At 39.3% G+C, this 117,767-nt stretch overlaps 8 protein-coding genes across 11 annotated transcripts; 5 read left to right on the forward strand and 3 right to left on the reverse strand.

Annotated features, from left to right (window-relative positions):
- The first annotated feature begins 5,390 nt into the window (after positions 1-5,390).
- sgpl1 (sphingosine-1-phosphate lyase 1) lies at positions 5,391-16,433 on the forward strand. The gene is made up of 14 exons (XM_077496426.1): positions 5,391-5,577; positions 8,659-8,824; positions 8,998-9,065; positions 9,313-9,460; positions 9,539-9,618; positions 10,362-10,490; positions 10,579-10,667; positions 10,828-10,936; positions 11,019-11,117; positions 11,185-11,331; positions 12,432-12,670; positions 12,744-12,890; positions 12,969-13,089; positions 14,545-16,433. Exons 1-14 carry the CDS (start codon positions 5,566-5,568, stop codon positions 14,686-14,688), a joined length of 1,698 nt encoding a protein of 565 aa, XP_077352552.1. The 5' UTR covers positions 5,391-5,565; the 3' UTR covers positions 14,689-16,433.
- pcbd1 (pterin-4 alpha-carbinolamine dehydratase/dimerization cofactor of hepatocyte nuclear factor 1 alpha) lies at positions 16,353-33,500 on the reverse strand. Its single transcript, XM_077496429.1, is given in 5 exon segments — positions 16,353-16,890; positions 17,688-17,768; positions 17,837-17,968; positions 18,601-18,723; positions 33,468-33,500. Coding segments are annotated over 5 exon segments (447 nt in total). The 5' UTR covers positions 33,486-33,500; the 3' UTR covers positions 16,353-16,797.
- Positions 16,500-47,715, forward strand: LOC144001827 (heparan-alpha-glucosaminide N-acetyltransferase). The gene is made up of 19 exons (XM_077496424.1): positions 16,500-18,083; positions 18,252-18,341; positions 21,015-21,109; positions 21,632-21,753; positions 23,611-23,729; positions 26,318-26,387; positions 26,646-26,700; positions 28,656-28,738; positions 32,022-32,098; positions 33,372-33,402; positions 33,493-33,653; positions 35,694-35,806; positions 37,314-37,435; positions 37,925-38,048; positions 38,138-38,224; positions 39,604-39,681; positions 44,046-44,116; positions 47,238-47,350; positions 47,430-47,715. Exons 2-19 carry the CDS (start codon positions 18,329-18,331, stop codon positions 47,609-47,611), a joined length of 1,716 nt encoding a protein of 571 aa, XP_077352550.1. The 5' UTR covers positions 16,500-18,083; positions 18,252-18,328; the 3' UTR covers positions 47,612-47,715.
- Positions 47,716-54,288: 6,573 nt separating this feature from the next.
- Positions 54,289-79,084, forward strand: ret (ret proto-oncogene receptor tyrosine kinase). Its single transcript, XM_077496419.1, has 20 exons — positions 54,289-54,585; positions 65,514-65,759; positions 65,955-66,248; positions 67,288-67,526; positions 67,602-67,797; positions 67,877-68,076; positions 70,273-70,555; positions 71,504-71,626; positions 71,743-71,853; positions 71,956-72,069; positions 72,347-72,591; positions 72,676-72,823; positions 74,164-74,271; positions 74,341-74,555; positions 74,633-74,755; positions 74,836-74,906; positions 75,003-75,140; positions 75,247-75,346; positions 77,303-77,450; positions 78,184-79,084. Exons 1-20 carry the CDS (start codon positions 54,513-54,515, stop codon positions 78,339-78,341), a joined length of 3,333 nt encoding a protein of 1,110 aa, XP_077352545.1. The 5' UTR covers positions 54,289-54,512; the 3' UTR covers positions 78,342-79,084.
- A 1,051-nt stretch (positions 79,085-80,135) lies between these two features.
- On the forward strand, positions 80,136-88,559 carry csgalnact2 (chondroitin sulfate N-acetylgalactosaminyltransferase 2). The gene is made up of 8 exons (XM_077496427.1): positions 80,136-80,261; positions 81,987-82,872; positions 84,522-84,738; positions 85,333-85,434; positions 85,514-85,692; positions 85,766-85,860; positions 85,941-86,022; positions 86,920-88,559. The coding sequence occupies exons 2-8, from the start codon at positions 82,221-82,223 to the stop codon at positions 87,210-87,212; spliced, it is 1,620 nt and encodes a 539-aa protein (XP_077352553.1). The 5' UTR covers positions 80,136-80,261; positions 81,987-82,220; the 3' UTR covers positions 87,213-88,559.
- On the reverse strand, positions 88,396-95,682 carry sec23ip (SEC23 interacting protein). Of its 2 annotated transcripts, none has more exons than XM_077496420.1 (18): positions 95,319-95,682; positions 94,368-94,894; positions 94,043-94,259; positions 93,771-93,964; positions 93,595-93,684; positions 93,232-93,352; positions 92,840-92,929; positions 92,354-92,495; positions 92,041-92,249; positions 91,568-91,656; positions 91,327-91,482; positions 91,118-91,205; positions 90,690-90,838; positions 90,462-90,617; positions 89,462-89,564; positions 89,217-89,399; positions 88,975-89,143; positions 88,396-88,820 (listed from the first exon to the last, which is right to left on the reverse strand). In XM_077496420.1, exons 1-18 carry the CDS (start codon positions 95,449-95,451, stop codon positions 88,739-88,741), a joined length of 2,898 nt encoding a protein of 965 aa, XP_077352546.1. In that variant the 5' UTR covers positions 95,452-95,682; the 3' UTR covers positions 88,396-88,738. The 2 variants fall into 2 exon arrangements, with proteins under 2 accessions (XP_077352546.1, XP_077352547.1); XM_077496421.1 differs by having other exon boundaries at positions 94,368-94,891; positions 95,319-95,680.
- Positions 95,219-103,603, forward strand: mcmbp (minichromosome maintenance complex binding protein). Of its 2 annotated transcripts, none has more exons than XM_077496423.1 (16): positions 95,219-95,366; positions 97,270-97,361; positions 97,438-97,578; positions 98,323-98,364; positions 98,436-98,525; positions 98,623-98,758; positions 98,891-99,036; positions 99,108-99,205; positions 99,280-99,452; positions 100,164-100,287; positions 100,372-100,489; positions 101,045-101,210; positions 101,316-101,449; positions 101,986-102,153; positions 102,221-102,309; positions 103,296-103,603. In XM_077496423.1, the coding sequence occupies exons 3-16, from the start codon at positions 97,447-97,449 to the stop codon at positions 103,420-103,422; spliced, it is 1,743 nt and encodes a 580-aa protein (XP_077352549.1). In that variant the 5' UTR covers positions 95,219-95,366; positions 97,270-97,361; positions 97,438-97,446; the 3' UTR covers positions 103,423-103,603. The 2 variants fall into 2 exon arrangements, with proteins under 2 accessions (XP_077352549.1, XP_077352548.1); XM_077496422.1 differs by lacking the exon at positions 95,219-95,366 and adding an exon at positions 96,377-96,789.
- A 122-nt stretch (positions 103,604-103,725) lies between these two features.
- On the reverse strand, positions 103,726-117,028 carry inpp5f (inositol polyphosphate-5-phosphatase F). 2 transcript variants are annotated; one of them, XM_077496417.1, is made up of 20 exons: positions 116,534-117,028; positions 115,373-115,453; positions 114,733-114,869; positions 114,072-114,197; positions 113,626-113,811; positions 113,467-113,523; positions 112,076-112,274; positions 111,402-111,581; positions 111,126-111,193; positions 110,607-110,731; positions 110,439-110,516; positions 110,182-110,302; positions 109,879-110,007; positions 109,637-109,754; positions 109,357-109,555; positions 109,162-109,233; positions 109,010-109,083; positions 108,675-108,803; positions 107,412-107,499; positions 103,726-107,329 (listed from the first exon to the last, which is right to left on the reverse strand). In XM_077496417.1, exons 1-20 carry the CDS (start codon positions 116,628-116,630, stop codon positions 106,180-106,182), a joined length of 3,414 nt encoding a protein of 1,137 aa, XP_077352543.1. In that variant the 5' UTR covers positions 116,631-117,028; the 3' UTR covers positions 103,726-106,179. The 2 variants fall into 2 exon arrangements, with proteins under 2 accessions (XP_077352543.1, XP_077352544.1); XM_077496418.1 differs by having other exon boundaries at positions 113,626-113,793; positions 116,534-117,027.
- Between the last annotated feature and the right edge of the window lie 739 nt (positions 117,029-117,767).

Below are 117,767 nucleotides of genomic sequence, written 5' to 3' on the forward strand. Positions count from 1 at the left end.
AGAAGCCTGATAATGATCCTCACCTATGTTGGATAAGAGAGACAAGTAAAACATAAGGATGATGGCTCTCTAGGACAAGGGTTGCCTACATCTGAACTAGGCGATTTATTTACAGTTTTTTGCAATTGCTAAACACTAAAATGACCTGCAGAGCACAATTATTTAAATTGACACACAGAAAGCAAAACCTCTTCTCAAGTCTTGTGTTTTTTGGGAAAAAATGGAAATGAAACATGAATCCCCATGTACAAAAGTGTCCAAGACATATCATTTTCAAAACATTTTGAAGGCTTTCACATAAAGACTCACAAAATGTAGATCACTGTAAGTCGCAGTTTAAGGCCAGTGGAGGTGTACAGTAACATGCAGTCACCTGCTTCCTCCAAATGGAGGCAGTGTAGGGCCAACACAAAGAACGTTTTCTTTGGAACGAATAAATAGAATTCTAAGGTTTACTGGTGTAAATATGGGTTACTATGTGTGTGTGTGTGGTTTTGTAAAGAGGCGAAAAACAAAAAGACTGCGTCTCGTTGTATCGCTCAGGCTGAACTGCAGCGTCTATTCACAGGCGCGATCCTGCTACTGAGCGGTACGGGGGTTTTGACCTGCTCCGTTGCCGACCTGGGCCGGTGCACCCCTCCTTAGGGGACCTGGTGGCCCCGAGCTCCCCCGGGAGTACCATATCGATACCGAACTTAGCGCGGACACCCACTCGACATAGTCCGCTGCAGCTCAGAACCCCTGAGCTCAAACGATCCGCCAGCCTCAGCCTCCCGGTAGCTTGGATTACAGATGCGCGCCACCGCACCCGGCGAGAGACAGCATCTTGAATACTGCTTTTGACTTAAAACGCATGTGACGTCACGGTATAGCTGCTTCGTCTCAAGCATCGACGTTCAAATTTACAGGGTGTCCCCCCCCAAACAATTACTAAACACTAAAATGACATGCAAAGCACAATTATTTAAACTGCCGCCTGGCAAAACACCTCAATGGTTGTTACCACCTCAATCAGGAAGTAAGCACTATATGGATGGATGTGAGGGATTTTGCGGTTTGGGTGTGTGGTTTTGTAAATTGTGTTAAGTATTATTGATAAAACCAGCCTAGCTTGCAAAATTGTTTTTAGCAATTGGGAAAAACTGTAAATGAAACATGAATGCTCCATGTACAAAAGTGTCCAAGTCATATAATTTTCAGAATTTTTAGAAGGCTTTCACATAAACACTCACAAAATGTAGATCACTCGCTGTAAGTCGCAGTTTTACATTGAACTGTCATACAAGTGTAAAAGAATGTCTAAAACGAATGTAATGTAACCATTATGTTCATTATTGCATGAAAGATTGCTTTGCTATAAAATGTTGCTTTTGTCTTCACTGATTCACTTCCATCCAAACATATATTGTTTACTGTACTTCTTGTCCTCACTTTGGGATCACGGGTGAGCTGGAGGCCAGTGGAGGTGTACAGTAACATGCAGTCACCTGCTTTCTCCAGGAGGAGGCAGTGTAGGGCCAATACAAACACATGTTCTTTGGAACCAATAAATAGAATAATGAGGTGTAAATATGGGCGACTATGTGTTTTTTGTAAAGAGACAAAGTAAAAAAGACTGTGTCTCGTTGTATTGCTCAGGCTGAACTGCAGCGTCTATTCACAGGTGCGATCCCGCTACTGAGCGGTACGGGGGATTTGACCTGCTCCGTTGCCGACCTGGGCCGGTGCACCCCTCCTTAGGCGACCTGGTAGCCCCGAGCTCCCCCGGGAGCACCATATCGATACCGAACTTAGCGCGGACACCCGCTCGACATAGTCCGCTGCGGCTCAGAACCCCTGAGCTCAAATGATCCGCCAGCCTCAGCCGCCCGTTAGCTTGGATTACAGGCACGCGCCACCGCACCCGGCGAGAGCCAGCATCTTGAATACTGCTTTTGACTTATGTGACGTCACCGGCATGGCTTGGCCCATTAGTACATAGCTTTTTACAATTGTCCATTTTGGGGTCACGGGTGAGGAATAAGCGGTCAAGAAAATGGATGGATGGATGGATGGATGGAGGGTGAGTTGGAGGCCAGTGGAGGTCATGCATTCACCTGCTTTCTCCAGGAGGAGGCAGTATAGGGCCAACACAAACATGTACTTTGGGACCAATAAATAGAATAATGAGGTGTAAATATGGGCCACAATGTGTTTTTTGTAAAGAGACAAAGTACAAAAAGACTGTGTCTCCTTGTATCGCTCAGGCTGAACTGCAGCGTCTATTCACAGGCGCGATCCCGCTACTGAGCGGTACGGGGGATTTGACCTGCTCCGTTGCCGACCTGGGCCGGTGCACCCCTCCTTAGGCAACCTGGTGGCCCCGAGCTCCCCTGGGAGCACCATATCGACACCGAACTTAGCGCGGACACCCACTCGACATAGTCCGCTGCAGCTCAGAACCCCTGAGCTCAAACGATCCGCCAGCCTCAGCCGCCCGGTAGCTTGGATTACAGGCACGCGCCACCGCACCCGACGAGAAACAGCAGCATGAGTAGTGCTTTTGACTTATGTGATGTCACCGGCATTGCTTGTCCCATTAGTACATAGCTTTTTACGATTGAATAAACATCCATCCATCCATCCATCCATCCGTCCGTCCGTCCATCCATCCATCCATCCATCCATCCCTCCGTCCGTCCGTCCGTCCGTCCGTCCGTCCATCCGTCCGTCCGTCCGTCCGTCCGTCCATCCATCCGTCCGTCCGTCCATCCATCCATCCATCCATTGCTTTATTGTAGACAAACCGCTCAGGTTTGAACACTACATAAATGCAGCAGATAAGTACAATTGCTTTCAACCAAAATGGAGGAAGTCAGAGGAAGAAAAATGAGTGTGAGAGTGGGAATCGATGGAAGATGAACAAGAGGACGAGAAAAATCTGAAAAAGGAGGACGTCCTCAAAGAAGAGGAGGACCATATTTGTCAAATAAAATTCGTGCAACTCTATTTGATAATGTTATCAACCATGGATTGATGTGAGGGAGGCCTTCCAACAAGACAATGGGTTAAAAAAATAATAATAATCCAATGATATTGCCTCCGACGATGTTGATGAAATTTGCTGTTCAGATCCAGGTCCTAGAGCGCCTCAGTTTTGTGTGTTTTAGATGTCTCCCTCCTCCAACACAGGTGATTCAAATGATCATATCATTGGCAAGCTATGGAGAAGCCTGATAATGATCCTCACCTATGTTGGATAAGAGAGACAAGTAAAACATAAGGATGACGGCTCTCTAGGACAAGGGTTGCCTACATCTGAACTAGGCGATTTATTTACAGTTTTTTCCAATTGCTAAACACTAAAATGACCTGCAGAGCACAATTATTTAAATTGACACACAGAAAGCAAAACCTCTTCTCAAGTCTTGTGTTTTTTGGGAAAAACTGGAAATGAAACATGAATCCCCATGTACAAAAGTGTCCAAGACATATCATTTTCAAAACATTTCGAAGGCTTTCACATAAAGACTCACAAAATGTAGATCACTGTAAGTCGCAGTTTAAGGCCAGTGGAGGTGTACAGTAACATGCAGTCACCTGCTTCCTCCAAATGGAGGCAGTGTAGGGCCAACACAAAGAACGTTTTCTTTGGAACGAATAAATAGAATTCTAAGGTTTACTGGTGTAAATATGGGTTACTATGTGTGTGTGTGTGGTTTTGTAAAGAGGCGAAAAACAAAAAGACTGCGTCTCGTTGTATCGCTCAAGCTGAACTGCAGCGTCTATTCACAGGCGCGATCCCGCTACTGAGCGGTACGGGGGCTTTGACCTGCTCCGTTGCCGACCTGGGCCGGTGCACCCCTCCTTAGGCGACCTGGTGGCCCCGAGCTCCCCCGGGAGCACCATATCGATACCGAACTTAGCGCGGACACCCGCTCGACATAGTCCGCTGCAGCTCAGAACCCCTGAGCTCAAACGATCCGCCAGCCTCAGCCTCCCGGTAGCTTGGATTACAGATGCGCGCCACCGCACCCGACGAGGAACAGCAGCATGAGTAGTGCTTTTGACTAAAAATGCATGTGACGTCACCAGTATAACGGCTTTCTTTGTATACTTATAGTAACTGGGAAAAGCTTCTTTTTTTCTTTTTTTCTTTTTTTCTTTTCTTTCTTTCTTTCTTTCTTTATTTATTTATTTATGTACTTTTTTTTAGTTTAACACAGCAGCATGGTTCAAACAGAGTTAAACCTTGTAAAACGTTGTGTATTTCATTTCGTAACATAAGATGTTTTTTTTATAAGAGTGATTCAGTTAGCACAGGATTAAGATTATATATTTTCAGAAATGTGAATATGAGGCTTGATAAAGCACTTTGGATATTGGTGTAGATAAAACACTATAATTGCATTCCATTGACCATTTATGACCAACTATGACATGTAAAAGTACAGGTAGAAACCTCTTCGAATTGATTCATCATGACTCACTGATTATATGGTAAATGACTAATAAATGTGGACAGGAGTAACAATTTAATGCCCTTCATAGGTGGCCGAAGTTCCATAATTGACTTGTATATCCATGGTTTTCGGGTCTTTTTTGTTTGGTGGTTTGCAGTGACATTTTTCTGATGGCTAAATAAAGATTGGGAAACACTCAAATATGACAGTTTGTTCTGGCCAAGAAGTTCTTATATATAAATTCTTATAGCCATGAAGTGGTGAGGTTTTACATTACATTACATAAGATTACATACTCTGTAGAGATGGTGAAGCAGTACAATTCCCAGCATGCTTTGTGGCACTCTTTGTAAATACAATAGTTGGTGCCCTTTATTTGCTTTGTTGTGAGTGTGTCTCTGATGTCTTTGATGGTGACAGACAAAAGTACAAATGTACAACTCACATGGAAGGAAGGATGGACATATAAGTCTGAATCAAGATATCATCAGTATCGCAACACAAGAAGAGTACAATGAGTTGAATATATTTCAAATACTTATATACTGTGACGTCTCTGACTACAAAGTAAATAATATTATGCAGCATCCTCTGTTCAACAGTGTATCGCTGATGTTTAGTTCCAGACACTCTTCTTCTTCCATCCATCCATCCATCCATCCATCCATCCATTTTCTTAACCGCTTACTCCTCACAAGGCGCTGGAGCCTATCCCAGCCGGCTTCGGGCAGGAGGCGGCACACCTGAACTGGTAGCCAGCCAATTACAGACGCTTCTTCCTGAATATTAAAATTCATAAAATTAAATTAAAAAAAAAGAATAAAATAAAATTTAAAGGTAATAAAATACAAATATCATTAATTTAAAAAGAAATAAACTACAGTTAATAAATCTCTAAATAGAATGGAGACGTTGAGCTATCCAGTGTGTTGTCATATCTGCACATGCGCAGAGCGTACGCAGACTATCGCTTACTTCCCGTATCCTAGTTAGCTTGCAGTTTTGTTATGTAGTAGTAGCATGTAGATGAGAGCCAAGACCTCAAGAAGCAGCCGGTTGGAGGTGACTTTCCTTTGTCTCAGACAAAAAAATAAGTTTGTCGATCATAAGCCGTCTTGACAACATGGATTACTGGGTAAGTGGCACTTCTTCCACCATTGTTTATGTATATTTCGGCACAGTTCCACTGGTAATAATTATTAAAAGACGGTAACACGGCTCAGACTTGTTTATCAGCAGTGACGTCAAATAATGAGCTGAGCTGTTTTTCTTTCTGGGATGCTCTAAGTCCACATGCTTTGTTTAGTCGTGAACTGTAATGTAAAAGTGTTACGGTTCGATTTATGGCTAGTTACGAAACTGTTTACGTGAACATCTTGGTTGAACGGTTGCCATACTCAAGACAATAAGGCGACAGCAATGCTGTGTGGTGTGCAGTGCACGCACTCAAAAACGAATGGACTGCTGTATCTGTCATTTTATGTGAACAGGCGGCCCTTCCTCTGCAAAAAGCTGTATACATTTCTAACAATCGTTTACTGTGGAACTGGAACCTGTAGTTTAAAATTAGAGTTCCTGTTCAACTTGAGCCTGCAGGAAGTTTTAAACAAAGCTTTGGTCACAAGAGTGATGTGGTTTTACTAAGTGTCAAAGGAGGACAATGAACTCATAACAGACACAAGTACTGTACAGAGACAAAACTAAGGGGGCAGCAGAGGGTGGGTCCTCTGACACAGATCAGTCTCTCCTCTGCCTACTAGATCAGTCAGTCACAATAATGACTACAGTTGTTATATGAGACAGTGAGTCAAACAGCTTGTTCCTCATTTGAATCATTTGGGGAATTATTATGTGTGATCTGCAACTTTAAACCACTTCATAACTAGTACATTTCCATGAAAACACATTCTCCCCTATGAGACAACAAAAGGCATCTACAATGTTCAGTCTAGGGGAGTAACAATGAGTAAGATAATACTAATAGACTTGGACTGTGAAAACCATATAAAAATAATGTAGGCACAATAAATGCCCCTGCAGTTTATGTTATATACTTTGTATTGTTAAGAACTAATTACATTTTAGGCAGTGGATATTTTGCAGCGAGTGATATTTTGCCCTGAACTGGTCTTATTGGTCAGTCGCAGGACCGCGTCATGCACTGGGTGTGGTTCCTGCCTCGCTTCAACCTGTTCTGTGTCTTTTCACAAAGTTTTCATTTTGTTTTGCCATGAAGATAGATTGCTATCGGCATTATCAGCATAACCATAATCGGCCATAACTCGACAGTTTTTGCTTTAGTGGGCTATCTATTTGAAGTGACGCCTGCGTTTCAGTGGGTGGAACCAAGAAAAAAATGTGTGCGTGCAAAAGTGGAAAGATTTGCCTTTTGAACTGATATGAGATAGGGTATAATCTCTTTTTTTTTTTTTTATGACAGAAGAAGCTTTGACATGCCGGACCTGCACGTCTCTATCTTAATAGACTAAAACGGTGATTCTCAACTAGTGGGCTGGGTCTCAAAAGTGGGTCACAGAGCCATAATGAGTGAGTTGCGGACAGGTACTATAAAAATTACTGCATCTTCTCCTTTTATAACCATTCCAACATTGGATGTTTCAAGTTTATGAAATAAGTAAAAACTGACAATGAATCAACTTGCTGTTTTTTTCTTACAGCATTTTATTTTTACTCCCTCCATTTGAAAACAGATGTCTTAACTTTTCTACTGTTTACGTAGGCGAATGATGACATGACAAAAAAGACATCACTGAGCGATGTCAAGAATCAACAATGACAGCAAAAGATTCTGCGAAACAAGATGTCACGAGATGTATTTTTGCCACCTTTGACTAAAAAAATGAGAAGTCCCCAGTCAACATGTGGTACCTGTTAGCAGCTCATTTGTCAATTGCCACAGCTTACCTTGCCAAACCTGTTTGATATCCTAACAGACAGCAGCTCATTGGCGTCCCTCCACTCTTTATTCATTCAAATAAAATGCGAACAGTACTGTTTAATATCAGAATTGTCATTACTTGTGGCTGATGCATGAAAATAATTATTCAATCTGCCCAAGGTGCACAGTTATGGAGTGTTTTTACTGCTTATTAGTTAACTTATGATGTTATCTTTTTGAACCTTAAGCTTTACTCTATCAGTTAGTAGTTGAGGTGAGCCTACAAGTGTCCGTGCTATCACACCTATTGTGTCGTAAAATTCCCACAGATGACAAATAAATCATCTCGCTTTTGTTAGTCAATTTTACTGTTACTTTAAACATATCAGATTCACAAATAGCGTATGTTACACTTTTAGTTATAGTCTTTTGATTACATTTATTATAGTCATAATTTAGTCATCTGAAATCCAATTTTAGTCGACTAAATTGACACTTTAGTCGATATTTTCCTTCAGCACACATTTCAACTTCTATAGAGAAAATTATAACACAACCATTTGTAGCTGTAGTTTAACACGCAAGAAACATTTCATGCAACTGTGTCTTTATTAATTGTTTCAATGGAACATGTTGAACTGACAATAACTTAGTTTTCACCGAAATAAAAAAAAAACAGTGCATAATTGCTCGAGATTAATCTTACAGGTGCACAATGAATGTAAACATGTTTGAACATTATTAAAGTGCAGTGAACACTGAACAGTTTATGAGTGGTTCTTTTCTCTTTTTTTCTTTTTATTCCTTCTCATTGGATTGTATGAATATTCGTCAACATGTTTTCATTTTTGTTTTAGTCATTGACGATATTGTCAGTCAATTTTAGTCATTATTCTAGTCTCAATGAATGGCTTCTATTTTAGTTTTCATTTAATTTTCATCTGGAAAAAAACAAAACATTTTCGTCATCGAAATTATCAGTGCTTGCTCTTCTCTCTGGAGAAATAAGAGTACGGTGGAGTGTGAGCCGTTTGCACTCAGGAAACTGCTGACAGTGTTTGTATGAGAGGAAACCTGATCTCTATAGAGCAACAATGCCTACTGATGTAAGTGCATCAGCCGCCTTCACATCCATTATATTCACGGGGCATTATGTATTTACCGGTACATGTGATGTGTGTGAGTGGAGAGACATTTTTATCTTCTGGAGATCTTTGTACTTGATCGCTTCCTGTTTTTATGTACTGTATGACTGATGCCTTATCGTGCTAAAAGAAAACCTTGAAACCAGAACTCTGTTTGTGTGTGTTAATCCAGATTGCCTTGGAGGTATACAAGGAGATGGTGCTCATCTACTTGGAGGAGGGCCGGCGGCAGGTGAACACGCACTGCAGGGACTTCGAGGCATGGCAGATCATCGGCGTGACTCTTATCACCACCTTGGCAGCCGTATGGCTTAAAGGATTCCTTTTCCAGCAAGAAAGTGAGCACAACTTGAGCATAAGTGACATTACAAGAATTGAAATCACATAAAACTAGCTGAAGTGTATTTTTCTGACATGTGATTATGTGTAATAGTCATCTGTGAACAAATTGTGGTTGATGAGGTGCCAGCATTTCACGCAAGTTCCTTGTCTGGTTTCTTGTTGGTTTTAGGTCTCCTTTCCAGAATGAAGAAGCAATTCTTTCGAGTCATCAGAAAAATACCTTTTGTCGGCGGGGCGGTACGTTCACTGGCTGATTGTATCCTCTGATTCTCTTATGAGTCACGTCTGATGACTGAGTGCGGAGGGGTAAACCTTTGGCACACTTAACATTGTGCACTGACCGGAGATAACATTCATCAACGTCAAATTGACATGAAGCTTTTGACAGCATAATATCACATCACATCACACAAATCAACTCTGGTGATCTTTTTCTCTGTGGCTCCCAGGTATTGTCGCTAAAATAATTGTGCTCTCATAATAGATTCAGAGACGAATAAACACGGTTTTAGACGAGATGTCCGTCAGTCTGTGCACTCTGAAGAATGGCATGAGCTACACTAAAAAGCTGCCCGCAAAAGGCCTCTCGCACAGCCAAGTGCTGGAAAAGATCAGCGAGTACCAATCTCTGAGTAAGTACTACAATTTGGACATCCATTTCAAACGTTCTGAATTGCGGGCTGTTATTCTGAAGAGATGTGTTGTTGCAGATGAGGTGCAGTGGCAGAAGGGCTGCGTTTCAGGCGCGGTGTACTGGGGTGATGAAACACTCACTAAACTCCTAGTGAAGGTATGCGTCACTGTGAACATCTCGCCACAATTAGCAGAACTCCCTTGTTAGCACGCAACCACTGCTCCGGAATTTCCCATCGTTCCAAATGGACTCTTATTTTTTTCTACTTAACATTGTATAGCATCACATTATGTATTTATTTGTTGCCCGCTTGGCATTCACTTGACCCCTCAAGGGTTAAAATGGCTATCTTAGCTAGAATTCTGCATGGCATTGTGGCCAAAGGTAGAATCATGGTCAGTTATTGCGTCTTTTGGTACCGTAAAATCATCTTCCATTTCTTTTGGCAGTTGGTGGGTGCTTTTGGTGCATTACTGCCACCTTCTGGCCACTGATGGTGATGCACTAAAAGTATTTTCCTATTGACAAAGAAAGTCAACATGGATGGGGAGCAGGGATTTTGGGTGGCAGTCCGAGCTATAGTTTTAATTTATACATCTGAGAGGAAGTCACACCAAAACTAAACATAAAAACAAACAAAAAAAAAAGTGTGATTTATAGTCCGAATAATACGGGACCATTCCTCATAGTAGATCTTTCCATCCATTAATCCATTTTCTTGACAGCTTATTCCTTACAAGGGTTGCAGGGGTGCTGGAGCCTATCTCAGCTGGCTCTGGGCAGTAGGCGGGGTACATGCTGGACTGGTTGCCAGCCAATCGCAGGGCACACACAGACGAACAACCATCCACTAGTAGATCTTTGTTGTTTTATTTTTTTTTCCTCACATTTGTTGTAAGGTGTATGGCGATTTTGCATGGAGCAACCCACTTCATCCAGACATCTTTCCCGGTGTAAGAAAGATGGAGGCAGAGGTCGTCAGAATGGCTTGCACACTTTTCCATGGTGGACCCAACTCATGTGGCACAGTAAGCTCATTCCTTCATTCCCTCTTGATGTTCACTGTTACATGGATTGGACACAAAACTGGACTTTAACATAAGCATTTTTTTTTAGGTGACTTCAGGAGGAACAGAGAGCATATTGATGGCCTGCAAGGCGTACAGAGACATGGCCTATGAGCGAGGTGTCAAATACCCAGAAATGTAAGATCAACTTCTTTTGACTTGAAGGCACTTTTAATAAATAGTGTGACATCCCTAATTATCAGGATTTGTAACAGAACATAATTGAGATGCACTGAATTAATCAGATGTGCTTGTAGTTTAAACTTTCACCATGCCCAACATGTTGTCATTTCTGCAGTCTGGCACCAGTCAGCGTCCATGCGGCCTTTGACAAAGCGGCACATTACTTTGGGATGAAGCTCGTTCACATTCCCCTCAATATGAAAACGATGCAGGTTGATGTCAAGGTGAGTGGGAAATAAAGCATGTGTGACTTGACTTGAGTGTTGAGATATTTCATTTTGTTTCTCCTGCTTTTATCTTAACAAGGCTATGAAGCGAGCCATCAACAAGAACACGGCCATGCTTGTATGCTCAGCCCCCCAGTTTCCACACGGGATTATAGACCCCATCCAAGAAGTTGCCATGGTCAGAGGCAGAAGTGTTTCTCCTTTAATTTGGTTCTGTATCGAAACCCTTCTGATCTGTTTTCCAGCTGGCCTTGCGCTATCATCTGCCGTTGCATGTGGATGCCTGTCTGGGCGGTTTTCTCATCGTCTTCATGGCCAAGGCTGGCTACGCCCTCGCACCGTTTGACTTCAGGGTGAAAGGTGTTACCAGCATCTCTGCAGACACTCACAAGGTGAGATGTTGTTGTTATTTTAAAACCGGGATGTCCAAACTATGACCTGGGGGCCATTTGCGGCCCTTCATCCATTTCTCAGAGGCCCGCGGTATATACTAATAATGTTGACACGGCACGTTACAAGATACAAATGAAGTATTCACGACGAGTGTTTTTAGCCTAGCCGCTAGCTAACAACTTTCGCAACAACACAAATTTCCTAGCCTCAAACATAATTCACAAATGATTTATATAAATGTTATGAGGATAAGTGGAATTGTTAATGGATGGTTGGATGGACATAGCAACCAAAAAAGTCGAAATACTCCAGCACGAAAGTGAAAAGAACAGTCGGCCTACCTTATCGAGCAGAAGCTATGTTGTCATCTAGACTAAGTGCAATTTCTGGAGAAATTGCTTGGGAATGCTGAAAGCTGAATGCTAAGAGCTGAATGCTAAGATTTGAATGCATGTGGAATGCTTATGAAGCCAATTGAGAGATAAATTATGAAATTATAACCTCCTGGTTACTGGACAATGGACCAACTGTGCCACGTGGAAAGTGATACTTAGAAAAAGTTCAATGTCTGTCCCATTGAAAATGAATGGGGAAAAGTTGATATTAAATGTTAAATTGTGCAAATAGCGTTAGTAATGTGGAATCAGACGACATATACCCCGGAAGGCGTGAATTTTTGAAGCTAGTTGAAATTTGAACAATGTAAATTAGAAGTATTATGTGGGAGTTGTTACGCAGCAAAAAAAAAAAAAGAGTGGAGAATAAAAATCACAATAGCATATGTGGGAATGCTTCAGCATTCCCACAAATATTAACAATTCAATGTTTTGTTTTGTTGAGTGTAGCGTAGTAAGCGGTATAATAAAGTGGTTGGCTTGAATAAATGCCACAAGCTGCATTGTAAAAATGTTTGATATGTATTTTACTGTCACATAAAAAGTTTATCACTCTGAGTTTGGTGGTTTAATATTGTGCAACCCCTTGGACACATTAGTTTATATACAAAACAAGATGCAATTTTTGTTCTGCTGTGGCCGCTTTTCCAAATAAATGGAGGTCTAATTTCGTATTGTATTCATTTTTTTGCATTGCTCTCTAGTATGGCTACGCCCCCAAAGGTTCCTCAGTGGTTCTCTACAGTGATAAAAAGTACCGTCACTATCAGTACTTTGTGGCCGCCGACTGGCAGGGCGGAATCTACGCCTCGCCCTCCATCGCGGGCTCCAGGCCCGGAGGAATTGTGGCGGCCTGCTGGGCGACCATGATGCACGTGGGAGAGAACGGATACGTGGACGCCACTCGGAAGATCATCAGTGCAGCACGCAAAATCAAAGCAGAGTAAGAGCTGCGCAGTTGTGCATTTTTGATAGTTTGGAACATTCGAACGATCCTTTTGTGTCCCTATTGACAGGATTCGAAAGACAAAAGGTGTGTTTGTGTTCGGGGATCCTGAAGTTTCAGTGGTGGCGATTGGCTCGCACGATTTCGATATTTTCCGACTGTCGAACGCACTGACGTCAAAGGGCTGGAATCTGAACACGCTCCAGTTTCCATCCAGGTAAGTAGAGGCCGGGTAGCAGCGTTTCCAACGTTCCACAGTGTGCGATTACGTGACAATCTTGTCGTGTCTCGACAGCATCCACATTTGTTGCACAGTTCTGCACACCCAGCCAGGTGTGGTGGAGCGCTTTGTTGGCGAGGTCAGGGAACAGGTTGCCATCATTATGAAGAATCCCAAAGAGAAAACCACAGGAAAGGTGAGATGACTCATCTGACACACCTCTTCCTAATGAGAATCAGCAATGTTGAACACAATGTGGAGTTTTCGCAATTATTCGTGATTATATTCAATTAATTTTTATTGTCAAATTATAATGACTAATTGAAGTATTGATGGATAGATAATAGTAATATTATCATGGCTTATAATTTATGTCATAATTTGATTTGAACTAGAGCATGCAATTTCTCCTGAAATTGCACACGAAGACTGAGAGGCCGAATAAAAGAAATAAGGAATTTGAAATGATGTCGAATGATATTGAAGTTGGAATGATATACACAGTGACCTGGAATGTGATGAACACGTTTGAATGGGTCAAGAAATGTTGAGCAAGGAGGGAAAACTGTAGATGTGCTAATATGGGAATGTGTGGAGTGAAAAAAGTAAAAGTACTTGCAATAGTACTTGCAGTAGTTTTACTTTTAGTAGTAGTTGTAGTAAAAGCAGCTGTACATGTAGTAGCAGTAGGAGTAGTTGTAGTACGCATAGTAAAAGTAGACGTACTTACTATATTAATATAGTAGTAGTTGACTTCTACTACTACTACATATACTGCTGCTACTACTACTACTACTACTACGACTACAAGTACTAATACTTACTACTACAAGTACTGTTTCTTTTACTACATGTAGTTGTAGTACTACATCTACTGTTACTTTTATTACATGTAGTAAAAGTAACAGTACTTGTAGTATTACTTATAATATTAGTACTTGTAGTCGTAGTAGTAGTAGTAGTTGTTGTACATGTAGTAAAAGTAGATACACTTGTAGTAGCCTACTACTCTTACTAGTCGTAGTAGTACAAGTTGTTGTAGTAGTACATGTAGTAGTACTTATAGTATTAGTACTTGTAGTAGTAGTAGAAGAAGAAGCAGTACTCGTAGTAGTAGTAGTTGTATGTGTAGTAAAAGTAAATGAACTTGTAGTACTACTACTACTACAAGTACGGCTACTGCAACTATTACTACAAGTACCGCAACCACTAGTAGTGCTCGTGTTTGTGGTACTTGTAGTAGTCCTTGAATTGGTTTTAGTATTAGTAATAGTTGTAGTACGTGTGGTACTTGTATTAGTAGTAGTAGTAGTAGTAGTAGTAGTAGTAGTAGAAACAGTACTTGTAGTAGTAGTAGTTGTTGTTGTTGTTGTTGTAATGTTTGTAGTAGTAGTTGTTGTCGTAGTAGTTGTAGTACCTAAAGTTTTGTTCGAGACGGCCGCCCTGCGCGGAGGGAGGGCCCACAGGTGAGAATCTGGGGTATATCTAATGTATTGTCCAAGATGGCCACATCTGCACCGTCGGAGGGTGTGTTTTTGAAATGTATGCAGATGTGGAAGCACACTTCAAAGTGTTATATTAAAGTCCAGATGAGGTGACACTTGAATCAGGATGCTAACATGCTGCTATTCTTCTCCCCATCGGTTCCAAGGGAGCCATCTATGGCATGGCCCAGTCCATCCCAGACAGGTCCATGGTGACGGAGATCACCCGAGGCTTCCTCGACTGCCTGTACAACACTGAGGTGCCCAAGTCCAGCACCAGCCACATGAACGGTAACGGTAAAGCCCACTGAAAAAAGGGATCAGGGTCGTCCTGAACTCGCTGCATGTGGGGAAACTTGCTCCGAGTTCACGGCTGATGGTTGCCTTATACTGCATCTCTGCACGGAAAACGCCTGCAAAGGTTTTGAAAGCACAAGACGTCCTTCTAATCACCCCAGAGGAAAATTACTCAGACTGGCTCTCTTAAAATGAGTTTTGGTGTTTCGGCTGATTCAAATGTTGTGAATGTGTTTGTGTCAGAGTCATTTCAATAACAACCAATCTGCATAGCAAAGTCGGAACATTTCAGTTAGCTGTTGTCATTTTCACAATCTGATGACTCAGCAAAAAAACAAACAAAAAACAAAAAAAAACAGCCTACTTGAGAGCTTGTTGCTGTGCTGTACTTGTGAAACACGATCCAACTGCATGAGACCAGTTCTACATATCATAAAAACTGTTATCCAACTGTGTGTTGAATGTAAAAGCACTGCAGGAACAAATCCGGTTCCGATTTAAACCACAAGGTAATACCACTTAGTCCACTTATGTCCTGGTTCGATAGCACTTGACTTTCAATTGATCTCCATTTGTTGTACAGTTGTAGTTGGACTTCAAATATGGGAGCGTTTTATATTTCACATTATGTCAGGCTTGACATTGAACAGCTAGTGTAACCCAAAGCTTAACAGCTGTACTGGTTTTCTTACCCGACACATTATCACATAGTCCCACTTACAAGATGGTTGAAGCGATTGTATCTGTTTCCTAACAGCACGTGCTCAAGTGCATGACTTCATTGATGAGTCGCTCATGTTTTGATAATTGTGCTCTAATTCAATCTACCTCACTTTGTACTTTGGGTGCAAACATGCAAAGCAACGGTTTGCTTTTCTTTCTAAAAGTTGCGCCTGTTTAACACTGTCAGAATGTTTGAGTTATGTTTTAATGTAGAAAAAACAAAAATGATTGCGATCCGCCATGATTGAGGCTATTGATTGAACCCGACAACACATTTTCACCTCTGCACTCGAAGGACCATGTTTTATATTCATGGAATTGTGCAATAACTGTTTATTTTATGAAATGATAGAATGTTGTGTAATAATGGTTAACAAACTGTAATCATGTTTATTGATTGTTTATCAGGCCAGTGGGTGTTTGTATTCTCACAAATGTCAAATAGGTTTCAAGTGATCGAATGTTTTTACATGCCCGAAACTGTCAGGGTTGTAATATTGATTCAGATAGTGCCTGGTTCCAAAACTGACCCCCAAGATCAATATATGAATATTCACAGTTGACTTTTACAATTTTTCCTTCTCAGTCAAAAGAATAACACCAATTTATAAGTGACTAACTGTATGTTGTAGTTTCTATGGATGTTTTTATGATGGAGCAATGAGTGACTGTTCACCTCTGTGCCTACAGAGGCTTCCGGTCATAGAACTTTTATTTCCTCTGAACACCCTCAGGGATTTAGTTATGTATCAGATGTCATTAAGGTCCAATGGGCTCAATAGTCAGCCAACTTCAATTGTCTTTAAGAAAGAGAGAGAGGATTTCAGAATGGTTGCAGGTCTGAGATGTTTGTACACCAGGACAGTATGCGGCTTAGAATTTCCTATGTGCTTATGATATTCGTCAAAGTTTGCATCTAATAAACGCCATGGTTGCTACAATAGAAAAGTCCATATTTAAGCAGCGTAAACAATGAGCAGTTTATTAAGACATGGAATCTTTCGTGTTCTGTTTTCAATAAAATACATATACTGTGCTTTGTTGTTGTGTGTGGGAAAGGGGGGGGGGGGGGTGTGGGGGGGTCCATTTTTTTTTTTTTTTAGCTAAAACAAGAACTAAGGAAAAGTTTACAAGGAGTATTTTAGTGTATTTAAAAAAGCACTTTGGTGTAAATAAGAAACAATTGTTATAAATTTTGGAAGTCGTAATGATGAACATTTCACATTATTCCTATCAGCTACTCTGCTGTGTGCAAAACCACTAAAACAGACCACCTCAAAAACACATTTGACACTTTACAGGCCACTGCAATATTCAACACATAATGTAAAAAGTTACTCTTTGGGTATCTTAGGCACACAGAGTAGAATAAATGTAAGTCGCACATCTCCAGTTTGTGATTACATCAGAGAGGCTTGGTCGATGAAGGTGGCCAAAGTGATGTCACGCTGCGAAAGACCCCCACAGTCGTGTGTGCTCAGCGTGATCTGCACCTGGGTGGTCACAATGCATGGACATTAGTATCACCATTTAAAAAAAAAAAAAAAGTGTAATATGTGCGCTATACTGAAACTTACGCCGCAAAAAAAGGTTTATAATTGCCTATAGATGCCGCAAGATGGCGACAAAGCATTATTTTCTCAACTTTTCAATTTTTCATTTGCTCCCAAAAACGTATAAATACGTTCTATTTTAAATGTTTCAATGTCCCAAAAACGCATTTATACGTTTTTTTTTGTTTTTTGTTTTTTTATGCTAGAGCATACAGTAGGCTTTGAAGCATTCTCTCAATTGCAGTGAATGGGTGGGAAAAAAAATTGTATTGATTACAAAGACGGCCAGCAGGTGGCAGCAGAGTATAAGAGATCAGCCAGGGACATGTTGAAAACAAGCGGTTTCCCCACAATTCTAAACAGATTTGTGAATAATGATCAAACTTATTCTAATGCTATTTTCTGCAAAATGGAAATAGAAACCTGATGAAAGAAGAGGCTCTAATCTTTCTTTTGGTAGGTTCCACGTTTTTATAGCAATATAACAATATTATGTGGGCCTTGCAAAATCAGTAAAACAAAGGGGGTTGCTTCAGTGAAAATGATTGGGAGTCAATGAGTTAAATGACGCTCCTCAACCTACTTCTGCATAGTTCCTTTGCTACAAGACGGTGGCAGTGAATAGATAGTTTTTCAGTGAATAACAGAGCCTAGGTAGATTTTTTTATTTTTGATTTTTTTAAATCAAATATGAATTTCTGAATACCGAACTGTAAATATGTGTGGATTCACAGTACCTTATTGTAAACATTGAACCACTCGGGATGATGGTTCATCTTCTCTGCCTGTAGAGCCACTCTGGACATGAAACCAAAGGCCTAAGTGGGAGAAAATTGATTTCAATTGTCAATATGCTGTACAATATACGAACTGATTGTGTGTGAACCTGATTAAAATCTTTAAAAAGAAACTCCTTGTAGATGGCGTCTCGTCCCACCACTTCCACCCATTGGGCATTCTGCAACAGTGGGAGAAGGTGAGCTCTCTCATCTTCAGTCAAAGTCTGGATTTTAGCAGCCTGTCATGACACAAGGGAGCAAGAGGGGGGCAGTTACACCAACGCAAACTGTGATTGGCTACACAGGAACCTCATCTGGAAACAACGAGAAGCTGCATTCTTTGCTTTAAAACAGGTTGGTACAAAGGTATGTGGTAGTCATGAGGGGGTTGGATTAGTCGCCCTCCTCCTGGTCATTTGGCACATGATGCAGAATCACATGAATTACACGTCTGATGCTAATTTGCTGTCACACCTCGTGATCTCCCACTAATTCATGACTTCTTTTTTTCTTTTTCTTAAGGGAAGTGGGCATATTAAAAGGTTATGTCCCCAAGAGAGCTTTTGGACTAAGAGAACACGAGCGCCTACAAGAGTGCAATGACATCAACAGGTATCATAGCAACCAACGCTCTAATCTGATCAGTGGCAGCAGCAAACAATAAGCAGACTTAAGCCTCGCCTACTCTCCTGCTAGCGTCATACTGTACATGTGCATGCACAAAACATGCCATGAAAATATAAATGGAATAATGTGCCATGTAATTTTTTTTATTTTATTTTATTTTAAAAAAAAAGCAGTATTACATCAATGTTAATACTCTAAATGTGATGCAAATTATTAACACTACTAAAAGAGGTTGTGTACTCACCATGTTTGCAGAGAGCTCTTATACACGAAGCCGATAGCCTCTTCCTGTGCTTTGACAACAACTGGAATGAATCAACACATGACCTGCAACCAAGGTCCTCCTTTTAGCTGCCCCGGTAGAAGCCTGAACAGAAATCCATCTGTCAACATTGGTTTAATCATAAACCTCTAAAACTGAACTTGCGCAAAAACAACACCAGACTCTTTGTAATGCGTACAAACATTCTAGAGCGAACCTTAAACTTCAATATGACAGTTCACTCTGTGGAATAGAGCGCCGTGCTGCCCCTTGGCCAAGGGGAGTTCATGTTAAAGGTCAAATGAGCTGACACCCTCATGAACTCATCTGTCACAGTGAGCGCCCAGGGAAATGAAGCGCTTTAATGAAATGAAACATGGGGCAGGATGTGACAAGTGGCCGGCTTTTAACACTCCGATAGATCTGCAAATGAGAACTTTGCTTCAGCAAATTTTGTAACAAAGGACTGTAGAGGAAGAAGAATTCAATTAAAGGCTCAAAACAACTGGCGTGTTCAAAATGAGACCTTTAAAAAGATAACGTTGTTCACTTTAAGCAGACATCCCACAGCGGCCATTTTGTCACTTGCTGTCGACTGAAAATTACACCACAGTTGCACAGTTAAGTTAACAACCAATCACGGCACATCTGTTTTCTGAAGGTGAGCTGTGATTGGTCGTTACCTGATCGCGCAACTGTGATGTCGTTTTCAGTCGACAGGAAGTGGCAAAATGGCTTCCCCCTGAGATGGATATAAATGGGTGGATTTTGCTGCTTTAACTCATATTCCACAAACACAATTTTAGTCAGAATGTCATGTTCAGACGAGTAGAGACTATTAGGATTCATGTGTTTGTTGACTTCCACACAAAACAATGTCTTTTATTGTGTGTGGTTTGCAGTGGTGTATACAAGTAGTCAGAAAGTCAGAATAATAAATAAGACCCTGTATGATGCAGCAGACTTTTATGAACTGGAATGTAACGATAACGGCAATACCGTGATATCGCGATATTAAAAGTCGTCGTCGTGTCACGATATTAAAAGCAGCACATCTGTTAAAAAAGTGAGGTTGATTTACATATGTGCAGTTCTAGCACCCTCTAGTGGCTAGTTTTTTAGTGCGGTTTAATTTTAACAAGGCATGTTTTGGCCCTTTTATGTTTAAAATCTACCCTCATGGTCAGATGAAGGGGAATGTAATATGCTTGTGAAGCAAGTAAGATGTTGAGGAACTGAATGTGTGCTTGCATTAGCAATTAAGTGCCTCAATATATATATTTATATATTTTTTATATATAATATTTATATTTCTATAATTTTTTATTGCTGTATTGTACAAAAGCACAATATTGTGACTTTTTTTTGTATCGCCACCCTCCCCCCCAATATCATGATAATATCGTATCGTTACGTCCCTATTGGCATGTGGGCCACAATAGCATTTAATTCTTCTACACGTATGCCAAAACCTCTGATACAAACCAAAAAGTCTCAAATACATAAAAAAAAATAAAAAAAATTGAGCGACTTATGTTTAATACCAAGAATTCCCAAATTGATGAAAACTGTAGGAGCTGAATGAATTTCTGGCAAGTACTGGTTGTTTCGTACATGCGACAATCTCCCATTTTCTTTGTACGAAATAATTTATCTTGGTGTCATTTTTCATTTATTTCATAAAAACCTGGCATTAGATCAGGGGTGTGTAAACTTATGCAAATGTTATAGTATTTGGGGAGCAGTATTACATTTAAAAAAAAAAAAAAAAAAGTTCTCATAAGGTGTACTTATTATTTTCTTTATCTGTGTCTTCTTTTACCAAATCATAGTCGCCGTTCCATAAAAAGGAATTCCAAACATCACAAACCATATGACAGGAACTACAAACCTCATACGCAAGCTGCCCTTTGACCATTCTTTATTAGTTAGAGATGGGAGTTATAAAGATGAGCAGAGGAAGTGTTTTCAATTGACAATATGGAGGCGTTCAGACTTGTGCGAGCGTGTGTGACTTTCGTTGTTTTCACGAGTGGCTGTGGCGCGCACGTCCCGTCAGGTGAGTCGAGTCTTCCTCAAGGATTGTTCTTGGAGGCCTCACTTAAGTGTAGCACACTTGTGTGATTTCATGGTTTCGTAGTTTTAAAATAATGAATGGAACAGCTTGTATTTGATGATAATATTAAAATGTTGTGAGTTCTCTAAATAGACATATTGTTTTGATACTTTTCCCCTCTCAGCTAAAGTTAAATTTGTGCTGTTTATAAACAATAACACAACATCATGTAGTAGATAATGGTGATTGTGATGTTGAAGACGATCTGATATCTTATATTTATGATGAACATAAAGTGTCACGCGCAGGTTGTAAATCAGTGTTACTTGTCTCCATGCAGCGCCCACTCTGAAAATGGACCAGGCTTTGTTAATATTCCATAACCAGCTGCCAACTGAAGTGGAGGTTTTGTACACTTCTGATTATTGCTACAAGGTAAACGTGCACATTGAAATGAGTCTGTAACAACTAATTGGACTTTAGTGAATATAGAAGGCATATTTTTATGTTTTTTTTTTTAGATGAAGCTTGCTGTCTACATGACTGAATATTTGTTATTAGTAAAAATGTGATAATAGTTCCTTATTAGCGCTGCCAAAGTAGTTATGTGAATTGTTATGAGCTTGTTTTCTATGTACTTTTATTAGAATAACGAGCAATAGTGACATCAAATTGCATTTTTTAAATGTCTTCTTAGCCAAGCTCAGGAAATGAACTGCCTCGCTCTAACAAACAATGCTCCAACACGCCACACAAATTAAAATAAATTAAAAATAATAATAATAATAATAATAAATCCTGACTCATTATAAGTGGTGACATAAATTGTGAAAAAAATGTTTTGATCTTTCTTGTGTCTTGTCTCAGATTTGATTGGAACCATTTTGAGGGTTCCTTAACATATCCTTATCATTATATCCTGTTAGTAATTTTATTGTATTTCCTTTTTTTTCCCAGTGTGTGCACCAGAATTTGGTCCATGTGAACTCCAGCTACAGCAATGTATCGACAGTCATCAGCACCAAATTCTCCTTGAGTATGCAGTTGGAATCCGGCGACAGGAATGCAATTCTTTGCCGGTAAAAAGTTTAAATCAACTCAAGTGAAAAATAGCTGATATTTGTTTTTGGTTTGTATGTTAACTATTAAGTTAAGGGAGTCTTTTCCCATGTCTCTAGACACAATCTAACATGCTGGGATACCGCGATTGCATCACTGGTCAGATAGAAAAACTCCCCCAGCACTGTAAATAATCTAACTGACTTTCTGCAGTTGAGTGATATCCTCTCTGAAACCACTACCTCTGTAGATATTGATCAGTAGCCTTTTTGGGGTTAATAAGAGCTGACATTCCAATATTGATGGAAGAGGATCATTAAAGCTGCACAGAGCCATGTTCTGCTCAACTGAGGTTAACCTGCAGATGGCAGTTGTACTTGTAATAAATAAACCGTCAGGTCTGACAAGAAGACAGCGGTGCTCCCCATTTGGGGATCGCCTGAAAATATTGTGGCAGGATGGGCCAAGTGTCACAATATTTCATTCTATTATAAGCCGGTCTGGACATGGGCTTCCTTAGTCGATGCTGAGGTCTCTAACCAGACTGCTGTTATTGATTTCCTTTCCCCTTTGAAAAAACACTCCAAGTGATAGCCAGTAAGTCATTCCAATGGTGGATCAATGTGAGCACGCAATGTATGTTTTGGGGGTTGGAATTTAGAGCTAGCAAAGGATTAATAGTTGCACTTACGGTGGATGAGCACTAGGTGGAACTCCAGAGCTTCCTTCACTGCTGTCACTGGTGTTCCGTAGTGAAGCGTAGTTGGTCAGGACCAGAAAAAACAGCAGGAGACTGGCTACCATGCTGCCTTTTCAGCTCCATGATTAGGTTATTAGAAAAGTCCAGTTGCTGCTCAGAGATAATAGTAGAGTATCAACGTTGTAATGTATGCTGTCAAAGAACTATAATACTATTTCATTTATTTAAAAAAAGAAGACAGAGTAGTGACAATTCCGAACATCCGGGCATTTCTGATACTTCCTCAATGCAACGTAAAAGTTTCCTAACGGTGAAAACAATGTTGTATTGCTTTTGCCTGTGACTATCATACAAACCATACGGATTTCATCACATTTTGAACTAAAAATAATCCACACAAATCAATCACAACAGTCCAAAGTCAATGCTTTTCAATGAGCGGAGAGATTTTCTTTCACCGCCATTTTGACTTGTGACGTCATCTGAATTGTCAATAACTAAATACCAAAACGTCTATTCAAATAAAAGATGATGCTCTGTAGCGGGCCATGAATTTGGTACCAGGAAATCCCCTATCACCTATCATAATTAATAGCTTATACAAAAACAAAACATGACTGAGCCATGTACATCATCTGGAGCAGTTCAGAATCAAATAACATGACAAAATAATTTTTAAAATATAAATATAATAAATATATAAGAGCGGCTAATTATCAATATTCAGTAAAAAATAAAATAAAACAAAATAATGTGTGCAAATCACCACAGATGTCTTGCCAGTCCAACTTAGCTACCTTTGACCAACCAATCAGAGGACGGAAAAATGCTGACATCAACAAGGACTAGGCTGATGAGTACAAATTTAAAATCTTAAAACAAAACAAACAAACTTGAAGTCTGACATAGCAGCCCTAGAAAGTGAAACCTGATTGGACACACACAAAAAAAAAAGTATTTGAAGCAGTGCCGCCAAGAGAAAATGCTCCAAAATGAAGAGAATAGACAGTTCATAGTAATTTATACAATACCATGTTAGGTTGGCCCTTATGGTTCACTACTCTACTGTGCTGTGTATATATATATATATATATATATATATATATATATATATATATTTATATATATATATATATATATATATATATATATATAATATTGAACTCTTTGAATGCAGATGGACGCAGACATATGAGGAGGGTGGTCACTATTCGGTTTGGATCCTAAAGTCAGACAGTGCCAGCAATGCCACCTGTATTCATGTTGTGGACAAAGGACCTCACAATACCTACCTGCGTAAGTGTCCAACAACACTGATGTTTCCTATTGAAGGAGGATAACGTAACTGGTTGCTGATTTCATACTGAACAAAAATATAGAGACATATTTTTTTTTGTTGGAATATTGAATAAAAAGTCTTATATTTTGGGAGCAAATACAAAAGTGCTGCTTTTATAATTTTGTTCATTGTCAATAACCGTGGAAAGAAAACCTGCCTCTGAACTAAGCTACTTTCTTATTCATGAAGTCAGCACACAGGCACATAGCTTGCTTTGTTCGCATTTAGCGGACAGTATTCTCTTCTGTCTCTTGGGATAGCCGACGTAGGCTATTGATCACATGAGACATGCGTTCTTAAAAAGGGACAAAAAGGAAAGCTTTTGTGGTTGTTTTGAAGGCTGAGACCTGTGCGTAGAGGACTGTGCGTAATACATTAGGGAAGGTGGAAGGATTAGGGCATAATGGGATTTTGAAAGCGTCTCTGTCCATAATGTACACCCTACTTAACAATATTGCAGATTATGTTGTGGATCCGACTTTTAAGGCCGTGGAGCCATTATCCGAGCAGATATACGGTCAGTGGAACTGCACCCCTCACGGTATGATGAGCTTCCATTAGCTACACACACACGGGTGATTATACAAACTCCCCACAGGTTATGCTCAGTTTAAGTAATGGTCTGGTCAGCAGCTGAAGCCGTGCTAGGGAATTTGAAAGTTTAGCTCCGCATCTCCCATTGATTGGCGGCATCGTGAGGTCATTTGTTAGGTGTGGTCTTCCTCAAAGGATGTGCGCGAATGTCAGGACCGCGACTGCACCCAAACCGCAACTTCGAGTTAAATAGCGATCCCTATTAAGTATCCGGCTTACGCAAATGTATTGATGAACTTAATCTAGTTGTTTCGAAGTGCCTCTATTCATCTTGCTTTCATCCTGACAGTAATAGAGCGAGCCCGACCGCTGCAAAGTGTGTTTCACTTCATGCGCTGAGTGCTTTATGATGTTTTTTTATGAGCGCGCACAGAAGATCCCATGACTTTCCAAAGGCGATGAAGTGACCACTCCATGTTCAGAGAGGATGTCTGGGTGGCTGTCCACTCGGGTTCAAAGCATATTTGTATTTGTTCTTCCACTAAAAAGGCAAACACAGCATCTACGGCCTCCCTTTCTGCTGCGCTTTCATGCACACAAATATCCCCTGAGCCTGTTTGTTCTTCTTTTATAGACTGATTTACGGCTGTAAAATACATCACTGACATTTGAATGTTATGAATGTTACAGATAATGAAGTTTTGTTGTTATTTTTACGAGGTTAAGAGGTGTTTTTGTCTTAATTTACTCCAGTATACTCCTAAGGGGAAGTCAAGTCAACAAACATGTTGTTGTGCCACAAATAGTCGAAACATGGTATTCTGATTAATGCTTCTATGGTGTAATAAGAATTAAGCAGAAAAATCCACATGTCCCCCCCCCCCCCCCACCCCCCCCCCCCCCCCCCCACCATCTCAAGGGGCGGCCATTTTGCCATCGACTGACAGTGACATCACTGTGCCAAAGGGCTCAGATAACGACCATCACGGTACACCTGTTTACGGGGGTTGATCATTTGACGTTCGCAAAATGGACGCCCCCTCACATGGAGTGAAACGGGTGGAATTTTATGATTAAGTCATATTTTATAAACACAATATTGATATTGTTTACACTAATGGAGGTACATAGAACATATTATTGTAAATATTTATTTATTTATTTATTTATTTATTTATTTATTTATTTATTTTGTTTATTGATTGATTGATTGATTCATTCATTCATTCATTCATTTACTTACTTATTTTAACCTGACTTCCTATTTAGACTGTTTGGGTCTCGGGACTGTTTACAGTGGAGAATGCTTTATCATTGTTATGTATAGTGGTCAATGTTTTGTTTTCTTCATTGAACAATGGGGAGAGTCTACACATACTGTGATAGACTCACAATTATGAATTATCACTCTTACAGACCGGCAATTCTACTACTTGTATTTGAATAGCATTAGCTTATGCTAGCAGCCATAGCCTACATGCCAGCAGCCATATATGTATACATACATATGTATCAACTAAAGAGTTAACCCATTTATTTTGTGACTAAAGAGACTCTTGTTTATGCCCAACCCAAATAATCCTCATATTTCTCCCCTGTTAGTGAGTACATATTCCTTGTATGCCTCTCGGATTAGATTACCCATGTGATTAGTTCCATTAGGTTCTTGTTTGTTTGTCACTCAGGGGATCACCTTTGGCTCTGATAGACACACAAAAAAACTCAGGGGAATTGGGTACATTGAACTATTTGTACGAGTTATTAGGCTAGATCCGATGTTGGTCTCACCAGTAGGGAGCCACATTTGACCATTGTCATTCTTTGCTTCCCACTTTTATAGAAGTCAAAACAAGCAATTTTTTTTTTTTAAGGCAGTTTTAGGTTCCACTAACTAGTTGTGAATCAATGAGTTTAGAACCTACTTTGATTTAAAGTTTGCATGTATACTGGAGCGCTCTAATTTTTGTTCTGTGTCATTGATGATGTGTGTCTTTTCTATTGTGTTATTTAGCTATTCTGGTGGCAGCTCTCTCCCTGGCTGTAATTGCTCTCTTATTTGTTGTTACACCCTACATATACAGGTATGTACACACATTTAATCTTCTTTGTGTTTTTTACTTGTATTGTAGTATAAGGGCTCTGTTTTTGTAAATGGCACATGTGTAAATGCTGGTGTATAGACCCTTTCTTAAATGCACCAACTTGGCCGCGAAATTACCAACACCCAGTCTAACTTGCCTTGAAGCAGATTTATAACGCACCTCATGCCAAGTCACCTAAATAGAGCCCTTAGAGTCAAGTGTGTTTTTTTTCACTACAATATGTGATGTCTCTTACAGAAAGTGTATTGTAAAGACCGTTTGCTGCCAAAGGCCCCAGTACTCGCTTGATAATGTAAGTTAAATTCTGTAAGTTTTTGTCCGTTTGTAAAATATCAAACTCTGAGCACATTTGTAAGTTGCATCTTGATCTAACAGTCTACATTGTTTGGCTTGACCAAATAGAGAGGATGGTGCATGGTAACATTTCCAGAGCCTCCAGTCATCATGCCGCAGAGACACTAATAGAAAGATGGATACAAATGTTAGCAGAGCCGATTGTGCGGCAGACTGACAGAGAGGCATTCAGACAAACATCTTAGTTCATGTGATGCATTTTCGGCGAGCATGAATGACTCCTCTCATTCTTCCAAGCAAGATGTCTCAGTCTTCCACATGCTGTGTAAATGACATGTAGATCCATCATGACTTATTAGCGATGGTGTCTTCCTGCCCTGCTGCTTTTTGGGGGCCAAAAAGTCCACCTAATCCAAGTGAGGGGACAATGTGAGAAGTGTTGTTCTCACAAAGAAACTATAAGTCAGGGGACCAACATTATTAAATAGAATGTTATTTAATAAAAGATGCTACGACACTGAACTTTGGGGGAAAAAAAAAACCTTTACCTTCCAAATTTAATATTTTTACTCATTGTGAATGTTTGTGTTTGGAATTTCTAGAAATTATTTTTATATTTATATTTTTTCCAACCTTGAAAAACAAAAACGACCTTACCATGAGCAAGGTCAATAATGATATGCTGTCTTTCCGTCTGTTTAAAATAAAAAAATAAAATAAAAAATACAATTAAACAAATTCCAATAAATTTAAACAAATTCAAAAGCAATACAAGGTCTTCATGTCATAAAACTGTGCTGCTTATAGCAGGTGCCACAATCTACGTCAACATAATGCCCAGTCATTTGTTGCAATATATATATATATATATATATATATATATATATATATATATATATATATATATATATATATATATATATATATATATATATATATATATATATATATATATATATATATATATATATATATATATATATATATATATGTATAAAATTATTTTTATATTCAGTAGGCTATTCAATTTCAGTGTCCTAGAAACCCAGCATCTCCCCAATAACAATGATTTGACACAACTTGTCATATGCCACTTAATTATTTCTTCTTGAGAACAGAGCTTTACTCTGATGCAATAAGATGACACTTGCTAATAATTTGTATGTGCACAAATCTTTATTCATAATTAAATTCATTCTTTCTTTCTTTCTCTTTGTTTTTTGTTTTGTTTTTGTTTTATCTTTTTATTTCCAAATAGTTCAAGAGATCACATAAATACTAATAGAGTTGAAAAGTTTAATAAATCAGACAATGATGGCACAGGACTCGATTTAATTATTTATTATTATTTATTTATTTATTTATTTTTCAATTAGAAATGCTTTGCGTTGGTTATGGGGTACTTAGCTAAAAAAATATTTTACAGGCTGTACATCACTGAAAAAAAGGTTGGGAACAACTGGTATAGATAGATGAACAAAGATGCTTTATTGTAGTGAATAAATATGAATGTTGAGACTAATTAAGCAAAATTGGGTCATTTCCCACAAAATAATAATCTCTCACAAAACAATTACAGTTAGTGTCCTGGCACAATGCTTGAAAACATTTTATTTCCGTGTGCATTTGAATATCTCCACATTATTAATTATGATGTGCATACTTTAAATGAAGAAATAAGACAAAATCTGATGGGTGACATATTAATAATTTTCAGGCGAATAAGCCGCACCAATCAATATTTTCACATCAACAAACATCAGACAAATGAGGATGTTAATATACAGATATATAATAGGCTTATTTGAGGAACAGCAAAGAAAATATATATCGTAGAAGATGCAGGAAGTTTGAATAGTGAGATGATAAATGGTCCTACTCATGACTTAATGGACTTTCAGGTATTTCAGACTGACATTATTCCCTCCAACCCCTCTGTTATTGTGCCTGCAGGACGAAGTTCATGCTACACAAGCGGAGGGCAGTGCCACCAAAGTGAAACATAAACGTCTGTGTTCACTCGACGCTTTTCGAGGGTATGTGCGCCATCTTGTTATCTATCGCCATTAATCTATCACCACACGAGCCTCTTTTTGCAGCAGTATGATGAAAATCTACAGGCCCAGTGTAATGAATAATTACAAGGGTCACAGTCTGGCCACCAGCTCCCCCAAGCTTTTGTTATCAGGCGGGGTAGTTGTGGGCACAATGTCTGATATCAGCATGTCTCGCCTTGGCGCTGCGTGTGTCTTTCTATTGGACGGGGTGGATGTGTGTGATTGAATCTGGGATCCCTGCTTGCCTTAATTGTGGCCTGGGGGGGAGACACAAAGCACGCCTCTCTGGAAACAGGATGCTGGTGTGGCTCTGACCTCCCCCATGCCAAATAATTGATGTAATGATACAGTCAACATATCAGCACACATGCACATGGCCATAGATCTCCTGCCAAAAATGGGGACGGGGAGGAAACCCAGCAGCACAAAGGCAGCATCCAGCAGATGACTAACATCTTCTCCATCTGTGGCTTGCATTAAGATACTCAATTGTGTGGAACCACAGCACATATTCATCCAATCCAAAAACACTGCTTAAGTTTATTTATTTTGGGCTCAGCTGGTTAAGTGCATTCACACAAGCGTTTCCAACAGTTCAAGGAAAGTAGGAATGATTTCCTCTCGGTGCTGCTTCTAGTCACTCACCTGTTTGCTAATATTAGCTGAAACGTAATTCAGGTTCCTGTTTTATTGATAAATGTAAAATTCAGGGATTGGGACTCACTTTGATAATTTGGCACAAAAGAAAAAAAAACACATCTCACGCTCAAACTTCACAAAATAGTTGACCTCATTTAATAACGTCCACAGAAGAAAAAGAAAATCACATTATATTTAGCTGATCAATTATGTAACATGTTTTATTTTTAGCTAGTTAGCGAGTTAGTTGGCTAGCTAATCAACATTAGCTTGAATAACATGTTCATGTTGTTGTTCAAACGCTAGCTAGCATTGAGTAACTACGAACTGAGTAAAAAAAAATAAAAATAAAAATAAAAAAAATAATTAAAAAAAAACTACATTCGCTAATAACTGGAAAAATACACCCATATGTAACATGTTTTATTTTTTAGCTAGCTACCTTTAATGTTGTTGTTCAAACGCTAGCTAGCATTGGCTAAGTGTGAACTGAGTTAAAGAAAAAAAAAGAAAAAGAAAAGAAAGAAACAACCTACATTTGCTAATAACTGGAAAAAAATATATATAAAAAAATACACCCATTATGTAACATTTTTTATTTTTTAGCTAGCTAGCACGCTAGCTAACCAGCGCTAGCTTGTATAACAGCATGCTCGTGTTGTTGTTCAAACGCTAGCTAGCATTGGCTAAGTGTGAACTGAGTATTTAAAAACAAAACAAAAAAAACTTACATTAGCTAATGATAACTGGAAATAAATACACCCCTGTAGCTTCCAATATAAACGTCCTGACTGGTAATAATGTGAAATGCCTGGCAGAGGTATTTAATCAAACTGTGTCTCAGCCTTTTGACTTATGATCCATGCTCCTGATAAGTAACAAGTTATTGTCTCCGAGAACACACGCATCAGTCATCAACCGTAAATGCTGATGCATTCTTCATGGCAAAAGGTGTTTGTTGTGAGAAAAAGGGGTTTCTAATAATTGCCCTACTGACATGATATACCGTGCTGTGACGTTCACATGTTAATTTTTCTAAAAGGATTCCGACTTTAATTCCGTGCCTCACAACTAAAAGCTTGTCGCCAGACTGCGTGAAAGAAATTGCCTCGTCAGTATTTAGTGGAAGAGGAGGACAAATAATAAAGCAGAGCGGAGGATTGCCAGCTCTTCGCCAGATGGCTGACTCATTCATTTCGTTCCTTGTTTTGACTCGGCTCCAGATTTTTCTCTGATTGGGTTTCAGAAGTGTCCTGACATTTGGCCACAGAACAAGAACTATAAAATGTATCATCATCATAAAGGGGGCGAAATCTCAAATTTAGTGAGAAATTGATTTATTTATTAATAGATTAAGAGATGTTTCCCAGTAGTTTTGGTTGTGTCGTGTCATTTTTGAACTAGCGCAACTCTACATTTGCAACAGCACTGCATGGTGAAGGTGAGACTGAAATTGCTCATGCATACACAATAATTCATATCAAAGAGGTCTGTAAGTGAGTCGTAACCACTCACTACTTCCTGCAAGATCCGTCTATAAGTAATCTGTTAGCTATAAATCAATGATACCGTGTCACCCCCACCAAATCAATCAATTGCTGGTTGAATAAATATTCTGAGGAAGACATGTTGAGGTTTGCAGCTGATTAACCTGATTCAACCTAAACATCTCCACTCTGTTCATTTCATTTGTTGAAAAGTGTTTTCCGTGGGAAAGATTTAATGATTATTTTCAGCCGCAATTGTCAGCTATATGGTTGTAGTTTAATCTGCCTGAGCTGGAATGTTTTCATTAGAGAGATGGCCCATAAAAACTCATATTGCAGTCATTTCTTTTACCAGGACTCGTCTGTATGGTCACTTCTTTAACCTTTGTCTTTGTCACTATGGCGACTAATGGATATGCTCGTCAAAACTTAAATGATATATGTGAGCATCAGATAGAGTACACAGTCACGTGCGCCTAGTTCAGTTTGATGGACCTTGGGAGAAGATAGCGGCTGATTAAAATCTCGTATCTGCAGTCTGAAGCTAAAAGAGCAGTAACCCTTAAATCGAATGGAGGCTGAAGTAGATAGGATGCACCTTATCAGACGAACTGGAACTTTTACTGATTTCATTCCGACACTTAAAGACAATCTTTTTGTTATTGAATATCACTTAAATCACACCAATATAGCTATATGGCATATTTAGGATGTTGAAAACGATACAATCTGCCCCAGAGCAAAGCTGCAACATACCAGCACAATTTTCCCCTGTCAGTTTGTGCCATGTAATTCTATACGGCGCCGATTTCTCACACGCAACACCTTTTTCCCGCCAGTGTGCATGATTCAGTGAAGCACTCCATCACGTGTGCGGTGTTTGAGCAGCCTCGCTAGCTGAAAAGCATAAAGTGTATCATATATTAAACACTAAAGCCTTTAGTCAGCAATCTTGCTCGAGGAGATCCAGAGGACAAGTGTTCATTTCCTGAGTGATTCATACTGCTCAGGTTGCATTATGCTGCATGTAGAATATAGCGCAGTTTCATTTTTTTATTTTTTATTTTATTCTTTTTAAATTATTGTTACGATCCAAATGAATCAGACCTGATTCTCAGTGCATACTGTTTTTGCAGGTTTGCCCTCACAGTGATGGTGTTTGTCAACTACGGTGGAGGAGGCTACTGGTTCTTCCAACATGCACCGTGGAATGGTGAAGTAAAGTTGGATGCATTCACAACAGAACCGTAAACATGAAAATATTCTGTCGCAGGCTATACAACTGCAGATGTAGACTCCATGTTGTAAGAAGAGCTAAAATTACCAACACAATGGTATTTCTATGGTATGGAACATATTTGCCAAATAACTACAAATGTGTGAAGGTGTGCATACCCCAGGGTCAGATCAGTGATAAATACAAAGAAAGAAAAGCACAAAATAATCTCGAGCATTGTTGCCATTGTTGATATATTTGTAGATTACTACCTCAGAGTTTACTTCTATCTCATGCACTCACTCACTAGATAACAGACAATCGGAGTGATCAATATTCACTGACGACCAACCCCATTATACGTACTGCTATGGATGGCTTGTTCACTCAAATCATCATATCTCAAAAGGACAATGACACAAATATCAATTAATTCTTCTCCACCACGGTATCACTGCCCCTGGAAGTATCTGCCCATGTAGTCTACGTGAAAAAACTCTGCTAGGAGAGGCCAGCATCAATTGTCCCTGTTCATGAAATGAGTTGGAAGGAGTTTTGTCATAGCTGATATTGACATGACTCCTTCTTGTGGTTGGCGCATCGTGATGGGTGAATGTGGTCAGTCCTTATCTCAATGGAAATATATATTGTGTATTATAGTAATACATTTTTTAAAAGTTCTATTCAACTTACTGATTGATCGAAAAAACAACCATGAGATCTATATCATGGCAAAATTCTCCATTTCCAGCGGTTTCCGACCCCATTTCACTAATTATGACGAATGTGAGCTAAAGCATACGCATTCACACAGTACATGCAATTGATCACCCGCGTCTCATTGCAGCTGAAATCCATCATTGTTTATCGTTATTAACAAAAATGGAGGTGGAAGAGGGTTGATGGGACTTTGTGGGAGGGTATAAAATGAACGAGTAAGAAGAAAAACAGAATTAATCAAAGCTGTTTTTTAAAATTCCAAAATGATTTCTTTTGCCATGAGGTGTGCACACTTAAAGTTCTGTAATAGCATCTTTGCCAAATCTATAACACTGTATTGATTTTTACAGGTGATGTGATGAATCTTTTCTGTGCTAGGGGCCAGTTCTGTCACAGGACTCTCGCTGTTTATTAATCATGTTAATAATAGATGCTTTACTTTTTTGGGGGGAGGGGACTGTTCTTATTTATTGTAGAACTTTTTAGGAATTGGTCAGGAGCTGTGTATGTACAATACAATTTAAAATAATAATACGATACTTTTCAATAGGTTTGACTGTGGCGGATCTCGTCATGCCATGGTAGGTCATGTTTTAGTTTGTCACCACATTTATTCCAACACAACAAATAAAAAGGGCAATCTTACCATCGTGAGATGTTGCATCTTGGAGGTTCGTCTTCATCATCGGGACCTCAGTGGTGATGGCGTTGAGCTCCATGCAGAAGAGAGGCGTGGGCCGCCTGCAGCTGCTGCAAAAGATCACGTGGAGGACCGCCGTCCTGCTGACGCTCGGCTTCTGCTTCCTCAACTACTCCCCGCGTGATGGACCACGTAGGTGCAAAATTAGCGTGTGCTGCTAATGGAGCCAGTACATCCTGTTTGCGGACAGGTTTGTTATTTACTTCACTCCTGTGCTGGGAACATCATTAAAGCATAATAGCTCATCCTCTCGCCACATAAATAATGTACCCGTTCCTTTGAAAAACAAGACTCAGCCAGTCAAGAAACTTGGACCCATTGAAGAGCTGCAAAAATGTTCTGATTCTCAAACAAGTGAGCACCTGTCATATTTGTATAAAGTGTGCTAAAAGCATTGCAGTTATTATTCAGGTTACAAATATCGGCTATGATTTGCACTAAAAGCTGCAGAGGTGCGTAAAGCAGGTGGACTCTCCTCATTTCATCGGCCACCTGGGGTTTCACGGGGCGCCCTTTCACACATTAGCCAGATGATAATGGTCTTTTTCCTGGGTGCATGTCTGTGTAACCCTGTTAACAAAAATATTGTTATTGTGTGTGTGGATTTCCAATCCAGCACCAGGGGACGTTTAACAGGGGAAGATTGAGCAAAAACAAGCAGCGCGGTAATGGACGATTACAAAGAGATAGAATTACAGCTCCATGCAGCTGCTCCTGTAGCTTCTCACAACAGCACGACTTTTACCATAAACTGAAGCTTCGACCTCGGTCTCCAAGGACACCCTTGGCTGTTTCAAGGCTTAGTTTGATCTAATAAGAGAATGCAGTCACATTATCTCGGTGTGCGTCAATGTCAGACGAGGTAGAGGAACCTGCGATAACAATTGAAATCAACTCTGAGTCACCTCATAAACAGTAAACCATTTTGATTATGCCCTTTGAGTCTTAAAAGCATGAAACTAGCTTAATGGGGAAGCAAAACACAGAAGTATGTAGTCATTTCTTTGGAATATTTACAAATAATGTTTTTATGACCGCCACCAGAATGTTGTGTTAGCTAATATACAGTATATATTTTTTAATATTAGTGGACCAATCAGAACACACCTTTCTTATGTTAGCATCCGTGCTACGTTACACTAGCTTGATGTGGAAGCAAAAACAGAATGATGTCATTTCTTTGGAATGTTTAAAAATAATGTATGATAGCCACTAGAATGCTATGTTAGCTTATAAATATTTTTTTTTTAACATCAGTGGACCAATCAAAAAGAACACTCCTTCCTTATGTTAGCATCAGTGCTACATTACACTTTTAAGTGGTTTGGGGTGCTTCTTTGTAATCCCCAGTGTACATACGTAAGAGTTATAGTAATTTTGAATAATTTATTTCAAAAATGCTAAATATTTTAGTGCTATGGAAAAGTGGAGTATTTGTCTACAGAAGACCAAAATAAATTGGTAGGTTATATGCTAGCCACACTTCAAAAATAATACTACAGACCGAAATGGGAGACATGAGTGACATGACTTAAGTCGACTGACTCGAGTTAGGACTTAGGACTTGCTTGACTGAAACTTCAGAAAGACTCAACTTGACCCCTGAGTTCCAGGTGAGCTTGTGATGTTCCAGGTTTTTCCCAGCTGTTTGGACTCTATTCGTGCATCATGTGTCCTCTTGATGCTGAACCGCCTTGTTTTCTCAGAGCAGCCTTGTGGCACATATTAGTTAGCATCCCCCTTCAGAGATTCCCTCCTCTTATTGGATGTGACCTGATGGATGATTGGGATTTCATTGTCTTTATGACACTTTTTTTTTCCAGCAAAGAGCTTTTCAATTAACTAATGTGTAGATTACCATCAATCACTCAACCAAGAGTCAATCTTATCCTACTGAATCTGCGCAGAGCGAGAGATGACTTTGGAACATTTGATCAGCTTTGCAACAGCCGTATCCGGCATGCTGACATTCCCCAATGACTTGTGCTGTCCATCAGTCTTCTGGGAAAATGTAGCGAGTGTATCGGTGGGATGGTTGAGAAGGTCCCATTACCAATATTAGCAGTTTGCTGATTTATAATGTTCTCCGTTGAGCAGCAACAACTTCAACACAAGTGAGTTATGTGCGTGTTTATGTATTCATCACTGAGAGACTTCCTTCATGTGTTTCAGTGTCCTGGTCCTGGCTCAGGATCCCCGGGGTACTGCAGCGCCTGGGCTTCACCTACTTTGTTTTGGCTCTGCTGCAGATTCTGTGGGGATACAAAGAGAATCCACAAAAAGCAGTAAGATGCTCCACAGGGTTCTTACCTTACTTTATTCATAATAGAAAAAAAATCTAGGTCTATTTCTTTAATCCTGGACAAAGACCAGATCTTCAAATATGTTTTGTTGTTGTTGTTGTTGTTGTTGTTGTTGTTGTTGTTTGGCATTTGATATGGACTGCAATGTTACAAAAAAAAAAAAAGAAATAGGTGGAGGATGATGATGTTGACGAAACGTATCACTCCTATTACTGTTACCAACCTTTTTGAAACTCATAGCTGCTTCTTGGGTTACCGATAAATGTGAAGGGCTACCAGTTACATACACAGATCTGAAAGACCAAATTTTCTTCAGTTATTTGGTGGTAAATCATCTATGGAGGACCAAAACTGCCAAAATTCTAAATAAATAAACAACTAAATAAATGACTAAAAGTGAAAATGAAATTGGATATATAAAAATATAATTCAAAAATTAAAAATCTATTTTTATTTTCACTTTTCATTTTTGTATTATTATTTTTTTTTTGTATTAATTTTTAATTTTGGCAGTCTTGGTCCTCCATACTCAACACCCGCCAGCTTGTCTTCATTAATCCATTAGTTAGGGCATGTGTTACAGTAATGACCTTTAAACCTTTTTAAAACTAACAATACAAAATTATTAATTTTTTTTGTTACACCAATGCAGTGTTTTACAGAAAAAAAAACCAATAACATGCAAAAAATTCAGTGCACCTCACTGATTAGCTATTTTAAGACCAGTTATCTTAAAAATAACTAACATATAAACTGCATAAAAGTTCTTGATTGACTGATTTTGACGTGTTTAATTAAAGTAGAAATGATTTGAAATGGCCCTCGCATTGATCTGACCCCCCCAACCCACCACCCCCCTCGGGAGAAAAAAGTTTGCACACCCTTGGTCCTGATTAAACCCTTTCTTTTATTTTATGGTGATTATGATAACTACAACTTGTCTCAAGTGTCAATATTATGTGTGGGTTAAAGGTATTCATTCATCCATTCATTTATTTAGTCGGGCATCTTTATAGGTACATTCCTAATGGATTTATTTTGTCGTGCTCACTAATGAGCAAGCCTGCACTACTTCTGCAGGTTATAATTGAATCTCTATGAATGTAGAAATTTATTAATATATTTAGAAATAATGTGACAATCTAGATGGTTAGTACTTAAATGATTAGCAAATTGTTTATTTAAATGTTTATAAACTATTCATACTTCACAATTGTAGCCATTTTTAATGATGTCTAACCAAAATTTATTATTTCTGTTTACATTATTATATTTAAGTATAATGATAAAAATCATATTAAGTTTCATTGTAATTTCCTACTTTTCATTCCTGCTTTTTTGCTGGTGATCAAGTTGTTCCACTGCCTCATGTTGAGAACTTCATTAAGTTACCAAATATGATACCTAAGCATGTTGCTATTGTCTAGATGTCATTTTCCCTATTGTTTATTGATTCAAGTTGAACGTGAAGGTTTTGTACCCCATGCAGGATCACTGGTGGGCCCCCATCCAGGATGTGGTGTTGTACTGGCCCCAGTGGCTGACCGTCATCCTCTTCGAGAGCTTGTGGCTGTGCCTCACCTTCCTCCTGCCTGTACCCAACTGCCCCACGTACGAGCTCCCATGCAACTCGGTCCACCTACTGAATAATTCACTCGCCTCGTATGTTTGCAGGTGTAAATTGCACCGAGCTCTGCATGATGGTGCCAGCTTGTAGCTTTCTGGCTGTGGTGTCTCATCAGATTGCGTGTGCTATGAACTACAGTGATTTATGGGCTTGTGCTGAATGCTTCAGAGGGTGTAATTAGACTATCTGGCTCTGTCATGTGCGGTAGGAGGAGGAGAGGCAGAAGGATCCATCTTCCTTGCTTGGCGTGCTTTGCTAAGTGCTTCTTTTGGGGTGTCGTCCTAACACACAATTACCAAACATTGTCTCTTTCAGCGATAGTAGAATTATTTTCCATACTCCTGTCAACAGCAATAAACATATTTATGTATATTTATACATGTAAATTGAATTAATAGATTTTCATTCCACACATTTAATTTCAGTAAGTTATTTTGTGGTGTATTTATTTATTTAATTATTTATTTTGACAGAGGATATCTCGGAGCTGGTGGAATTGGAGATGAAGGTCATTACCCTAATTGCACTGGAGGGGCAGCGGGATACATTGACAGGTGGTTATTTGGTGATAACATGTACAGGTATCCAACTTGTAAGGTAAGTTTATTTGAAATGTAATATCACATTTTATTTTGTATTATTGGGACAATTTAAAACACTTTTTTTTTGGGATGTGTGTTCTCCAGGAAATGTATCGCACCACCCAACCTTTTGACCCAGAGGGGATTCTGGGCACAATCAACTCCGTTGTGATGGGATTTCTGGGAATGCAGGTAATTTATATTTGGTGCAGTATTCCATCACCTACATATAATTAATATGAGCGACAACTTTGATATGTGGGAATTTTTTTTCTTTTTTTTTTTTTTTTTTTGGACAGACTTTGACGGTCTCGTGTGATTCTATTTAGAATCGATTTTTGATTTAAAATAATTTGATTGACAATCATTTGTGCTTCAATCTATAGATGTGCAAATAATCATCATGCTCTACTCCAGTCTGCTTTGCAAGACAGGTGGAGACATAAAGACATTTATTAACTTTTGAATTGTAAGGAAAGTGCCTTTTTTCCACAAAAACAGCGTATGGACCACAACTGCTACTCTATGTTGCTAACTATAAATTTTATAGCTTTTATAGTTCCTGAGTAGACTGACTACTAGCTTAGCAGTCCAGAGTCCAATGTTGCTGGTATTAAGCCATTTATTACACTCCAGTTGAGATTAACTGTAAACACAAAACAACAAAAGAATTACACACAGTGCACACATAAATACTCGTTTCCCGAATGTAGCTAGCTCAGAGCACTGGAACGAGCCATTGATTCGCTAATGCTAATTAGCGCCCTACTTGAGGCACTTTTATCACTCAAAAGAATGGCTATTCATACAAAAACACTACTGGAATGTATACAGAGACGCATCCTAACATTATTCACAGTGACATGGTTTTTCTCCGCTAAAAAAAAAACTTGTTGTATAACTTTTTTTCTTCTACTCTCTAATGTGGCTACAACTTAAGAGTGTATCTGAACACGCAGAACAACACTGCCCCTAGGTGGCCGAATCGTGTTCAACAAGAACACCATAAAAATAAACAGGCAAACAATAAAGGCACACAAACAAGATTAAGCCACTATACAATAAATAAAATTGATTGTGGGGACGTTTCATAACGATTCTGAATCATAGTAAATAAGAATCGAGATTATTATGTGAATCAATTTTTTGGCACTTTTTTTTTTTTTTCATATAATTGGCGGGAATCTTAACACGTAGTCTACTTAGCAGTAGCAGTGGAAACTGTTTTGCAGTGGCAATCTTCCATTCAAAATTCCAGCATTTCTCATTTCCCGATGGACTATTGCGACTGAGCACATCAGTCACTGAGTGTTAGATGACACGGCAGGTGTCCGCTGGCCTCGTCTGTGTCGGCCCGTCTAATGTCCTCGGCTGAAATATATTCATCATCACCAAATTAAGGAGAGGCTGCAGATGACTTACACCCCACATCTGGCTGCACGGGCTGGGGGAAATGTGACCGCCACATCAGGGACACCTCCCAGGCCTATTTGGTTACCCAAGGCCAAATAAATGAATATGATGGCTGTGTATTGAAAGGAGTTTTGCTATCTCCTCTTATCTTTCTCCAGGCAGGGAAAATCATCATTTTCTACAAGGGAAAGAACATCCACATCCTGTGCAGGTTCCTGGTGTGGGCGACCATCTTGGTAAGGTCATCTGAAAATTGCCACGCTCATATAAGACCGTTTCGACCCACAGGTAAATGCTGCCGTTTTTTTGAAGGTGTCCTGGATGTTAGTCATCACTATGGAAGCCAATCATTAGCAGAGCTTAGTGACGACATGTGTGTGATCTCAGTACAATTCGACAACATCCACATGTGGTGTGTTTCCGGGCAGACGCGACTCGCCAGCGCCGCAGGGGGATTACGTACTCATGAGTGGCCCATGTGTGGCTCTTGGACTGTTTTGTAAAACACAGGTCACAACATTAAATACACTTGCACAACAATACAAGAGTTGCATAAAAAAAAAAAATCTGCTCGTAGAATAGAATTATTAATCAAACTTTTGTATTATTATTGTGGTTGTGGTTTTAAGTGCTTTTTGTGCTGAAAGATGTTTTTAATTGGTTTGTTCTACTTAGCTATGTAGAAGGGGCAAAATATATTTTCACAGATGTACAACATTTCGTTTTATTGTTAAATGATGGATTTTTGCTAGTGCTAATCCATACTGAGCTTCATTGTCCTATTTGCTTTGTTAAGGCATATTTTTAATGTTGACAGAAAACTGTCCTTTGCTCACCTGCATGCTAAGTCTGCAAATATTTGCAGAACAAAGACATGGTAGTAATGCAGTCCTTCTCGTGGGTGGGAGGGGGTAATGCTGTGATTCCACAAAGTGCCACTTTTTTTTTTTTTTTAGCCATACTAGAATAAATATATAGAAAGCATAAAGTGTCATTGAACTTCCACTACAGTAGATGGCAGTGGCGCTGTCATTGTTATATTTCTTTTTTGTTTCTTTCATGTTAATAAACATCAATACTTGGAACAATTTTATTGACATATTATTAGGGATTGGCTTTTTTTTTTTTTTTGCCATACTATAATAAGTGTATAAAAAGTGTAAAGAGTAATTGCACATCCACTACAGTAGATGTCAGTGGCGCTGTCATTGTTATATTTCTTTTTTGTTTCTTTCATGTTAATAAGCAGCGATACTGAGAACAATTTTATAGACATATTATTAGGTTGTTTTGTTTTTTTTGTCATACTAGGATAAATGTATAAAAAGTGTAATTGCGCATCCACTACAGTAGGTGGCAGTGGCACTGTCATTGTTCTTTCTTTTTTGTTTTCTTTAAAGGGATACTTTAGTTATTTAGACATTTTTGGCAGTCAAACATGAATATTTTGCCTATAATAAATTTGATAGGGCGGCACGGTAGTCGAGTGGTTAGCACGTCCGCTTCTCAGTTCTGAGGTCTCCGGTTCGAGTCCAGGCTCGAACCTTCCTGGGTGGAGTTTGCATGTTCTCCCCGTGCCCGCGTGGGTCTTCTCCGGGTACTCCGGTCTCCTCCCACATTCCAAAGACATGCATGGCAGGTTAATTGGGCACTCGGAATTGTCCCGAGGTGTGCGTGTGAGTGTGGATGGTTGTTCGTCTCTGTGTGCCCTGCGATTGGCTGGCAACCAGTCCAGGGTGTCCCCCGCCTACTGCCCAGAGCCAGCTGAGATAGGCGCCAGCAGCCCCCGCGACCCTTGTGAGGAATAAGCGGTCAAGAAAATGGATGGATGGATGGATAAATTTGATATTTTAATTATTTTCCATGTATAATTAGTACCTTTAAAAACACATTGCATTCGTCTGAAAACAAAAAAAAAGTGGTTGTCTCAGTGAATATTTAGGGGGGTAAAATATTTTCTTCTTCCTGTGGGGAATAACATAAAATAATTTTGAATCACTCCAGTAATGATTAACTGCTCTAACAGAGACATCTTAGAGTCATTCAAAACACTTTTCATCACATAGTAGCTTCTCGTTAATATTTGTTTTGGAGCTTCAATCCATTCTGGGTGGTCTCCAAACACAAAAAGGGCAAAAACAGCCAAGCTGGCCTCTATTTCACTGAGAGTGGGAATGTGTCCCACAGGGAAAGGCGAGGTTTATGTGAGATGGCCTGCTTTGCATCTCAAAACACGCCGCGAGGCTGTTATAGTCGACTCTAACGAGATTGACAGTGTAGGAAGCCTACACGTGCGTCTGGTCGTTATTTTTCTAATCAGACTGAGATGCTGCAGAGACACTTCATGTGTCGTTTTTAAAAAGAGGTTAAGAGCAGCCTGCATGCGCGCTGTGGAGGGAAACGTCCTCAAGTGGTAGTCATGTGACTTGAAGTGATGATGGAGCTGGATGGGCTGCCTGCATCACTGCCTTTGAAATTCAACAGTGCTGGGTGAAAGGATGAGGTCGGCCATGTTGGCCAGGGAAAACACAAAACAACAATTCAATATGATTAATGCTCCAAAGATTCTTTACAAACTTGCTCACTTTACAAGCTGTTTCCAATATTTGATGTACACAAATGCAATGCTGGTCCACACCATTATTTAATATATAGGATGCTTAACACATTTATTGGACTACTTGTCATAATAACAAGAGGAAACCATCCAGCATTCACATTTAAGACAGCTACAGGGTTTTTCTGAGAATTCAGAAATTAGCCAACTATGACATTTAACCACTACTGTGTAACATGGCAATGTATGTATATGTATGTATGTATAACTTTATTTTTTTTTTTTTAAGCTAAAAGAGTGACTTAGAAAATTCAAACCTGCACCTGCATATATTTTAGAATTAAATTAAATATTTGTAATTAATAAAGTAAAATATCAATAAATACATAAAAATGGAAAAATAAAAATAAAACAAATAAAAAATAATTAAAAAAATCAATTTAAGTTATGAGTCATACTATTCATGTTAACCGTTCCTGAAAGATGAAAAATATTTTTTGGTAATAACAACAACCCTGTCAATTTTCAGCATTTATGGCCTGAACATTCTATATAATAAAATTATAGCAATCTAAAGAAAACTTGCAGTGAACATTCAACACTTTTCTGATCATGTTAATCAGATTTTCAGTACTTTTATGCTACTTTTGCTTCTATGTGATACTTTCTTTAGTAATGTATATTCATGCTGCTTTGATTTGATCAGTTCCAAAAAATAAATCACAATTCATTCAAACATACAGCGTAGAGAAAATTCCATATTAAATTACCAAATCCCTTATGTTGTCATATGTGTTTGTTATAAATGACTATCATTTGAAATTCTGCCCTGAAAATTTCACACCATTAATCAAAATGTGTCCACATGATCTCCCGATGGTGAATATTTCCGCCCTGTTATTGTCGAGTGTCGGCTGAAGTGAAGTGAAACAGATTACATCCATTTAGTTTCTCCCAGTGGCACCAAGTGATAAAGTAACACATAATCATATTAATAAACATTCGACTTTTATGATTCCCCGCACATCCATGGTTGACCAGTTAATTATGTTGGCGGAGAGTTGTAGTGTTTATTGATGAATACATACAGACAAAAATAAATAAATAAATACATAAATAAATGGAATGATTGACAGATATGCACAGTTGTGTATGTGTCTAGTTTCACAAACTGTATATCAGTTTAAATGACGTTACTTTGAGTTAGTTGATAGTTTTAGCAACCTGCCCTTGAAACAACCACAATTGTGTGGAGAAAGGAAACATACAGTAAAGATGTTTTAGACATTAGCAGGTCATCGTGTTCACTCTCGCAGAAATCCAACCACAAGACCACAATACTTTTCCATAAAAACCACAAAATTCAAACCCGCTTTCCGCCACGGTGGGCTTTGGTCTGACTCCTATGGCGGATTGTTATTCAGCGCCAGCCGGAATTCTTCCCACAATCCCTTAAATAAAAAAAAAATAAAAAAAAAGAGGAAGAACAACAACAATCCGAAGCCGTGTTAATTAAATCCCAACGATCAGTCTCCAGACGTGAAGATTGAAATTGAGCGATTGGCCCACATACCAGCCTCATCCCACATCCTGCAGCCTGGACAGCCTGGAGGCTGAATTCGGCCCCGGCTCGACTATTTCCACACCATCGATTCTGTCATCTATACATGGATGATGGATATCCACACAACAAGCGCTGATTCTGATCTCTGCCCCCGCTTGCTTTCTCCCTGGTGTGCAAAATGTTTCTTCAAATATCTAAATCATATCTAAATGGGAACATATTAGACACGCTTGGGCATTTATTGACGCCAGATTCATGTGATTACATTCTGTGCATGGGGTCTTAAGAGGTCAACGGGATTCTCTGCTCGTGTTTGACGCTGACAACGTCGCTGTGAAGAAATATTTGATCTGCGCGAGTGAATTGATCCTCTAATCTGCAGGATTCGCATGATTCTGTTGCCTCGCGTTTTAGTTGCCCTATACAACTCACTTTATTCCTCTTCATCGATTTGAAATCTGTTTCATTTCCCCCCTTAGGGAATCTCGGCGGCCATCCTTTCTAAGTGCACGCGAGACGAAGGATTTATACCTGTCAATAAAAACCTTTGGTAAGTGCTTCCTGACCCTCTAAATCCAGCTACTTTCCTCACAAAAGAAAAGGATGTGTTCTCCAAATGGCACAAATCACAGCTACTAAAACACACGTTTAGTTACCGCTAATGACAGCCTGGATTGTAAATAATCACCCGGGTTGTCAGAAGTGTGAAGTGGAGAGCTCATGTCCATCCTCCCAACATGATCACTCTTCCTTACGAGCTGCAAAATCGGCATCTCCTATCCTTTTGAAGCCCTCCGGCAGTCTTGGCAGAAGCACTCGCGCCGTAGTTTCACTGTGACGGAATGGAAGTCGGATCTGGGAAAAGCATCAGCGAAACCACAGTGCAAGCACTGGAGCCTGTTCCCAAACGATCATGTGACTATTTGGACAAAAGACGAAAGCATAGTATTTTGAGTAATGCGCTGGTTTGATGATCCCGAGTGTATTGTACACCGTAAAAAAAGGTGTCAAGATAGATATTGTAGTCAAGATGTACTAAAGACAAAAGACTGACTGCTGTCATGGAGGCAAAAGTTGCCTCATGTAAGTACATCAAGTCGGCCTTAAAAGTCAAACACTTCATGGTTTATCCTGTTTAGAGGAGCTCAAGCTTACAGTATCTCATAAAAGTGGCACATTACTGAATAAATGACATAATAAGATATTATATAATGAGAAGTAGTCAGTACATAGCAGGGGTCCTGTCAAAAAAACACATTATTTTTCTGCCTTTTTTGCTATAAATTTTCTAATATTTTTGGTGACATTTTATGCTATATTTCTTTAATTTTTTTTGGAACATTTTTTCCCTTTTTTTTTTTTTTTTTTTTTTTTTTTTTTTTTTTTTAAATTAAGTTTCTGACTTGTTCTTGGCAACTCCAAAGACAGTTTGAGGTAATTTTCTACCTTCTTCTTTTGTTTTTGGGCATTTTATGGTACTTATTGAATGCTTTCTTTTCTGTTTTTTTTTTTTTTAAATCATGTTTAATGTCTGACATTTTTTGCAACATCATGGACATTTTATGGCCATTTTCTGCCTTTTCGATTTCTTTTTTTTTTGGGATATTTTATGGTCATGTTTTGGACATGTTTAGGTCATTTTTAAAACTTTTTCATCTACCTTTATTTTTCTCTTTTTCTGACAACTTACAAATTTGGACTCTGACATATTTTTGGAATATTTATGTATTTATTTTTAATTTTAATCATTAATTTATTTAAAGCACATTTAATCTAAATATATATATATATATATATATATATATATATATATATATATATATATATATATATATATGAATTTATACGATTTTTTAAGAGATCCACAAGTAGCCACAGGAGAGGGACTAAAGAGCCACATGTGGCTCCAGAACCTCAGGTTGCAGACCCCTGTTATAGAACAACGGTGTAAATTTATTGTTAAAATAACCCAAAATACAGACATTTATAGCAAAACACCTGACAACAAAAATGAGTACACCCCTAAGTGAAATGCTCAAAATGTCAATAATTGTCAGTATTTTTCCAACACTGCCTTAACTATGGGCATGGAGCTCACTAGAGCTTCACAGGTTGCCGCAGAAATGCTGGTCCACTCTTTTCGTGATGACATCATAGAGCTGGCAAAAATTTCGAGACCTATACGCTCCTCTGCCATCTATCATACGACGATGCCTCAGCTATGTTCAATAGAGGAGAAATGCTTGGTCCATCACCTTTATACTAACACTAACACATCACATGGCATAAAAGTCACAACTGTGCTCAATTTGGACATTTTCACTTAGGGGTGTACTCACTTTTGTTGCCATGGCTATATTTTGCGTTATTTTGCTTATTTGTCTTATAACATGGCTGTGTCCACTTTCTGAGGCCTCTCTACTTGCTCACACACCGACTGCTGTATGACGGCATTTGTTCCACTTCCGTATTCTCTTTCATATGATGGGCACCTCTTAATGTTGCAGCAGGAAGAATGCCATTTCATCTGTGATGTGTAAGCAAATTCTTCCTGATGTTCTATAGGGCCTACCCCCAAGCTGTGCTCATCCCTCGCCATTACCTGCCTGGGCTTTTATAGGCAGTTCATCATGCACAGGTTATTGAGCTCTTGAGTACGAGTCCCTGCCGGGATGTCGAGCAGTAATTAACTCCCAGCCAAGAGTCCTTTTTGGCCCCACTTCAGCTGAGAAAAAAAAAAAAAGAAGCCATCTCGGAGATTCTGGGAGGCAGCCACTTTGCATTAGATGATATTGCATCAAACATTCTTGCACTTAGGAACAGACGGGACATGGCTGGCTGGCAAGAGGCCACGGGGCAAGCGCCAAAGATCCACTGCTGCTGCTTTATACACTAAGGACAAAAGTATTTGGATACTATGGTGGACATGAAACCATTTGCAAGACATCTTAGATAAACTGTCTGACACACATCATTGGTGATCTGAATTGGGGACCTCACTGTCACCAGGGTTGACCAAACCAAGGTTGATTGAGCTCCACAATGTCCAATCGGTTGAAGACTGGTCATGAAAAAAGAAGAAATAATGGCACGTGTCTCCTTTGCAGCTATAAAAGCCTCCAGTCTTCTTGGAAAAAAATTCTACATTGTATCCATCTATCCAGGAGACTTTTTGTATTTTTTCTATTATTATTATTATTATTATTATTTTTAAAGTAAATAAATAAATACAAATTATTGATGATAATATGTTCTATGCAGCCCCACTGGTCAAAATGCAGTCTTTTGGTTAATATTCCATTAGTAGAATATGAATTAAGCAGCAAAATCCAGCAGTTTTTATCAACATCAGAAGGCGGCCATTTTGCCACTTGCTGGCGAGTGAAAATGACATCACAATTGCTCAGGTCTCAAGTAACAACCAATCACAGTTCAGCTTCAGAACAGATGAGCTGTGATTGGTCATTGCGTGAGCCCTGAGCAACTCTGATGTCATCTTCAGTCGACTGCAAGTGGCAAAATGGCCGCCACCTGAGATGGATAAAAAAAAAAAGGCTGGATTTTGCTGTGTAACTCATATTCCACAAATGTAATATTAATTATTAGTAGTAATATTATTCTGAAATACACATTGCTGTTGTAGTCAGGTTTTCGTGTGTCTTTTTCATCAGGTCATTGTCCTACGTGACATGTATGGGCAGTCTCTCCTTCCTGTTGCTAGCAGGCATGTACTTGATCACAGATGTTTTGGGCTGGTGGGGCGGACAACCGTTCATATATCCAGGTACTGAATTTGGCTTTTACCCGTAAAGACTCATGGTGTTCGAAAACGCTCATAACGCTTTTGGTTAATGTTGCGGCAGGAATGAACTCCATCTTGGTGTATGTCGGACATTCTCTGCTGGGTTTCTACTTCCCCTTCAGCTGGGAGATGCGTTTCCAAGAAAACCACTGGGAGTGGCTCTTCCAAAGCTTGTGGGGAACTGCATTGTGGGTGATCATTGCCTACGTGCTGTACAGGAAGAAGTTTTTCCTCAAAATTTGAAGAACATTAATCTGCTGTATTTACAGGATATTTCATTGTCTGTTTTGGTTTTCTTAGCACTCGTGCGAGTCAAATCCTGAGCTTTTGTTGTTTATAATGGAGGTTATCCAAATATGTATGCATAAATATTTTGATATTTCATTGTCTTCCAAACTTTTCTAATACAGATTCTACTAAAGGGTTTGTCAAATAAAAGGAACAACACTTTTGTGGTACTTCTTGATGTCAATCAGTGACTTGGCAATTGAAATTTAAACCCAACTATTGTAGTACTTAAACATTTTTGATGCAATACCTTTAGTTAGTTACTGTTACTCGGGATCGGCGTGTATCAGTGATACTCTACTGGCTTATTTCAAGGCAGTGGTTAAACTGCATGATGTGCAATTCCAAGTTGAGCAACTGTAGTCCACAACTAGCCAGGCTATGCCTATGTTTTCAACTAAGGTATCGTAATTGTGATGGTCTCTTATCATTTTCCAAGCAGGAACTCAAAATTAGAAGAATAGAAAATTCCATTAATTTCATGCAATTTTATGGAAAAATACTACAGGTATTGGGATATATAGGTCTTTCTTTAAAATTATCTGTTATTTTTTACATTTTATGTATCAAGAGTACTAGTGGTATCAGTATTTGGTATTGGTATCGGTGACTACCGTATTTTCATGACTATAAGGCATTATAAGGCGCACCTTCAATGAATAACATATTTTAAAACTTTTTCCATATATAAGACGCTACAGTAGAGGCTGGGGTTACGTTATGCATCCATTAGATGGTGCTGCGCTATAAAGGGAATGTCAACAAAACAGTCAGATAGGTCAGTCAAACTTTATTAATAGATTACAAACCAGCTTTCTGACAACTCCATTCACTCCCAAAATGAATAAACAGCTGTTTTGTTATTTTCTCTGAGGTAAAGTATTAGTATTAGCTAGAGATCCAAGATGGCGGGATCTTCTGCGCATACGCGTCACCGATCGTGCAGGGTCACCGATAGCGTCTTGACAGCGAGACCTGTTGCGGCTCAATATTGATCCATATATAAGGCGCATGGTCAGCTTTTGAAAAAATTGAAGGCTTTTAGATGCGCCTTATAGTCGTGAAAATACGGTACTTAAAAGAGTACTCATACTGGTAACGCTATAAAAGAGAAATGGTATCAAACATCCCTTATTTTTTATAATATTTCATAAATCAATTAAATCACATGCTAGTGAGGCATGTAGTTAAAATGACCAAGTATGGTTCCATGTCTTAAAAATGACTCCATTGTGAATCATTCTTAAATACTTAAGTGCATGAAATGGAAGTAACTTGTTTTGTGAATTAATTAGAGTGATTAAATCAAATGTAGTCAAGTGGTACTCAACAAATTAGACCAAGTGATTCCAGCACACACCAGGTCACAGCCATTATGGCTCCGTTGCCATGGCCACGCCTCTTTTTCTTTGTGTGCCATCTGCTGCGTGAGTGACAATACTTTAATAGGGGTCAAGATGCACAACTCACATTAATGGGATCGACGCCTCTCGGGTCACGCTCATCCTGTTGGAGAATAAGGGAAATTAAATGTGATATATCAGAAGACACCAACAAAGCCATTATATGAAGAAATGTGTTGGAACACCTGCTGACATGAGAGGAAGTCAAAATTGATTCTTATCGTGATTCTCAAGTTCTTCAACTGTTCCCACAAAGTTGGACTCATGGAATTGTTTGACAGATGTATTTTAAGATAAATAATTAACCTTCATGGTGACGTGGTTCTTCTGCTGCTTGTTCCATTCCCAGTGGGCACAAGCTGAGTTCTTGACTAAGACTCAAGTCCATTAGCGTTTTCCTAAACGACCCTGCCAGCAGTGGAAATGCATTACGTTGTCAATTGTTCTGACTAGGAAGAAAGTAAGAGTGAATATAATTTCAACCAGGTTGAAAAGGGAAGTCAACCCAAAAATGCCCCCCTAGTCTAAACATGGTATTCTGATTAATATTGGGTTTGGCGACCATTTTGCCACTTTCTTTCACCTGAAAATGGCATCACAGTTGCTGAGGGCTGAGATAACGACCAATCACGGCTCAGCTTCATGGCTCACCTGTTTTCTGAAGCTGAGCCGTGATTGGTCGTTATCTCAGCCCTGAGCAGCTGTGATGTCATTTTCAATCGTTAGCAAGTGGCAAAATGGCTGCTTCCTAAGATGGATAAAAATGGGTGGATTTTTCTGCTTAATCATATTCCACAAACGCAATATTACTTAGACTACTATGTTTAGATAAGTTAGCAACATTGTCATGACTGTGTTTTGTTTGGGGTCTGATGCAATCAGCATGTAATCAGCAGCTAGTTTCAACTAGTCAGAAGCTATGTGGTGTCAGAAGCTATGTGATGTCAGGAATCTTTAATCTCTCGGTCAACAGCCAATCAGATAATTCCATTTCAGTCCTGTTAGCCACATGTCTTGCCACAGCCAACCAGACCCATTCGCTGTCTATATAAGTCTGACAGAGAAGTGTGTTGGTGCCGATTTATTCATTCTGTCCAGCTGGCCACCTGCTCCTCTGTTCCTCTAGTCAAGTTAGTTCCTCGCCTCTTGATGTTATGCGAATAAAGTGTTAACCTCTTATTTGTGTCTGTGTTTTTGGGATCCAACCCAAGAACATAACAAACATACTGTAAAGAAAATTTTTAGGTTGACTTCAATAATTATGACTAAAGCACACTTAGCATGTCGCTATGAACTAATAATGGAGCATACATGCTAAGTTGTGCGTTTTACAGAGTAAATATCGAAATAAGATGACTCCAAATGTGACGCCATCACAGCATTAAATACATAAGATGCTTATTGGAGACTCTTGAGGTTTGACATTGAATGTCTGAACTATCACACTCCCTTGCTCCTATTGATTCGTGTTATGTATATGTCTCAAGACAGCTATAGTGTGTCATGTGGAAACTTTATCCCAGATCCAATGTTCTAATGGTGCCTTCTCTTGACTCCTATATCACATAATGCTCTGTTACGTCCCTTGATAGAGAAAACAGGATGTATGTTTCCTCCTGTTCACCATAAATATACGTATTTAAGTACTGATGAGTAGTCAGCAGGTCCAAATTATGAAATCTTGCACAATTGTATTGTTTTGCTTCAGTCTTAGTTGTCACTTCCATGTTTCCCCCCATTTGATGAACGAACCCAAGAACAATAGAGGACGATTGAACGTAAGTGAAGCTCCTGGGAGGTTGTGACGTTCAGTCCAGTGAGTTCCAGCCAGTGTTTTTGCTGCATGTAGACATTGCTTGCGCAGTAGTAAACGCTGTGTGACTGACTGGTGTCCTGCCCCAAGGCAGCAGCAATGCATCACTCCACACTATCCAGTCACACACTTTAACAGAGCCTCGCACACACGCGCAAAACACTCCTGAGCAAGAACACTGTTTCTCATGAAGCCTAAAGGCAGCATTTAACAAGTTGTTGTTTCCATGACTCAAATAATAGAAATAAAATATGCTGACTAGCCGCAATGTTATGACCGCTTGCATTACTGGCATACAAAACAAGAACGCATCAGAAACATTAAACTGCTAATGCTTAATTTTAATGGACATGGTCAGAGAGCAAGTCTGAATCAGGAACTAACCAATCACAAGAAAGAGGAATTCTTACAGTCTGAAACAGAAAGTTAATTACAGAGTAGAACGAATCCACTTTGGGTGTCATTCTTGTGTAATCGTTTGTGTTTTGTATTGGAGTATTCCAAAAGTAAATGAGTAATCAAATTACTTTAGTATTTGATTACATCCATCCATCCATTTTCTTGACCGCTTATTCCTCACAAGGGTCGCGGGGGCTGCTGGCGCCTATCTCAGCTGGCTCTGGGCAGTAGGCAGGGGACACCCTGGACTGGTTGCCAACCAATTGCAGGGCACACAGAGACGAACAACCATCCACACTCACACGCACACCTCAGGACAATTCAGAGCGCCCAATTAACCTGCCATGCATGTCTTTGGAATGTGGGAGGAGACCGGAGTACCCGGAAAAGACCCACGCGGGCACGGGGAGAACATGCAAACTCCACCCAGGAAGGTCCGAGCCTGGACTCGAACCGGAGACCTCAGAACTGGGAAGCGGACGTGCTAACCACTCGACTACCGTGCCACCCTATTTGATTACATTAAAACTACAATATAAAAATATTGTGGCAATGTATTGTATCATAAAAGTGGAATTGTATGCATCTCTCATATATGTGATATCAGAGTGTTTGATGGCAGCACAATATAGAATAAGTGGTTAGTAGTCTGCCTCAGTTTTGGGGTTTTGGATTCAAATTTCAGCTCAAGCCTTCCTTTGTGCAGTTCTCATGTCATTCCATTGCATGTGTGTCTGCATGTGTGCCCCCCCCACCAAGTACTATGGCCTTCTCCCTTATTCCAAAAGATGCATGTTCAGTTAATTGAAGACTCGGAATTGTCCTTAGAATTGTTTGTGACCCTAATGCGGATAATCAATACAGAAAATGGACTATATGTATCCATCCATCCATTTTCTGAACAACTTGCTCCTCACAAGGGTCGCGGGGTGTGCTGGAGCCTATCACAGCAGGCTATGGGCAGTAGGTGGGGGACACCATGAACTGGTTGCCAGCCAATCGCAGTGGATTATATATATTACATATTATTTACTTTAATATATTGTAAAACTCTGAACCAAACACATCTGTTGCTTTGACAGAAAATCAAAAAAAAAAGAAAAGAAAAAGATCCATTTGTTTGGGAGAAAAACTGTAAAACAAAAAACAATTTGGATACAATTAAAATTACATTAATGGAGCCTACAACAACACTTTTTGTCAGTAGGTTCTTTGGTACATTTTGTTTATGCCAAAAGAAAAAAAATACTGTGCAAATACAAGCAACCTTTTAGCCCTTTTAAACTTGTAGATTCAACAGTACCCCGCCTACTGCCCAAAGCCAACTGAGATAGGCTCCAGCACCCCCCGCGACCCTTGTGAGGAATAAGCGGTCAAGAAAATGAATGGATGGATGGATTCAACAGTGATTTACTGATAGCTTAACAACAGCTGGTTAGCATGGGTCAGTGGTCGAGTGGTCGGCTTGCACCCCTGAGGTTGTTGGTTTGATCCCAGCGCAATGTGACAGAGATACATGAGCAACATAATCACTTGTTTCTGATGCTGTGAAATAGTGTTGTTCCGATACCATTTTTTGGCTCCCGATACCGATACCGATACCCAGCTTTGCAGTATCGGCCGATACCGATACCATACCGATACTTAAGGTTTTTTTTTTCCCTCAACATGAAAAAGCTGTCCTGCCATTGGTTCAGAGCATTCAAGGGCCAATAGGATATCTTAGATCGGCATGCAGTGAACATGTCACATATCAGTGAATGTCGCACACGAGCAAGACACAAGATGCTGCATCCAAAATCCTATATTAGCATTGGAATTAATGGTATCGGCATGTTACTTGTGAGTAGTCACCGATACCGATACCACTGTTTTAATGCAGTATCGGCACCTCTGCCGATACCAGTGTCGGTATCGGAACAACACTACTGTGAAATGAGTAGTTAAAATGCAAAGCAATTTTGAGGGCCTTGTAAAGTAAAGCGCTGTCCAATTTAAATACCATTTTCCAAGAACATGCTACTTTTATACTATTTTGTTCTGTAAAATTTACAGATTATATTTATTGTACATTGAATCCCAGTAAAATTCAGAAGCAGTTACTGGTTATTGTACATTAAATGCCAGTAAAATAGGTGTGTAAAGGTGTTTACATTTCCACTGTATTTTTTACAGAATTTCCCTGGTATCCACAGCTGCCAGTGAAAACAACAGAATTAGTCTTACTGATGTCCTTAAACAAAATTTCCAATTGACGAAGCAGCTCTTATCTCAAAAGGAAATGCACACAACGCTCTATCACAGGGTCACCAATTCCGGTCCTCGAGTTCTGGAGTACTGCAGGTTTTTGATGTTTCCGCCTACCAACACGCATGATACTAAAGATCAGGATCGTTATCAGGCATGCTGGTTATATGAATCAGGTGTGCTAGTGGTCAGAAACACCGAAAACCTGAAGGCCTCCGCTCTATCAACTTTAGTTTTTGGGATGAGGCCTCTATCGTGACTTCAACTTTTATACTGAACGCTAAATTAAACAGGGAGAAGCAGCAGACCTGTGACAACGCTGTAATCATAAATTGGGCGTCATTTAGCATCTCTTCTTTTAGATCTTGTTAAATTGTGCACATTGTAGCCATGCAGTCGATGTTTCACAAGTTCTGCCTGTTTTCAAGCCATTCAATTAAATGTGTGATTATAATAGCAACAGTTGTGAAAATTAATAGTTGCAAACTTATAATAGATCAAATTGTTGTTCTTGGCACATTTTCACTACACGGAGCCTACATGTAATGGTTACTTATTGTTCATTATTTCCTTCCTGCAACGTGTTAATGAGATGATTGACCCGCTGTTAAATTATGCTCTTAAATTTCCTGTAGTTGCTTTGCCGCCTGCTGCTGCGGAAGCAGCGTGGGCAATGAGGCAGTGAGCTGCGAGCCCCAACCCCACCTCGACCACCACCAGCGCACAAGTCGCCCTCCCCACCCCCCCACACGCCCCGCGCAGCCGGTCCGCCCAGCAGCGACAAGCAGCCACTTGGAGCCTGCGCCGCTGCACCGCACCGCACCGCACCGCTGGATCCACCTCACGGGACGCGGACGACTCGGAGTGGCGGCCACGCGGGACACGCGCGCTGCTTTCTTTTTCATCGTCGCTTTTCGTAGTTTCTTTCACTGGTTCCTTTTCGAGTCTGCGAATTGCATTTGCATGCATCAACTTTCACTTATGGTTGGCGAAGATGGGCTCAAGTTGTGGTTTCTCACGGGGAAACGGCGCGACGGCGGTGCTGCTGCTGTGGATGCTGCTGAGAGGTAAGAGTCATTGGGATACTATTTATTTGTTTGTTTGTTTGTTTGTTTGTTTGTTTGTTTGTTTGTTTAACATGGAAAAAGTGAGAGAGGGCATCATTTTTTTAAAGTTTATTTTACTTCAAATGTGCTCTTCAACTTGGGAGCATAGTAAGTAATATATATCTATATTTTTTTAATGCACTTTAATGCACAAATAAAGATTAAAAACTGAATCAGATTTGTAAAGGGTAGGCTACAGAGCATGGGCTGAAGGTGGTGGTGGTACACTTGTAAGGAAGAACAAGTGGATATTATGTGGGGGGTTGTATTTATAGAAGTATGTAGAATGCGTATACATGCATTTTGGGGTCTCTATGTGTAAATTATTAGTCTAAGTATTTTTGGATTTCATTTCTTGATGAATAATGCAGATAACGGTACAGGAATAGCATTCAAAAACTAACTGCGCCTTCTCTGCTATAGTTCAACTGTGAATTTTCCAGATCACATTTTTTTTCCTACAGCATATAAAATAAAAAGTAGGGATGAGCAAGTACCGATACCAAGTATTGGTATTGGTCCAATGCTGGCTTTATTTCATAGTATCGGTACTCGCACCCACTTCAGGCTTTTTTATGATCAGGAACTAGAAATTAGAAAATAGAAGAACTGAAAATTGTCATTAATTTCATGGAATGTTAAGGATAAATGTTGGAATACATAGATCTCTAAAATTATCTGTCGTTTTTTTACGAGAAATTTTATGTATCCAAAAAAAAAAAAAAGTACTAGTGGTATCGGTACTTGGTATCGGTATTGGCGACTATACTGATAAAAAGTGGTATTGAACATCCCTCATTGAAAGTTCAATTAATCAACTAAATTGTGTTATTATAGAAGTTGTTTTTCTGAGCCCAAACAATGCGTGAAGTGACATCGACATGGTGTGTGTATCTCATGTTATGTGAGATATAGCACGTTGGTGTAACGGTGGAGTGAATACAGCCATATATCATAATATCATAATCCCATTCACAATCCCACAGCCCAACTGTACCAACACGGTCGTCTCAAGCGGTCTAAATTTAACGTGGGGCTCATTGCTCAGGCGCGTGGACGTCTTTGTGTGGCTGCAAATGGGAACAACAGCAGAAGTGAACATCTTAATGGTTTGATGCTCCACTGGGGGGTTGCGCATGAATGTTAAGTTCACCCTGGATCTTGAGTCAGACTGTTTTTAAGGACTTTTCCCAAATGCTCAAAAGCAAGGAGTTAGGTGTGCAACAACATTTCCGGGATGTAAAATGGAGATTGTACGGCAGGCCAAGATAAGTAACTGGAGTTAAGTTGGATGGACTTTGTAATGTAGTCATCAAGGGGAAAAAAAACAGAGCACTTCATCATCTTTTCAATCAAGATGAGACGGTCATGCTTCCATAAATTGTCCGTGCGCTTTCATTTCTGCAAAAGTGGTGACCAGTAAACGTAACCACCCGAGAGAAGCTTTCTTCATGCAGGGTTGTTAAAATGATTCATGATCGTTTTTAAGGTGACATGGCTGTATGTAATGTCCTCTGATTATTTGTCATGTTGATAATAGCTTTATGGAGTCACACAAAGGCTGATTGATGTTTGCATCACACGTCCATGTCGCTCCGGATGGGCTTTACATGGTATTAGAAGACATTTCTTCTAATTACTGCTTTGGTTTGACGGAGAAAGCGAAGGTTGTGATGCTAATTAGGTGGGTGTTGAAATAATGATCTCCTCACCTGTCTGATTGTGGCAACAAAAGAGGGAGAAAGAGGAAAGGAGGTGAGCAGCAGGCAGGTGCGCAGCAGCTGCTCACATCTCCGGGCAAACACCGCTTGTTTGTTTTCTTTGGGAAAATATTGTCTGAACACGCCGCTCAGTTTGTTATCAGTTGCTGAAATGACGCATCACATCAATTGCATTGTTCCCTCAATCCCGCAATGACAATGACAATCGACTTCTTGAAGCTTCTGACGTAATATACACTACATATATATATATATATATATATATATATATATATATATATATATATATATATATATATATATATATATATATATATATATATATATATATATATATATATATATATATATATATATATATATATATACACACACATTAGGGATGCATGATAATATCGGTGGCCGATATATAATAACAATAACAGGCTTGCCACGTTGGTCCATCTGTTGTGGTTGTGGCTCAAGTTGTGCTCAACTCCTCCCCTCTCCTATGGTAATGTCGCATATTCGTGACATCATAATGCGTGCAACCTCATGTTGACGGACGATGCATCATGGTGACATGGCAGTCGCCAGTGTGGGGTTTCTTTACTGTGTCTCCCCAAAATGTTACCTTCGCAGTTTTTTTGTTGCATTTTTAAAACATGGCTGTTTTGTTTAGGCAAATTCAAAATGAGTTACTGGTTGATTTTGAAGTAAACAATGTTTCAATTTATTTGTATATGTTAGACTTATAGTAGGATGCGAAAGTACATTTGTATTCAAGATAATTTTGCAAACAATTATCGGCTAACTTATCAGTTATCAACATCGACACTTACTAAAATTATTAGTTTATCAATATCGGTTGGAAATAGTATTATCATGCATCCCTACTATATATATATATATATATATATATATATGTATACCGTCTGTTCTGAGTCCACAAATTATGATTTGATTATTAATTTGCCATGCCCACTTGAATGAATTACCAGCCACACCAGGATGGATGGATGGACGGACAGATGGACGGATGGACGGACGGATGGACGGATGGATGGATGGACGGACGGACGGACGGACGGACGGATGGATGGATGGATGGATGGATGGATGGATGGATGGACGGACAGATGGACGGATGGACGGACGGACGGACGGATGGATGGATGGACGGACGGACGGACGGATGGATGGATGGATGGATGGATGGATGGATGGATGGATGGATGGATGGATGGATGGATAATATCCACACACAGGCAACTGATAAGATCCCATACAAAAGTTGGATTAAGAATTTTGCATTTAAAAAAGCTAATAATACTCAGCTTTGATTGGGTATTAATTTAAGAATATTTTTATTGCTGTTGTCATGGTTGCTTGAATGTGCATTATTTTAAGTGGTTCTGCTTGCCTTTTGGTAAATTTATTCATCTACATGACAAGAAAAATATTTGTATTGAATCGCAATAAAGTGTGCAAGTCACACTAATGTTGTGCATGTTTCAAACACAAACGGGGTAAGAAGAAATGTAAATCGAGTGCACCTTATTTGTGGGATTTTCATGTTTTAAACATTTCTCTAATGCATCCAGTGGCGGTTCCCATCCTCCCCACTCCAAGTTGTGTGTTCCTGATTGGTGAACTGTTTCTTGCTGAGGTAATGAATCTGAGGAAATGGGCAATTAACGCTCAGTGGCTAATAGCAGCCGCAGCCTACACCTTTCGCTAACGTAAAGGAAGGTCAAAGATCTAAAAATTGTTCTTGCTGGAAAGCAGTTTTGGTGCATCAAGACTTTCTTATAATAGTAAGCAGTTAATGATTAGTGGTAATGGTTTTCTTGACTACGGCAAACAGAATCAGTTGTGAGCTTTGCTGTCGACACACAACAGCCTTTTTTCTGAACCCTTTAAGTAGCGGACAGTCGAACGTTTTCCATCACTTTGGCGAGATGAGCCACAGATGTTTTCACGTAAAAGCATCGAACCGTTTATCTTTCACCGTGACCGTGTTTCCTTACCTTTGACCCTTGTTGTCCTTTGGTAACCTTAACCAAGTGGTAACCTCTCGCCGTGTCATGTCCATCCCAGAGGAGGCCACAACCACAAACTCTCCAATCTCCTCCATCATTTTCATCAGCATCTTTCTCTTTTAGCAGCACCAAAGCAATAAATCTCATTTGGTGCATGCTGCTATTTGATTTCATTACATGATTTAGTAAAGCTTCTGTTTTGTGTTGCCAATACAGGAGCGTCATTAATCTTGTCAATTTGTCTCTCTTGTTGTCACTACGCTTCTTTGAATACAATTTGAAAACGTGATGCTAGAAGTGATTTGGTGAAGAGTGTTGTCTTATACATATTTTATATTATTTTCATTGTACATGCAGGTGTTTTATTTATTTGTTTATTAGGTCTTTTCTTGACTTGTGCTCAGGCCATTTGATACACTGAGAGTGTCTTCCTGTTAGCAAAGTTAATTTGATGGCTTAAAAAAAAAAAATCTTGGTACCCCTTTTCTATCATCTGTAGGAAGGAAGTAATGTTCATGTTACTTCTGGGAGGTTTGCCATCCCCCTCTTAACTGCATGGAGGCTTCCCCAGCTCTGCATGATCCTTTAGTCAGTTATGGGTCATGCCTCCTCCTCATGCATAGTTAGAATTTAATTTGCTGCGATGAAAGGACTAGGAGACGTTGATTGAAATTTTGCCCTTTGGGAATTTGGGCCTTTTGTTTCACGTAGGTCCTGACAAGTTATTTCCCAGTTCCCTAATTGGTGCCTGCTTTGTTTCACATCCAATTTACAACTATGAGTGAAACAAAGAAGGACATTTGTGTCCTCGTGGATGTGTGACTACTGCAGATCTAGATGGGAGGAATAATAGTATTCATCCATCAAAACATTTTTCATACTGCTTAATATCCTCACTTGGGTTACAAGGTGAGCTGGAGCCTATCCTAGCATAAATACAAAAGGTTGAAAGTTTCTTAAATGATATAATATGCAACACAGAACTGTGAAAAGCTCATAGGCTACAATTAGCTTTGCTGTTTTATTGTTTTATTAATCAATTTACAGGTTTGGCCAAATTTTAACTCAACTCAATATGCACATGCAGTGCCTATAGAATATAGAGTAGTCTGCTCGCGAGTCGCGAGATGGGAGTCACAAGATGGCCGCCCTGTGACCTCAACAGCCTGCATGGCTATCAGCCATCCAGTCCTTTATTTAGGTCAGCGTAAGCAACCTCACTAGCCTAAACATGGTATGTGATTAATATTGCAATCTGTCAATGAATCAATGCTTATTTTTAGAACCTTTCATACTTTAAACCAGTGGGGGCACATAAAACATACTATTGGAAACTATTAGGTCAGGTTATACAATCTCACTAGCCTAAACCTGGTATGTGATTAATATTGCAATCAGTCAATGAATCAATGCTTATTTTTAGCACCTTTCATACTTAAAATGGAAGTCAAGTTTAAAATTTTCTTTACAACATGTTATGTATAGCTCACTAGTCTGAACACAATATTCTGATTAATATTGTGTTTGTGGAAAATGAATTAAGCAGCAAAATCCGCCCGTTTTTTTTTTTTTTTTTATCCATCTCAGGTAACGACAAATCACGGCTCAGTTTGCGAACGTCACATGACCAAAGTCGCAAAACAGATGAGCCATGATTGGTCGTTACCAGAACCGCAAGCAACTGTGATGTCAGAATCAGTCGACAAAAAGTGGCAAAATGGCTGCCATGAAATGGAGAGAAACAGGTGGATTTTTTTTCCGGCTTAATTCATATTCCACAAAGACAATATTAATCAGAATGTCATGTTTAAACCAGTGGAGGCACATAAAACATACTATTGTAAACTAACTACATACTAAAGAAAAGAAAACAAAAACAAAACCTATGACTGTGCACAGTGAGTGTAAAATTAGAAATGAAACAATCTATAATTTGTTGTTTTCACCATCTGCTGATGTTTACATTTGAGAGCCACCGACTGGCTAATCACTGCTGTCACGAGATGTTTTCTCAAAGCAGGATAACGTCTCAGAGTCTGCGTGACGTGAACGATTCTTGCTCCCGCCGACAGACCCCTGGGAGTTCTTCAAACTTCATTTGTACTTGCATCTAACCCCTAAGGAGATGTTCTATTAGATTTGTTGATGACTGATGAACACGGTACATTGGATCTTGTGCTCTTCTATTCTCTTTCAGCTAATCGGATTACATTATGGTCTAATGGATTATTATGTTAAGGTATGCAGCGTAGTAAACTGAGCAAACTACCTGATTGGGTTTTGCTGGAAAGTGATCAGATAAATCATAATGCTGCCCTTGATACAGGAAATGACTTTATTTCCTACTAACACCTTATTGCTTTGAAATGGTGATCTTTATTCGATAAATGTTGATCGTCTACTGTGATGTGATGCAACAATATTGCATAGCGGCATGGGAGACACTTTAAAATGTTATGATCAATAATGGCTTTCATAAGTGGAATTATATCTCCATATGGAACTTTTTAGCTAATTGAATCCTGGTAGTGAACAAGTCCCATAACTGTTGCTTAATAACAAGTGGTGTTGTCATGATAGCTGATGATTTTGGTTTTATTGTGGTGATTATTTTACTGTATGGATTCTAATTGGTGCTGCCAAAGTTAAAGCGTTAACTATTTAATTCATAACAAAAATGGTTGCATTAATCATGTTTTAATGCAGATTAACCACACTATTAATTTTGACTGCAGATGATCCTTTAGCTGACAGCGGATGGTTACGTTAAATGTAGCACACGTTGTTTGAGCAATAAATATAACTACATTCATTAAAGTAAAGCATTCAATAAATGTTTATGTATCGTATTCAGAATATTTGTCCATGTCAAACTTTTGGGTTCATTTTTTTTTTTATAGTTTTAAATTATGCAACTAATTAGCTGATTGGAAAAAGAGGAGGATGAGGATGTGCAGTGGATAAAACATATTGAACACGTCCTCATAACATTAAATGTCAGGGAAAAAATTAACACATAATAGGTGCTCTTTAAATTTGGCGGGCAAAAAATGTTGTTAAAAAGGCCTTTTTAATTAAGCGCTTAATCTATTCGTGATTAATCAAAATTCTAAGATGTGATTAAACTGATTTAAAAAAATGTAATTGTTTGAAATCTCTAATTGTAATGGAACAGATTTGATGTGCATGAACGGCGTGTTGGGCAATTAAAATTTGTAATCATAATTAATCGCATGACTTCAATAGTTAACTCACGATTAATCACACATTTTATTTGTGTTCTAAATGTTCAATAAAATGTACAATAACATATTTTTCACTAAGTTTTCATACTCTCTTTAACATAAAAATGTTCAACTAATAGAAATATGGCTGCATCTTTTATTCATTGACACAGTAATTTCATAATGATTCATGAAATTGAGTTAAAATTAAAAAGATGTATTGTAAAGTAAAAATGAGTGCGATATTGCTTTGTGTTGAAGTCATTTTTCTGCCACTAGATGGCATAATTGCATTTTTAAGCGCTATCTATCTTGACTCCAGTCTCCACAAATATATGCATTCTTATTAAATTTATTACTGCTAAATTTTGCCGTGGACATGTCTGCTGTATTGCAACTGGATTCCCCAGTACAGTGTGGTCATTAATTAAATTTAAAAAAATTGTCATGTTAAAGAACCTTTAAATTAACTCAAAATTAATGCACTAATTTTGACACCAATTTTTGTATGAAGCTTAAATGTTCATGTTTTATATTGCCATGCTCATGCTAATAATGCATCCAAGAGCGTGTCCATTACGTTGTGTGATGATTTTACACGTGCTTCCATCATCCTCCATGTCTGTCTAATCAGTGGAAAACAATCAGCATCGCTGTTGATTACTATGGTTATTGATTGGTCTGCTGCCTTTTCCAATGACTCGTTTCCAAGGACACATGCACAGCGTGTTGACCTTGGCAAACAGACGCCTCTGTGCTAACAGCAACCAAGCAAGACTAGTGAAGAGAGCTTGAATAACAACCTGCTTCTCTGTCGATTGTGATGTTGTGCGCGTGTCTCGCGGCTTGCGTGGTGATTCTTAGCGAGCACATGAGCTCATTGCTGGTAAATCTCTGTCCAAGCGAGCATTGAGCTAATTGAGTTGCCGTCTTTGTCTGGGACAACAGAAAGGGCGTCCCACCCTAGCAGCCCCCGACCGACTAAGCACCTCCAGACGCACTTTGGTTTGTGCGGCATCTCATAGATATTGCGATGAGCCTCCGTCCCCTTTGTCCTTCCGCAGATAATATACGAGGGAAAAAATGGACGCGCGGGTCATTATTATTATTACCTCTGGCATCATAACAAGGTCAAACAAGTGTGCCGTCATTGTGTTTGTTTTCTAGTGTTTTTTGCATCCACTCAGAGGTAGAAAATTGTAAACATGAGGCCTAAGAGGCCTCTTGTTCAAACACACGTCTGCCTGCAAAATTACACACTCACCTACTTTTGAGAATTACATTGTGGCAGGTGCAGCTCAGCATCAACAGTCGGATGGTTGTAATGGTTCTGCTTATGATGGTAATATAACAGGAAAATGCAGTTCCAGGAATAATTTACAAACATTGATATGCCATTTCGTAGAAAAACATTATTTGTGCTATAAATCTTACATGGCCTGAGGAACTAAAACGTCACTTTTGCATCATTTCTGGGGGAAGGTAATGGGTCATCACGTTTTTGAAGACCAAAGATATTATTTGCCTTGAGAAGTCAGCTTGATCCATTCAATTAATTAAGTCTGATTACTTGCCTTCCTTTGGCTTCAGTCCTGGAGAGAAATTGAATTTTGACTGATATGAACAAGTTGTGTTGCTTAGACATGGTGGCTTCAAGCCAATAAATATGCTGTGATTCCATCTGGTTAGCAACTGGGAGATTCTAGTTGTTTTTATCTCTAGAAATAAATCGTTATTGTCATTTGCTTGCTGATTTAGGAAAATGATTTAGCCAGTTTTCCACTGTGATAAGGGTCGCGATTACCAAGATAATACTGCCCTCTTAAGGTTGTAATTGGCATAATTAGAGGCCAGCTATTTTTGTCTTTTCCCCCCAAAATGCCTACAAAACACAATCATATATACACAATCATACTCTTGCCAAATTGAAATGAAGTTTATCAAAAATTATCTGAGTAGAAGCAATAATTTAACATGTTGTCATTTTCACTATTTCTATTTTGTTTGGTAGATATTACCTTTTTGCCATTATCCTCTATATTGGCTGTAACTGAAAAAAATATATATTTTCTGGGTTCATAAAATCAAATTAATGTAAATTGTTATAATTCATCCCCCATGAGGCACAACAGCAACCTTTGTTTTGTTTTTTGTTTTGTTTTTCCAGCCCAGCCAGGTACACTTTCAACAAAAATGGTTGCAGCCACCTTGAGTGAATCACAATCTTTCAGGAAGGAACATTTTATCCATCAATCCAGCCTCCTGTCATCCAAGTCCTGTGAAATTAAATCAATGTCTGAAACCAGAGCTGAGGCCTGAATTGCACCAACAGAAATAGAAAATCTAGTTTTGCTGTCTGCTAATGACATTAGCGCGCTCCCTAAATGGTCGCCCACTGTCGTCAAAGGGGATCATAGCAGGGATATAATTACAGGACGAACACTTGCATCTCAATTTTCCCGTAAAACATATAGCTGATGTGATGCAGCTCCTTATGGATTTAGCTTTACGAGCATATATACCACCCCCTTTCCTCTGGCAGGCAAATGATTCGTTTCTCCTCGGTATCATGTGATCTGGTGTAATTAAACTTCTCAAGGTGAATACAAGGACGATCGGAAACCACATGATTATCGACCACATGAGAAATTCATTAAAAGAGCTGCCGAAGTGTCATTTGAGGCCTCCTTTCAATTTCCGCTAACTGAATGGAGGAGAAGGTGGGGGGAAAGCTTCTGATTTAAAAGCAATCCATTCAAACCATAGGTTATATATACATATATATTAGGGTTGTCAGGTGATTATTTTTTTTAACATAATTAATTGCATGACTTAAATAGTTAACTCACAATTAATCGCAAATTTTACATCTGATCTAAATGTACAATAAAATGAACAGTAAAGTTTCATACTCTTGTCAACATAAATATGGAAAAAAATATTAAAGAAATATGGCTGCATCTTTTAGTCATAAAATTGAGTTAAATTTAAAAAGATGTACTGTACTGTAAAAATAAATATATTTTTTTGTCCTTTCGGATCATTTGCAACATTGACATCCGAAAGAAGGGCTGACGGGTAGAAGCCATGGCGTATTTTTTTTTCCTGCCACTAGATGGCATTATTGCATTTGAAAGACATTGGTGACTCCTCAGTGCATTTTTCTTCTCATATTAACTCGTATTAACTCGTTCGTTCCCGGCTGTCCTACTGGATTTTGACTGGTTTTGCAAGGCCCACAGAATATTGTGTTCTATTGCTATAAAAACATGGAACCTATCAAAAGAAAGATTAAAGTGTCTTCTGTCAACAGGAAAACAACTATATTTCTATCTGTTTCCGTTTTGCAGCAATTAGCATTAGAATATAGCTAAGTTTAATCAATTTTCACAAATCTAATTAGGATTGTGAGTATTTTATCTTTTTTTCAACATGGCCCTGGTTGATCTCCTTTGCTCTGCTGCCACCTGCTGTCTGTTTGTGTAATAACTACCATTTTTTTCAACCATTCTTTACAGTTGAGAGGCTGCATCAAAGCCTTATGTATGCTCTAGCATAAAAAACAAAAAACAAAAAAAAAAACGTGTAAATTCATCTTAGGGACACTTAAAACATTTTTGAAAAAGCGTATTTATAAGTTTTTGGGAGCAAATGAGTTAAGAGCTAATCTTGAACATGAAGTAACTTGTGAAATTCTGCACATTTTTAAAACTTGAAAAATATAACTTGACTCTCCACAAATATATGTATTATTATTAAATTTATCACTGCTAAATTTTAAATGTTGACATGGACGTGTCTGCTGCGTTGTGACTGGAATTCCCCCAGTACAGGCTTTCCAAGTAAGGGGCGGTCATTAATTGCGCGTTTAAAAAAAAAAAAAAAAAAAAAAACTCATTAACTTTGTCATGTGTGCTATCCAGGGGCTAAAGGATTGTACTTCCCTCAGAATGAGTACAAGGAGACGATTTATGTTGGCCAGGCAGCAGGGAGCTGGGTCCTCCAGGTGCACGCCATGTTGGACAGCGAGTCTGAGAAGCCGCATTTCTACCTCTGCTGGTCAAGATCGATTAAGCGGCCAGGCTACAGCACCTGGTTTGACATGGACGCCAACACTGGAGTGCTGTCCTTGAACAAAACCCTGGAGGAGAATGACTTTGCCTCGCTATGTGAGTGCCATACACGTTCACGTTATTGTAGGAGCCCATTGTTGTGACGATGTCAGGTATCCTCTACATAAGATTCAATTAGATTGACTACGCTCTACCCATACTGATAAAAGAGTTTCATCATCAGCAAGAGGTCTGTTAGAGATTAAAATTCCTCTGTTTTCTCTCTCTCTGTCTCTTTCTCAATCCTATCAGATAAACCTTCATGGTCTGTGAAGAAGTTGTCACTCTATGTTATGGTGCTACCGAATTTCACCAAGAAGTCCTGGTGCGTCACGAGAAATACCCCTCGGATCATCCTGGACTTCGTTAATGCCACGATGCCGCAATGCGCGCAGACAGATATGAAAGAGCTATGCTTCCCTCATCGAGACAACGCCAGACCACACATCATGGAGAACAGATTCCCTGGGGCAGTCATGCAGCTGCGACGACTCACCAGACTCAACGTGTGCCCCAACTACACCATCTCTTACAGTGTGGAATCAGGTTAGAGACTTACAAAAAGTACTTAATTATGGTTGTACATTGGCAGGTACAAAGATAGTTATTAGTTACCTTCACATGTGCTGCTTTTTTTGTGTGTGTTGACCCGAGACCAGAGGTTGGCAACCTTAAATACTTAACGAGCCATTTCAATGATATGTATTTAAAAAAAACTATAGTGTGTCGGAGTCTTGCGCTTATAAAATCAGTAAACTGTTACAGAGAACACAAAACGTAATTTCTGCATCAACAGACACGTTTTGAACTCTGAAAAGACGCTTCCATTCAAATAAATAATTCAGTGTCTATTCTTCCCATATGTAAAAAAATATGGTTCCTTGCACTTATGAAATAAGCAAACTGTTTAAGAGAACACAAAAATGAATATCAACATTAATATAAACATTTTGAAGATGCTTCCATTCAAATAAATCATTCAATGCTATTTGTGTCCTCATAGTCAATTAAATTAATAAAGCCAAAAAGTCTTTGAATTAAAAAGGACTATTTCACTTAACAATACAATGATAGTCAGTTAGAATATTTATTGTATCTGGTTCATGTAATTTTTGCCTCTGATCAGATGCTGGGTCACCCATCCCAAGGGGTTGGGTATGCCACAAAACTTTACATCCAGATCTCCTCTACTTACTGTAAATAAAAGTTAAAAAACAAACAAAAAAAACGTAGTAAGGTTTATTCCATGTTGCATGTCACATTTCTGTTTAGAGCAAGCTAACGTTGCTTTGACACTGATGTTGGGTCACAATATTAGAATTATAATTGATACTATGCCTGCATAAAGTACCTCAAAAGCAATATTAAGAGCCAAAACCAAAAACAGTAAAAGCAATGGAATCGTAAATGGCAAATCATGGAGCGTCATTGTTTGTACTTTTACCAAATCAAAATAATTTGAGCCAGTGCAGGAAGCAAAATGTTTCCACATCTAATACACTCTGACTTAATCCCCAATATTGACAAACCACATCTTCCTCAGTGTAGTCTAAACAGTGGTGTATATTTCCTCTTGTTCTAACAGAGGCGCCTGCACCCTTCGCTGTGAATCAGAACACGTCGGAGATGGTTGTGACTGCTTCTTTAGACCGAGAAGAAAGTGAACGTTACAGACTCTTGCTGGTTTGCACAGTTAGTACAGAGACCGCCATCACGACGCTGGACACTCCTCTGGATGTTTATGTCAATGACGAGGACGATAACGCACCATATGCGAATGGAACCGACACAGCGGACATTATCATCAGCTTCAATCGGACTAAAGTAAAAAACAACAAAAGACCGAATGTCAAATGATATTTACAGAAATGCTGATTCATCTCATTTGTCTCTTTCCAGGGTGGTGCTTACGGCTCATTGTCAGTTTTTGACAGGGACTTGACCTCCATCTATTCCACAGACCAGAGTCACAATAAGTATATTGAGACCTTGCTCAACACCGATCCTTGGACCAGAGAGACTTTTGATGTAAAACGTAGCTTCAGTGAAAAGAAAGCTGCTTATAACGGCGTCAGAGAAACCATTCATAACTATCGTAAGTAATCCCATCAACGCAACCTCATCTTTTTCAGAACAGATGTTTGAGAAGAAAACCTGTAATGTGTCGCTTTTAGAACTGATCCTTAAGAGGAGTCTGCTCGTGACGGAGAATCGCAGCGTGCAGCTGGACTACCTGGTCAATGACACCACCTATCCTGGTCTAGATGGAACTGTGTTGCTTCACTTCAATGTCACCATCTTACCGGTCCACATCCGATTTGAGAACATCACGCATATATTCACACTCACACGGAGAACTTCAATTTATGCTCAGGTACGCAAATTCAACTACAAGCGAATGTGGACATTTTTATTTATTTTTTTCCAGACACAAAGCCAACCTAAATTGGCAATATTGTGGTGTGTGTGGGTTTTTTTGTGGCAATGCTTTCAGCATTCCCACATATTATTCTGCTTTTTATTCTCCACACTTTTTTCTGCCATGTAATAACTCCCACATAATATTTCCGATTTACACCGTTCAAATTTCAACTTACTTCAAAAATTCACGCCATCTTAGGATTATATCTTCTGATTTCACAGTACTTACAGTATTCACGCAATTTAATGTTCAATATCAACTTTTCTCCATTCATTTTCAATGGGACTGACAATGAACTTTGAAGTCCCGCTTTCCACGCCCACTTCCATACATACAACTTATCATCATTACAAGCTCTGTGATACTGCAGAGTGGTGAACTTGGTCAAATGCATTATCCAGTAACCAGGAGGTCATGGGTTTGAATCCCACCTCTGACTGTACATTGCAAATGTATCCATTGCAATTATGCTAAGTGATTACATGTACTTTTCCATCCAAATGAATGGCGGGTACTGCATACCTAGGTGGCAATATTGCGTGAATTTTATTTTATTGTATTGCATTTTTCCATTGGATATCATTATATCAATTTTTCAATCTAAATGAATGGAGGGTACTTTCAGATAACACTTTTATATATAAATAGGCCATTAGCCATGATTTTCAACAAGCCAAGTAGGCTTACATGGTAAATACTTGCCTGGCATTATGGAGACATGCCAGTGCGTTGGTTCAAATCTTGCTAGGAAAATATTTTATTAGCATTCAGCTTTCAGCATTCACATGGAATTTCTGAAGTAATTTGACTTTCTCTAGTTTTGTTTGGAATTTGGAATTAGGGTTCGATCCACTACCTCGTCTGAAGTTTGACTTTAGTTGTGATGATGGATTGTTTAAGCTGCCCATTTTCCCCAGTTTTCATTACACTCTGATGAGTCAATTACTTTGTCAACAAAGTTACCCTGGTGCTTTCTTCTAGACAGGACAACATTTATTACTAGACTGAATTAGGATGAAGAGGAGATTGTTAAAGCAAGGTATCAGAAATTTCAATGGATGCCGTGAGCTAGCATAGCTTTTATTATATTATTAATGTTGGGAATCCATAATATTTTAAATGTTGTGGTTTTCAGGGCTGATACTCATTATTGGTAGTTGAGGAGGCCGATAACTGATATTGGAGCCGATGTTCATTTGATGTGGGTTCAAACGTTCAATTTCCCAACACTTGACTAACTGCTATTCATTTTAATGTACTATAGATGTTTTAATTACTCAGCACTTTCAGTTATATTTTTTATGTGTGAAAGGTGCTATATAAATAAACTTTGATTTGATGATCGTTGTTTAAAATTTCTTAAAAGTTAAATGAAAATATAATTTTTCTAACGTAAAGTTGTACAAAATGTCACTATAATTGAAATTGTAATCTTTCACTTATTTAAGTTCAAAAAAACAATAAAGGGCAAACTCAGCGCAGCTACTGGCCAGCAGGTTACCAGTGCGAGTACTCAAAGAGAATTTAACATCTCAAAATACCCCAGTTTGCTCATCGGCTGTTGGATTTTTAAATATATCTGATGCTGATTTGTGTTAAAATGTTGAAAAAAGGCTCAGATAATTGGCCTGGCCGATAATCGGTCTGTCATTATTGTTGTTCGGTATGTCACAACGGATGTGACGTGTAATGTTGTTGTGTTGTTCCGACAACATGATAGAATCTGACCAAAAGTGTACAGTGTCACTATATTGCATTATGCTTATTTGCCCAAATGTATTTCATAAAGGTCCACCTCAGTAAATGAGACATTAAAATTGCCTAGTACATAACTGTGGTAAATTAAAAAAAAAAAAAAAAAAAAGAAAAGCTACTTAGTTGAGTGCTTCTTGCTGTCCAAAATCTGCCTCTGCCCTACTTGAAGAAATATATTCATCATCCACTCCTTTGTTGACACTTGATCAGAGCGGAAGCACTTTTTCAGTTTCACTTCTTGTAAAGCCTGCCCCCTGCTGACTCAACGTCAAACAAAACAAAACATAACAAAAAAAAACAACTTCTTTTTGGGTACAACATGACCTGCCTGTCACCGGTCAATCGCAGGCCAAATCTAAAAGTGACATGAAATCCTCTTTGACCCCTTTTCAGGTTGGTAGAGTCTGCGTGGAAAACTGCCAGCAGTTTGATGGCTTCAGTGTCACATACCAGCTCAAGGTTCCTGATAAGAACATCTCCGCTGACGAGCTGTCCTGCTATTCAGCCATAAGTATCGCCCAGGCACCTGACGAAATGTGGGGACTCCTCTACGTGAACGACTCCGAGCCTCTGCGACGATCCGAGTGCCAGGATCTGCAGTACATTGTTGTGGCTCAGACTGCGCATGCACAGTCGGAAACCAGCACTCAGATCCAAATCATTCTGGATACTGAAGGTGGAATACCAGAAAATGCTTCTCAATGCAATCTCTATGGGAAGTCCACTCTAAAAATGTTTGGGTCAAAGTAACCCAATTGTGGATCAAAAATGGACCGATCCACTTTATGGGTCAATTTCACCCAACTTGGGGTAAAAAATTGGGCCATTTTGTGTAAAACAAGCCAGAAAGTTGGGTCAGATCTTGAAATTTGGTCAATAAATTTGGTCAAATCTTTTGACCAAATTGACCAAGAAGTTGGGTCAGATCCTTGTTGGGTCAAACTAACTGACAAAAATTGGGTCATTTTGTGTAAAACATTTTGTGTTTTATACAATTTGGGGTCAAAAAAAAATTGGGCCATTTTGTGTAAAACAACCCATAAAGTTGGGTCAGATCCTCAAATTTGGCCAATAAACTTGACCAAATGTATTGGGTCAATTTGACACAAGTTGGGGTAAAAAATTGGGACATTTTGTGTAAAACAACCCAGAAAGTTGCGACAGATCCTCAAATTTGGCCAATAAATTTGACCAAATGTATTGGGTCAATTTGACCCAAGTTGGGGTAAAAAATTGGTCCATTTTGTGTAAAACAAGACCAAATCTGAGGATCTGACCCAACTTTCTGGGTTGTTTTACACAAAATGCCCCAATTTTTTGTCTCATTATTGGGTCAATTTGACCCAACAAGGATCTGACCCAACTTTTTGGGGTGTTGTATACAAAATTACTTTTTTTTTTTTCCTGAAAAACAACCTCTAAAGTTTGGTCAAATTGACCCAAATTTTTGACCAAACTGTTTTTAGAGTGTAGTTTAAGTCCAATAATTTTGTTTTACGCACACATCATTTCATGTCTGTCCTGCTTTTCTCCACCATTGTTTAGAATTACGTATTTTTATATCATGCTGTTCCTCTCTTCTCAGTGCATTTAGGAAAGTATGCTTTGTGCCTGTTTCATGTAGTAAACCAGGACAGTCAGCAGTTCCTGTCCTGCGCAGAAAACAGACATCGAGGAGACTGCGAGTCCACCCGAGGCCTGGGGGCAACTAAAGGGAGATGCCAATGGAGGCAAGGCACTGAAAAAGGTCATTTAAATATATGCAGTAGCTAATAACAATGAAAAAAAAGAATGATTGTCATAGAATATTCAACACACAATGCTATTTAAATACAAATTATATAAATAGTGTTATTATTACAGGAATTGTAGAAAACTACTCGACCTGCTCCCCAGACCTGCGCACATGTCCAGACAGCTTTTGCGATGCAATTGAAAGCAAAGATACATCAATATGCCCGCAAGACTGTACGAGTAAGTTGTGCTATGATTCTTTTTTTTTCTTTTTTGATGAACATGGGAGATTCTAACTGCATGCTTATGTGTGTGTGTGTGTGCGTGTGTATATTTGTAAAGAGGAAACCGTCACCGGTGGTCATGAACTCGGCCTGAGGAACGGCATCCAGGCTGGCTACGGGACCTGTTACTGCTTAATGGAGAGATGCTTCTGTGAAAAGGAAGATATTGAGGGTGAGTTGTCTATTCTTTTTTTTTTTTTTTTTTTTGATGAAAAAGAAAAACCGATAAAATGGTGAAAATTTGAAAAGTAATGTTTTAACAAGCAGGTTAATGGAAATTATTTTTTAATTGTTATGCTAATATTTTCTGTTTTACTGCAAATGATTATCGGCTTGATCGTTTATCAGCCTTCTTGACTACTAATAATCTGTATCGGTCTATCACTAACATTAGCATACCAAAATTGTTTCTTTCCTACTAACCCCACATTTCTACTGTTCCCCCCCAGAGGGTCTCTGCGACGACATGTGTAAGACGGTCATCGCCACGGTCCTGCTCCTCTCCTTCATCGTTTCCATCCTCCTCTCTTCATACTTCATCCACCGCTACCACAAGAACTCACCCAAGCCCCCAATAGCGTCCGCTGAGATGACATTCCGCCGGCCGGCGCAGGCCTACCCCATCAGCTTCCCTGCTAACAACCTGCGAAGAGGCTCGCAGGAATCCATCGAGACCGACACCTTTAAAATACCCGTGAGCTGCTTCCCACCCCGCGTGTTTTGATGTCTGACCTTTTGAGATATCATATGGGACATCATGTTCATATCCTTTCAACAGGAGGATCCCAAATGGGAATTCCCTCGTAAGAACCTCGTGCTTGGCAAGACTTTGGGAGAGGGAGAGTTTGGGAAAGTTGTCAAAGCGACAGCATTCAGACTGAAAGGAAAAGCAGGTTACACTACAGTTGCTGTGAAAATGCTTAAAGGTAAGAGAGATCAAACCGCAGCAGATGTTGCTAAATTATGATGCATTAACCACGTCCATCCATCAATTTTCTATATCGCTCGTACTTTTTAGGTCATGCAACATAATGAAATGAGTCCAGTCACTTTCACACAAATTGGCAATCAAGAGTCTTTAATTGACTTAAAGAACACATGCAATTTTGTAACGTGTAAAGTGCTTTCCAACCATCTTTACACTTTACAAGGATAGAAATTGAGCACATGCCTCCACCTAGAATACATAATCAACCACATCTAACATGTTGGGCGCTAAAAAATTACGACAGAAGGCTTTATTACTAATTCAAGTTGATTGTAAGGGCAAGAAAGAGCAATAATATTTTGTCAAACTTGTTCCACACCTCTACAACGTTCATTGATTTTTTTACTTTAACCTTTATTTAACCATGTAAAAATGTTTGAGAACTAATTCTCATTTACAAACATAACCTGGAAATTGATATTAGAGTTGTTGCAAAATTCTTCTCACTAATGAGCAAGTAGAAAAAAAGAGATGGTGAGAAAACAACCCTCATTCGACTCACTTTTGATTGTACAGAAGAGGATTAGAGCCAGTGAAGACAGAAATAAAGGTTGGCAGGATTCCCAATTCATTCTCATAATTCTCACTTTAAATTCTAAATTCTGACTTTAAAGTGAGACATTTGACTTTAATCTCAGAATTCTCACTTTAAAGTGACTTCTGATTATGACTTTGAAGTCAGAATTCTGAGATTAAAGTCAGAATTCTGACTTTAAAGTGATTCTGACTTTATTACTTCTACTATTATTCTCACTTTAAAGTCAAAATTCTGTGATTTAAGTCAGAATTCTGAGACTAAAGTCAGAATTATGACTTTAAAGTCAATCAGAATTGTTACTTTAAAGTCAGAATTTTGACTTTAAAGTGAGATTTCTGTCAAAAATGTTTTTTTCCTTCTTCACTGGCTTAATCTTCTTCCATATGATTGACACTGTTAGAGAGATGTTCATGGAGAGTTAAAAGGGAAGTCAACCCAAAAATGTTCTTGACAATATTATGTTGTATGAACCCCCTCTAGTGTAAACATGGTATTCTGATTGGTATTGTGTTTGTGGCATACAATAAAGCAACAAAATCCAGCCGTTTTTTTTTTGTTGTTGTTTTTTTTTTACCATCTCAGGGGCGGTCATTTTACCACTTTGCTGATTTTGCTGCTTTATTCATATTCCACAAGCACAATATTAATCAGAATGCTGTGTTTAGACTAATGGTGGGATTTTTACGTGTACTTAATGTAGATTGTGCTCCGAGGTGATCACTGATTATTCTCCATGGTAGAAAACGCCTCCCATAGTGAGCTACGGGACCTGTTGTCAGAATTCACTTTACTCAAGCAAGTGAACCATCCTCACGTCATAAAGATGTACGGAGCATGCAGCCAGGATGGTAGGACCTCAGCAGAGCTCCTCGGTCACAGCCGGTGTTGCAGTGTGAAGACTGTGTTTCTCTGAATAGGTCCATTGTACCTGATCGTCGAATATGCCAAGTTTGGCTCACTTCGCAACTTCCTTCGCGAGAGCCGGAAAGTTGGCCCGAGCTTCATGGGAATGGACGCCAACCGAAACTCCAGTTATTTGGAGAACCCAGACGACAGGGCGCTCACAATGGGTGACCTGATCTCCTTTGCGTGGCAGATATCCAGAGGGATGCAATATTTAGCTGAAATGAAGGTTTGACTTCTTTTTTTTGATTGTGTATCTTCATGATATATTGTGATTAACCGTTCTGAGATTGTTTTGCCCCACAGCTTGTTCACAGGGACCTTGCAGCACGAAATGTGCTCGTAGCAGAGGGAAGAAAGATGAAAATCTCCGACTTCGGCCTCTCCAGGGACGTGTACGAGGAGGACTCTTATGTTAAGAGGAGCAAGGTGAAGAGAAAACACACATTTGAAACATTTCATTATAATCTCTGAATTCACTTCAACATCTTGTGGTATCTTTTGTGAAGGGTCGAATACCTGTTAAATGGATGGCGATAGAGTCCCTGTTTGATCACATTTACACAACGCAAAGTGACGTGTGAGTACAGTCATCATTTTGACATTTTCAAATGAATAAATCACTCTTTATTATTAAAGATATTACGCCGAATGGTGTGTTTCTTCTTCCGTCCAGTTGGTCCTTTGGTGTGCTCTTGTGGGAAATCGTGACATTGGGTGGTAATCCATACCCGGGGATTGCACCTGAACGCCTCTTTAACCTGTTGAAGACTGGCTACAGGATGGAGAGACCGGAGAACTGCTCCGAGGAAATGTGAGCTCTCCTTTTTGTTATGGCTACAAGTGCAATACAGCACCCACAGCACTCTGCGGGGAAATCAAATAATATTTACGCAACTGCAACAATATTTCCTCTGCAGGTATAACCTGATGGGCCGATGCTGGAAACAAGAATCGGACAAGAGGCCGACATTCTCCGACATCAGCAAAGAACTGGAAAAGATGATGGTTAAAAGTCGGGTATGGTGAAGCATTACCAATCACTCACTTTTTCACTCACACAAGCTTACATGTGTGAGTGAGTGAAAAGATATGAAAGAGCTATGCCGCGGGAGTGACGTCATGCAGCCGACAAATTCGCCCGCACCCGTATGCGACACGCCCCCCGCCACCCCCCGCTCTGTGACAGAAACATCCCGCTGTTGACAAAACAATCACAAAATGGCAAAATACAGGCTTAGGGGTTCGGAAAAAATCACCACCACACAATAACAGAAGCCCAGAGGTGTAGACTGAGAAGGAGTTCATTTGTATACATCCTGTATTTATATAGTGCATTTTCCTGAGTGAAAACGGAATACCCTGCCTTTAAAGGGCACAAATATTGTTTAAATTTATTTAACTCGTTTGCGCCCAAAAATGTATAAATAGGTTATATTTTAAATAATGCCATGCTCCCAAGTACGTATTTATACGTTTTTTATGTGTGTTTTTTTATGCTAGAGCATGTAGAAGGCTTTTGATTCAGCCTCTGAACTGAAGAGAATGCTCAAAGCAATGGTCAGCAGGTGGCAGCAGAGTATAAGAGATCAACCAGGGCCATGTTGCTATAGACTCTTTTCCCCACTCTTTTAAACAGATTTGTGAATAATCATGAAACTTAGCTATATTCTAATGCTAATTGGTGCGAAACGGAAACAGATAGAAATATTTTTTTTTTCCGGATGAAAGAAGAGACTCTAATTTTTCTTTTGGTAGGTTCCATGTTTTTAGAGCCATAGAACACAATATTCTCTGTGCCTTGTAAAATCAGCCATAATCCAGTAAAACAGCTGAGAATGAAGGGGGTTGCTTTTGTGAAAATGGTTGGGAGTTAACGAGATTTTAAAGGGGAAGTCAACCCCAAAATGTTCTTTACAATTATGTGTTCTATGCCACTACTCTAAACATCCATCCATCCATCCATCCATCCATCCATCCATTTTCTTGACCGCTTATTCCTCACAAGGGTCACGGGGGCTGCTGGCGCCTATCTCAGCTGGCTCTGGGCAGTAGGCGGGGGACACCCTGGACTGGTTGCCAACCAATCGCAGGGCATACTCTAAACATGGCATTATTATTATTATTATTATTATTATTATTATTATTATTATTATTGAGTTTGTGGGATGTGAATAAGCAGCAAAATCACCCATTTTTATGCATCTCAGGGGGCGGCCGTTTTGCCACTTGCTGCCGACTAAAAATGACATCACAGTTGGGCTCAGGTAATGACCAATCACGGCTCACCTGTTACCTAAAGGTAAGTCGTCACGGTAACAGGTGAGCCGTGATTAGTCATTACTTTAACCCTGAGTGAATGTGAAGCCATTTTCAGTCGAAAGATAATGGCAAAATGGCCGCCCAATGGATATTGTGGATTAGCTCATATTCCACAAACACAATATTAATCAGAATGTTGTGTTTAGACAGGTGGGGGCGCATACAGCATATTCTTGTAAAGAACATTTTTGGGTTGACTTCCTCTGATAATACATTTTGAACTGAAATAAATTATTCTTTGTCTGTGTTATTGAAGTCATTCTTAAAAATATCCAGATGTAACAGTGATAAATGACAGCGTTTTTGCTTTCATTCTGTTTCCAGTCACATTCACATTTGGTGAAGCTTTTGTGCCATTGTTGCTTTAAGGCGAGGCAAGTTTATTTGTACAGCACATTTCATACACAAAGCAACTCATTGTGCATTACACAAGGAAAGACAACACCTTAAACAAACAAACAACAGTAGTTAACAACAATTAAACCTATCATTAGTTTTTGAATAGCAAAAAATGTGGCTTGGCTTGTTCAATCAGGGCTGTAGCTTACTCAAACAAAGAAGTGTGTTATGCGCAGATTTAAAATAAAACAAAACAAAAAAGCTTCAGCCCGCCCCGATAATCAGCCTAATCACACCCTGATCTGCTTTTGTCAGGATTACCTGGACCTGGCAGCGTCCACGCCTGCTGACGCCCTGCTGTACGATGACGCGCTCTCTGAAGAGGACACACCACTTGTGGACTGTAATAACGCCCCTATCCCTCGAACCCTCCCCTCCACATGGATTGAAAACAAGCTCTATGGTAGAATTTCCCATGCATTTACTAGATTTTAGAAACAGCCAGGGCAAACAGGCTCTCTGTTCTAGCAACTTCTGTTTGGCTTTCTATAGTCAAGTGTGTGTGACTGTGATCTGGGCATGCCTTTTTGCTGATTACTCTTGACCATTCCATGGTAAAATACAATACTATCCGTTGTCTTGCATTTTATTTGGACCTGCTTCTCATGTACAGGAAAGATGACCAAAAACTTTACATTTGTAAATACTTACTACACTCATCATTTATACAACACCGTTCCCACTTCATTAGCATTTTATTTGTACTTTTTTTTTTTTTTGGTCATAATGTCCTCTTTTGTTGGCACTGATGGAAACTTGTGACATTTGAAACAGGTCCTCACTATATTTAATCACTATTTGTGGTTTGAATTTCAGATTGTCATAAATTTTCCTCATTTTTCCATGTGTAGCCATGATTCCATAATGGAGAAACAGTAAGGCTTTTGAGTGCAACTCTTTGGTGATGTTATTTAAATAAACAGAATGTATAGGTTGCTAATGCAATACTTATTGATGCCTTGATACAGACGTACCATTACGGCGACAAAGCCATAACTTAGATGTCTGTCAATTCAATTTTTTTTCTCCCCCTCAACCCCCCAGTGGCCACTGCAGAGTTTGATTTAAAAGCCTTGCTGTCTGCACGCTGCTTTTCTTTCACTGAGTGCAGAAAAATGATGTGTTCTCATTTTTAGGCATGTCATACCCGAACTGGCCCGAGAAGAGCCCGGTACCGCTCAACAGACATGATGCCACTAATCCAGTCTTTACAAGATATGCCAATGATAGTGTTTATGCAAACTGGATGGCTTTGCCTTCACCCGCAAAAACTGTGGACAAGCTTGATAGCTAGATGTGACAAGACAAATCCACACTTGTAGAAAAGATGTGTTGGTAGATGTGTATATTTCTATAAGACTGTGTAGATACAATCTGATGCTAAAGTTGGTTCCCTTTTATTTCTGTTGCACGGATATTAAAACTGGGGTCTTTTTTTTTGTTGCGAAACTAGCTGAATCAAAGTAGGCCATGTTTCATTCAGCTCTTATGTATGTTAATTATTACCTCACAGTCATGTTGGCCACGTTGTATCACTGCATGACTGTTGTACCAGATTGTATGTCAGTGTCAATGTCTTTTAAGTGCCTGTGCCGCTTCCACAATAGCCTCCAAATATTCATGTGCTACTGTGAAGATCATGTTCCAGCCCAGGAATTAAAGGGGACACCTTTACCATCATCTGCTGTAGACAGCTGGAACTGAGTGGACAAAAAAAAAAGTAAAGTTTCTACTTTGGAGGACTGCACTCCTTGCTATGTCCAAAGACCAAATTTCTGTTCGACCCACTTGATGTTTCAGAAACATTTCCAAACAGAGGTAAAACTGACTTCTTGTTTTTTATTTTATTTTTTATTATGTGAAAAGTGTCAGTAAATCAGTGCTACTTTTGTTTTGTGACTTAATGCAAATTGTGGCCATTTTCAGTGTTGGACAACATTTCACTGAGTGTAAAAGGGAAAAATGTATGTAAACTAATGAGTGCTATCATTGCTGTTTTCTTTGATTATGTTACAGATAATAAACAATAAAAATGTACATTATCTTCATAGACCATTTTTTTGTGAAGCAGAAAGATCTAGAATATCTTGTATTGTATATGTAGTTGTGCTGATAAGTTCACATCGAGGTATGGGGGGCTCTGCACTATCTTGATTGCTCTTTGGAGCTTCTGCCATTCTTCCTTGTGTAGTGGGAGAACCACACTGTGATGCAGTTTGTCACAATGCTCTCAGTGGGCAAGTGGTAGAATGGCACGTTGTCATTTATTCATTTAATTGCTCAAAACAATTTCAAAATATATTTTTCAATATTTCTTTAAAATAAATTACGATGGAAAGTGGTTCAGATTCATTGTCATTGCAGAACAGCAACGGCCCATGCAACTCAAGGTTTGTGTTTCAACGACGAATTATAAATAAATACATAAATAAATAAATGGATAAATAAATAAATGGATAAATAAATAAATGGATAAAAGCTATACTGAACAATGCTATATTCTAAAACAATACTGCATCCCTGTGATTATGTAATTCTTTTAAATTGTTATGCAGTACGTTAATTGCACACATTTTGTAAAAACAAACAAACAAAAAAAACAGGCTGGAATAAAGCAATCGCATAAGTCTATTCAGATAGGTTTGATGGTGCGTTGAACTTTGCCAGACTAATTAAATTACGTGTAAAATAGAAGTGAACCACTGAAACAATATCACATAATAACTATATCCATTTTCTTGACCGCTTATTCCTCACAGGGGTCGCGGGGGCTGCTGGCGCCTATCTCAGCTGGCTCTGGGCAGTAGGCGGGGGACACCCTGGACTGGTTGCCAACCAATCACAGACATAATAACTATCGCCTCGTCTATTTGAATTATGTAAAACTTCGTGGGGTAATTAGCGTACAGTTGCAAATGTTACATGTCCGCTAGAATGCAAATACAATTGCTGTTAATAATGCACTGACGTCGTGTGTTTTGTGTCGATTTTTAAGTACAGTACTGTAATAAATATATTTTTGTTATTATCACAAGAGTCAACGTGTTCTGTGACGTCAATAAATTCTATTGGCTCGTGCTGACCGGAAGTGGATGGCAAGCACTCTTCTTTTTGCTCCGTGGCATTTTGCAACACAGGCTGCCTGTCGCTGTGGGCTTCGCTTCTAACCTCCAGCTTAAAAAAAAAAAACGGCGAGGGACACGCACATGATGAAGTACGTATTTAGGCCTGCACGATAAACTTCCCTTTCGGGACGTTTTATAGACAGACAAATTACTCGAAACCGTAGAGATAACACAATGTCGCTAATATACAGCACAACCAGGTCGATTTCCGGTTTAGACAGTTCAGAATAATTGTTAACTGGCAAGAATAATTGATGGTTCACTTTAAATTTTATTCAAATATATATATGTATATATAAACACAGATATTCAACTTGCTATGTCACGCTGCCTCACTAGTATTTCTAAATATATATTTATATATTTACTGTCGGTGAGTAGTGTAAAGTTAATGACCTTACTGAAGTTCATCTATTCTATTTATTTGTGCTCTTTAAGGCTGGGGGCAGGTTACACCACATATAACAATTTATACTATAGTGTACAACAAACGTATGTTTTTGCAATGTGGGAAGAGCTCAAAGTACTTGGAGTAAAGGCATGCAAGTCTTAATTAAATATACTCATCACTTTTCTTTCTCTATGCCAAAATCCTGTATGATTTTGCGAATTTTCTTTAAAATGTCATTTTATGGCGGCTTGTCTGTCTCACAGTTCTGAGGTTCGAGGTTCCTTCCTGTGTGGAATTTTCATGTTGGCACAGTGGTTGTGTGATTTTGTAATTCCGCCTGTTTGCTCCCACGTTCCAAAAAAAAAAAAAAAAATCACTTTGCGCAATTGAAGACTCTAAATTGTCCAATGGTTTGATTGTTTGTGGGAATGGTTGTTTGTCTACGTGTGCCCTGAAATTGGCTGGAAACCAGTCCACAGTGGGTGCACGCTGCCTCTCACGTAAACTCAAGCCAATAACTAATAACTGCTTTAAGTTGGCACAAAGAACTATTGGTTTACCTCATGTAAAAATAAGACTAAAATGTTTTTATTTCTTGAGTTCATGTTTAATATAAAATACAAAATGGCATTTGAAGGACATTCCAGATGACTGAGTAATCAAACTGTTCATATGAATAATGGGGGTGGCCCTACTGCTTTTCATTGTTACCGTACGACAGATTTATTACGGTAAGCCCAGGTTGCGGCTAAACCTGTCAGGTTAGAAGAATTGCGCCAATCTGGTCTCTGTTTGATTAGATGACCTTCAAGACTGACTTTTAAACACTTTGAGAGAAAAGCTGAATAGAGAACCTTCTTGGAAATGTTGCACTTTTAGACACACTAGTACTTTTACTTTCACTGATCGGGATAACCACAGTAGTGGTAAAAATAGTTCTACTGAAACTGTCCATGTCAATCTAAATCTAAACTGTCTATCATTATCTTTAAGGCAGAATATTTGATATAATGCTTGAGTTGGATATCATAAGTTAGCTGTTAATATAAATGTTGTGGCTTACATTTGCTTAATTCAAAAACATTCACATTTCTATGCGTGAGTCTTGTGCTTTTATTTTCTTAAAGAGCAACCGTTTAACAGGAAGTAGCTTGCTGCACATTTGTATTGTTGTTAAGCACCCGGAGCAGGACACTTGAGTCTGACAGAACTGTGTTTTTTATGTTAATTTTGGTGCCTTGTGGTGCAGTTTGACTGTGGTGTTATGGAAGTGGCGTGAGCTTGGTTGTGTCTGGCTCACAAGGTGACATAAATCAGCTCTTCTTTTAAACAGATTCCATAAAAATATATTAATTGTGGGGTGTTTAATAATGATGGTAAAGCTCATTTTGGTCTTCATGTGGGATTCTTTTCTCCTCCATAGGTAACCATCGCATGAATTTACACGGGAATATTTTACCAAAACATCCAAGGAATTTCCAACTGGAATCAACCGAACTAATTTACCGCTTAGTTTTCTTGAAATGTCTTACCAAAAAAAATCTAACGCGCCCCTTGTGGAAGGCGCACGCCGACTTAGATCCAAAGTGATGTGAAAGAGTGCGCTAGCGAGGAAAGGGAATGCAGACTGCTGAGCTGGAGCTTGCATGAGAGCGCGATGCCCAGACGGGGGTTGCTGCTCCACGGCCGGGTGCGCTGGCTTTTCCTGGGCCTCCTGCTGCTGCTGGTGCTGCTGTTTTTCGCCTACCTGCTAGAGTGCACCCCTCAAGCCGACGTCAGCCTGGTCCTGCCCGGCATCGCGGGGGAGCCCTACGGAAAGGAGTACTACCACGCCCTGCTGCAGGAGCAGGAAGAGCGCCACCTGAACCGCGCCGCCAGTCTCAAGCGGCAGATCGCGCAGCTCAAGCAGGAGCTGCAGGAAATGAGCGAGAAGCTGAAGCTGCTGCAGGACAAGAAGGAGCCGCCCGAGGCGCAGGGCTTGGCCGAGAACAAGGAGCAAGAACCGGGAGATCTGCTGGACTACCTGCACTCTCAGATCGACAAGGCCGAGGTCAACACGGGGGCGCGCCTGCCCAGCGAGTACGCCCTGGTGCCTTTCGAGAGCTTCACCTCGTCCAAGGTTTACCAGCTGGAGATGGGACTGACGCGACACCCGGAGGAGAAACCCGTTCGCAAAGATCGGCGGGATGAACTGGTGGAGGTCATCGAGGCGGCGCTGGAGATTATCAACAACCCCGACGAGGAGGACGGCATGGAAGATGACATGCCCGTGCATAGGAAAGCCTACAAAGAGGGACACTTCATAGAAGGTAGCGCTTGGTGTGACATAAATGCGTCCCTGATAATGATTCATTATGATTAATTATGGAACATCAATTCTTAAATGTCAAAGACAGGATTAAAAACTCTGCAAATGTTAAATTTAATAATAAAGTACATTTTGCGGCGGCAGCAACTGGTCAAATGAGTTACTTTATTAACTCATTCACTCCCAGACATTTTCACAGAAGCAATCCCGTTCACTCCCGGCTTTTTTACTGGATTTTGACTGATTTTGCAAGGCCCACAGAATATTGTGTTCAATTGCTATAAAAGCATGGAACCTATCAAAAAAAAGATTAAAGTCTCTTCTTTCATCAGGAAAAAAAAGTATGTTTGTATCTGTTTCCGTTTTGCAGCAATTAGCATTAGAAGAGAGCTAAGTTTAATCAGTTTTCACAAATCTATTTAAAATTGTAAGTAATTGAGCTTTTTTTCTACATGGCCCTGGTTGATCTCATTTGCGCTGCTGCCACCTGCTGGCCGTTTGTGTAATAACTACCATTTCTGCAACCATTCTTTGCAGTTGAGAGGCTGCATCAAAGCCTTCTGTATACTCTAGCATAAAAAACTTATAAATACGTCTTTGGGACACTTAAAACATTAGAAAAAACGTATTTACACGTTATTGGGAGCAAATGAGTTAATTACTTACTATAATCACTAATGCGTTACACAAACATTGACTTCAGCAAGGATGAGTTTGTAAATATTTTCAGAATTCTAATTTAATAATTGTAAATATAAACAAAAAACTCAGAATTATCTTAAAGTGCAATAGATCATGTCTTCCATAAATGTAAGAAAATACTTTTAAATTCATGTCAACAGTAAATTTCATGAAAATAGTAAGAAAAAAAAAATCAACCTTTAAAATTAAATTTTCTTTGGAATTTATGGAGAAAAAAATTGATATTTAAATAATCTATTCATGGTTTTATGAATCGGTGTTGGGCTGGAAAAGGAAAATCAATTCAGTATCGAATATTCGATATTTTTTATTATTATTTTTTTTTTAACCCAGCCCTACTGATACGTACTATACAGTACTGAACTCTAGAGTGTCACTAGAGATGGAAAAATGAATTTATTAATATTCCAGCAACATAGTCAAGCGGAAATGAGATTTTTCGCAAAACTGTTCAATATGGGCGCCGCCTATGATACAACACACGTTTCCCATTTTGCCTTCCCCATGGAATATTTTGTGCCATGTGCAAATCTGCATTCCAGTTGTTGTTGTGTTTTTATTCAATTTCCTCCCATACTCGCACACACTTTGGCTGTGTTTGAGCTTATTAACACACAAAATACCTTTTCATTGCTATGAATGTCATTCTTCACCTTAAAAAAATGAATAAGCAGAGCTAAAAATTATGTCAAAATCTTTTGGAACATATACTGTGTGTATATGTATGTTGTTATCATTCCCATTATTTACTGATTGGCTTTGGATAAATCATAGTTCTATTTCCTTTGGAGGCATGTGTCATTAATATTTTGGAGCCGGTACATATTCATTGTGCAATCGTTATTATTGTGCAAGATCAAAATGATGTTTGAGAGATTGTTTTTGGACAAATACATGAATGCTCGCATGTCAATAATTGTATGCTATCATCGTGTTCCGTGTTGGCAGGCATGTACAGGACCGAGCGGGACAAGGGGTCACTTTACGAGCTCTTCTTCACGAAAAAGGAGTCCAGCACCTTCCGCCACGTCACCCTCTTCAGGCCTTTTGGTCCGTTGATGAAAGTCAGGAGCACGACTGTCGACACATCTGGAATGATTATCAACATCATTGTGCCACTGGCGGGCAGAATCGAAACCTTTTTACAGTTCTTACACAACTTCAGGTGAGAACGCTTTACTTCCTGACATGTTGAAGCGTGTTCATTCGATACTTGCCCATCTGCTTTTTTTTTTTTATATCTCTTAATTCATTTAACTCGTTCGCGGCTGTTTACTGGATTTTGATTGATTCTGCAAGATCCACAGAATATTGTGTTCTTTTGCTATAAAAACATGGAACCTACCAAAAGAAAGATTAGAGTCTCTTCTTTCATCAGGGAAAAAAAAAAGTATATTTGTGTCTGTTTCCGTTTTGCAACAATTAGCATTAGCATATAGCTAAGTTTCATCAATATTCACAAACACTGGAGAACAAACACTTAAAAACACTGGGGAAAAGAGCTTGTTGCAACATGGCTGATCTCTTATACTCTGTTGCCATCTGCTGGCCGTTTTTTGTGATAACTACCATTGTGTTAAGCAACCTCTCCATGTCAGAAGCTGTATGAAAGCCTTCTGTATGCTCTAGCATAAAAAAAAAAAAAACAACTAACATATAAATATGTTTTTGGGTATGCAGGACAAAGTATTACAAAACGTATTTATACGTTTTTGGGTTTGAATGAGTGAGAATAAAGTGTAACACTGATTCTTCTTAGGGAGGTGTGTGTACAGCAGGACAAGCGAGTTCACCTCACAGTGGTTTATTTTGGCCAAAAGGGGCTCCAAGAGGTGAAGTCATCTTTGGAAACAATGTCAAGGTTTGTCCTTTTTTCTTACAACAAGCAATTGTCATGAAAAGAATTTGGAAAGATTCCACTTTTGTTTCTATTTTGCCAGAGAGGAGAGTTTCTCTAATTACACTCTGATCCCGATGGATGAGGAGTTTTCCCGAGGGCGGGGGCTGGATATCGGCGCACGTGCTTGGAACAATGGCGACGTTCTGATGTTTTTCTGTGACGTCGACATCCATTTCACGTTGGACTTTCTCAATACGTGTCGGCTCCATGCAGAACCAAGTATGACATCTTTCATTTTAATAAATGTCTTTTTGTGTATTTGAGAGTATATGTGATTTATACCGTTTTATAGACAAGAAAGTCTTCTATCCAGTGGTGTTTAGTCTGTACAATCCTGCCATAGTTTATGGAAATATGGAGCTGGCTCCACCTGTTGAACTTCAGCTGGTAAGGCCTTTGATTGATAACTGAATAGTTTAAGCCTGCCATCTTTAGCTACGTATAAATGTTATGTCTATTTGAAATAGGTTCACAAAAAGGATGCTGGATTTTGGAGAGATTTTGGCTTCGGTATGACGTGTCAGTATCGCTCTGATTTCTTAAGTATTGGTAAGGACACATCTTTATTTATTACTTGTCAATTTATCCAGAACTTCACTAATTTGTGCCCCAGGGGTCAATTCTGGGGCCACTACTTTTTCGACAGTATGCGAATGATCTTGCAACCATTTAGAAATTGTGAAAATGTATTTTGTTTACAGATGACACCACTTTAATTTATGCCTGGAAAAATATGTATTCTAATGTATTCAAAGTAATAGAGAAAGAGTTTAAGAATATTATGAAGTGGTTCAATGTCAACAGTCTATAAATATTAGTAAAACCAGATTTATGATTTTTAGTTGTAGAAATAATGATGTTGAAGCAATACTGACTGTACAAGGCATAGAACTAGAAAGGATGAATGAAATTAAGTTTATAGGCATCGTTATTGATGAACATTTAACATGGAAAGTGCATATAAAATATGTCAAATCTAAGGTATGCCAAACCACACTAATTTAAAGAATCATTGAACAAGAATGCGTTGTTATTGTTCAGAAACGTGCTAGTCCTGTCGTTTGCGGTTGTGGATACAGAGACCACACTAATCCATTATTTATACAAGTAATACAACTAAAAACTTAAAAATTTAATGAATTGATGGAGTCTAACCACCTCAAAATATTGTATAATGCCCGTCATGAACTTTTACCAGTCAATATACGAACCCAATTTATAAATAGGGAAAGTGAGTACAAATTAAGAGGCACAGACATTTTTTTTCCAAACCTAAATAGAGAACAAAACAAAAGGAACGATGTCATATTTCAACTCAAAAGGTCAATCTGTGGAACAATATGGATTGTAAAACAAAATCTTTACTTCTTTCTCTCCCTTTTTATTTCTTTTACTTTAAAGCATGAAATAAAAAAATTGAATTGAGTTGCATTTTCCCTCTCTTAGGTGGTTTCGACCTTGAAGTGAAAGGTTGGGGTGTCGAAGACGTCCACCTGTACAGGAAATATCTTCGGAGCGAGCTAGTGGTGGTACGCACGCCGGTGTCCAGCCTCTTTCACCTGTGGCACGAGAAGCAGTGCGCCGACGAGCTGACTCCGGAACAATACCGCATGTGCATCCAGTCCAAAGCCATGAACGAGGCCTCCCACTCCTACCTGGGAATGCTGGTGTTCCGGGAGGAGATTGAGGCGCACCTCCGCAAGCAGGCCTTCAAGCCTCAGAAAAAAACGGAGGACTGAGCAGCTCGCTGCGTGTCCGGTGTCGCGTCTGTGAGACGCTGACGTTATCAATGCACAGCTGTAGACAAATGAATGTACAAAGACCAATTATGTGGCTCGTTGAGCTACGGCAAACTGAAAAGAGCGGATGATCGCGTCACTGCTTGCCCTGCTGCGTTTTGTACACATTAAAAAAAACAACAACAAAAAAAAACAAGTCATCCAGCTGGGAGGTGTTGGCCATTTAATTCCTGTGAAACGGACCCAACAAGCCCAACATATTTGGCGCTGCTGCTGAGCTAGCTTTCAAGTCAATAGATTTCAGCGGTTTATGTTGACATTCCTTAACCAAAGGTGAAATTCCACTTCTTGTGTTGCAGAGCTTGCTTGGTTTAGCAAATGGGGAGAAATCAACTTTTAATATTGATTGTGGAGCCATATTGTTCAGTTAGTATTCTATTTATTAGCTGTTTGATAAAAGGGACCTTTTTTGTTTTATTTTCTGTCATAATAGAGAAGCATGTTAATGTGATTGTTGAAGGTGCAAACATCTGATGTGAGCATGCAAAACTAATATTGGGTCAGAATTTTTATTCTTTGAAGTGTGTCGTTTTGGGCCTGCGAGGCTTATTGGCACTATTTATTCTCAGTACTGGACTGTGTTGGAATGGTACGCTCTTGTAAATAATTTCACAAAATGTCATTTTATTCATGTGACAATTATTTTTGATCTCATGCCTGCATTCTGATGTTTCGACACCTGCAGACTCCTTTACTTTTATTCCAGAGCCCATGTTTACTGCTGTTTAGTCCGCTAACGTTTGAGACAAGAAGTGAAGAGAGGTCAGAAACTAGCGATGGACAAATGAAGCTTCATGAAACAATTGTGATATTTTCTCGAGTCCTCTAGGTGGCAGTCTTTGTTTCAATAAGCAATGAAAATTTGATCAATTTAATTGCATTTAGCCTTTATATTCAAACTAAGAGCACCATCTAGAGGAGTAAAATATCACAAGTGCTTCATGAAGCTTCATTTTCTCATCACTACCAGAAATTTGCAGTTGGTGAGTACCATTTTTTCTCTAAAGACCAATCTCAATGCTGTGTGATCTTTGTGAATGTTACTGCAACTAAAACGTTTGGCTGGTTCATTTGCTTCGTATATATCGTCTTCGTCTCAGCCAAACAACTGAACACAAAGGAATGTGGAAGGGTGTGATTTATTGGTCAATTTTTCCATTGGATGCGGAGAATGCTTCAAAAACTGCTGCTACTTTATTCCTATCTGTTGGCATTTTATCTAATGTTACATACTTTACTTTCCTTGTCCAGCTCTATAATTTATACTATAAAATGTAACAATAAAAATTGTCAATTCTTGAAATCTAAAATGCATTTACTTTTCATTGAAAACAAATAGTATAATGCAGTTGTATTACACATTTGCATCCAGCAAATCGCATGGAGAGACAGTAAAAGAAATAGCACAAATTGATCCAGGAAAAATGCATGAAATAAAAAGTCTTTGATGATGGGGGTTTATTGTACTAATGTACCACATGTTCTGGCTGGACCCCCATGCTTTTGTAGATCTCCTTGAGGATAAGCAGAGCTGTGTCTTCAGACTCCCTACAGAACACAAATTGTTTAATACATTAGTCTTTACAGTTAGGGGGAAATGTGGAAAGATTGAGCAACATCAGTCCTTGTATTTTCACCGGTGCAAATTACACTTCATCACCAAGTTGTCTATAATACACTTGTTAATTAGCAAGTCTTGTACCAGTAGCAGAGATGACTCTGGAGGGCGAACAGGTACTCATTAAAACTCTCAATGGGCTTTTCCTGCAGGACAAAGTCGATCCGATTCCCTCCATTCAGCATCCCAATCTTGACCTCAGGTTCCTCCTCTTTTGGTGCTTCGGGGACCTCTGGGGCTTTTTGTTCTGTAACTAAAAGGGAGCACTCACATTACAAAAAAAAAAAGCCATATGTATCCAATTGAGAGTGAGAGAGAGACTCAACGATCTTGCGCTCTTTTTTCCTGCTCTTCAATCTGATCAGCCACCATGGCCAACTCCGCCTGAAGTTGAGCAGACGAGGTGTGGGCGCGAGCAAAATCATTGAGTGTCTGCCAGGCGCTCTTCAAAGAACTGATAACACCCTGCTTCAGGTCCGAGCCCATCCTGGACAGACTCTCCTTCAGTTCTGAAAACACAAAAGTCAGTATTAAATATTGAAATGACCACGCAAGCATTTCTTTATCTTACCGAGATGTAGCCTTTTCCTTCCTTTGTGATGTGGTATCAAAACAGGCTTCAATTCCAAGTCTTGTATTATCATGGGCTCAATTCTGTATGCTACTGGGTCCAACTAAAACAGGAATGAGAGACAGTAAAACGTCAGCCATGACGACTAATATGGAGGACCAAAACTGCCAAAATTAAAAATAAATAAATGATGAAATAAATAAATAAATTGCTAGAAGTGGCAATAAAACAGATATATAAAAAAAAAAAACGATATATATATATATATATATATATATATAAATGGAAATAAAAACAAAAAATATAAATATAGCCCTAAATAAATATATTAAAAATGAATACAAAAATGAAAGAAAAAAAAAGATATTCAAAAAATAATAAATGTTGAAATGAATAGAAAAATAAATATAATTAAATATTAATCAATAAATAAAATGCTCTGCTCACATTTATTTATTTCGTGCTGCAGACGCTCTGCCAGGTCGAGAATGTTATTCAAATGAGGGGGCGGTCGTAAGCCTGTCGTGTGTTGGGGTCTGCCGTTGCAAACTGCCTTTCAACACACTTAGGACAGCCTCCTTCTCATTTGAATAACATTTCGACCTGACAGAGCGTCTGCAGCATGAAATAAATAAATGTGAGAGCAGAGTGTTTTTATTTACTGATTTATATTTAATTACATTTTTGTATTCATTTAGACATTTATTTTTATTTTTTGAATCTTGTATTTTATTTTTGTATTTAGTTTTACTTTTATTTATTTATTTAAGGATATGTTTATATTTTGTTGTTTTTATTTCCACTTTATTTTATTTGTATTTATTTATTTTATATATTTTTATTTATTTTTTGGATTTATTTTTTTAATTATATATATTTTTATATCTGTTTTTATTTTTAGTCATTTATTTACCGGTATTTTTAATTTTGGCAGTTTTGGTCCTCCATAGACTGATGCCTACATCATACATGGCCACAATGAGCACGGAGGACTCCCTACCGGATGGTAAATATTGAAGAATCCTTTGCACGTTGGCAGCTGATAATTCTCTTCAATCTTCTCCAGGCCTCTGACAGTCAAGAACATGCCGACCGGAGAACCCAGGGCAAAGAAATTCAGTGGATTGAAATCGAGATTGTGGTAGACCACCGACACCTGGGAAGCAAAGCATGATGGATGTACGCTCACGTTTCAAGAATCATTTTTCGGTGTTTAGACGACATGTACCTGTCCAGTGCCAACTTCAAAGTAATTGTAGTCGACGTGGATGGAGGAGACGCCTGCCGGCAGACTCTTCTCTGGGACAGTCTCAGATGCTTGTGCGGGCTCTTCAACTTGACTGACCACCTGGGCTTCAGTTTTCTTCTCCTGAGAAGGTGCCAATGTGCACAAGAGGTCAGACAATTGTTGAAAGGTCACATTCAGGGTTATTATAGTTTGGTAATTTTCATTTTAGTTATATTTTAGTTTTGCTTTTTTAAATTTAGTTTTAATTAGTTTTCAGGGTGCTTCTGTTAGTTATAAAAAACATTTTTATTTTATTTCATTAACGAAAATGTTTTTTTAATTTTAGTTTTTTTCATTAGTTTTTGTTAACTAAAATAACCTTGGGTCACATTCTTCAGAAAATCAATTTGACAAACTTGCCTGTTTAGCCACTCTTTCTTTGACAAATTTGGTGATTTTCTTCCGGGGTCCGAGTGGAATTCCCATCTCCTTCAAGTCCTCAATTGTACACATGAGCTAAAAAAATAAATAAAGAAAAATGGTTGTAAACAGACAAAAATAAAAAAAAACATTTGCAGTGAGATCATGTCAGTCGACCTCAGCCTGCTCACGATCTTCTCATTCAATTTTCACTTACAAAAGATTCAATGTCAATCTTTTCCTCGTCAAAAGTGTTCTTGTACTCGGACAGGCCAAGATGCTCCAGCACAGCGGAAAGGTCCTCTAACTCCTCCTCTTTGGGCTCGTCCTCCGTAGCTGGAGCTGTGACGGCTTGTGGAACCGGGGCTGCCACCTTGATTTCAGAGACAAACTTCAGAACTGCTTGGAAGCATACGTGGCTACAATTATTGATGGTTCATAAATAAAATGGCATTCACCGGTTTGGTTTCTCCGTTGATGGTGGGCACCGCAGGAGGGGTCATGTCAGTCTTTTGATTTGACAGCAGGTCAAAGAGGATAAGGGACCCTGCAATGAATGTATATCCTCATTAGGGTTGCGGGTGACCTACAGCCAATCCCTGCTGACTTTGGGCAAAAGGCGGGATACACCCTGGACTGGTTGCCGGCCAATCACAGAGCACATACTGTTCAGAGTAGAACCATTCAAACACACATTGTAACTTAAAAAAAAAATGCCTTAAAAGGGATACTTGACTCAGTTATTTTCAGCAATTAGGGGGGGGGGCTGGAGCCTATCTCAGCTGGCTATGGGCAGCACGCGAAGTACACGATGAACTGGTTGACAGCCAATCGCAGAGTTCTCATATTTTTTTATTTATTTTTTTATTATTATTGTTATTATTATTATTATTATCATCATCAGTATCATTTTGAAAAAGTAGTGCATTACCCAAGCTGTGCCCAGCAACAGATATTGCTCCTTTGTAATCAGGGTTTCTCTTCATGAACAGGGCATGAAGTCGGTTAATCTCGAAGGCAACTGTGTCCATGATGGTCTGGCAGTATGTAGGACTGTTGTAGAAAAGCACATCTAACAATGTCTCATTTGTGAAGTGACGTAACCGTCCAGTGCTTGGCAACGTGATTTTCTTTATTCTCCTGCAACGACAAATGAAAGGTTGTAGAGTAAAATTACAAACGTGTGCTTTTACTTTTACAATATTACATATATAGAACAGCATCTGGATGTGAGATCTCTTCACCTGTCCACCCCTGTGGCATCTCCATGTAGCGCCGTGTGCCAATGGACAGGCAGGAACTCCACCCGACTGATGGCACGATCGTCCAAAGGTTTCTTAAAATGACTCTGCAGCAGTTTCAGCGACACACTGCGGAAGTCGTCCACTAAAAGTATAGTAATTGTTTGGATTTATTATACAGCACGAAGTAAATGTGATGATAGTATAGATATACAGTACTCATCATAAATGAAGTCACTCTCTACAAAAAGTAAGATTTTTATATATATTTTTTATTTTGTGTGCTCCTATTTCATTGGCATGCGCTTATTTACCATACGGTGTACCATACTGCTTGTTGAGTACTGGTTGCACCAACATCCCTTTATATAATATATGCAAATTGCCTTACATTTGCACTACTGTTTTTATTGTAACTGCAATACTTGGGATGTGCACCTTTTGATGTAGACATCCAAGAGGCTGCAGAAATACTGGCATTAAACTCACCACACTCAACCATGCTTCGAAACCTCAGGTCACATACAGGACCAATTCCATGAACCATGAACACAAGATGGTCCACATTGGGGAGCTCGCCTGGAAAAAGTATAGAGAAGAATTTGTTCTGTTATGGCTGCTATCTATAGTTTATTGATGATTCAGTAAAAGGTATTTCACTATTTTTTTGAATGTGTTTTGGCTTTTCGTTTTAGTCCATGAGCTTTTTTCAATTAACCTAACATGCATGTTTTTGGTTGGTATGTGGAAAGAAAAAATGCAAGCATTGGAAGAACATGTGAACTCCACACGTCTGAGCTGAAATTCAAAACCAGAACCCCTTAACCATAATCCATATCCGTCTACATGTGAAGATGACGTGTAAAGAAGATCTTGTCTACCATCAGGGACTTGATCATGGTCATCATCAACCCCTCTCTTCACCACTCTGGGTCTGGTCTGTCCATCCTGATTTGCACCCCAATCATCAGAAAGGGTGGACGGCTGGAACTGCACTATCACCTACAGACAAATTGATAACAATGCTTTGTCACTCATAAAATTGTGGCTTTCACGTCAAGCTATTCTCTGGGTTCACACATCTTTTCCAAGATTTTCAGCTTCCAGCTTTATGGTAAATATAAAAATATAAACAAAAGTGATTTACTGCATTATAACACACACAGATATAACTGATCAAAAAAGCAAGTAATTTTTGTTTTTTTCAAGCACTTTACCATTTGATTTGTAATAGGTTTGTTTACCTTTGGATTGTGCATGACAATGGTTTCTCCGGATGGGAACTCCAGTCTACGGTGCCATTGGTTAGTTGATACTGCTTTCTTATACTCTGCCTGTGTAAATAAAAATACTCCACTCCAACTCTGATTTAAACAGTAATCATTTTTAGTTTCCAGTGAAATGAAGTTGGATGACAAACCTCTAATTTGTCACTGAATTCCTCAGAGTAAGGGATGAAGCGACTATCCGTATCCCCTTTGTAAAACCAGGTGCAGCGGCGAACCTCCGAGTCTTCCTCCTCCCAGTAAACGGCTGATCGCATGCGGTCGTAGAGGTGCACATCAAACCGACCTCCGTCCGTACGCACGATCACATTTTCTGGGTCTGGCTGAACTAGAGGAATAAAACGGGACATATTAAATCTCTGAAGTTACGTGATTTACAACAGAATGGGCGTTCTTTCAAAAATACCAGAGTTATATGTTTCCTCAAGCTCGAGGGAGTCGATGATGCTGAAAGGAAGCCACACGCTTTTGCACTCCACTAGCTTGCAGTAGAACCAATGTGGTTGAATAGGCTCGTATACATTGTAGTTGTACTGCATCATGGGGCTAGCAGGTACGACTGCACCAGTAGAATTGGTTGGAGGAGGAGGTGGTGGTGGTGTCTGTATATGAGTGGGAGGAGGCTGAGTGGAGGAGAAAAGAAAATAACATTTTTTTCTATGCATAATAGTTACCCATCAAGGAATTTAGAATCACAAATACAATCCAGCGCAGTAACTGTTGAGGTTTACCTTTGTGAATGTGGGTCCTGACAGCGGGAATGATTGTGACCCTGAGGTGACAGAGTAGGGATTGTGTTGTGATGTGTGGCTTTGTGGTAGGACCTCTGGAGCTGGAATATAAGGACTAGCTTTGCTGCTGGTGGGGGTGTGTCTATATGGATTATGACTCTGTGGTTGCATTTGCGGAGGTGGCGAGGTCATGGTGCTCGGGGGAGGAGTGTGGCGTCCCATTGGGCTCTGATAAGCTGTGCTGCCGAAAACAGGAGGAGTACTGTTCAACTGTGAGCTTGGAGGCATCAGAGGGGCCATATTAACACTGCTAGGAACAGACGCCGTGACAGCAGACATGGCTGCTGCTGCGGCTGACGATGATGATGGTGGTGGTGGCGGCGGGCATGATGGTTGGCCAATAGAAGCAAACGGGTCACTGCTGGTTACTGGGTTAGAAAAGTAGTTGAAGGTAGAAGGTGCTTGTGCATTTCCAGAAGTCTGACCCAAAAAGCTGTCCTCCTCGCCAACTTCAGTAGAATCCTCTGATAGATATCACAGTACACATTTTAAAGCATGAACTGGTTTATCTATGCTTTGCATGAAACATAACAGTTAAAACTAAAATGTATTACAGTATTACTAATCTGTTACAGGCCAATTAGGTTCGGTTAACAAGCATTAAAACGTCACATAATGTAAATCTAAACACGAGAATATAACGATGTAACGTTACAGAAGTGTACTATACTATATAAATCCATGCAAATCAGCTAGCATAAATTCTGACCACATGACATGGTTGCAAATTGGTGCTATCCTGTCAGACAAAACAAACCTCACAACGTTAAGCATGCTTTTCATTCCTATTTCTCGATCGTGTGGAATGAATAACAGTTGACGTCCCAACAGGAAGTCTGCTAACTAGTTAGCTTCTATGCTAACGTTTCGGCTATCGGTATTTCTTCTTACCTCCTGACAGCACCGCCGGACCTGACGCCTGACTCACTGGCATAAAAGGTAAATTGAAGTTAAACTCCGGAGCCCCACTAAATAACAAATTTGCACCGGGGTTAGGAACATTATTGTTTTTTCTATCTGCCATTTTCCTCTAAATTACACGTAGCCACTACCGGAGTAGGCAGGCAGTATGGCCATGATGCGTTCAAATCTGCTGGGAAGAAGGGAAGTTTTTCTTTAAATAACGCGTCTATATCTACCAGAAGGAAAAAAAATGATATTTTAGTTGATATACTACTACAGTACTACATTTTTGTAGACTGTAAAAGTAACAAAGTAACGTATCGTTGTTTATGTTACGTCATGTCACAACTGCCAAGCTCAGTAACTGTAAACACAGTATGGCAGTACTTTGTTCGTTTATGTCAATAAAAATTGCAACTTTTGTATAACAACAATAATAACAATAATAATAATAATAATAATAATTGAAAAAATAATTTTGAAAATGAAAAAGTATGTGGGTTGAGCTTGAATTTTGAAAAATAAAAATAAATGTGTGTTTTTCAGGCTAAATGTAGTTTAGATTCACTTTGTCAAGAATTGTTTCAACGATTGGTCTGTAATCTTTAATAATGGCTATTGTTGTATTATTGTGTATTGCAATAAAAAAAAAGAAAATCTAAAAAAAGAAAAGAAAAAAAAGTAGTAGTAGTAGTAGTAGTATTAGTAGTAGTAGTAGTAGTAGTAGTAGTAATAGTACCAGCGTTTTTCATACTGTTGTTAAGGTGTTTGTAATCACAAATGTTATATCCCCGCAATTTAAAAAATAAATAATAAATAAAAAAAAACAAATAAAAAACGTCCAACACCAACGCTGTATAGTATACCGAATTCCGATGTAACGGGAATGCGGCACCCTCAAACGGATATTGCCTGCCGTATGGCTGTGACTGATGATTTGTATAATACAGTGCTCATTCAGCGTCCTTATCCCGTGTTCTATACTGATCTACTGGAAAATTTAGATCTTCTTGGGTTAGAAAAAGAAAAGCTCACATCCCGTTTACACTGCAACCTGTAGACGGGAAGAAGACTTTGCATAGTGGTAGTTTTAGTTTACTTACATTTTTCGTAACCTAAATTATTTACTTGATAGCTTAACAGTGTGGCGAAACTTAGTCGATAGAGAATCAACATAAAATAGAGAAAACAAAAACCTAATACAGACGTGAAAGCGATACCGCTTTAGCTCCGGCAGGTCTTTAAAAGTAAAACAAACGCCCTCCTCCCTTCGCCCAGTGACGTTTGTTTCCCGCCCTAGCTTCTTCTGCCATCCTGTCATAAGCGAATTCAAGTAACTTTTGTCTTCACTGTATTTTACCTGATTTTTTCATATACATCCAGCATTTGTCTATGGCGGCGATGCCTTCCACACACAACTGGATTAACAACCCCCTCGGTGTTGTCGAGGAGTTGTTTGGTAAGACCCTCACCCGAACTTCCCGATTCAACATTCAAGCTCAGTTTGTGACTGTGTAGCTGTAGCTGGTTAGCTTTGCAGCTCATGGCCGTTATGTACACATGTGACTGGCTTGCTTTTTGTCGGGGGCAACATACAGCCCGTTTTCCGCCAACTGGTTGACTTTTGTGGAAGAAACGGTGACAGGTCAGAAGTTTGGACCAGCGACCACACAACGTTAATTGACAATACGGAACACAGTGTGGGTTCAGTGAAACTCCAAAACTGTCATAAAATTGCCACTACAGTAGTACTTTTTTTTGTACAGTATTATAAATATTATATTTGTTAAGATACAACTGCAAAAAAAAAAAGATTTTAGAGTTTCACTTCCACATGGATGCTTCAGTGATTGCAATTGTCTTCCAGAGGTGTTGGTCCTGCTCTGCCAATGTGTTTGATCCAAACTGATAGATTAATGTGCTCTTGTTAATATTTCAGCTGCATCTCAGAACAACCCAAATTCCGGTTGGGAGGCAAAAGTGGTCGAAATCTTCAGAGGTCATTTAAAAGAAAAGGATGCTCACTCTTTGGTAACATTGACGGCAATCCTGCACCTGTCAGAACATACTTTGTTCCAAAAATATTAATACATTCTTGTTGTTTAAGGTTCCATCGATGAATGACATCCCACTGCATTACCTAAAGCCTGGCAGCCTGGTTAAGTTCCGCTGTTTTCTTCAGGACATGTTTGATCCTGAGTTTTACATGGGAGTGTATGAAACTGTTGATCCATCATCACAAACTAAGGTGAGCGCTGCCATCCCTTTTTGAGTCAACCTTTTTCCACATACAGTATTTACAGTCAGTTAATTTGACAGTATTTTCAATTAGGCATGAGCCGTTTGCCGGTTTGATGGTTTATTTAGTTATAAAAATTCAAGGTTTCAAATACTGCGAAAACTGTCCGTCATCTGTCATCCGTTCTTCTTTTAATTTTGGAAGGGGCTTGTAAGGAACTTGCAGAGATCACTAAATGATAATGAAATGTTATTTTAAAGTTAAGCCAGCGACATTTAATTCTCCTTAGCTGAGGGGAGGGGTGAGCATCTACAGGGAGCGGGAGGGAGAGCAAGGATGGAGGGAGACCACAGAGAGAACTCCAGCATACTTAAGAGATGCCTTTTTGTTATGTTTATTAATGTACATTGTCCTTAAAAAATGGTGCCAGGTGGTACTAGTTAGCCCACAAGGACATGAGTAGTCTGCCAGTCTTTTCTAAAAAAATAGCTTGCTAGTGATGATGGGACATTGTGACTTACTAAGAATATTTTACACAGTAGAATTCTATTTCTCTCTTTTTAACATGGCATACGTTTCTTCATATACCAAAATATTCTATTTTGTTTATTAATAAAATGGATTGTAATTCTTGAGCTGTAATTTTAATACCCTGATATTTTTTTTCTCATATTTATCACACTATCATAATCTTAATATTGGCCCATGCCGACTCTCATTATATTGATTACTGTTTATTTCACTGTCTAACAGGTGTTACGGTGTGGGAAGTACAAAGATGTGACAGAATGTGGGGTAAGTACATTACATCAGTTACATCCAGATCCATAAATGCCCAAATTAATGACTATTGTGTACATCCTCAGGTGGATTTTAACTCCAGAAACATTGTAACTTCCGAGAGACAAACTTTCTACTGTGTACCTGTTCCTGGGGAAAACTCTTGGGTGAAAGAAATATCCTAATCTTGTCTGAATTATGACAAAAAAACTTGTAAACAATCCATGTGTGTCTGTTTACACTGTTACCTCATTTCCCTTAACTCTGTTGCACTGTTATGCTAACTCGAGTCAAGCGAGAGTGCTGCCGTCCACCTCGTACGCGCCAAACAGACAAAAACGCAGCTATGAAGACGATGACATGGATGGCATGGATGCTCAGCCACAGAAACAGAGGGAACATCATGCAGGTATGAGAAAAGCGTTAGACTTCTGATTTCTGCCTGTCTTTATAATCTTTTGTCTGTTTTATTGCATCCAAAAGCACAAGTAATTACAAATTGCTCTGTTGCCTTACATCAGATTGTTTCTTTATTCTGCAGGTGTTCAGATTACTCCAGACCAACACTTCAAGGGTGACGCTCGGCGGAAGGAGATAGAAGTTGCTCCCGGCAACATGGCGTCGGCCTCTCATCTTGACCTTAACTTCCCTCTGCCAGATGAGAAAGGCCCATCTTGCTTAATCAAGGTGCATTATCTATCTGAGGTGAACTGAAGTATGTGACCACTAGGTCATAAGTCAAGGTGTGTTTATGGCAGGTGTATGAGGACTGGGAGAGCTTCAAACTGAATGACACTATAGAAGTCTACGGAATCCTCTCAGTGAATCCTGCTCTCAGCGCTCTGGCAGAAGACAAGTAAGAGTCTATTCATAATAGTTTGATACCCGGACGTCTGTCGTTGTACGTTGACGCTTTGTACATCCACACAGGGACGCGTCCTCATCACTCGCCGACCCTTCGGAGGTGATGGAGACAACAGAGGAGCAGAGAGTGCACAGCCCTCCTGCGTCACTGGTTCCGCGTCTCCACATGCTCTACGCCAAACCACTGGCACAAAACAACCCTCTGCTGCCCTGTGCCACCTTGCAAGACAACCACGCCTGTGAGCAAAGTCCTTGAACAGTGATCTTAAATGAGATATGCTGTCATTTTCTTTCTTGAATTGAATCTCCATTGAATATGGCAGTGTATAAACTTCTTGTGTATTTTAACAATGAATAGTGTTAAATTGTGAGAAATTAACACTTAACTCATATCATCCCAATAATGTATAAATATGTTTTTTTTATGTTCTAAGTGTCCCAAAGACGTATTTATACGTTTTTTTAGTTTTTTTTTTTTATGCTAGCGCATACAGAAGGCTTTGATACAGCCTCTCAACTGCAAATAACGGTTGCAGAAATGGTAGTTATTACACAAACGGCCAGCAGGTGGCAGCAGAGCAAAGGAGATCAACCAGGGCCATGTAGAAAAAAAGCTCAATTACTTACAATTTTAAATAGATTTGTGAAAAGTGATGAAACGTAGCTCTCTTCTAATGCTAATTGCTGCAAAACGGAAACAGATAGAAACATACTTTTTTTTTCCTAATGAAAGAAGGGACTTTAAGCTTTCTTTTGATAGGTGCTTTTATAGCAATAGACCACAATATTCTGTGGGCGTTGCAAAATCAGTCAAAATCCAGTAAAACAGCCGGGAGCGAACGGGACTGCTTCTGTGAAAATGGCTCGGAGTGAATGAGTTAATAGTGTTTGTATGCTAGCTTTGAACTTTTGAACCTCATTTTTATTACTCCTTGTCCCTTCTCTTCCAGTTTTATCTTCAACTCTGAGTGAGATGGCGTCAGTCAGAGGGGACTTTCATGCATATCTAACTCACATCCTTCTGGGAGATTCCCTGGCTGCCGAGTACCTCATCCTGCATCTTGTTTCCAGCGTGTATGTGTCACATCACATGTATAAGTTGTTCCACGACTGCTAGTTGCAGAAGCAGATTTCATTCAGGGATTGGTATTTTTGTAGGTATGCCAGACGAGATGTGCTACCGCTCGGCAAGTTCACGCTGAACTTGAGTGGATGTCCCACCATGTCCTCATACACTGAATGCCTCTACAAGGTCATCCAACAGCTTGTTCCTTATGTGAGTAAAATTCAAGATTGATGTCATTGAGTATCTTGCTTCCACGTGATAATGTGCGGTCTCAAAAAAAATCTGGTGAGTTCAGCTACATCCCAGTCTTGAGTAATATTATAGCCCCTCCAAAATAGTTATTTATATATTATTAAAAAAATATATTTATATCTATAAAACTAAAATCATTTATATTTATGGCCCTAATACGTCATATATGCACTCTCTCGTCTAAACACGGCATTCTGATTAAAACAGTATTACATTTGTGGCATATGAGCCAAGCACTGGGTGGCCATATTGCCACTTGCTGTCGACTGAAAATGACATCACAGTTGTATTCAGTATTCAGGTAACAACCAATCATGGCTCAGCTTTAGAAAATATGATTGGCCATTATCTGAGCCCTGAGCAACTCTGATGTCATTTTAACGATCATTTGGCAGGTAAAATGCTGAATAGGGGCATAAGTTGGAAGACAAAATTTCTGAAAAAATAAGGAATAGATTTCTTCAAAAAAATAACTTGTATCCACCCAACCTGTCTTCTATCTACATGCTGTAGTCGTTCTATCTGGGAATGAGCCTTGAGAACATGAATCTGATGCGTATGGTGCCAAAGAAGGACTACTTGGCCAACCGGCTGGTGAGCGGAGCCTTGCAGCTGGCCAAAAATACGTCCCTGTTCCTTGATGAAACCCAACTGGAGCAGGGACAACTGGACGCGACAGGTGAAACTTTCACACGCCACCAAGGTTGACACGAGCTGGCGAGCTCAGGAAGTCAGGATTTGACACTAACAAGATTGCCTCTGTGTTGTGTGCATGGTTTTGTAGGTGTGCGCAATGTCACAGCTTTGGGGAATGTGATCTCATGGCAGAAGGTTGATTATGACTTTAACTACCACCAGATGGAATTCCCCTGCAATATTAACGTGCTGGTGGCATCGGAGGGGCGCTCGCTGCTGCCGGTGAGGACACGCGGCCGCGCTGATCTCACTTAACGCGACGCCCACACGCCACAACCGGAGCCTATCCGCTGCCAAGGCCTGGGAGGTGTTGGGTTTCCGCCAGCCTCTCCTGAGACCGGCTCATGTCCGACGCTGGAGGTTGTTTCCAGCCGGCATCACACTGCTGTCTCAGCTGCCATTGGCTGCACGCAGAAACCCCCCGCCAGCTTGGGGGGGCTTTAGCACGGGTCTCACTCTGTTGTGAACGGTGCAAGGAATGCACCGTGTGCTATTCCTGTGCGCCGGGGCTGTTATGTTGCCATGACGGCAGCTGTGTGCCACAGGAACAATCCAGAGAGAGGCGTCAGTCTGCAGAGAAGGGCAGCGCTCTGTAAACAACCTCCAGGGTTGGTCAGAGGTCCGGTTGTGTTTGCTTTAGCTCAAGATTTGCCCCTTGCTGGCGTGCATTGAAATGGCAGCAAAGAGACTTATGCATTCAATCACGTGATTAAAAATAATGCCACACATTTACCATATTTCTTTCTTTGACCCAACAGTCAGACTGTCAGATACACCTGCAACCTCAAGTGGCTCCAGACCACATGGATGAGTATCTCACTAGCATCCCCATAAACGTGCAAACCTCCTCACAGTTCAACAAGTTTCGACTGTACCTCAGTGTGGCCCGGCAGCTGGACTACAGTATCTCGGATGAAGTGACCAAGGTGAGACCTCAGCTCAGTAGACAAAACAGTGTGCAGTCTAAATTGTTTCATTCCTTGTTGTCTTCAGTTGGTCGAGGATGATTTTGTAGACATGAGGAAGGATGATCCCCAAAGCATAAGTGCTGAGGACCTGCACCGAATGCTCATTGTGGCAAGGTGGGCTCTAATTGTTTTTATTTTGATTATATAGGGAGTACTTTTTAAATGTCACTTAGTGAAATAAAAAATCTGACAAATGCTGCTTTAATTGAGCAATACTGGCTTTGGCTGCATGTTGGGACTCTGAATTGTCATGCCACCAAATAGGTCTGCTCGATTATGGAAAAATAATAATCACGATTATATTGGCAATAATAATATTTTATTGGTACAAAACGAAAATATTTAAGCATTTAAAAATATTAAGACCAATTTTTTAAAAAAAAAAACACTATAATTATTAAGTTCCTTTTGGACCAAACACAATTTATACTAATATATATATTTATTTATTTATTTATGTTGGCAAAAACTTGAAGTTGGAGTGCAGCATGTATACTGTGCAGCAGGACAATCTTTTTTTCTTTTCTTTTTTTTTTTTCTTTTTTGGTACAAAACAAGAAAAAATATTAAGACAAAATTTTTTGAAACCCTAATTATGCAAGTTCCTCTTTGATAAAACCAAATTTATTAAATTATTTTAAAATAAAAAAAATAAAAGGAGCAAATGTACAAATTTAAACAACTCAAAGATTTTTTTTTTTTATTTTTTTACAATTATGCTGATTTTGTAATTGTGGAGTGTAATGATTGAAATTGTAATTGAATTTCAATTAATTGCACAGCCCTAGTATCACCAAATATCAAACGTGTTGTCAGAAATTACTGAATTTTACTTAATGGGTCAAAAAAAATGATTTATTTACTTGTATAAATGCTCAGCTAGCTATACCAGCGACACATTGACAGACAAAACAATTAAATGCTTTTCCACTAGATGGCACAAGGTACATGATTAATTAACCACTTTTTTTTTTTTGTGTAAAATATTCATGTGGCATACTTTTGATATTTTTCCAAATGTAAAATACGTGCCTTTGGAAATCACAGCAATGTATTTGAATGTTGCAATGGGATGCGATTGACCAGGTCTCTGTTGTCAGGTTGCTGTCCCTGAGCCTGGGGCACACGTCTTTGTCCAGAGACATCTGGCTGAGGGCCAAACACATGGAGATTCAGCGGAGTTGCAGGATGGAGCAGCACAAGAGCATAAATGGAAATGAGCCATAGTTGCTCTATTGTTGGCGATTGTTATACTTTTGATACTTAGTTTATGATTTAAAACAAAAACAAGTTTCATTTCATCTATTGTGTAGCTGTTGCTACATGCCAGCAGTAAAGGCCTGTATGCCTTTACCAGTTTTCCATGTTTATAATTGTTTCCAAATGTAAATAAAGTTGTAGAAAAATAGTTCAGTGCTTTGTTTTCCTCTATGAATAATGCATGTGTCCTGGCATTCCCATGATCTACGCAAGCTTCCTGTGATATAAATAAACTTGAGTTGAGTTCAACAAGAAACCTCCTGCAACACATTCACTTATACTTTTTATTCCAGTGGAATATTGGACAAGAAGTGTACAATGCACTTTGCCATCAAGTACACCCAAAGAGGATGAGAATAAATAGGAGACTTTAATATATAACACAATGTCAACACTGGAAGAGTGTTGATAAAGGTGTGACCACAAGCATATAACAGTGAAACAGTGCTGAACAAATGCTTTAAGAACTATTCTGATGTCATGTTGTGGGGTTCTTGTGGAAGGGCGGACAGAAAATGGATGGTTGTGAACACGCATGTCAAAACTAAAGGAGAAAAATATCACCTACATTAACTATAACCTCTTGCATAACAAAAAACATTGTGGTTTCTATTGGGAATGTTGAGAACTACCATTCATCTTACACTTATTCCAGTGTTATAATCCTAATGCATCATTTAAATAAGTTCTGCATTAAAATATGTGCATTCCAGCAATATCTTAAAGCTTTTGGCAGCTCCACTCTCCCGAAATAATATAGCAACCACAAAGCAAACTAGCGCACCTTGCCTGCTGGTCAGCAAGCTGACTGCAGTAAATGGGCAGATTTAACAAAAGTAAATGTGATCAATTATCTTGGGATATTCCATCTCAACGCAGACCAGGTTATTGTGTTTGATTTACAGTAGAGAAATCAATATATTTTTGATAGTGACTCAAATTTGCTGTCTGACTTGATATTTTATACATAGCATTCTCTAATTTTACATTTTGAGAAAGCAATGAGGCCAAACTGATCATAAGATGAATGAAATTTGCAATTTTGGGAAATCTTCATTAGGGAGGCGCTTTTATCTTCAAACTTGCAGATATAAAACAGCTCTTAAATACAGCAGACACGCAAAACCCCAGTTATTAGAATTGTGTGCCTCACAAAATAAATGAAAGTGCCAGCTGATAAAATATCCCAAGATGAGTGTTACCCTGAACATGTTCCTTTATACAGTACAGTAGACACAAATGTAAAACGTAAGAATGGATGGAACATGTCGATTTTACCATAAATACCTGATATACATACACAGTCCCATTTTAATTCCCTGTTAAGGCAAGTAAGCTTTCAGTTTTGGGAGTGTTTCTATATAGTTGGATTGGTGCATTTGCATATATACCTACAATGTGCTACTCAGCTGTCTTGGTTAAACTATACAACATCAATCTACAATGCAAGTTTAAATTACAGTGAATTAGTCAAACTGTTTGAAGACTGGTTATGTGGAGACACTTCTTAATCATAATACAACTTTCCAAAATATAGATATATATATCATACTCTTATCTCCATTTAGCTGCCACCCTACCATCCATACATACATAAAAAAATCGTAGGTGTTAAACAGGGAATGGAGGCAATACTCAGGACACCCTCACAATCATGATACTCTTACTAAGGTCTTGTGTAGTCAAAACTTTGTACCACATTATAACAACACTTGACAATATTGATATTATATAACCTTACTACCTAGTTTGTTGTCTTGTTAATTTCTGACTTCTCTACAAAGGTTAATAGTTAACACCAGAACATCATTTTGGATTCACATAAGTTATTTGGTCAAACATTAGGACAGCCGTTACAAAAGGGTATTATTATTATTATTATTATCTATCACAAATACCAATAGGTGACCTGCACATGCCGTGTAGTACATTATTAATCCAGAGTTGGTCTGTCATCATGCAACTAACAATTATCTGCTCCGTCAAAGTCGGCCATTCGCACCAACCGGTCATGCAAGCATTTTTTGGGGGGGACAATTAAAATCACTTGAGAACAGTGTCATGTTTACATGCACGAAAAACTGCACAGTGCACACCTTTCAAACTACACAAGATCCCAACCTTAAAATCTGTGTTTACTTTGACATGCTGTAGCTTTTCTCCCAGTATAACCACTCGTCCTTTCCACTGAATCACACTTTATGTAAACATTTCAAAATCGTCTTCATCAACAAATACAGCAGAAGTGTTAAATTCTTCCATTGAAGTAAAGTAGAACAACTGGTTTGAAAATGGCTTAGATTTCTGATGCAATTATACAATACAGCCTTTTATAGAAATGTGGCTCCAATGTGGGAGTAAGCACATTTTTGAAGGAATTATTTTAACTTACTTAATATAAAGTATTAAATTGCACATTTTGTCAGGAGTGGCTTTAAAAATCGGACCATCCCAAGAAAATATGATGGCAACTGACAACCAATAAAATTGACAAGTGCCCCCATTTGTCGGCTCTCAATGTGCAAAACGTTCCTTTTCAAAAGGAAAAGGGCATGTTCTTGTGTGCATGTAAACATTCACTGCCTACAGTTTGAGATCCTGCACAACACCGGCTACTTGGACTAAAGGGCAAGGAGTGAGACCAAGTACAAACCGTTGCTACTGCTAGTCTCACGTTTCGACAGGACGTCCTCCAAAAAAAAAAATGCTGCTACAAGCAAAGCACTAGATCTGAATGATCCTGGTCTGGCACTGCGTAAACATTGCCTTCAACTCGCTCTCTTGGGCCTCGTTGACCGAATCGGGCTCTGGGCTCTTTTGCACCTTGGCCACGGCAAAGCTGATGCCCTGAGTGAGCCCCGCCTGGGTGAGACTGGCCACCTGGACCATGGAGCTTTTGATCTTGGCGAAGGGGGACACCACCCGGCTGCCGTTACTGTCGGCGGGCGAGGGACCGAGGCTGCCCTCCAGCTGGGAGCCCAGACTCCTCTGTGAGCCGCCCGACACGGCGGAAGTGGGCTTCTGGATGCCGAGCAGGTTGGGAGCGGAGGTAGTCATCTGGACGTCGAGCTGGGATGGCCTAGGGAGGTTCGATTCCTCCTCCTGCTGATGATCCTTTGTGCTTGGATGCTCGGGGTCGGCCGGGTTTTTATTCTGCGCAGGCACTACAGGATTGAGCGGGTGGGCGGCTTCTCCGAACACCTCGACGGGTTTGGTCTCTGCGTCCTGGACAAACTGCTGGCAGTAGGCGTCGAAGGGAGTGCCGAAGTCGATCAGAATGGCTTCCTCGGCCACCGAGGCGGCGCCTGGGGACGTGTCGTCGTCGACCTGAGAAGAGCTCTCCTGCTGGCCTTCGCAGCCGCTCACCCGGATTATGGAGGGAATAGTTAGCTCGGCGCTACCAATGGACTGGGAGCGGCTGCCCAGTCTCGGGTTCGATGCTACGATGCCGCAGCTGGGCAGCACATAGTCCGCGTTCTCAAAGGAGCCCGAGCACGGGTGCTCGGGGTCAGAATTGTACGAGTCGGAATCATCCGACATATCAAAATTTGCGTCACTGATATCTTTTGAAGTTCCCAAGCCGGGATTGCTGTCCGACGTGTCCAAGCTGCTGTCTGACTTCCACAGATTAACATGCATAGTTGGCTTCAGGAAATTGACCTTGACTTCCGGTTTAGAGAAATTTCCCAGCTTTCCGAGAGGCTTGAAGGTGCTGATGTTCACGCTTGTTTTGGTCTGTTTTACTTTCTGATTCAGAGAGGAGAACTTATTGAGGAGGAAACTTTTGCCTTGCGCTAGCCCAGAGCTGCCTTGCGCTTGCTCACCAGTTTTGTTTTGGATCCCCATTATGTCTTCATGAGGTCTGCTCTGACGCCTGAAGCACACACCGAAAAAAAAAACGTCAGGAATAATTAATACTGTTTTTAGGCAGGATTATGAATATCTATCCTAATGACCTGTCCAGCTTCTTTTCAACCACCAGTAGGTCCAGCCCTCTGGCCTGTTTTGTAATGCGAAGCATCTCAGCAATGCATTGTAGTGTATCTGAAAAGTAAGATAAGAAAATCCTTTAATGATGCCCAGAGGGGAAATTACAGTGTTGGGTACTGCGCACAGCAGCTTGTTTCAAGGGGAAGTCAACCTAAAACATTTCTTGACAATAATGCGTTATATGTGACCTCAATGGTCTAAACATGACATTCTGATTAATATTACATTTGTACAATATGAGTTATGCAGAAAAATCTAACAGTCATCTCGGGGGCGGCCATTTTGCCACTTGTTGTCAACTGAAGATAACGTCACAGTTTCTCGGGGCTCAGGCAACGACCAATCACAGCTTACCTGTTGAGACATGAGCAACTGTGATGTCATTTTCACTTGTTTATCATGTGGCAAAATGGCCACCTTGATATTGATGAAAACTGCTGGATTTTGCTGCTGATCTCATATTCCATTAACACAATATTAACCAAAATACCGCATTTAGATTAGTGGGGCTGCATAGAACATATTATTGTCAATATATATATTTTTTTTACTTCCACTTTAACTCATTTGCTCCCCAAACGTTCTTTTTAAATATTCCCAGTGTCCCAAAGACGTATTTATACTTTTTTTTTTTTTGGTTTATGCCAGAGCATACAGAAGGCTTTGATGGAGTCTCTGAACTGAAGAGAATGGTTGAAGCAATGGTAGTTATTACAAAAACGGCCAGCAGGTGGCAGCAGAGTATAAGAGATCAACCAGGGTCATGTTAAAACAACCTCTTTTCCCCACTGTTTTAAACAGATTTGTGAATAATGTTGAAACTTAGCTATATTGTAATGCTAATTGCTGCAAAATGGAAACAGAAATATGCTTTTTTTCCCTGATGAAATTAGAGACTAATCTTTCTTTTGGGAGGTTCCATGTTTTTATAGCAATAGAACACAATATTCTCTGGGCCTTGTAAAATCAGTCAAAATCCAGTAAAACAGCCAGAAGCAAAGGGGGTTGCTTCAGTGAAAATGGCTGGGAGTGAATGAGTTAAGGATTCAAGTAACAAAAAAAATATGATTATGCGGTAATAACCTGTTATATACAACCTTTAGGGATAAAAGTGGCATGTAAGTTTTGATTGAGCACTTGAGCAGTAACTATAAAAATAAAGTGTGAGGTTATGATTTTGAAATGATTCTCAGCCTGTCTAGATCCTGACATTCAAAGGTGAATACAACCTTTTCCGTCATCCTCGGGATTTCGGGTGGCTGCTCGCAGTGTGTGAAAGTATCCACTTGACTCTTCACTTCTGTAATGCAGGCGCATACAGCAGAACTTTGGTTTGCCAAACAGTGTCGGTTCTGGGCCTGCAAAAAGATTACTCACGCTGACAACTTCCATTTTTGGGGGTGTTTTTAGTTTTCATTTCCTTGAATGAATCATATTCCTCAACAATATTACTACAAGGGTACTGAGAGAAACTGTAACACACACACTTTTAGGAAGTGCTGTGTGACTCAGTCAGTGTACAAAAGCCAAGTCACTTCTCCTTTGTGTAAAACTGAATACTTACCAATTTCAATCTTTTCCAAACCCTCTAAATTGAGGCGCTGGTACTGGTTGACTTTATCCGCTTCTTCGTCATAGCTACGGATGAACACAACCAGTGAATGATTCAAAGGAACAAATCCCACTTAATAGGTTGGAATATGTATTAAGACTTACTAAGCAATGTAGTAGGCTTTGTCAGACAGAAGCAGAAGCACATCCACATCTTTATTAGTGGCATCGATAAGGCTAAAAAGAAGAAGACATTGCATCGAGTAAAAAAAAAAGCTGAAGACATTTCTGGCCACAGTGTCAATGTCGACATCCAAAGCTGACCTATAAGTTAGCTGAGTATAAAAAAGTGCTGCAAACCTCATGTCACAGTTAATGAGAGCCCAACCACCATGAAACCTCTCATCATCAGGCAGGAGAAGCTGCATGTATGTCTGCAATAACAGGCTGACTTGTTCCTGGACTCCTCTTTGGCTTTCTTGCTCTTTTTCTTCATGCTCCTTCTCCTTACTGAAAATTGAGTAGAGGTCTTCAGTCACGGGAAGACCCATCATGAGGTCTGCAAGGAAACGGACAGACTGTGAAAAGTTGTTTTAGAACACAAACGCACTGTCAGCAGATATTTTTGTTTCTGTTATACCGATTACTGCTTGTCTGTAAGCATCTCTGAATCGGTTCAGGTAATATCGGTTGGCTGAGTTCACGCCGTCCTTCATGACACCAGCCAGTTTCCTCTCGCCCGTCCTCGTAAAATCTCCCTAAAGGCAAACGAGGGATGCATTTACCAGCAAACACTTTTGTATATATTGATGCATGCATGCCAGAAAATTAATGAAGCATCACCCTATGGGATGTGCGTAAAGCCAGCAATAACCGTAATACCTTAAGTGCTGCTGTACCAGCATACTGTCTGCTGATGGTGTCACCATTGTTGGCCCACATGACCTGATAAATCCTGTAACATTTGAGAGGGAGGGGCTGCTCTGGAGGCATCACACCCAACTTCTTCAACTGTCAGAAATGAATATTAGAATTTGAAGGATCCTGTATGCTAGATTCTCCTATTAGAGGCCAGAAAGGCTACAGGAAATAATACATTCAAAGCTGAATCATAATAACTGCTGAAATACATCTAGAGGGGAACAGATGCTCTCAGTCTCAGAACTGATGATTCAAACATCATACCTGCTGTTCCATAACAACCCGAGCAATAGCAGCCTGGACGACGTTGGTCCTGTCCAAACAATCCATGCAATTAACTCGGAAGATTCCCTCTTGCTTGCAGATGACTCCAGCTTGGTCCACCCTATCGAAGACACCCAGATGCAATACGATGCATTTAGATTAATATCATCATGCTATGTCAAAAAATTAATCAAAATGACAAACTGTCCTTAACTTAATAGTATTTACCTAATTACAAAATAGTGAGTCACACTTACCAGGCCCATTTCATGTCAGTGATGATGTCAAAGATAGCATCCGTCAGTGTTTGCACATTTTCAAATTTCATTCCTCGACTAAGATACAAGGCAGATAAAAGGGAAGGAAAAGCAGTGTTACCAAAAAATAGAATTGCAAACACATCACACCAAAAGTGTTTCTCTCACCAGTGCTCATGGAAGTCAAATGACACATAGGTGAGGTTTGGGTTGTTGTAAAGAAGGACTTGCTTTAGATATGCGTCCCCTATCAACTTCTCTCTTCCACTTTGGTCAACTAAGTTAATTATGACCTGAAATTAAAACAAAGAGTGATATCAAATAGTACAACGTAATTGCATTCAGGAGTTGTGTGGTTTTTTTTTTTTTTTTTTAGGACATTCAATTAATATGGAACAAAATTGAGGTTAGCATGTTTGGTTTGGTGTGGCCCTAAACAACTGATTCACATTTGCTCCCTTGGGAAATGTAATTGTTAATCCCTGATCTAACCAATGCTAACATTACAATACATGAATAAACAGTAGTTTTCTAAATATACTTTCTACCATAAAGTAAGTGGCATAGTGTAAACTAATTATCTAAGAAGGACGCTGAGAACATTCACACCAAATGCAACTCGGGGAGGTGCAATGACAAGAATAATTTTAAAATTACACATTCACCCATCTACACCTGCAAACCTACCTCTTTCTTGTACAGTTTAAGTTGCTCTTCGAAGTGGGCAGCAAAGTACGACATGGTCTCCTTCTCTTCTGAAACGCCAGAAATGTAAATCAATTTAATGACAGTTTTAATTAAACAAACACTCAACACTCAATTTTAGGATGACTAAAATCATGTATCTCACTGGTATGGAATTAAGTACCGCTAGAATTAACCACAAATCCGAGAACTGCTCTAAAGCCTGGGAAATTAATTCTTTCCGTTGACTGACTGCACGCAAGAAGTGGTTCCACTGACCTTTCTCCAAGCGTGGCCGGGGATTGTAGCGATATCCTGCCTGGCTCCAGAAGACAGGCACAGAGCCACGAGTCTGCACAAAGGACAGAGTGTGGCTGTGCACGTGGATCAACTGCTCCGTCTCCACATAGTTAGCCACATGGCCATCTGTATCTACTCCCCTGCGTTTGTACCGCATCCCTTTGGGAAAAGAGAATCGATGAAGACTATTAAAAGACTGTTTCATGTGAAGAGAATAGATAGGTTGTTTTCTGTAATGTAAAACTACTCTGAAATAATTATATTAGAAGACAGAGTTGAAATGAATTCAAATTGCATTTACAGTTAGTTATTGGTGCTTAAGAAACTTAGAATAGACCACCTGTCAAAAAGAGACCATCAACCGTTATGACGTGCTTGTGTTATTTTGAACAGGAATGGGGAATTTCAAACTGAAGTCAAACTTTTTATACCTACATTTGAGTCTTGCTATTGAGTGTTTTTGAAAAAGAGTATATTTTTATGAATAAAGGCTTAAAACTGTCATTTCTGTTATAGCATTTCCAATACTTGTACAGACATAAAAATAATTTTGGGTAATGACCAATGCTGTTAATTTAGCCCAGCTGTGGCATACACCTTACATAGTGGAGTGACCTAGTGGATTTTATAAGCACTATATCTTGGTAGTATACCTGCTCGATGGCGGCTACGTCTGGATATGAGCGCAACAGTGAAGCGGGGATGGATGTCGTCAACACAGGTCACCTCCTGCGGTGGAGTTTCAGGACTACTCCGTTCCTCATCAGACGTCTCGTTATAATTCACAACAAGTTCCTCGACTTGAACAAAGCCCTGGATGATTGGCATCACCCATTCGTCCACTTCAGGTGTCTGAGATATACAAAATAGTCATTGTTTCAATTAATATCTTTCCTAGGTACATTACAGGTATAAAATGAAAACCTCCATCAAGGCCAAATTATTAAAAATATGGTCGGTCTGACTCTCTTTGATTGAAAAATAAAGACAATGCAGATCGATATGGTTAACTCATGAATGAATAATATCTTAATTTCCTCCCACACTGACCTACTCAGTGAGAAATCTGTGCCTGTTTAATTGAACAGCAACCTGATATACGAACAGGAAGGCATGACTAAGTTGTATGACTGGCAACAGCCTTACTGTACCTATTGCCATCTAATGGAATAGGATTTAGTTGTTCTGTCTATCACTACATATCGCTGGCATGGGTCAATAAACAAAGATGTATTTGTAATGAATATATACTGTAACAATTTTCAGACAAATTAATTGAAATTTTATCATTTCCCACAGCACACAGAATTAGCTCTTATGGCACCCTGGTTATGTTGAGAATCACTGCTTGGGTGGTAGTAATATACACCATTTTCTAAAAATAATAAACAAACTGCCGGCTTGTGTAATTCATGCTCTGCTGATGAGATCATTTTTGCTTCGACAAGCTCATCTGATCTTCATCAGTTGGAACTATCTTTAACTTTCACTTTGTTCCCAAAGAGATAACAATAAGTCAAGGTTGCATGATACCAGGAGACTGCAGTATACTGTTGCTATTTATTTGTCTTCCGGTACTTTCACTGGCCATAGAGACTAAGGAAATCGAATGAAACAATAGAGTATGTGTGTTTCACTCTAACAGCATATGGGAGAGGCTGTTCTGATGTCACACAAGGAAGGAAACGTATTAGCAACACAATATCAAATTCCTTTACCACTGAGTTATGATTCTAAGTGTTGGGAAGTAAATTAACTGGTCATCTGGGAAAATCAAGCTCTACTGAAGTATGAATATGTTACTCTATATGTTTTAGATATTACACACAATGAATCTTTCATAATTCAAAGCCATCAGCTGTTATCTTCATTGTATGATTTCATTTTCTTTATGATTATAACATCATGCAATGGCTAATACTTTGCTCATGTCAACAAATGTGGATATCTGGACACAGTCATTTTACTCCAATTTAACAGAATGAAAGAGGAAAAACACAATGTAGCAGCCTACATCGGTGGGGGGGGGGGGGGGGGGGGTTACCTGTAGGTCCACAAGATCTTGAATCATGTGTTTGTTCCAGAAGAAACGGTCATCCACCTTACACAAACAAAATTAAACAATTTCTGTTAGGCAACCAACGTTTACATTGGACATTCACATAGAATTTTGGACCCTGGTCCAATTTGTTTCCCTCCTCACCTGTTTCCAAAGTGGTAAATCGGACCTTTCCAACTCTCCTTGGCGTTGCACAGTGTTTGTCAGGTCATAGGTGGGGCTGTAGTAGAAGGAGTCAGAATCCATGAATATTTTGTAAAGCTCATCAAGCAGCCGCCTCTCTAGACGTTCCTTCTCTTTGTTTTCCTTTACCTGGAAGGCAGGTGAATACTGGATTGGGCAAAATTAGGTAGATGAGGTAGGTAGGTAGGTTAGGTAGATTAGGTAGGTAGGTAGATTAGGTAGGTAGGGAGGTAGATTAGGTAGGTAGGGAGGTAGATTAGGTAGGTTAGGTAGATTAGGTAGGTAGGTAGATTAGGTAGGTAGGGAGGTAGATTAGGTAGGTAGGTAGGTAGGTAGGTAGGTAGAGCATAAAAAGCATCAGCAATACCAAAAGCATCAGGCCCGTGACAAACTGAACAGAGACCTACCTTTTTTTTAATGGGCACAGCCACATTGGATTTTATTTGGCTTAAGGTTTTCATTAACTTGGACTCATCAGGAGACTGAACCAGTTTCTCTGATTTGTCAATTCCAAAATGGTGCTTTTTGCAGAGCTGAAAAAGATGAGCTTGTGTCACTTTAGAGTAATATACAAAATGTCACCAAGATAGAACCGAACTTGACAAAACAAGGAAACACTACCCCTACTAGTATAATAAATTTGGTAACCAGCCTAATGGCTACATGGAGCAACAGGATTTCTGTAAAAAGAGCAACGAAGGTGGAGCGGGGTTGGGTCATTATTCTGCACAATGTAAAACAGGGTGGAGTCTAATAATAGTCTATGCAGGAGCAATCTTTCCTTTCAATAATACTCACTTGAAAATAATGTGCCTCACCATCCACGAAGCTGCCCTGAAAGACTGAAATCTTAGCAATACCCAGCTTTCTTTAAGTTTCTATACAATATTTTCAATGGCACCTTTGTGTCGGACTTTTAACAAAACAAGGCTACACAAATATATTGTAGTAGCTGATAGACCGATTATGATTCATACACTGATGCAGTCATGGCATTCTTGGCAAACACTCAATCAGGTCAAGCATCACACTTTGCCGCGTGTCTCATTTCAGACATAGGATGCACACCTCCAGCTCCAGCTCCTGTGGCTCTTCATCAGACAGAGGAATGACAGCTATCTTGATGATCTTGTAGACTTTGTGGTTGCCTGGCAAATGGCCAACAAGCGCTTTCTGGCGGATTAATACAAGGCCGAGAGGAAGATCTGGCAAGAGGAGTAGAAGAAGGGTAGGTGGGTAGGAGGTGACTGCATCACGAGTGCAGAATTCCTCACATTCTGTAAGGTGTGAAGAAACCAGCCTCAAAGCAGCTATTAATTAATTATAATACAGCAGTACAAGACATCTGGTAAATAAATATTAAATAAAACGGTATTAGCTCATGTCAAACTAACATGTCTGAAAATAATACAATTGCCCTTGAATAAGGTAAAAATAACTCATGCTCTGTGCTTCTGAGAGGCAAAAAAAAAAAAAAGCATCATCAATTGAATCATCACCATCACATCACTCCTCTTCATCACTACATGCATTTCAAAGTACATTTTGCACAAATCTTCACACCTTCCCTTGTGAATGTGAAACGAGTCACAGTAATGGAAGATTTGCCATATCATGTAGTCAAAGACTAAGAAACTTTTTTTTTTTTTTTTTTTCCCCCCGGGCCTTTATGAAATGTCAAATGAGTACCGGTACTCTATCTTCTTACCTGTGTGAAGCTGTATCTTTCCTATGATTCCTTCCACCAGGCCCAAACATACTGGGTTCCAAGCAAGCAGTAGGTCTGTGGCTGAAAGAAAATTAAGATAGAGACGGAAGTGTCTGTGAAAGTGTGATAGAATGACATGGAATGACTGTCAACAAGGACCCACAGATATTTTTCACAACTCTGCTAAGACTTCAAACCCAGTAAAGGTCAATATGTATTAAACTGCAGTGGTCTGTCATTCATCAAACACCTAACATTCAAGAAAATATATTATTCTGTCAAAACACTGCCAGTCTGTTTGTTAACATACTTAAAACTCAGACCGGGCATGACATCAGCGCATGCCATGCAGTGGTAAGGCTGAGTCAAAGGAAAACTGGCCTGCTGGTGATGTATTCACCAACATACTGAAGATAATTTGAAACATGTGAAGGGTGTGGCAAATGGAGCAGGATGTTGGCATGAGAATCACACAATATGACTAATATTTCTTAATTCTACAGACACACAATTAGTAGAGGCAAAATCTTGAAGAAATATACAAAGCTAACTGCTTCAAATACTTTAAAGAACTACTTTCCTGTAAGGTCGGGAGTAGAATGGAAGTTGAGAGAGGAGCAGAAACCCTTGTTCCAATTAAATTATGAAACAGTGGTGCAACTGTAAACCTGTTCAGGATGGCTACACAACCGTAGGACTTGGCATCAACAGCCTCACAGTCCGGAAAGGTTCTATTAAAACATTATTTGCTTCATTTTGACTTATTTGCTTGGATCCCCACAAAACACGGAAGCTGTCATACATTAAACTATGATTGAACTCTGTTACAGCTAATAGACTCGTTTAATTAAGAACTTGAATGTCTGGTTTTCTCCTCTGTGTGCAACATAAAAATTCACAAGAAAACACGCCAGCCTGCCTGTAGTAATTGATACAGTATATTGTATAAAACGAGGCAAAGTGTTTGTGAAGTTGGCCAAAACACTTCGACTTCGTGTACATTTATTAGGTTAGTTAATTGTGAGCATTGTTTGTGTTTGAGGTTGGTGGGAGAACATGCAAGTATCTACTTATGAGTGAATCAGTTGGTGTCTGATTTGAATTTGTCAAGAAATAAACGTTCGATTCAAGTAAAAGACCGACTGGCGGAAAGATACGTACCAGGTTTGAGTGTCATGGTACCGTCTTTTCGGCTACACCAAAGAGCGCGGTCCCCGTTCTGAAGAATGTAATCGTCTTTGGCTTGGAACAGCTCCATTTTGTCAGTATACGTTAAACAAAATAAGTCACTAGTTAGACAAGAGGAACAGCCTTGAGAAGGTAAGTGTCAACTCGGTCGGATGACCGTAGTCAGCCGGACGGCGAATTGCTAACTCCGGTTAGCTCCTCGCTCCCCTCCGGCTGGTGAGCTACAGCTACGAGCTAGCAGCAGCTGGATGCTTGTCTGATGGGTTTGCTCCACTTGTACGCATATTGGCGATTGCTCTCCCTCACCACTGGATACACATTCTTCCCCACTGTTAGTGTTAGGCAGGGCACAAAAGTAAGGCATAAATAAATGGGGAGTTGTCTCGGTAGTCGGTAAACTGCCGCGGAAGCCATCCAGGAGGTACCAGTTTCCTGCTCTAAACATTGACACGTGACCCGTCGTCACCATAGAAAAGCAGGTAGCGTGCAACCCAAGAGTCACCACCTTTCACTGCCAGTGGAAAGTTCCCATTTGGAATAAGTGCTGTTATTACCCGAATGTTTTTAATGTATAATGTGTGGCGTGCGATGTTCGTGTCAATATTTATGAGTTGAGGTTTTTGCGTTCCCACTCACAAAAAGATAGGCGTTAACTGACAGGGGTGGGCAAAGTCGGTCCTCGAGGGCTGGAGTCCTGCAGGTTTTGGATGTTTCCCTTCTCCAACATAGCTGATATATGATTAGCTCATCAGCAAGCTCTGCATAAGTTGAAAGACAATAACTTTTTCCCAAATCCTCCTAATTTCAGATTGTCAACCGTAAATATGTCTGTAGTCCTCTGTGGAAGTGATTATCTCCGTGTTTAATCAAAATAAGACATTTGCAGATATCTCTCTTTTCTTTTTTTTTGTAAAACAGTGACCAACATTTTTGCCTGTTATGGACCAAGTCAGTAACTGAATAATAAACAAGTTGTCAGTGCATTTTCTGCACTGTCAATTTAAAATATTGTCCTGTGTTTTTAATGAAGGGATGGAATTTAATGTGTTTATATCCGATGTATCAATTAATTAAAAAAAAAAGTCAACATACGAATCAATTATTGCAATAATCATTACTTAGAGTTGTTGAAGTAGGTTAACAAATATGACTGTCCTTTCATAGATTTTTCCACTACCTGTAATTTACTTGTGTATTTGTTTTTCTG

The sequence above is a fragment of the Festucalex cinctus genome, chromosome 14 (assembly GCF_051991245.1).
Source record: "Festucalex cinctus isolate MCC-2025b chromosome 14, RoL_Fcin_1.0, whole genome shotgun sequence".
Lineage (NCBI taxonomy): Eukaryota > Metazoa > Chordata > Actinopteri > Syngnathiformes > Syngnathidae > Festucalex > Festucalex cinctus.

What these genes read in the sequence shown, in the direction of transcription:
- LOC144001827 (XM_077496424.1), top strand. An exon ending in CTTCTGATTATTGCTACAAG is followed by an intron (nt 21,110 to 21,631) that starts GTAAACGTGCAC and finishes TTTTTTTCCCAG; the next exon opens with TGTGTGCACCAGAATTTGGT. An exon ending in GCGGATCTCGTCATGCCATG is followed by an intron (nt 33,403 to 33,492) that starts GTAGGTCATGTT and finishes TGCATCTTGGAG; the next exon opens with GTTCGTCTTCATCATCGGGA.
- ret (XM_077496419.1), top strand. Translation starts at nt 54,513, where the DNA reads ATGGGCTCAAGTTGTGGTTTCTCACGGGGAAACGGCGCGACGGCGGTG. An exon ending in TCAGCTTCAATCGGACTAAA is followed by an intron (nt 67,527 to 67,601) that starts GTAAAAAACAAC and finishes GTCTCTTTCCAG; the next exon opens with GGTGGTGCTTACGGCTCATT. An exon ending in GATTGAAAACAAGCTCTATG is followed by an intron (nt 77,451 to 78,183) that starts GTAGAATTTCCC and finishes TCTCATTTTTAG; the next exon opens with GCATGTCATACCCGAACTGG.
- sec23ip (XM_077496420.1), bottom strand. Translation starts at nt 95,451, where the DNA reads ATGGCAGATAGAAAAAACAATAATGTTCCTAACCCCGGTGCAAATTTG. An exon ending in TCCGGCGGTGCTGTCAGGAG is followed by an intron (nt 94,895 to 95,318) that starts GTAAGAAGAAAT and finishes TGTGATATCTAT; the next exon opens with CAGAGGATTCTACTGAAGTT. An exon ending in GATGCCACAGGGGTGGACAG is followed by an intron (nt 92,250 to 92,353) that starts GTGAAGAGATCT and finishes TTGTCGTTGCAG; the next exon opens with GAGAATAAAGAAAATCACGT.
- mcmbp (XM_077496422.1), top strand. Translation starts at nt 96,723, where the DNA reads ATGGCGGCGATGCCTTCCACACACAACTGGATTAACAACCCCCTCGGT. An exon ending in AAGATGTGACAGAATGTGGG is followed by an intron (nt 98,365 to 98,435) that starts GTAAGTACATTA and finishes GTACATCCTCAG; the next exon opens with GTGGATTTTAACTCCAGAAA. An exon ending in CTTGCAAGACAACCACGCCT is followed by an intron (nt 99,453 to 100,163) that starts GTGAGCAAAGTC and finishes CTTCTCTTCCAG; the next exon opens with TTTTATCTTCAACTCTGAGT.
- sgpl1 (XM_077496426.1), top strand. An exon ending in TCACTAAACTCCTAGTGAAG is followed by an intron (nt 9,619 to 10,361) that starts GTATGCGTCACT and finishes ATTTGTTGTAAG; the next exon opens with GTGTATGGCGATTTTGCATG. An exon ending in CGATGCAGGTTGATGTCAAG is followed by an intron (nt 10,937 to 11,018) that starts GTGAGTGGGAAA and finishes TATCTTAACAAG; the next exon opens with GCTATGAAGCGAGCCATCAA.
- inpp5f (XM_077496417.1), bottom strand. Translation starts at nt 116,630, where the DNA reads ATGGAGCTGTTCCAAGCCAAAGACGATTACATTCTTCAGAACGGGGAC. An exon ending in TTTGACTTCCATGAGCACTG is followed by an intron (nt 110,517 to 110,606) that starts GTGAGAGAAACA and finishes CTTGTATCTTAG; the next exon opens with TCGAGGAATGAAATTTGAAA. An exon ending in GGGTTGTTATGGAACAGCAG is followed by an intron (nt 110,008 to 110,181) that starts GTATGATGTTTG and finishes CATTTCTGACAG; the next exon opens with TTGAAGAAGTTGGGTGTGAT.
- csgalnact2 (XM_077496427.1), top strand. Translation starts at nt 82,221, where the DNA reads ATGCCCAGACGGGGGTTGCTGCTCCACGGCCGGGTGCGCTGGCTTTTC. An exon ending in AGAGGGACACTTCATAGAAG is followed by an intron (nt 82,873 to 84,521) that starts GTAGCGCTTGGT and finishes CCGTGTTGGCAG; the next exon opens with GCATGTACAGGACCGAGCGG. An exon ending in CACCTGTTGAACTTCAGCTG is followed by an intron (nt 85,861 to 85,940) that starts GTAAGGCCTTTG and finishes TATTTGAAATAG; the next exon opens with GTTCACAAAAAGGATGCTGG.